The sequence below is a fragment of the Engraulis encrasicolus genome, chromosome 8 (assembly GCF_034702125.1).
Source record: "Engraulis encrasicolus isolate BLACKSEA-1 chromosome 8, IST_EnEncr_1.0, whole genome shotgun sequence".
Lineage (NCBI taxonomy): Eukaryota > Metazoa > Chordata > Actinopteri > Clupeiformes > Engraulidae > Engraulis > Engraulis encrasicolus.
In genome coordinates, this window is record NC_085864.1 from 21769099 (window position 1) to 21900861 (window position 131763).

The window sequence follows — 131763 nt, forward strand, 5'->3', positions numbered from 1 at the left end:
AAGTAAGCCAGGGTTGGACTGGGACCACAAAAGGCCTAGGCATTTGTGTGGCAGCCCTCCTCTAAATCATTGGCCAGTCTCTAAGAAAAGACAAAACCTCAGCAGCATCGGCCCCTGAGGACTGCCTGAACAGTCTAAACATGGCAGCATTCCCTTGCACCCAGAACATCAGTAATATTTCAAATACACATTGTGATTTTAGTGCTGTAGATTCCAAGCTCTTGTTTAGAAGGATGTGCTATTTTGTGAAACTTTTTTAGGTATTATTTTTATTTTTTGCCTTACATCCACAATTTCATTTTTCTTTTGCAAATGTTTGTATAGGCCTACAAGTATAAGTACAATATATAATCTTCTATATGCACTGTAAATTCACAGAATTGCTCACTGCATTTTTGTTGTGGAAATGCAATGTGTTCCTTTGGAAAGCACATAGAGTATATTAAGAGCTAAACCCCAACATGCTGAGGCCATGTAACATTCTAACCTACATGTACTGCTTTGGGAATGCAGATGATATTTCATGTTTTCTCTTCGAAAGCCCATTTGATGTGGTTGTGCATGTAACATCCACTAAATGAGAATGTGATGTTTTTTGGCCCCCCCTCCCCCATAAAGATAATGCCTTCCGTACTGATGCCCCTCCACTTTGGCTGTCGGCCAGACACCCAGAAGATTTGTGCCACATCCGGAACGATGACAAACAAGGTAGATGATCTTTCCGTGGGCATAAAGCTTTTCCATTTACAGTCCTAGAAGACTACGGATTTTAGGTAGATTGAGAGAGAGAGAAAAACCGACAGACAGACCACTAGGCAAACCGGCTGACCATCAGACAGACAAATGGATCTAGTTGTATATTGGAGTGCCCAAACATTACATTACATTGCACTTAACTGATGCTTTCATTTTATTCAAAGCGACTTAGTTATTATTTTTCAGGGTATTGGTTACAGGCCCTGGAGCAATGTGGGTTAGGTGCCTGCCTTGCTCAAGGATGGATGGATGGATGGAGATGTAGGGAGAGGTCAGGGGGAATTCGATCCTGCAACCCTGTGAAAGACCAACTTTCTAACCAGTAGGCCACGGCTGCCCGGTGGCCAAATTCAAAACAAGCAATTAACCCTTGAATGTTGTTTTTTGACTTTGCTTCTGATGACAAGGACTGGGGAGCCCTCTAAAAGAGCGGAATCATCGGACAACACAAGAAAATCTCCTCTCAAACAACTCAAAGCCGATAGAGGTGAGACGAAATAGTCACGGTCAGGGATAAACATTTTGCTGAATGTTAGATGACATGCAAGTAACCTGTTTTCCTTATGTGGCTCCCAGATCATCTCTTATGACGACCAGCATCCCACCGCACATCTGCAAACCGGCAAACAGAGAGATTCGGTAAGCTCATCACGGCGTGATTTCAAGCACAAACTGCCTCCAATTTCTTATTTGGAGCAGCATTGATCACTATATGGGCCCAGGCCAACAGTTACTTACTTGGGGCCCTTTGCTAAGGAAAATACCAGTCATTGTGATTATGAGTGGGACAGAGGGTGGCAAATGTAACACCGAGTGTTTGTTCTTTCAAATGGGTAAAACATTACTTGCAGCATCCAACTTACTGGTGGGAGCAGATGCATAGAAACATAATCTAGAACACAGTCTAGATCATTCCTAGTTTCCCAACCCTTTTTGTTTGTCTTGTGTACCCCCTAAACCTTCTTTGTGCCATGAGTACCCATTAACTCATGCATTATATCTCTTCCTCTCTCGCAATATGACTATGCTCCTAGTCTAAGTGCCTCCTGCAGTGTGCTTGCCATAGGTGTGGACAGATAGGGATGCTGAAGCACCTGCCCCTTTCCCTTACTGGACCAAAAAAAGCACCTTTTGAGTTTTGTTTGTTACAATGTGGCCTACTGTGCATGGTCTATGTTGACATGTAGTGGTGTGGATCGGCACTGCCCTCACGATCCGATTCGATCATGATTCGGGAGGTAGGGATTCGATGCGAGCCGATCCGATCAGATCCGATTCAATTCTACAATCATTGCAATGCATTACATTTCTACTGAAAGCAAAGCAAATGTTTAATCAGTCATGATGAGGCAATACAAGTAGTCAGATACTGACAAACAATTTATTGACTGTTTTTTGTATCAGTCTGTATCCGTCTGTATCAGTCTTGCAATGATTTGAAGTGCTTTTATTGAATTTAACATCCATTTGCTCCCAAAATATCCATGGAAGTAATTGAAACTTAAAAAAATTGCCGGATCGATTCTGGAACTTGCCGGATCGATTCTGGATCGCCGAATCGATCATTGTTGACACCACTATTGACATGCTAGTCTACAAATGCTTTACAATCAAAAGCATGTGACAATAATACCCAGATATAATATATAGCAGTATAGCCTGGTAAGGCAGCTGGAAGTTCCACATGCCCCAACTCCCCCTTCAGCACCTGCCCCCCAAGATGTCTGTGCTGCTGGGCACACCACTGGCGCACACGCACCCCTAGGGGTACAGGTACACCTGATTGGGAAACACTGATCTACATACCTCTAGGTTAATTTATGTAACTGCTCACTCATAAACTGCCCTCCTGTTTTTATTTCTATTTCTCATTCAATAGACTACAACAAACAGCAAGAACCCAAAAGGGACGAGCGGAAAAAGTCAGTTGCCTGGGAAAAAGGGGAGCGGAAACGACAAGCAGAGGAGCGCAAGCAAACACACAGGTGCTGCATGGAACAAAATACCCTCATTACGCTCAAATTACAGGTTCTTGTGCACTTGCCTTCAGTAGTTCAGGTGCAGGTGTAAGGCAGGACAACTTGAGTAATGCTAAAAGTTCAGAAAACTTTGAATGTTCTTTTTTTCTGCTTTTTTATTTCTTGGAGCAAACAACGCATTTTGTCCAGTGCGTCTTCAGCTTTGCACTGGGCAAAATGTGTTGTTCGCTCCAAGAAATGAAAAAGCGAAAACAATGTTAAACTTTAATGATTATGAATGCCCAAGCACAATGATATAACAACAAGAATGTTTGTTTCATAAGCAGAAACAACTAGAATGTCTCCTGGTAAATCCCTCTGAAAGTGACACCATTTAGATCATACAGTAGGATTTCACCTCACAATAATATAATGTGCCTGCACAGTCAACTCAACCCACCGTTGCAATGATAAAGCAAGACCACACAGACTGCATATAATATGCCATTGTAGTCCTCACTGCTATAGTTCTAAAATGCGATACTTGCAATTCGCATGATGTACACAATCTGGAAAATTCTGCAAATTAAATATATTTACAGCTTCATTGGTTTCTACCTATAGGTCGTGGTTCCAAAAGGCATGGCTTGGACACAGCAGCAGCAGCGGCGGCCAATAGGTCTGAGGATGCAGCCCTGGCTCTTCCTTCCTTCGGACATGACATTGGCCAATCAGAAGGCAGAAACAGAAGAGCACCAGACTCCTCAATGGAGCAACAGAGTTGGGGCGTCACGGTCAAAGGGAAGCCCAGCTGCTGTACCCTTTACCACGGCAGTCAGAGACCCAACTCGGACTGCAACGTCTTCTCCCATCATGACCTCCCACCGCTCCCTGTGGCCCAGGACTGGGCCGGTCCCGGTCCGTACCACCACACCTCTGACAACAACGACCGACTGAGGAGGAAAGATGGAGCCTGCTCCCATGGTGACGTTGCTCACTCACTCGCAGATGCGGACCATCAAGCCTCAAAAGTAAGTGTTCAGACAGTTCAGTTGAATTCATAAAAAAGAGAATGGCTGCGCTTACGTAGAGTGTATGGTAGCCTCACAATGCGTTTCCATCGTGCTGAATTTTATTTACAGAAACCTTTAGGCCAGTGTGGCATTTCTCAACGTTGTTTCTGTAAATAGAATTCAGCATGGTGGACAAGAGTGTGCGGTATCTTCCTCTCCGAAAGTTAACTTGTACCCGCTACCTGCATCTCGAAACCTCTGGTGTGCGTTGGTTTCCTCTTCCAAAAATAGCCTCACAGTGCGTAGGCTACTGCTCCACCAGTGGAACTGTGTAATAGTCATTGAGATATAATATTCCAAATGGTTTCCATGGTTTTACCTGTCTAATTAGGGTAATTAATCACCATGTTGAATTGGTAAAACCAGGTCCTGTTTGAAGTCACATTGCCCATCATTTCCTGTGGTAATAGCCTTCATTATCATACAGTACATGGTCATTGCCATTTTAGTAACAATAGATTTATTTATTTTTTAAAATATTTTTTAGGGGCTTTTTTATGCCTTTATTGACAGGACAGTATGAGATGCTGACAGGAAATGAGTGGGTGAGAGAGATGGGGGAGGACTGGACCCGAACCGGGGTCCCCATGGGCATGAAAGCCCAAATGAAGGGGGCTTAGCGCATTGCGCCACAGCGCCCCCGTAACAATAGATTCATAGCGGGAGCCATTTACAGATTAAACATTACACATTATGTAATGTTAAATATTGTGCCGTAGTCGACTCCTACAGCGTTGTGGTCACTGTAGTGGTGTCAACAATAATCGATTCGCCAATGCATCGCAATGCAGGGCATGACAATTCATTAATCGATTCTGCAAATGCCATAATCCATGCAGCACAGTTTCTTAAATTTTCAATTACTTCCGTGGGCATTTCTGGAACAAATGAACTTTAAATTAAATTAAACCACTTCAAATCATTGACAACTGCAGGACTGATACACACCTCAGCCAATAACATGTTGTTCCGTATCTGACTGCTTGTATTGCCTCACGAGTGATGAAAATTCTGCCTTGATTTCAGCAGAAATGCAATGCAGTGTAATGCATCGTAGAATCGGACTAAATCGATTCAAATCGAATCGTTACCTCCCGAATCGTAATCAAATCGAATAGTAAGGGCAGTGTCAATGCACACCTCTAGGTCACTGGGTCGGTCGGTGTTTCCTGTATAAGGAGGATGTGATGAGGTCAGCAGCACAGATTATAGTAAAGCTTAATCCAGGACTTGAGATGTAAGCATGCCTGATTGCACAGTGGATTAAGTCATGCTTGTAGTCACTATAGGTTTTCTGAAGATCAATGATCCTCGTGTCCCATATGCACATGGTGTATTGCATATATAACATCTCTTCCAATCCAACTGTCATTGTCTTCACAAAAGTATGGGATGAAGTGTTTATTTAAATATTCAAAGAGACATCATGACAACATATCTCAGATGGCTTGCTACTGGTGCTTCTTCTGCTAAAATTGTGCATAGCCTACATGAAACTAGAGTATATCTGGACAACACAGATGTTAGAAAGAGAAGTCAAATGCACAAGACAAAACATGTTACTACGGTGCTGATTACACATACAGTATGTGGATATTTTTTAAATGCAAAATAATATTTTTTATCTGTTTACGTGTAAACACAAGGTGGATAAAATAAAACTCCATTGTGACACGTGCATTTTAGCCCACTAAATGGGATGTTCAACCACAGTTTTGAAATGTGCATGAGGCCAAACCAATGCTTTAAAAAAATTCCCTGTATATGCCTACTGTATATATGTGTGTAAACAGTGTCTAACATTGCAGAAACAAATTCACACACTTCAAGTCTGTGCAAGCAATATCTTTTTTTTTTTTTTTACTGATGCAAGCTTTCAGTCACTGCAGCCCACTGTAACAGATCAGCAAGCATGCACTTTGTCTACAGAGGTTTGGATGCAGAAAATGCACACAACAAAATTGGGCCATTTAACTGCTATGGAGGAGCAAAGGTTTCATTTGGAAATGGTTAATTCATTTCCTGAATACACTGCAATAATAAGCCCCATGTTGACACAACTTTAGAAATCAAACAAAGTGCTACATTGATATTTCACATTGCACTGTTGTTTGGTTTTCTGCAGTGCTTTTTTTTTAAACAGCGTACACCTCAAACAACTACAACAGAATGACAACAGTACACTGCTGTAAACCAGTGCTGTCACATGTAGTTGCAACATCATGACTTTTCCACTTTCTGTTGGGCTTTTGTGTCATTTCAGAAGACACCACTTCCTCTTCCTCGCCGGGAAACCCAAAGATGTTGCAATCTAGGTTAAAATAAAGAGGAAAGTTGGATGTGACACTAATGGTCTACTACTTTATTGAGACAAAAAAACTGGGAAAGTTTTGTTTCAAATAATGCATTTTTCACTTTTCTGTCAAGTAATAATGCCTTAATCACTTTTCTGTCAAGTAATCATGGAAAAAGTCTTTCACTTTAGGATGCAAATAGGCCTATATTTTAACTCACAGTTTTCTAGAAATGACAGCATGAAAAGCCGTCAAACCCAAACCACAGAATGCAGAGCCAAGCAGTTGAGTCAGTGTTTTTCCTCCTTGAAACCTCATAACAGACAGAGTTGCTAACCAACTTCCTGTCTGATTTGAGGAAGTCATCACACAAGACTTCAGTTTGAGCGCTATACATTTCCATTTTAGTATTCATTGGACAGCAGCTGAGCACGCTCTCCTCGCAGCAACACTGTTCTTTTCAAGAAAGAATATAGGAAGTGGTGTTTTTTACTATATTTTATGAACAATGCTACAAAGGGCGGCTTCAAGTGTCTCTGACAAACCTAAAAGCCTTATACCAAAGGTAGGTCGTGTCTGAATGTGTGCAATTTCTAACTGATAGATGTAAAGAAATGTCTTAAGTGGCAAGACAATTCCTTTGAAATTGTGATTCAATTAAAAAAAAAACATCAGCAAAATGCAACCTTGCCAACCATTATTGGCTTAACCAACTTTAGTTAATTAGTGTGAAACAGCGGTGACGGGGATAGCATAGAACCTTCAAGGAAACTAGGGAAATTTGGATACTAAACAATTAAATTGTGTTTTTTTAACCTTCTGTACATTTTCCCACAGCGATCTGCCAGTTTTGGGAGATTTGACAAACAGCAGCAAGCGGCAGTGAAGTCTCTTGTGGACGGAGCAGATGCGGTAAGCAGATTGGCTCTGATTTACAACTACTGTACTGACACATTTTGTAGGAACATGAAGTACATAAAAACTAATGCATAGACTTGGGTGTTACCCTCACCAACAATACTTAAAAGTGTCTGTCTGTCTGTCTGTCTGCCTGCCTGTCTGTCTGTCTGTCTCTCTGCCTGCCTGTCTGTCTCTCTGTCTGTCTCTCTGTCTGTCTCTCTCACTGTCTGTCTGTCTGTCTGTCTGTCTGTCTGTCTCTCTCTCTCTCTCTCTCTCTCTCTCTGTCTGTCTGTCTGTCTGTCTGTCTGTCTGTCTGTCTGTCTGTCTGCCTGCCTGCCTGTCTGTGTGTGTGTGTCTCTCTCTCTCTGTCTCTGTATGTATGTGCCTGCGTGTATACTTATGTGCACTTTCATTATGTAGCCCGCGGAGGGACTCTCTGCACCTGAGAGTGGTGAGCCAGGCAAACCAGGTGGCCTGGGGAAGAAGATGAAGGCCCTTTCCTGCGCGGTGCGATTGAAGATGGGCAGGAAATGTACCAATAAGAGTCTTTCGGAAAACCCTGTGAGTGAAGTGAACATGCGAAATACAGCATGGATAGATAATGCTGGAAACTTTAGAAAAAAGAAATACTGAAATGAAAAGTGAGGGAAGTAAACCTGTTGTTGAGGAACTGAGGCACATCCCACCCTCTACACATCCTGTACAAAAGAATCTTCTTTCCCTCTATGAAATAAAAATAGATTTATTTTTCTCATTATAAGTTCAAGTTCAAGTTCAACTGTTTATTTGCCATGTCAACCAAGTTGATTGGATTTTTTGTAACATATCCCCCAACATCAAAACAAAACAAATAGCACCTGATATGGAAAAGGTTGAGCCCAAGGTAAGAAAAATAAAAAGGAATAGTGTTAGAAACAGAGTAGACAGAATGTTTATGAAACATGTGCTTCAACAAACTGTATTGATCATTGGTGCAACAAGTTGGTGCAAGGCACAAAAAACATTACATCACTATGGCAATGGGATATATTGGTAACACTTCCAAATAAGGGGCCATAATTAACAGTAAAGTAGCTACAACCTAATACTTAAGTAAGGGTTAATAATCATTATTTAATGCCACATTAGACACATATTAATTGTTATTAATGCATATGTTGAACATTAGTCAGCAGCTACTTAACTATTAGATAACTATTACCTTGTGTTACAAGTTAATAGCATATAATTATTTAACTAATAGATAAGTAAGGGTACAGTTAATAGTTAAGTAGCTATTAGGTCATACTTAACTAAGGACCTTAATTAACACTTACTTAATACAAAAGTAAGGCATATCTAATGATTAAATAATACAGAATTATTGTTGTCTATAGATTGCGTACCCATCATGCACTGCTCTTCTTGGAGCTAATATTCTCAAACATTAACCTAATTATCACAAAGGAATGGTTTAGTTTCGCTTCAAAACTGTTACTCTTCATAATGTTCTGCATTCATTGTAGGGTTTTTACCATTAAATTTAATAAGTGGTTCATGAAAAAATGACATCTCATCATCCCACCATCATTGAGAAGTGTACGTCCAATCCTTGCTATATAATGGCTCCTGTTGCCACTATTACAGTGATTTGAACGAGTGAAAACTAGATGTCTCAGTAGATAAATTATTTAACTATTAGGTATGCTCAGCCAACTCTATTATAAGGGTCCCAAACACCAATATCTATCGATTAATTAACCATAAGTTATCCGCAGCCAACTCTAATATAAGGGTCCCAAACACCAATATCTATCTATAAATTAACCATTAGTTATCCTCAGCCAACTCTAATATAAGGGTCCCAAAACCCAATATTTATGTATTATATAACCATTAGTTATGCCTTGCTTTTGTATTAAGTAAGTGTTAATTTTGGTCCTTAGTTAAGTATGACCTGATAGCTACTTAACTATTAACTGTGCCCTTACTTATCTATTAGTTAAATAATAATATGCTATTAACTTGTAACACAAGGTAATAGTAATCTAATAGTTAAGTAACTGCTTACTAATGCATTAATAACAATTAATATGTGTCTAATGTGGCATTAAGTAATGATTATTAACCCTTACTTAAGTATTAGGTTGTAGCTACTTTACTGTTAATTATGGCCCCTTATTTGGAAGTGTTACCGATATATTTGATAAATAGAAGATGATCACCTGACATGTTGACAATATTAACTGAATGTGCTTGAATTACTGACTCAGGTTGATGAGACATGCAGGGATGAAGGCGAAGAAGACACAGAAAACACGGACAAACCAAGTGAAAACTCAGACAGTTCCACCACCAGTAAGTAGGCCTATGTCATAACTATTCGTCATAACCTTTTATGCCTCTATTCCACTCTATAGTTGTCTGGTAGGCCTACAGCTCGACACAGCGCAACCCGGTCACCACTTTTTGATTTTCGAATAGGCACAACACAGCTCAATCGTGAAGCAAAAAGTGGCATCCGAGTCGCGCTGTGTCGAGCTGTAGGCCTACAGGTACCAGAAAACCAGCAGTGGAAACGAGGCATTAGAGGACCAGTGTGTAATTGTAAAAACAGAAGGCACAAATAAAGGGAAAGGTCACTGTTTTTAAACAGAGTGTAAATAGTGTAAATACCAGTGTAAATAGTGTAAATACCAACCCCTGGTTGGTCTGCATCAATGACTGTACAGAATACAAATAATTTGTTACTGAAATAATCATGCAAAAAGTCCTGGAGTCTCCAGTAATAGTTCAGACAAGACAACACTATATTACACTATACCCACTAGAGAGACAGTTTTGATTTCATACATTTGCCTGCGCCTAATAAGTTTTGGATATGCGAGCCAAGCACAGCTAACATACAGTATGCATGCCTACTCTACTGTATTATAGTAAATGGGTCTCCCTTGCTGTGTTACTTGCTCAGGTGGTGTCACGAGTAGTTCTGAGGGTTCCAGCAACAGAGGCAGTCTACGACTGGAGGAGGAGCCAGCGTATTCCGGACCATTCTGCGGACGAGCCAGAGTACACACGGACTTTGTCCCGAGCCCCTATGACACAGAATCGCTCAGGCTCAAGGTAGACAACAGACACACCTGATTCGAAGGGCTGTAGCCTACATACAAGGTTGTCATGTAACCAGCATAAGATTGACATGACACATGATGTCAGGAATATTAATGGCACATGGTGGGCACATTCGATGTTCATGACTGTTGTCATAATGTGTCATTAGGTTTTTGGAATGTGAATTTGACATCATTTAGGCTTCCGGGCATTCCAAAAAACGAATGACAATTACATGAATGACAATAGTCATAAGCATCACTCGCTGCCATTGACATCTATAAAACTCAATTCAAATACTAACACCCACCGTCAATGGCATGTAAAGATGTCAATTAGGATTTTTACAGCAAGGCCTTGGAGGTCATCTCCAACTTTATGTAAATGTTTCAGGCCTCTACACATATAGTAACAGATGTACTGGCAGCAGACTGTCATTGTGGATAGTAGTCAGAGCCTCGATTTAGTTACACTTCAAAGGAGCTTTACTCCATGCAGCCACATCTAGGGTTAGATGGAATTGGGTTGGGTTCTTTTATGTGGGTTTCCCATGTAAGTAAACAAAGGCACTAATGGAACATTCACAGCAAGTAGTCCTAAAATTTTCCTAATCTTTTAGCAGACATCGGGCAAACGTTACATTTAAATAGGCTAAATATTTCAGTGACAGCAATAGTTACAAGAATTGTGTTGTTCATGGCCAGCAACAAACTGTGTGAGTGTTTCATATTCTTTTTCTCTGAAGGAAGAGCAATGCTTGAATTTGAATACAGAACAAGGTTTGGTCACATTGCTATGTAGAGCAATGCATTTGCAGACATGCAGTGCTTGGATTCAGTGGTAAATGAGTTGAATATGTATCAGTATTTTAATAGTAGGCCTAATAACAGTTTTTAATTGTCTATTATCTTGCAGGTTGGAGACATTATAAATGTTATAAGCAAGCCGCCCATGGGCATATGGACTGGCTTGCTTAACAACAGAGTGGGGACATTTAAGTTCATCTACGTCAACATGCTTATTGAAAAGGAGCCAGAGGAAGAAGAAGAGGAGGCCCCAAAGATCAGGCCGCAGAGACACTCCAAAAGAGCTCGACCTAAAACCCTCCTAGAATTACTCGAACGTCTGCAGTTAGAGGTAAGTACTTTGCTTATCAGAAAGTAAACAAAATTTGGGTAACACATTTTAGCCACCAATAGGCCTGTGTGTGCGTGTGTGTGTGTGTGTGTGTGTGTGTGTGTGTGTGTGTGTGTGTGTGTGTGTGTGTGTGTGTGTGTGTGTGTGTGTGTGTGTGTGTGTGTGTGTGTGTGTGTTTGTGTGTGTGTGTGTGTATTATAATTATTTTGTCTATTTTTTAATGTAAGAGAAAAAAAAAATCAGCGTCAAGTAACATCCTCCACCTCACCTCCCTGTTTGTATCTTGAAGGAGTATGCCTCATCATTGCTACTAAATGGCTACCAAACGGTTGATGACTTAAAGCATCTACAAGAGAAACACCTTACAGAGTTGAACATCACTGATCCAGAACATCGGCGGAGGCTCCTCGCTGCTACTGACGTGCACTATGAAATAGGAGGTGAGAGTCTGAGTACACATTACAGCACCTTACACAGTATAAGACTGGACTGTGATATACACAGTACCAGCACAACTATTAACCAATTGACCTATTAACCTATTGGTTAAAATGCATTGTAATAATGTAATTTATTATATGGTGTGACGTCATCGGTCGAATGCTCCATTCATTTCAATTGGGCTCCCCAACGTTCGCATGTCTGATATTTGAGATAACGGACGGGTTGGTCTATATCAGACCGCTGTCAATGGCAACAAGACTTTTCACTGCAAAGGGAATGTTTCATCACTCCACAGGGGGTCCGGTCTTTTGTCACTCTAATCAGCTGCTGTGATAGACAACACCTGTTGTCTAGGCTACCTGTTGCCTAGCGGTGTTCCACAACGGCACTGTTTTGTTTTGCGCAGCAACAATCTTTTGACATGAAAAATAATTATAATAAACTTAACATTAAATAAAGAAATGTCCCCGCCATGTGTGAATCATTGAAGTATATCCATATAATAAGCGGGTTAACGTTCGGCGAGTCGGTCGCTTTGTGGAATAGCAGCACTTCAGAGAGAACAAGACACCTCCGCTCCGCGTCGGGGTCTAAAGATTCTCTCTGTCATGCTGCTATTCCACGGTAGCGACCTTCTCGCCGAACGTTAACCCTTACGTAATGCTTTACCCGTTAAAACATGGCATTATAAATTTGCTGTTACCAGAATGGCAATGACATGATTCGTAGTGGATTACTAAAAACCCTCTGTTATGTCATAGTATAGTAGTACTATGGTAATTAACCTTTGAATGACTATTACATCGTACCGCTGGTGGCACAACCTGCATTATGGGGCTACAATCTGAAGTGGCCATTTTACTGAGTCATGACAGTGTTGTAAACCAACGGTCAGTTCCACACTACCCGCAGTAAATACTGACACATAGGCCTACAGACTGTTCCGTAGGGGTACATTTGTGTTGAACCTCTCTTGTAGTTCCTTGTTGCAATGCTGCCTAACCCATTCATGAAGGAAATCAAAGAATCCGGGAACCAAAAAGTGTGTTCCCAGAAAGAAAGAAAAAAGCTTTTTTTTAAGTGAACTGTGACAACAAAAGTAGACACTTAAAGGTTCATGCAGGTCACACGGTGTAAAATAAACAGTTTGAACATGAGTCATTCACGGTTTACCGGGAAGCACTCTGATTTCCACAGTAGGCAAACTATTGCAACAACCGGCGCCAGCATTCTGGCGAAAACAGCTGCAGAGCAAATGAGCAAGTTCCTTAATAGGAAATGAAATTTAGGTCCAAGGTGAATTTAGTCTAAAATAGCACAGTTTTAGATATCTGATGGCTGTATGCGCCAAACTATTTTTTTTTCCTATGGCTCAACTTGTCTCTGCATTGTCTTGGCCAACACTATGACCAATCAGCTTTTCATTATTATGGCTGTAGAAGACATTCTGCTGTCACTACCGTTATGCAGCAGCGGCATCACCCTGCCAAACCCAAAAATTCAAACAGATTTTAAATAATGATTAGGTGGCCCTGCCGTGGCCTAACGCTAGGGCACCGGGTTACTACACCGGCGACCCAGGTTTGATTCCGGCCCAGGTCATTTGCCGACCCTTCCCCATCTCTCTCTCTCCACTCATTTCCTGCCTCTCCTCCATTGTCCTGTCAAAACTAAAGGCAAAAAGCCCTAAAAAATATATTTTAAAAAAATAATAATAATGATTAGGCGGGTGAAAGAATGGGTGGTATGGTCGATTGTAGCTTCAACCAGTAGCATATGGAAGCATTTCACGAATACAAGCTAGATACAACCTTCGCATCTTTCTCTGAGGAATGGGTTGACAATGTGAGTAGGGGAGACCAAATGTTCACAGAGCTTTGAAGTCGCGATAGGCCGCCTAGGGTTCGTCTAGTTTACTAGGCTGTTCTGTTCTAACATGATTATTCATTTGTCACCAGTAGATGATGACCATCCCCATGGGAAAGAAGAGGAAGAGAAGAATGACTGCCCACGGGACTCTGGCTGTTTCATTCCTTCTGAGTGTTCGGAGAGCAAAGACGATGTGGAAATCCACTAAAGGACACCGGCTCCATTGGATAACATGACGACATCATACTCAGGGATGGGCAAGGCTGGACTGGTAGTCTGGCATACAAGGCATTTTCCCGGTGGGCCGACAGTATGCCAAAAATGTTTGGGCTGGATTGTGGTCCCAGTCCAGCCGTGGTGATGGGCAACCTGGATTCATTAGTCATATTTCTCAGTGCCATATTCTCTAAATGACCTGGTTTCCCCTGTCCAATTCAACCAGGTAATTGAATCTCATACAGCCATGTGGCCAAGCGGGCTGGTTGAATTGGACAGGTAATAGCCTATGTGGCACTGGATTATGGGTAATGATTCCAGGATGCTCATCACTGTAGACAAGTGACATCACTCCCTCCAGGCATGATTTTGTACATCTCTTAAATTATTTAGCCAATATGTTTAACTCTACATTTACCAAGCCCTTTGAACTACCAGTGTATACATTTTTTTATTGTTGTTATTTTCATTGTGTTTTATTTGGCAATTGGGATTCACAACTCAGACAGCTGGCAGACTGCTTGTAAGTGTGTTTGTGTGTGGGGGGGTGCATGTGTGTGTGAGTGAGTGTGCGTCCGTGTGTGCACACATATGAATGTGTCAGTGAGAATATGCATTTGTTTTAGGTTTAAACTGAGCATATTTAAATCATATCACATAGTCTGTAAAACACAAAACAATGACACAAGACACAAATAAATGATTTACCTTTGAAATTTACAACAGTAAAATTAACAATATTGTAACATGATAACTCATCTGTGAATATGTACAGCAAAACATTAAATAAGCAATGGTATAACCTTTTTGGTAGTGAATGGCATGTTGTCTTCTTTTTGTCAGCCATTTCTATTGGTTGTATTCACATTTGTATCCCCAAGGGTTCAAATCCCCAAAGGTCAGAAATCCAACCACTTTCCTCTGACCAACACAGAGAACGCGAAGTTGATTCAAGATAACGGCACAGTGCAAAAGATAGTCGGATAGTCGGATAGGACGGTGTTACTGTATATTTTCTGCTGGGCACAAGCTGCAGCATTTAGGCCTAAATACAGTAGGCTACTCGATAATATGAATGTTAAAATGAACATATTTAAATAGACAAAACCGTTAAAATGAGCATTAAAAAAGCTGATTCTAAGAAAACCCGTTAAAATGAGCATTAAAAAAGCTGATTTACATTTCTAATAGGCCTATAGGCAGGCTGAAGGGACGTTTAGTTGAAACCTAAGGATCTTTAGTTCAATTTTAAGGACCTTTCGTAGGCTTTTGCGGTAGACGGACCGTCCTCGACTAAAGATCCCCTGCCTTATACTAATGGTCCAACGTTTTGTTCGAATGGTCCCCTCTCAAGAATCCATTCGACGAAAAGACCTGTACCCGATAATATCAGAAGAATGTGCAGGCACAGGCTGAAAACACGTATGGGCACCCTGTAATTGAACGTGTGTGTGTGTGAGTGCAATTGGGGGGGTTGTTGTTGGCCCATGCGTGGATACACATTTGTGTTGCGCTTCTAGGCTATTGAACATCTTTATTTTTTTATTAAAGATATTTCTGGGGGGGTTTAATGCCCTTATTGTGACAGGACAGTAAGAGAGGGACAGGAAACTGGTGGACGGAGAGAGAGTGATGGGAAGGTTCCGCAAATGACCCTGGTTGCCAGTGTAGTAGTTCAGTGCCCAGGTGATTGAGCCAGAGAATCTCTAACAGGGAGAAGGTTCAGTCTCATTGGTTCCCATTGTAGCCAGTTAGCTTTGCATGCATACTGCAGTAACTATGGAGTGTCCACTAGTTGGCGAGCGTAGTTCAGTCCTTCATGTGGGAAAATGTATGGAATGGAAAGGGGAACCCATATGCTAAATACATTGCTACCAACAAAACATTCCTGGTAAGCACTATGACTGTTGTTTAACAATAGGCTGTATTGACAAATCGTTCAGGTGTGTAGTTTTACAGCAGGTTAGAAGATTTTTGGTTTGGCCCCATAAAAATTGAGCTTTGTGACCCAGTATATAATAATCTAGTGGCGCAAAATAATCGAAACGCTACTCAAATGGGGTCTTATTATTTCTATCTTCGAACTTAATATTAATATTTCAGGACAAAAAATTATAAAAAATCACAAAAATTATAAAGGTAGAAAACTCCATTGACACCCATTCATTTTGCACTGGCCCGTGGTTAGGGTTAGCCAGTTGTGGCTAGTAGCTAGTTCCGTGAGTGAACACCCCCTGAATTGAGCCAAGGCTGGGCTGGCCATCTTTAAAGGTGCACTGTGTAGGATGATGGACAGAGTAGGTATTACAACTATGCTGCTCATTGCACCTGTGCTGCCTATTGGCAAATTTGATATTTTCATGAACATTCACAAAGTAATAAACTAATATTTACCAGTATGAAGAAAGTACAGTAGGTTTTGCCACTAAAAACAATTTCTGGAAATTCAAAATGGTGGACATGGAGAAGATCCACCTTTCCATGGATAAAACTTGCAATTTTCCCAGTCATAATGAATAGGCTACTAACTTGATGGTAGTGGTAAGTATTTCCATAACCAAATTCCATATGACCAATGTAGAGTTGATTCAAGATGAGCAGTGCAATGAACTACCGGTAAGCAGGGCCGTATTAAGATGGCAACTAGGCTACAGGTTGCTGTGGGCCCCCACAGAAGGCAAATTTCACCACAAATGTATAGTGTCAGTCATACTTACAAGCTTGGGATTAAAGATAAGATGTCTACCAATTGTCCACAACAGGATTTTCCCCCCTCACGAGTCTGCATTTTCCCCCACTTCTGGCCAGTCAAGGGCCCCATGGCAGGTGGGGGCCCCTAGCTGCAGCCATATCTAGCCTGTGCGTTAATCCGGCCCTGCCGGTAGGCCTATAGATTATGTTGTGTCAAGAATAAACCCATTATATAACATTTTCTGCTGGGTTTTATGTAGGCTATTATATTATCCTACATTTGTTGCAGCGCTAAGGTTGTGGCAGGCTCTGGACCAGTCAAGCGTGCAGGCTGGCATAAGAGCGCACTTATTAAAAAAAAAAAAAAATGACGCGCATGCCCAAGCCTTGCCTACTACATTACCCAGAAATCCATGGGAAGGTTACGCTGACGTGTATTCCACTCTGTGTTACCGGTAGGAAGTGAATTTGTTTGTGGTGCACGTTAAATTTGCGTTCTCCCTTGATTTCGTTTTACATTCGTAGAGATGGCCGGGGAGATGTCAGCAATTGGTAAGTTAAGGTTGAAATTACTGAAATGATTAAACGATCTACCACTGTAATCAAAACGGTACTGATGCTGCTGTCTAGTCTGATCCTTTGCCAGATAACGAGTGGCTAACGATAACCGTTTGGTTTACATATAGCCTACAATTCAAGCGTCTAATGCTATAAAGTTCCTTCCTGTATTGACTATAGGCCTACAATAGATGGTCAACTGTTTACTAATTGTGTGTGTTACATTATGCATAGCTCAGAATTAACAACGGAAGTAACTGTCACTTGGAGTAGACATGCGTTTTGTCACAGACCTGTATTCTGTGCGTTTTGTTAGCCAATGTATGAACTTGTCATCATTCCCCTATTCAGATATTTTTTCCTTACTGATTTTCAGGGTCCTTGATTCTGGCCCTTCTCCTGGCCGGCTATTTGGGACAGCAGTTTCTTCCCCCACCAAAGCCCAAAGTGGTAGGGCTAGACCTAGGGACCACGTTTTGCTCTGTCGGGGTTTTCCACCCAGGCACCGGTGAGGTGGAGGTGCTGGGGGACGCGGAGGGGCGCAAGAGCATCCCCAGTGTCGTGTCATTCACTGCCACAGGTATTCACGTTGGACATGACGTCCAGGACTTGATCGACAGCAACCCCCCGAACACAATATATGACGCTAAGAGATTCATTGGAAAGATTTTTGACCCTGATGTCTTGATCGCAGAAAGTGCTAGGTACCCATTTCAGGTAGAATTTGATCTTAATACTTTTGTATGATGTTTCAAGTGTCTTGTCAAATGGCAGTTACTCAAGTCGTCATTTCTATCCTTGCACAGGTGATGAATAACAACGGTAGCGCCGAGTTTCTCATCACCACCAACCAGACGTTCACAGTTACCCCAGAGTTCATCGGATCCCGGCTGTTGTTAAAGATGAGGCAAATGGCGGAGGACAAGCTGGGTGTCCCCATTCACAAAGCTGTCATCTCAGTGCCAGCAGAGTTTGACGAGATGCAAAGGAACTACACTGTAAGGGCAGCAAACATGGCAGGTGGGTGATTGACCCTCACATAGCCCTACTGTGATAATAACAAAGAGCTCTGTCATGGGCAGTCATGGGTAAGCGGTTAGAGTGCCGGAATTGTAACCAAAAGGTTGCCGGTTCGACTCCCGACCCGCCAGGTTGGTGGGGGGAGTAATCAATCAGTGCTCTTCCATGACTGAGGTACCTTGAGCATGGTACTGTACCGTCCTGCCGCACTGCTCCCCAGGGGCACCACTGAGGGCTGCCCCCTTGCACGGGTGAGGCATAAATGCATTTTCGCAGTGTGCAGTGTTCACTTGTGTGCTGTGGAGTGCTGTGTCACAATGACGATGGGAGTTGGAGTTTCCCACTGGGCTTTCACTTTCGCTTTCATAATAATAACAAAGTGCTCTCCCTGTCCTTCAGAGCTCATCCGGTCCAGTCTCCCTCTCTCAGGGCTCGAACTTGCGACCTCACAGCAATCCAGGGGCATAAACTATACCCCCGCAGCCCTCGCGAGGCAGGGGGGCCCATACGAGGCGGGGGGCCCACATGGGCCCTTGACGTGAAGAAACGGGCCCCCTCCACATGATATTAGGCCCTGTTTTTTCGTTTGGGGGCCCATTCTTGGTAGTTTGCAGGGGGGCCTGAAGTACTTGTGTTACGCCAGTGCAGCAACCCTACATCATGGGTGCACAAACCACTGAGCTAGAGGCCTAGGCTGATGGTTCACCTGCTGTCGGGTCAAAGACGTCCAAAAAGGAATTGTCCTTCAGTGTAACGGATACATTCTGCTGACTGCAACTGTGAAAAAAAACAAGATTTTTGAATTGTTTCAAGTGAATGGATGATAGCCGAGGCTTTCATGAATTAATTGGAAAAAAAATAAAATAAAGTACAGTTACAGTCAGCAGAAGGTATCCGTTACACTGAATGACAATTCCTTTTTGGACGTCATTGTCCCTGTCGTATCTGGTTGAGGCTTCATCAGGGATGTTTACTAACATTCTACTGCCCAACGCCGCTACTTGGCATACGTTACACATGGTACTACTGGTAATGTCCTGCCACACTTTTCCCTTGGGGCGCCAATTGGGCTGCCCCTCTTGCATTAAGTCCCACACTGCTGCCCTTAGTGTGGGAGCCTGAGCGTGGGAGCCAATCAGAGAGTGGGGAGAGGTGGAGCCTGAGTGAGAGAGCCAATCAGAGAGTGGGGAGAGGTGGACTGAGCGTGGGAGCCAATCAGAGAGTGGGGAGAGGTGGAAAGGCAATGTTGCGTGCTTCTCGACAAATGGAAGCTTGCAGTTTGAATTTTACAATACATTGTGCTGTATGCCAAATTGTACATTTGTAAGGAGGACCAATAAACGGCCATGAATGGACCATCGTGGCCATGAATGAACCAACGACACCTTTCCAACATGAAATTGCATTGGTAGGCTCCTCCAGACTATCTCACTTGGGGCATAAATGCTATGTCATTGTGTCCCAATGACGTTTGGGACTTGGGTCTTTATACCTTACTACATAAATTACAGTACACTTAGCTGACACTTATATCCAAAGTGACTTACACTTTTTTAAGTTCAGGGTATTGGTTAAAGGCCCTGGAGCAATGTAGGGGTTAGGTGTTCAAGGGCCCTTCAGCCATGGATGAAGGTGCTGGTAAAGGTGGGATTTGAACCTGCAACCCTCTGATCTAAAGTCCAGCACTCTAACCACTGAGCCATGGCTGCCCCACATACTACACTCATCACTTTCAACGTGAAATCAAAATGCATTAAGTTCCGATGCACAGCCAATGTCCAGGTGCTGTTGATGTGCAGAACAGGGTAAATCACCACACACTGGTAGACTTTGATTAGCTTGATGTTTATTCCGGTGAACTAAAAGTTGCATTCTATCCCACTCTAGGGCTAGACATTCTTCGAGTGATCAACGAGCCCACGGCGGCTGCCATGGCCTACGGCCTGCACAAAGTGGACGTGGCCAACGTACTGGTGGTGGATCTGGGCGGAGGAACACTGGACGTGTCTTTGCTCAACAAACAAGGCGGCATGTTCTTCACCAAGGCCATGGCAGGTGAGTTGAAGGAGAGGATTGTGCACATCACCAGGAAAAGGTGCAGGACGAAGGCCAACTGTAGTTTTCAAAGTGAGAAGTCTGCACACTTAAAATCCTTTTTGTTCTTGTATTATTTCATGCCATGCAATAATAAAAGAACAAAAATGATTTTCAAGTATGCAGACTTCTCACATGGCAGGTGAGTCCCAACATACAGTAGGGTTGAGATGCCACACTGCCATTCACAAATGCTATCTTTTTCAATTTCATGAATGTTTTACCACCACACCATTATCAATTTCAAATATTCATTATGACGTTGAAACAAATTACTTCAATTTCATGAATGTTTTACCACCACACCATTATCAATTTCAAATATTCATTATGACGTTGAAACAAATTACTTCTCATAATTTTATTCCTTCATTCATTCATTAATAGGCAGATGTTCTCCATGTCCACCATTCTGAATTATCATAGACATCTTTGACAGCAAAAGATACTGTACTGTGGTCACATGAGTGTGTACGTTTATTACTTTATTTACTATATTCATGAAAATATAAAAAAATGTATAAAAACTGTATATGAGCAGCGTACATTTTGAAATGATAAACTACGAAAAAAATACATACTGGACCTTGAAAGACATGCTGTAATGCATTGTTTCTCCACTAGTAGTAGCAAAGGTAAGATGAAAATCTTCCTGTTGATGACACACTTGCCTTATTTCTGTTGACGTCCTCCTTCCATTTAAAGTGATACTGTTACTGTACAATGTCTGTAAATGAGCTAATTTTACATCTCTGCTACAGTTAATTAACTGAGTTTCATCTTTATTCTGTTCTTTCATCCATTGTTTTCTACTTCCAGTTACAAGCTAGCAATTATCATTGAATCTTATGTGCTTATAGCTCTCTTATAACTGCTAGCTGGACCCATAAGATAAAATACTATGGCACAGTAGTATCGATTTAAGTTTACAGGTCAATATTTTGAAAAGCAGGGTATTTTTTAAAAACATATTGGTACATTATATTACAATTTTATCCAGTGACTTCATTATTTAGGTACAGGATACTATATACAGATTGTGTGTTTTTTCCTTTAGGTAATAACAAACTTGGAGGACAGGACTTCAGCCAAAGACTTCTCCAGCATGCCACAGAGAGAGTGAGGCAGCGGTATGGTGTCACTCCATCCCTGAAGGAGGACGTCCACCGCTTACGGCAGGCTGTGGAAGAGGCCAAGCTGAACCTCACCGTAACCTCCAGCACACTCCTCCAAGTCCCCCTGCGCCTGCAGACCCAGGGCCCCACCGGCCCCCAGGAGACGCCCGTTACCTTCCAGGAGCCGATCAGCCGCGAGGTTTTCGAAGAGCTGAATGCGGATCTCTTCCAAAAGATCCTCTCGCCCATCAAAACGGTTCTGGAGGAGGGCCACCTGAGCAAGGAGGAGGTGGACGAGGTCGTGCTGGTCGGCGGGTCGACCAGAATACCGCGCATCCGCAGCCTCATCGCAGAGTATTTTGGGAAAGAGCCCAACACCTCTGTGGATCCGGACCTGGCGGTGGTGACAGGTGTTGCCATCCAGGCAGGTATTATGGGCGGCTCTTGGCCTTTACAAGTCAGCGCTCTGGAAATACCAAACCACCACCTTCGCAAAAGGAACTTCAGTTGATCTACAGTATAAGCTGATTTGCAGCTTAATAATATACAAAGTCTCTGTGTCAAAATCCTCACTTACCGGTACTGTAAGGCAGCTAATGTCTGCTGTGCGTTTTGTTTAACATCCAAGTTTGATGTTTGATAACACATTAATGCTACCTAAAATCATATTAAGTGCTGCGGCTCATCAGAGTTGGCAGCAGGGTTCTGAGACATTTCTAGGACTTCGTACACATTAATGCCACTGAATTATGTTGTTGCAGAATATGCGACATACAGAGTTTTAATCTCATTTATTACTGGTATGGGTTACCAGCACTCAGGTTGCCTGTTTGAAGTCTTGTACTGCTGTCGTTGTCATGAATGTTGGAAACCATCCTTAATGAGGCATTTTGCCTATATTGTACTTCATACTATAACAAGTATTATTATTTAATAACGTGAGGCTTTCATGGTAATGCCATTTTCAAACAAGTTACAACATTGATGATCTCTTTTGGCATTACGTAGTAGAAAGCTTTGCCAGGAATTGGGACCGAAAAAATATTGAGGCTATTTATTTTTTTATTTATTTACAGAACAGTTTGCTGATTCAGTTTGTATGAAGCGTCATGTGCAAGTCATTTCTCTAGACTTTCATTCTTTCCTCTGTCCTCGCTGTTGTCGTGGGTAAAGTCAGTTTTATAATGGACATTCATTTAACATTCAAACAACAAACGTGCTATATCTGGAAAAGAAAGGCCTTGTGGTATATGAGGAAATTTGTCTGTTTTAAAGATGGTTTTACAAATACTAGTTTTCAGATAGATAATGTTTTTCGTTTAATTGTTAGATGAATGTCCCATCTAAAATGAGGACAGAAGAAAGGAACCTGAGGTTGGAGGAATGACTTGCACCCATGTTTGTTGTGCCTTTCAAGATGGTCAATCTTGTGTGCTTTTTGTGTGCTCTGTGAGTGACATTTTGGAAAAAATTCTTTGACGAGAGAATTTAAGACTGCAAATCCAACTTGGATTTTTATCTTGGTTAACTGCCTAAGTGAAAGTAAAATCATGTCAGATGATATGTTTGCCATTGAGTTGAGTCGGAAACAACTAGTGTAGCTTCTTGAGCATGTGAGTACCGTGAGTTGGGACAAGATTATCCAAGTTGCTTTCTAAAACCAATCATACCTGCAAATTCCACTGAGCTCCATTTGTGTTTTGTTTCGTCAGCCAGTAAGTCAGATTCACGCTACATTAATGGGGCACCTAAGTCACGCCCTCTACTTCCTGGTTCATGGGGCAGGGGGAGTCAAAAAATAATTACTGGGCTTGAAAATTTGTGTTTTTTTGACACCAATCCAAACCTTGCACCTCCACCTTTGCACCACAAATCCAAAAATCACTCATTTTAAAGCCCAGTATTCATTTTTTGACTCCCTCTGCCCCATGAACCAGGAAGTAGAGGGTGTGACTTAGGTGCCCCATTGACAAAGGAGAAAAGGGAAAGAAGGGTTGTGTATTGCCGCTTTACTGGACAAAGTTGCTGAAGTAACAGAATGATTCCACATGGTACATGGGCCAAAATGTGTGATCGTGATGAGGATATAAGGACCCAAGATGTAGATGGACCAAGGAGATTCCAGTGTTCTATGAAACGTGCATTGTCCCGTACGTTCGGGAGCGTGTCTATGTTCCCACAGCCCATTGGTCCCACATCACTAAGACTTTTTAACATTCATTTTTAGGCCCATTGGTCCCACAGCACATTCCTGTTGCTCCATTATACACATTTATGCCCCATGTTCCATGGCAGGGAGAACGGCATACTCTCTTAGTTTACTTGGATATGTGGGACAATGGAGTTCTGGAACTTACTTGAATAATTTTTGAAAAATGTGGGAACATGGAGCAGCAGGAATAATCTGTGGGACCATTGGGCTGTGGGGCCACAGGGCTGACCCTGGTCTGTACGTAGAGTAGGAGCCATTTTATTTTCTTCCCTGCCTTGGGACATAAAAGGCACATCCAACGTGTGGTGGACCAATGGAGATTTCCCAGAACTTGCAAGGGCCTCGCATGTTGCAGTCAAGGAAACATTGGTTGTACCAAATTTGTGGCTTCTATTGTAAAGGAGTGTATTTGAGTTCTATTTGCAATGTACTATTTTAATTTCATTGTACCTGAGCCAACATCATGTTAAGTTGCGCTTCCAATTACTGTTCATGGGTACTTAAAAGGACAGTGATCGTTGTTTACCAGAACAATAAACACTTTCTTTTGGTCAGTAAATAAAACAGATTTTTTTGTACACTGTTTGCAGATCAAAAAATTGGTTTGTTTGCTTTAATGAAATAACTTTGATATTTGTAAATATATTTTTGAAATTGCATATCCTTGAAAGCAGAAAAACTGATGCACATACACAAGATAATGCAGAACTTTGTATGTCCCCTGATTAGATAAATACTGTAGTTTCAGATCAATATGGAGGATGAACCCCCACCATACCCCCGTCACATAATGTATATTCAAAACGAACTATTCTATGCTATTAAAAAAAAAACTTTTAAAATGATGTTGTTGATAGCCATTCATGATACAGTAATAGACACGGTTATACGTGGGCAGTATACTTTTTTATAAAAACCTAAAAACGTTATGCACTTGACCTCTAACCTCTAGACCAATGGCATCCTCCTCCCGGTCACCACCACCAATTACCTGCTCTGAAGTCATAATCATGATGCCCTTTTCAGCTGATAGAAGGTTTATAATTTCATTTTTTATTAAAGTTAAGTTTCTCGTTTGTCATTTGTTAACCATTAATAATGCTGCCATGCTTGTTCTAGTCCATCAAGTTGCACTCTTTTTTTTTAAAATGTAACTAAATAACTGAACCAGCATGCACATGCACCACCTGTTGACAGGAAATGAAACGGCACAACTAACTTTGTGTCTGAGCATTCTCATTTATCCAGATCCTGGATGGCAAGAGAGCCACGTTGTACTGAATGCAACCGGACTTGTTTATGGAGCAAGTAAACTTCACTTTATAGTTTCCTGTAATAAATTAGTTTGATTCGCAAGTAGCAATTCGGGAATGGAGTGTAACTGATTGGCTTTGTAAAATGCAATGCCTTTTTAATAATCATCATCTGCATAACATAAATACTTTAAGAATATATAAGAGGGCAAGAACTTATCTCTCTCTGTGTGTGTGTGTGTGTGTGTGTGTGTGTGTGTGTGTGTGTGTGTGTGTGTGTGTGTGTGTGTGTGTGTGTGTGTGTTTTTGCTACACCCATACTGACAGTGCCAAACACCACAAAACTGTAACTTGATCAATGTTGTTAAACACTTCCCGTAAACGCCGCTCACAGGAGGAATGGTGGGAAACTAGATTGACATGTTCTGCACACAATGTTACCATTGTACTGTAATACTGTAATATCTGACAAAGGTTCAGAATGCAATTTTAGTCATTTATTTTCAAAATGTTGCCCATTCACAAATTTGATCTGTTCATGAATATTTACAGTACTAAGTAATACATGAATACAGTATTTGCTATGATACAACATGATTTGAAGTAAGATACTTCAAAGTTAATGAGGATGGTACGTAAATATTCAAGAAAAAGATAGTACCATTTGTGAATGTGCGCCATATATATTCTGGAAATAAACCACTAAAAAATACATATTCTACCTTTAACAGAAATCCAGTTACAGTCTAAACAGAGCTGCATGGAGAATGCAATCCCTTTACTCATCATTATCAGAACAAAATAAGGCCATTTAGAAAATCTGCTTAGTTTGCTCTGAAGTTGATCACATGCACAAAAGGTTGAGCAAACAATTCTCCATCTATACTACCTGGCATGTTGTAAATTTCCAATAACTTATTTCGGGTTTTTCTTTTCAAGTTTCAAACAAGACAAATGTTGGACTGGGAAATACCATGCTCACACTGTATTGAGATCACAAATAACATGATAGCAGTTATCTCATCAAGACAAAAGTGAAAGATAAAAATAAAAAGTTAGACCCATTTGGTCTTCCAGTGCCTGCAAACCATTGGTTATATCCATTGCTGGAAAAGTCTGTAAGTCCACGTTGGGACTAAACGCAGATAATAATAACAATAATAATAATAATAATAATAAAAAATAACACTTTAAAGAAGGCCAACATGTCACACTGCAGTGCCAAACTTCATCAAAAGAAACATAGTAATTAACATTTTTACATAATATACAGAGAATTGCGCTTATATGGGTGTTACCCACACAATCATTCAAAGTCCCATAGCAGCACAAGAGGAACTGGTCAAAAAAACGGAGCGTCCGGACCCGGGACAGTGAAGTAGGGCATCCGGACCAGTAGTGCGTCCTCTTCAGTGGACCAAGTTCAAGTGCTGGAGGACGCCTGGCAGTCAGTGGCCAATTCCTTGGTTGGTGTAGTAGTCAAAGCCGTTTTCCATGTAGAGTTCATCCGCACCGCCGACTCCATTGCTGACCTCTGGAAAGTGATTAAACGGCAGAGCATGATCATCACCGGTGACATCCAAAGCTAAACAATTCTACAAGTAGAGATGGACGACATGGACAATAGCGTACAACTCAGCGGCACACACAAATATTGGTTGACTGGATTGACTGGTTGATTTGGACTGTTAAAACAAAGTCATTTATTTTATTATTATTTTTCAGATAGGACAGTGGAGAAGAGACGGGAAGCAAGATGGGAGGGAGAGACTGAGAAGGATCGGGAAATGACCCAGGCCGGGAATCGAACCCTGATTGCCCCCGTAGCAGTCCATGGCCCAGCCGTTAGAGCCACAGTTGGGCCAAATCAAGTCATTTCTAATATGTGCCACTGGACTGTAAATAATCCTGATTGCCCCATCACTAATTTAATGTATGGTGAATTGAGGTAAATTGGGCCACTTTTTTGTGCATATAAGCAAATGGCCCAAAGTGGCCCAATTTACCTGAATTCATATTTGTGCATGTCCACTCTGCAGTCAACACACAGACACAGACACTCACCTCTTGCCACCTCACAGCTATGCACTCAGAGAGACACTTCCACGATGTGTGGAAAAGGGGGATGCAGGACGCCAGGACACTTAGTGGCAGGCAGGCACAACACACGAGGAGGAAGGGAGGAAGGGAAGACTGATGTATAGACTGATGGATGGATGGATGGATGGATGGACAGATGCATGGATAGATGGATGGATGCACAGATGCACGGATGAAGGTCAGTTGGAAGAAGCAAAGACAACAACCACAGCAGCAATGGAAATAAGGGGCTCGTTCGCTCCGTGCCAATCACACCTGCGGTTGACCTTAGAGGGAGAGGGGTTTGGGGAGGAGGGGGAACATTCAAGAACACTCAGAGAGAAAACGCATGCTCAGGCAGACAGACAAATAAGATCAAACCCCACACTGATGGACAAGCTGGATTCAGAAGCTCACAGGCGTGCACAGATGGGGACAAGGTGGTGCTAAAGCACCCGCTCCTTTGCCCCACTGCACAAAAATGCCCTTTTTGAAAATTATTTTTTTTGCGGAAGTTGTTTTCTCACAATGTACAGTGGTTCATGTTGACATGATCATCTACAAATACTTGGCGATCAGAAGTGTCTACATCAGGGGTGACTAATGCCCTGATACTATACAGTATATAGCCTAGCCTTGTAAAGCATCCATACGTTTCACAAGTCCTTCACCACCGCACCCTCCGAGCACCTGTAAATGTCTGTGCACGCCACTAATAGTCCATTGCCACATGTTCCAAATAACCTGATTGTACCTTTGCCGAAATCCCTAATTGGACTAGTAAAATCATTTGCAATATGTGGTACTGGGTTGTAGCTTCAGTTTCCAGGTTGGCCGTCACTACAACCCCACTCCATATATATACATACAGACACATATAATCACATGCTCAATTGCGTGCAAGAATTTTGAAGTCGATGTTCACATCATACAAAGTAAATGAGAGAAAAAGTCATGCAAAGACACACACACACACACAGAGTCCAACAATGATAACACATTTGGTAGATTTTTACAAGAGTCGGATTCCACATACTGTAGTGCATTATACAGTGAGCAAGTGAACCTTAAAGATTGGGCGACACACGCAGGCACACAGGCACACACACACACACGCACGCACGCACACGCACACCCCACATACCAGAGAAGATGAGTTTCTCCTTCATGATGTTGACATCGCGGCTGGATCTCCTGACGGCTGCTGCGCTCAACATGATCTGCTCCGGGTTGTAGCTATTCATGCCACTCATCCGCCACCTACAGCACGTACAGCACGCACAGAGGCCATTGTATGGTAAGTTGGGGCCCCAAGTGAAAATGCAAAAGAATAAACATTCACAACAAATCGCCACTATGAATTCTTAACTGTTATTCACAATCTATAGAGTTGGGGGCCCAAGCGACTGCCTGCCTAGCCTGGTGACAACCTCTGAGTATGCACAAGACACAGAATTATATTCGAATATCGAAGGTCAAAGGCAAAGCCCTACCGTCAATATACGGTTTAACCTCAAAAATAATTAAAAACACCTACCCTACCCTGCAAGAGACAATCAGATAATACTGTAGCTATCTTTTTTGACAGCACAACCTTTCGTCACTTAACCAGATGGCAGGGCCTTGATTATAGACAGGTATACAGTGCAGTGCAAAACAATGATACAGAAGGGTTTTTATGGATTCTATTACTATTGTACCTGCTAAATGACTACATGATAAAAATGTAGTAAAATCTGACTTTGGAAAATGCACATTTTCAAAATGTCTGCCAGGAAAATGTGTCTATTTTAAGTACGATCCAGGTTAGAAGGTTTTGACCCTCTACATGTATGTCAACCATGTCATGGCTCTACAGAACTGGTAAACTACTGGTGTCATTTCATTATTAAAATGTTACATCTGCCCCTATAAACTTTCAGACCTGAATACTCCACTAGCCATTTGTCGCATCCAAGTTATAACATGGAGGTTGCGCATGTTTTTCCACAACATATTCATTATTAAAAAGTTTCAGCCAAGTATTGTACGGTACATCTCATAGGTCTGAGAGGATTATTATTAGCAAATGGCGCCCTCTGGTGGCAAACAGAGCAGAGCAGTAGGGGGAGCAGTGAGAGACAGCGCTTAACAAAACTGCAGCGCTAAAGCACACTACGGATACCTGAAGAGAACCAGCACAATTAGACTTAAAGTCAGGTGAAGTCCCCATGGAGAGAGAGAGAGAGAGAGAGAGAGAGAGAGAGAGAGAGAGAGAGAGAGAGAAAGAGAGAGAGAGAGAGAGAGAGAGAGAGAGAGAGAGAGAAGAGAAGAGAAGAGAAGAGAAGAGAAGAGAAGAGAAGAGAAGAGAAGAAGAAGAAGAAGAAGAAGAAGAAGAAGAAGAAGAAGAAGAAGAAGAAGAAAGAAAGAAAGAAAGGACAAAAGGATGAAAGGACAGAAGATTTTGGAAGTCAAAGGTAGAGGGACAGAGACGAACATCAAGTGATGAGAAATGGACAGAGCCCCATAGAGGAGGAGAGGAGAGGAGAGGAGAGTGTGAAATGCCGACCCAGTTACCTGATCAAGTGAAAGCTGAGAGAGGCCAGAATGCAGCAGAAGAGGAGCATGCACATCAGGCGAGGAAGGAGAGAGAGAGAGAGAGAGAGAGAGAGAGAGAGAGAGAGAGAGAGAGAGAGAGAGAGAGAGAGAGAGAGAGAGAGAGAGAGAGAAAGGGACATAAGAAGAGAAGAAGAACACAGAGAAGAGAAGAAAAGGAGGTTTTACAGAGCCAGAGGAGACAAAAGACAAAGAGAGAGAAGGTCAGACTGAAAGTAGAAAAGCAGCCAGCAAAACACATCATACACATGAGCTCACACATGTGATATTACAATTAAACATGTACAGATTCACTGATTTTTTTAAAAGAAAGGATGTAGTCCCAGCACGCAAAAACACTCTCCTCTTTGTACCTACATGGATATCTGTTTTTACGGAATATATTAGTGATTCACTTCCTTTTTTTTAGCATTCTCAAAAGTGAACCCGTTCAGCCGCAGCAAAAGACAAAGAATAAAGTGGCAAAGTCTGGAGGACAGACAGAATAAGAGAAAGGGGTAGTTGAACAGCAGTGGGAAAGGTTAAGAGAACCTCAAACACATTAAAGCAACTCTTACTTTTGGAACACAAACACTCCCACCACAATAGCAAAGGAGAGGAGATCTGTGGCAATCCATATCAGGCGGTATTCATCTGGGCTCTGGAAGAAGCAACACACACACGTGAACAGCAGGTGGCAGTATATCATCACAGATTAACACATTGGTGTAACAGTCCACACAACAGACACTTCGCATTGTATATAGCCCCCATACTCAATTAGCGGCCCACGGGCCACAGGCATCTATTTGTGGCCCTCGAATAATTATGAAAATTTTCAAAAATTGTATTTAAAATAATGAAAAAAAAATGTTGTGGTCCGATCGTGCTGTCAGCTCTTATTTTGAAATAGCTCCCCAGACGCTAGGAGGAAGAAGCGTGCCGTGATCCGCCCCCTCAGTCTGTTTCTCTTTCTCCCTCTTTGCCAGTAGAGATGGGATTTATGGCTCTTTGACGGGATCCGGATCTTAATGGCTCGTTCCTTTCAAATAGCCGTTCAAAAAACTGGCTCTTTTGGCTCTTTTTTAAATTACAGTATATATTCAGTGTTTAGAATGTAATATTTTGACTCCATCTCAAGGTAATTTAGTCCAAACTATTCTCCTGCTTCTAAAGACCATTTTTGCCACTCTTTAAGGCAAACAATTGTGTTTTTTCCCTAATTTAATTACTCTGGTCCAGGTCACATGCTTAAAATTAATGAAAGATGAACAAAATAAGGGTCGAGTGGCTCTCCCAGCTGTGATCCGGTTCCCATCGTTCACCTCAGGGAGCCGTTCAAAAGAACTAGCTCGTCCGTGAACGACACACCTCTATTCGCCAGTCAATCACTGCAGGCTCCGGTCAGAAGTGACTACGACGGTGGCATCAGAGGTTGTTAGGTAGACTACAAGGGAAGGACAGTATCAGAGCCTGTAAATAAATTATATTATGTTTATGTCAAAGTTCTCTATGCCTCGTCTTTGAAAGTAATGGCGTGGCTCGTGTTGGCCCTATATTGGGAGGAATTTGGAAAAACTGGCCCTCTGGGACTTTTAATTGAGTACCCCTGGTATATAGTATAATGTTATACGATCTATAATGTTGTACGACTATAGGGCCTAACCCAAAACACACCAGTTACTGTGACCAGAAATTGTTTTAACTGACAGTGAAAAGGTTACTGAAATGTGAGGATGTTTGTCACCAACAATCAGAGAAATCACAACTTCTTCAAGTTATGGAGATTTTAGGGTTTTTTTGCGCTTGGCACTTTCACTTAGGGTATGTAAACAGGGTTTGTGATCCCTAAGACAGATATTTTGTTTGAAAAAAAAGTTTTAAGAGAATATTTCTTCGTACACACCTGAAATGGATACATTTAACAAGAAAAATGCAAGATATTAGCACATTAAAAAAACCAAAAAAAACCCTGATATGTGTTTGTAAAATGTTGGCAAAATGTTTCCAAAAAGAGGATGTCATCTCACCATGAGCCAGATGGGGGCGTGTAGCTTGAGGAGGATCTGAGGGGCTTCAGAGGAGACGGAGGGCACACCGCTACACCACAGCAGAGAGTAGAGCCAGGGCTCATTCACAGTATACAGCGTTAGGCTGATGTTACGGCTGCCAAACTCCCTGCAGAGAGAGAGAGGGAGAGAGAGAGAGAGAGAGAGAGAGAGAGAGAGAGAGAGAGAGAGAGAGAGAGAGAGAGAGAGAGAGAGAGAGAGAGAGAGAGACTTTCCACTTCAGTTCAAAGCGAAAATCCATACCTCCATCTACAATAGGTGCTGTGGATAATGTGTTTGATCGTTTCATCTCATGTGAATCTCATTTTTCAAGTCTACTTCCAAGCATATGCAACGCTGCAATGTTCCCACACAAACGGTGTGTACAGCATTAAGCTGATGCAATGGCTGCCAAATTCACTGCATCTAGAGAGAGTAGGAGGCATTCCACTTCAATTCCACAGTAAATCAATACCGCCATTATCCACATTTTGATTGGTCAAATTTCGCATCCATTATCATGTTGTTATTGAGAAAACAAAAATAACCAAAAAAGTGTCATCATTGATCAAACGCTTGTGGACTTAATTGTGTGCAGTACAGTATGGCTGTTTTCCAATGTCCAGTGTTCTAGCCTTGCTAGGACGTGAAACGCCCAGTGATTACTGATTGGATACATAGCGGAGTTCATCAAAGAGTATCCAATCGCTGGGTGTTTCACATCCTAGCAAGGCTAGAGCACTGGACATTGGGAAACAGCCATTGTCATGACTGCCAGATTCCCTGCATCAAGGGAGCACAAGGAGGCACCCCACTTAATAGGGCACAATGTAGGATCACGTCGTTAATTAAACTTTTAATCCTACCTAGAGCCCAACTTAACTTTGTATGTCACAGACAAGGTTGTATGGGTATAATTCACTATAGAAAAGGAGAACTCTGTGACAAATTAACAGAGACACTTTAAGGGCTTCCGCACATAGGCTCCGAAAAAGTGCTGAGCACTGCTCCGCAAAAGTTTGATTGCTTTGTTTTCAATAGAACCCCGCACACTGGCGCAGATGTCCGCAGACATTTGCGGATGTTGGATAGCAATTAGAGAGAAGTTCAATTTTGTCGGCGGTGGCCATTGACTATCAATGCTATGTTAATGTGAAATTGGGTTTGGGGGTCCGAATTACGTGTATGTCGGAAGCGAAAGTGCTCCGCAGTGCTGTCGGAGTCAATGTGCGGCTGGCCTAAGATTCCAACATACAAGCATACTAAGCTTCCTGTGTTTTGACACACCCTGTGCATACACAACAAGCTCTGTGGCATACCAGCAGAAATGCATGATAACATCACATTTTCCTTCAGTGACACCTGTCACACAGAAACGTAAACATGGTGAGTGATACGGGTGAGTGAGAAGGTGAGTACGTAAATATTTGTGCACGTCTCATCATGTCTGTCAGAGTTCTGTATTGTATCGGAGCCCAATAAATTGCTGTTGGGCAGGCCTAGTGTTACCCAGGCCACGCCCTCCTAATGACGCAACACCTTTGGCGCTGCAAAATTACTCAGGAAAAGAGCTTGTTCAAGTACTTTCTGAGCTCCGCCTGTCTGGGGAACTCTGCCAACTTTGACGGGAAGCAATCAACTTTGAGCAGCTCCAACAGCCCTGGGTAGAGATGTGTTCAAGGCAGTGACGTGGTTTAAGCAGAGACGTTCCATTAGGACCAATACAATGTTTGGTTTTAACTTTGGCACAGCCCATTCTGGCATCGACCAGTTGCAAACCGAGGGAGGTGGGTTAACCATGCCGTTTGGAAACATTATTCGTTATCTTCTGGGTCAGACCAGAATCTCGGTACAAGATTTGAAAGTCGATGATAATCAGTCTAGCCCAGGGCTCGAGTTGTAGGGGGATGAGGGGGGAAGCGATCTCCCCAACAATGAAAATGGTCTAATATCATCCCCCTCAATGAACATGGTCAAAAATCATCCCCCTCTTAAACAGAAAACACACACTGATACACAACTCATACACACACACACACACACACACACACACACACACACACACACACGCACACCGCACTTTCTACCTGCACTAAACGCACGCACGCACGCACGCACGCACGCACGCACGCACGCACGCACGCACGCACGCACGCACGCACGCACGCACACACACACACACACACACACACACACACACACACACACACACACACACACACACACACCTGCTGGTGTACTTGATAGACCTATTTTAATATTTATTTCTCTTCAAAATGATACTATTACTATGTCAGAATGCTATAAAGGACTTTTAGAAAAAGCACAACAAAATACCTCCTCTTAATGTATGTTCTCTACAAGTCTTCTGTTGTCCAGATTTGCACTTTAAATGTCTGTATGAGCACTGTCTATGTCCATACTGTCTTATGTCCATGTATGAGTACTGTCTATGTCTATACTGTCTATGTCCTTACCTAGATTAGTCTATGTCTGCATGGGAAAGCAATACACGTAATTTCAAATTCTTTGTATGACCAGTGCATGTAAAGAAATTGACAATAAAACCAACTTGACTTGACTTGACAGGCCTCTCTTCTTCACATATTGTGTTAAAATCACACTTTTAACAACTACCGGTACATTTTCAAAATGTTCTCTGGGGACAAACCCCCACGAACCCCCAATAATCACAATCAATCTCTGACCATCCCCCCCTGGTTTGATTTTACAACTCGCCCACTGGCCTAGCGTACCGTATGTCTCTCTCGTTGGCCTGGTTGTAGCGCAGGAGGAGGCGGCTGATGCCCCGCTGCTGTAGCTCCTCCACGGGCTGCTTCTTCAGAGACGTCTGCTGGAAGCCTGGAGCTGCGGCCTGCACAAAGCCCCTCTGCCAATCCTCCGTCCACATCACCTACGAACAAGGGGAGAAATTGGTGTTTATTTTATTTGTTTTGATTTTTTTTGCCCTTTTTGAGCCTTTATTTCTGATAGGACATCGAAGAGCGACAGGAAGTGAGTGTGGAGAGAGAGAGATGGGTAGGATTGGGAAATGACCCAGGCCGGATTCGAACCTGGGTGCCCCTGGGCATGCAATGGGAGGCTTGGGCTGCTGTGCCACGGCGCCCCGAAATTGGCGTTTATGAGGAAGGAGAGAGCAATTGTAAATATCACAGCATATGTGAGATCATTAAAACCCCACTTTTATATGGGCATCTGTCTCTTTTTAGTTTTCACTGAGTGCGAGGTTCAGATCTCCTGATTTTTAACTGCTCTATATCCAAAGCCAACGCACCACCACATGACAAAAGCCACAATGAAAGGCGCAGGCCCTCCCTTTGATTGCATTGAGGAAGGAGAGCCATTCGTTATTCATTGTGGTATCTAACTAGGGTACATGTGAGGATAATTGGGTAGGCCTACTGTGTTCTGTAAGGTTTTTCTCCATTTCTGTTCTCTCTGTGTCAGTTTGTAGATCCGGGAAACTGTCATGACTGCTCAACAATTTAATGTCTGTCTGGTTGTAAATATTAAAACCATTTGATATCTTGATGATCATACTCTTGGAAACGCTTAAGTTCTATCTTATAACAGCTCAACCAACAAAACAGACTGAACTGATTATCGCTTCTAAATACCATAGGGGGATAACCTAACTGAGGATAGGTTAGCTGTGTTCAGTGTCAGCTATCAGTGCTATTCCTTGCAAATGGTAACCAAGCAACCTTCCTCTGCTATTCTACCCACTCAACCTACTTGCAGTTCTAGCCCAAGGAAGATCACTACTCAGTATCCAAAAATAAACAGCTCAGCAACCAAAGCCAGCCAACCAGACTCCTTCACGCATCCTCACATGAAGCTACTGTCTAATGAAAAAAAAAATCATTTAGCCAAATACCGTATCAGCATCCATATGTTCTCCAGAGTATCAGTGAGACAGTCGTTGGACCTGAGGCTATGTAGGCTATGTCAGACCCTGAGACTATGTATACTGTACATCAGTTTACAATACTGGGGTCACCACACTCCTTCGGTTTAAAATCAGCTTATTGTGTCATTGCTACACTGCACTGTATTACACTGCATAACACTTAGCTGACGCTTTTATCCAAATCGACTTATTTGCAGGGTAGTGGTTACAGTCCCTGGAGGGGATTGGGTGCCTTTAGCCATGAATGTATAAAACAAATAAGCAAGAAGATGTTACAAAGCGTAGCTGTGAAATGAGTTTATAGATAATACCGTAGCGCATACCAACATTCAGTATTGTCAAGATGTCCATCCATATATTGGCTGGGCATTTTGAAAACCAACAAGTTTGTGGGTTCCTGCATTAACACTCACACAGACTGTTGGCTGTTTGATAGAAACCATTACACACACCCAACAGTAACTGCTGAGTTGTTCACCAGTACTGATATCTCACCAAGTCGACTTGCTCAGGCTTGTCACAGCAATGGAACTTTCCGGTGGATACCAACAACAGGTTTAGTGATCACCATGGCAACACAACCTTCTCCCTTCTCCCAAAATCAGACACTCTGCACACGTCATCATACATTATTGCCTATTGCCATAAATGCAGCACTACATTATTGCTTATAGCCTATAACTTCTCTACGGTACAAGGCCATTTCAGGGCAGCTCAGATCTTCAGCATAACGTCACACTGTGAAAGTTTAAGACAGATCCCTTGGGGGCACTGGGCGTTGCCAACTTATTTTGCAAAGCAGCCAATAAAGCATGCAGTTGGCAAAAACACAACCTCCTTGAAAAACACAACCTCCTTGGTATAGGTGAAAATGGAAAAATTCACTTGAATAGCAGATACACACGTTACAACAGTCATGTTTGTATATAGTAATGTGTGCTCTTAACCAATAGCGTGTTAACTTGCTTCTTGTGAATCAAAATTACGTTTTTCAAGCCACTTCTCTCATGGCTATTTTGACAGTGCGCAGGTGCAGTACTTCCATAACGGCACGAGAGGAGCAGTGGAGCACGAAGCTGCAATATGATAGGAACGCTGTTCGTTCGATTCGGCATAATGATTGACTGTTGGCAGCGGACCAGGCAGGATATTTGCACGCACCTGCCATACTGCCGTTGCAAACTATCCCCATTCATTCCTATAGCCATTTTTGTCAGAGACAACTTCTCTACTACAGTAACGTTGCCTTAACTCGGTCTTTTTCAGCATGGCCCTACTCAAACAAACTCGAGACCATTGTAAAATGTCCCTTTTAGATGTAGAAATGGACTCCAACATACATAAGCGTTATATTCTAACCTCAATGTCATTTTCAGCATGGCCTCACGTTACCCTTCCAGCCTTGCTGTGCCCTCCTGGTCACGTTAGTATATTGTGTACTCTTAACCAGTAGTAGAGTGTTTACTTGCTTTCTTGTGAATCAAAATAAAGCTTTTAAAGCCACTTATTTTGACCGTGTAAAGCTGCAGTACTTCCATAACGGCACGAGAAGAGCAGTGGACCACAAAGCTGCAATACCTGACTGTCTTTTTCAGCATGGCCTAAGGTTACCCTTGCAGCCTTGCTGTGCCCTGCCCTCCCTACTGGGCAGGGTTAATGCCCACCATGTGTTGAGGGATGCCCGACAGGTGAATGCTCTCCAGGGTGTCGTTGAGCCAGTCCAGGTAGCGCGGGTGCTGCGGAGGCGGCCGGTGCAGGTGCAGGAGAGCCGTGCGGTTCTGGGAGGCAGCCAGCCGGAGCATGTGCTGCAGACTGCACACCCGCTGGCTGCCCGCCTGGTGCAGCTCACGCTGGGACATGGACTCAACCGTCCAGAAGGGGTCGTCCTGCACACACGCGCACGCGCGCACGCGCGCACACGCGCACACACACACACACACACACACACACACACACACACACACACACACACACACACACACACACACACACACACACACACACACACACACACACACACACACACAGAAACCATGGGAAAGACAGACAGACAGAAAGAAAGACAGAAAGAAAGAAAGAAAGAAACAATGAAAGAAAGAAAGAAAGAAAGAAAGAAAGAAAGAAAGAAAGAAAGAAAGAAAGAAAGAAAGAAAGAAAGAAAGAAAGAAAAAAAGAAAGAAAGAAAAAGAAAGAAAGAAAGAAAGACAGAAAGAAAGAAAGAAAGAAAGAAAGAAAGAACCAATGGGAAAGACAGAGAGAGAGAGAGACCGACAGACAGACCGACAGACAGACAGAACATACACACAGACACACAGCACCAATGGGACAAAGACAGAGAGACAGACAGAGATGACATAGGTTGGTAAAAGTAATCACAACCATAATATTCAGTCGGTCCACATTACAGTTTCCACAGTTGTATTCAAAATAGTAGCAGTCCACACACACAAACACACGCACACGCGCGCATGTGGGTTTTAGTCTGGGATTGATTGATTACCTTGATGAACCACTGCCCTGCGTTAAGAGATTGGAGATCTGTCCAGTTGAAGAGGGATGCATCATCAAATTGCCGGTCTGGGAATACTTGCGCTACATCTGTGGTCCTCCGCAACGTGCGGTCCCGCATCAGAAAGGGCACACCATCCAGACTGACAAAAATAAAACAGTTGCAATAAAAGTTGCAGTATTGAAATAAAAGGGCACATCAGGCAACTGACAGAGAGTCAACTGAACAGGCCGCCTAAACACGCACGCATGCACGCTACTTCTTTATTTTGGTTGACAAATGGACATTTAGGATTAATCAACTTTTATAGTTTCACACACAAATAAAAGAGTCTGCTCACTGAGTGTCCTAAGGATACATGTAGCACCTACGTCTCCAAATGAAGAGGCACCCAATTGTGCTAGATATTTAGCAAAATGTGTGTTTGTTTGTTTTTTGGCGCACTCACACATACGATTTACCAGAGAGGCCGTTTGAGGTGAGCAAATGCAACATTTTTTTAGACAGGTGGTTCATTGAATCAGGATTATGCAACATGCCCCTTCTTGAGACATAGCCCTTAATACAGGTTGGGTAGAGGAAGCGAGGCTTAGCCAGCGCATGCTTATCATCTGGAGTTAATAATTTAGTGTCCTACAAAATCACGGGCTCAGCTCCACGATACCAACCTGTCATTACCACTCATTAACTCGGAAATGAGGTGAACTATTAGTGAAACACACAAACAGGTACACGCACGCACGCACGCACGCACGCACGCACGCACGCACGCACGCACGCACGCACTCTCTCTCTCACACACACACACACACACACACACACACACACACACACACGCACACACGCACACACGCACACGCACACGCACACGCACACGCGCACCAGCTGGAAGAACACTAAAGGTCAAGATTGCTTCAGAATGTAAGAGCCCTGTCAGGTGTGTGCTAGCTCGGCTCAATAAAGGGCTCTGAATCACATGGTTATTCCTTTCTGCGATTAACGCTTTGTGATGACAACACTGTGACCCAATCACCACTTCACTTATTCTTCACAATAATAACAGAAACAGTCATAATCTTTATATAACATACAGGGTTTCCCAAACTGGGGTGCGTGCACCCCTGGGTGTGCGTGGCCTGCCACAAGGGGTGCGCGAGCTGAATAGAGCAATGGCTGAGATGTGTGTTTTTATACAGAATTAAGGAACATTATGTAGTTTTTAATTGTTTGGTGAATTATATGCTGACAGGATCCATCTGAAGTGTAATTTATAACTTGTCATGCAACAAGTTCCATTGTAATGATGGCAGAAAACCTCAGGTTTATTGGAAATAAGGATTGCCCAAAATGTGCTGCTGTGCAACATTCGCTTAGGGGGTGCACAAACCACATTGAGATGTAAAAGGGGGTGCGCGGGGAAAAAAGTTTGGGAACCCCTGGAATAGAAGATAACAACAAGCTGACCTGATGGTGACGTCTCCCTCCAGGCCGCTGGCATTGAGGCGTAGCGCCCTCTGGAAGGACAGGGCCGTGTTCTCTGGAGCCAGCTGGAGACATGCGGACCAGAGGGGGAATAGGGGTACATGTTTAGTAAAAAAAGCCGCACTCCCGGATGTAATTCTTGCCGTTTTAATCTTACTGGGTTAGCATGACAGACAGACAGACAGACGTTTCGGCCTAAGCCTTCTTCAGCGTCATTTTTAAAGAAAAACTGCAAGAATCACACCCGGGAGCGCAGCTTTTCTTTTTTTTACTAAGCATGAACTTCGCCGTTTGCTCGCATCTGAAGACCTTGTAAGAAACAGTTGGGAGTTGAGCGCACTTTCTGTAAAAAGGCTGTAAAAGGGGTACAACTATGAAATTGACCAAAAGGATTATAATGGACTATGATGTAATTTATGCTTACATCTGTCTTTATCTTAATCTGTCCCCTCGTCTTTTCATTCCTCATGATTATATCTCGGGTGGTTCATTACATGTCTTGTACCATCGTTAACAGTCATTTATCACGTTCACTTAGGTCAATTGCTTTTTAGTGTCATCAATTGTTAGCCTTTCACTGGTAAATAGCGCAGATACCCTGTCTGTGTGTAGCCTCTTGCTGCAGATGGGGTTGCCGGCGGGCCTATTCACTATTTGCTGAAAATACTTAACTTCATCGTAACAACATTGCTATGACATTATAGAGGGCCTTAAGTAACATATTAAGACATAGCCATTACAATTTTGGTGACAGTGGGGTTACAACATAGACTCTGCGATAAGGTGTTAAGGTGGTTAAACAGTTGCCCACGATTTTCTTAGCCGTGCATCTCAACCAGGTTAACAGCATTGCTTAGTACACTCAGACTTAATGAACAAAAAACGTTGTGCAAGGACACAGGTTGGTTTGGTATTGTGTAATGTCTGTTTCTCATCCCAAAGCACAGACTGAGAAACTGTCTGACCCATTTAACTGAGTCTACGTAAGCAAAGCAAACCTTGGGGAATTAACTGTGCTGATTTTGCTCACAGTTCAACAGAGGCTCATAGCTCACTACAGCGAATTGGAACAGATGCGCAACTCCAGGAACCCTATACAACCCCACAAATATACAGTGTATGGTACCACTTAAAACTAGATACACTCAGAGATTGCAGACTTCCGCCAAGCAAGTTGCTTGATAGAACATTTGATTGTGTTACACTCTAACTCATTCTGCCTTCTTTTTGTGGAGTTCCTTCGATTCAATTTCTGGTCACTAGGGGTGTCTAGATTTATAGGCCAGCAATGGTGAAGAATCTTTAAAAGGTCCTGGTTCCGGTTCTTGCTCCGGATCACCACTAGAATTTAGTCACTTGTGCCTTGGGTCATTACTAACGACTCCACAAAGTTTCAGCCAAATCCGTTCACAAGTTTCTGAGTTATCCTGCTGACAGACAGACAAACAGACAGACAGACAGACAGACAGACAGACAGACAGACAGACAGACAGACAGACTGACTGACTGACAGACAAACAGACAGACAAACCAACACGACCGAAAACATTACCTCCTTGGCGGAGGTAAATATTTCTATAGTTCTAATACAGGTGATCATTTCACTAATCACCTGCCAAATACATTGCACCACATCAATGTACTGATGGTTTCATTCAGTTTGGTTATGTAGGCCTACTTATGGTTTAACATGAGACCGACATGAGCAGACCGTCTTGAAATCCAAAACCAGGTACCACAGTGTTAACTGTCATGTTCACATTCCTACATTGAAACATTAAAAGACTGCATCCAATTTGGAAATCATCTTTGAAATCATGTTAATCTAGGCAAGTAAGCCTGGTCTTACCATACACACATACTAATTTCAATCAAAGCTGCTAAATTAAGAATCGATTACTGGTGGCAGGGGTGCACTCTCTTGGAGTTTGAAATGTGCATCTCATTTTACCCAATCACTAACGTTTGGTCATGTTCATATGCAATAGGTCAGGGGTGGGGAACCTATGTCTCGAGGGCCATTTGCGGCCCTTGAGGCTGTTTTATCCGGCCCCCGATATCATTTTAATGTTATGTAACTTCACATGAAATATGACATATTTTGTAAAGGAATCTTAGAAATTACATTTCCAATGCAATTAAGTCATATTCAGGGGACCTAGAAAAGGTGGGGACTGTTTTATGACCCTTGTAGGAATTTGAAGTGGCCCCTCGAATGAAAACGTTTCCCCACCCCTGCAATAGATCATCGTTCACCCTCCCTCTCCCTCATCCCTTCGTTGTTCGATGACTGGTCATGCTGCTTGGCATTGGTAACACGTAATCTCTTCCCAGAAGAGCTGACCCAGACGCATCATGGAGGGAAATGTAAATTGAGCGGAAAATTTATGGACGGCAAGGGCAGGCTAAATGTGGGCAGTGGTGGGATAGTGGAAGTGAGGGGTCCCAATCCAAACGGTTTTCTGTCCTCGTTTCTCAATGGTGGAATAAGCTACCAGTTTGCTACAAGAGCAGGGTCATCCCTCTCACCCTTCAAGAAGCTAGTGTCGACTCATCTCTTCCGAGGTAGCTTGCCTGCACAACATACTAGCATAATAACTTACTTTACTCGCCTCTAAGAATGTGTACTAACCTGCACTTACATCTCATAGGTCCTCCGTTATTCTTCTGCTTTCTATCTGTTCTACATTACTTGTACACTGCTGTACTCTGTACTGACCCCTTACTCTGCAGATGCTTGAATGTTCTCCTTGTAAGTCGTTTTGGTCAAAAGTGTAATGTAATTGAATGTAATGTAATGTAAAGTGAGTGCCTGAAGCTTTGTGGGTCTCACCATGGAAATGTATTTCTAATATTTCCACGAAGGTATTTGTTGATATATCATTGCAAGCCTGATACACGTATATGTGTGACATTTTCCACAAAAAATTCTGGCTTAATGTGATGTAAAATGTAATTCTGCTAAATGTAATGTAATGTAATGTAATGTAAAGTGAGGGCGTGAAGCCTCGTGGGTCTCACCATGGGGGCTCCCTGGTGGCCGATGATTTGAGGCGGGGGTCTCAGGGTGCTCTGGTCCATGATGCAGGGGGAGGTGATGGAGAGGGGAGCCAGGTAGAGACCCAGGAGCACGCTGAGGTACAACACCATCACCAGCACCTGGAACCCTACACACACACACACACACACACACACAAGCGTGCACACGCACACGCGCACACACACACACGTTTAGCATGCAGTATTAACAGCTGTCGTCTAATGTCTAATGGGTAGGGAGTTGGTCCTGGGATCACAGTTGTGAGTTTGAATCCTGTCCTAACCATAAGGAATGCGTGTTGCCTCCTGCACATTCATACATAACTGAAGTTGCCCTTGAGCAAGGCAGCTAACTGCACATTTCTCCAGGCAGAATAGGCTAACCAATAACCCTGTATCTGAATAACTTCAAGTCACGCAAAGTATGAGCTAAGGGTAATGTTAGAATAATAATATTAAAACGAATCACACTGAACTACTCTAAGAGCCAAAGGAATCTCCAGTTGACTCAAAATAATATTGTAAAGCTGCTGTAAAATTGTGCTCACATACAGTACAGTACTGGGAATGCAATACTACAGAACAATACACATGCTACTCTGAACCCAGTAAAACTTACATACGGATGTTACAGGAGAAAAAGCCCTGGAGTGAAAAAACAGTGTTGAACTGAGCTTGGCATTGCTGTTTAAAATACTCTGTGCCTGACGTGAAGGCTGAAGCCATCAATAACAAACCTATGTGCATTATGTCAGAGAGGCAGGGTGAGAGTAACATTGAGGAAAGATAAAGGACAAAGGCACAGCAGAAGAGTAGAGACAGTTGTTTTTAAGGAGCAAAAGACAAGTCAAGACCATCTTTTCAAAAGTATTTTTGGGGGCTTTTTAGGCATTTATTATTATAGGACAGTGTGAGAGTAGACAGGAAATGACTGGGAGAGAGAGATGAGGCAGGGTCGGGACATGACCCCGGAAGGACTCGAACCGGGGTACCCATGGGCAATGTAAGCCCAAATGTGGGGGGCTTATAAGTCAAGGCCACTGTGATAAAATTAATGTGCTTCAAACTGTAATCCGGTTGAAGGAGTGGATTGTGCACATCCCAGGGAAAGGTGCAGGACGAAAGCCAACTGTAGTTTTCAGAGTGAGAAGTTCGCACATTTACAATCCTTTTCGTTGTATTTTATTTTTTCATGGCAGGACAACGTTTCGACCTCAACAGTCTTCTCTCTCTAGAGAATCTGAAGAAGACTGTTGAGGTCGAAACGTCATCCTGCTATGAAAAAATAAAATCAAACTTTAATCCGACCACCATTAAAACGTAAACATTAAAACTATTAGTGGGAAAGAAGGGTTTGATTTGAGTACAGGCTATTCATTTTTAAAGCTGTAGAGTACATTTCATTAATATTTTAAGAAGCCCTGTGTTTTTCCAAGGCCATTTGTAAGACATTGACCTTTGACTGTTCAATGAGACAGCAGCCCACATTAAAGGAACAGACCACCCTTTTTTGATTTTCACATATTTGCAGTATTTCCAAGCATTATTCATGAATGTGCATATAATTTTCGTCTACGTGTTTGCATTGCCCCGTTTAACAGTATAGCCACATTAGGCATAGCAATGCAAGTCTATGGTACAAAATAAAACACAATCAAATGTACTTATAAACCATTTTAAAATTAATGTAAAATTCACCCGAGTGTAAAACGGCAATTTAATTCCGTCCAGTGACCACTTGTGGCTTGATGCTAAAGATACCAGTTACTTCCAGTGATTATGCTAAGCTATGCTAATAATTCTGATCCAATAAATCTAAGTACTGAAAACACTGAGACGAAAATGATATGCACATTCATGAATAATGTTGGGAAATACTGCAAATATGTGAAAATCAAAAAAGGGTGGTCTGTTCCTTTAAGTGAGAAGGCAGGATGCATGAGAGATAGCATCGGATGAGAGGCTAGATACGTAGACTTGACTGGAGAAGAAAAGATGGGAGAGGGAGGCAAAACATGTCTGTATATTAGCTGAAGAGAAGGACAGAAAATTGGAAAAAAGAAAGGAAAGAGAGAGAGATAGAAAGAAAGAAAGAAAGAAAGAAAGAAAGAAAGAACTCCTTACGTGTCTTCTCGGCTCGAGCTACCTGTCCCGCCACCAGCCATGACAAAGCCGTCGCTGCCGCCAATGCACCGATATGCAGAAAGGGACCTGTGGCCTGGACACACATCACACGATACATTACATTACACTTTGCTGATGCATGTAGTGCGATGATGTAGGGAAAGGTCAGGGCGGGAGCTTCGAATCTGCAACCCCTAAATTAAAAGACCAAATCCCTAACCACTAGGCCATGGCTGCCCCAATACAGGGGTGCGTTTCTCGAATGTGTAGTTGTTAGCCAGTTAGCAACTTGGGTAGTTGGCAATGGGACATGGCATTGCAAACAACAAAGTAGCTTATGTAGTTAGCATTAGCAACTATGGTTTCCAGAAATGCACCCCAGGAGAGCACGGTACTACTCCAGTTAACACAACCTGCTACTGTAACCCAGGTCATCTTGCACAAGTTCACCACTCTGGTCTCGAACTGGTGACCTACCAGTCAACGCTCCAGGCTTCAGTAGGGAGGTTTACTAACGTTCTACCGATCTCTGTTAGTTGGCCTCCAGTACACAACATCAACAATATGGATAAATCCATATGCACATGGACACGAATGGTGTTTCTAATAATAAAGGAGCGTCAAATTACAAAGGCATTACAACCAAGTATTAAGCCCACACTGTTCTCTGGTCCTTTCTGCCGTCAATGCATTTGGAGTCCAGACATGAATTAAATTGTCCAGCCCTAATCGTGGTAAGATTCATCATGTAGGTGAATTTGGAAACATATATTGTCAATTTTTCAGCCAAAGCTACCATGTATGATTTTGAGAGGATCCTTGTGTTGTGCTTGGTGGGCCTGGGTTGATGCCTATTATGATGATCTTACAAGGCCATTAGACGGCTCTGTCTGGTAAGTAAACGCGGCTAGAAGAGTACTGACCTGGAGTGAGATGATGACAATGTCCCACTCCTCACCCCACATCTGGGTCACAGAGATCACTCCAATAATGGTCGTCAGCAGGGCGACCGTCACACCAATCTACCAGAAACAATATCACACAAAACGCACACACCACAGTTCTAAATATAGCTTTGCATAAAGCATATGTTGCCATAGAAATTTGAGGCATTTAAAATGCTTACACAGTATCTCAGAATCATAAAAGTGAGAGTAATAATTTTAGAAAGCTGACATTTTGGGAGGCTTTGACACGTACTAGGCTAATTTATCTTAAAGCCAATCTGGAGTGAAATAAACACGTCTAAAATGTGAGGGTCAGTTTATGCATTCCATTTATAATTGTGACATATCATTTAAATGCACGGATAGCAACCAATCAGAAATCAGTCTAAAATTCCAGAGGGTCCTAAAAAAGGGAAAATGCAAAGTGGGAGACAGTGAGGTCTACTGTGGCTTAAGTGTAGTGGAAAGCCTGCACGTCCAACAGGAAAGCATCAGCAGGTGCCACATCAATGGCACATGTATGATAATGTACGTAGAGTCATGTGTAGAAATGGGGAAGGATCTGCACACTGCTTGCAAAATACATATTTTATTGGGAGCAACGTTTCGATCATAGATCGGTTCAGGCATCTTACATTTTTTTCCTTAAAAACAGTCCGAATAAATAGAGGAGGCCTGCGCAGCTGATTGGCAGTTAGGTAATCAGCTGATAGTCAGCTGTTCTAATAAGGCCAGACAAACAATTGGTGATTGCAATCAATCAGCACATTTATCACCTCAAGCATTAGTATAATTAATAGTCATGAAAGAGAAGAGTCTTTGATTGCTTAGTCTAAAATTCCAGAGGGTCATAAAACAGTTGCCCAGTGGGAGACAGTGAGGTGTACTGTAGCCTACCTTGTGGAGCCAGTGCAGATTCAGCTGCTGCCCCACTGCCACATGGCAGAGGGCCAAGATCTGCAAGACAGGAGGGGGAAAAGATATTCATACATACGGGACAGCAGAGCAGTGACCTAATGGGTTTTCAGACAGCCGTACTATGAATAGGGCTGTGAGAGAGATGGGAGAAATATACTCATGTGTACAGGACGGCAGTGACCTAAAGACTCTTTTCCACTGCCAGTTTTCTGGTAGGCCTACAGCTCAACACAGCTCGACTCGGCCGCCACTTTTTGCTTTTGATTGGGCATGACACAGCTCAATCGTAGAGCAAAAAGTAGCGGCAAAGTCATGCTGTGTCGAGCTGTAATGGGCTTTCAGACAGCCATACTATGAATAAGGGTGTGAGAGTGGTGAGAGAAATATATTCATGTAGAAATATGTTTGGTATTAATACAGTATAGCAGTGACCTAACGTTATTTTGATGAACAAATAGACAGACAGACAGACAGACAGACAGGCAGACAGACAGACAGACAGACAGACAGACAGACAGACAGACAGATATAGACAGACAGACAGACATACAGCATGTCCTCAGGCAGACCTGCTATTTAATGAGTACTGTGAAAATCCAAAATCCCCTTAGCCTACATTGCAACTCCAAGTCAATAGTCAACATTTAGAGCGTCAAACTGAGATGAAAGCGTTGGGAGGGAGCCTGCCGGCCCCATATCGCTCCGTGAATGAATTATGAATAGCACACATGGCACAGGAGATGGGAGACGGGAGATGGGAGATGGCTGTCAGGATACTACTGAGGGGATCAAGCCTCTCCATGAGCTCCGGCACCAACTGGTTCATTAGCTTAGTGCTGCGCTAAGGTCATGTGCACATAAAGCCGGCCCGGATATAAATACTCATATCCTGAGTTACAGCGACCTGCGCCCACACTAGGCCTACCCCTTCGATTATTTTCCAGAATATTCTGCTATTTGCAGAACCAGCGTTTTGAGATTGCTCCATTTCAGCGGTCATTTGAAAAAAAAAAAACCATGGAGGATTCATTGAGCATTATTTCAATATGCATCAACCTTAGTGTACATGGGGCCTTAATGTAGTCCATGCCACATTCTCAGGAGGTCCAAGAAATAGTTTGTTGCAATATATACAAAGACAGACATTTAACTACAGTAATACAACCACATTTATTTAATTTACTCCATGAGAAGAGTAACATCTGAATGCATGTTGCATGCTTTATTTGAACAGTAGTTTGTCAGTCTGTTGTCTGTTTCAATGATTTCTTATTGTTTTGAGAGAAACACATTTACACAGTAGGCCCACGTTGAACGAAAACGGTTCCCTACATGGGCCCTACTTTTGTAGTAAAAAAAAACATGACAAGACACTGACAAAGGCAACAGCCGAAACGTGTCCCTGGTTTCTGCTGCTATGTAAAAAAAATTAAAAAATTAAAAAGAAGAAAAGAAGAACCTGAGTGTGATCCACCTTTTCACATTCTCACAAAATGATTAACCTTTGGTTAATTATTCAAATGTGGTAACTAGATTTTCTGATGCAATTATAAGACTGTGGAAAATCTTCAAGCTTAATTAGCTCGTCTCCGGCCTAAAAAAAAAATAGAGCTGCTCACCGTTAAAAATGTGATGTATGTGAACCCCGCCGCCGTGGTGGCGAGGATCGGAACTGTCCCGTCGCTCCATTCCCCTGAGCGGTTATACAAAAACCTGTTGGAGCAGAGAGAAGCTTCACGTTCATACCAGTCAGGTCACAACAGCAAGAGACAACATGTGGTAACACAAAGAGCTAATTATGACTCCAAACACAGGGCAGTAAACGTGAGACACTGGCACGCCGTGTCCGACTGATGACTGGATGTTTGTATGGCAAAGTGGATGAGACCACTCAAAAAGTATGAGTTAGCGTCACTTTTGTCACAACCCTCAGCAGTAGAAAACCAATTAAGTCTAAGCTAATACCCATTATGCCAGGGGTGGGGAACCTTTTTCATTCGAGGGGCCACTTCAAATTCCTCCAGGGGCCATACAAGTCCTCCGAGGGCCATACTATGAACACAAACCAGGATTTGCCCCTGCACTTTAGGCCTATATTGAAGGCAATCACATTAAAAACAGGTCCCACTTTCTCTAGGTCCCCTGAGTATAACCTAATTGTAATCTAAATGTAATTTCTAAGATTCCTTAACAAAATATGTCATATTGCATGTGAAGATGCATAACATTGAAATTAAATGGCCCTCGGGACATACTAGGTTCGCACCCCCTACTCTATGCTCTCAATATCTGCCTTCAAGTTTATCCTCCTTCCATGGCAGATTGTGATGATGCAGAGACGTTTACATCATTCAAGCCAGTCAGACAGATCTGTCAACTCACAGCTACTCCTTCTCAAAGACAATCTAGAACTACACTGTTACATGTCTGTCTTTTATTTTCAGAAGTGGCAGTAGGCGTAGGCAGATATGTCCATAATAATTTTGTGTTAATTGATTGCCGTTTTTTTGACAAGAAGCTATGTTAGAAATGTTCTTCTATGTAGTAGGGCTGTAACGATATTGGATCGAACCGAGAAATCGTGATACTCAGAGTCACAATACTGTATCGTGATGTAAGGAGGCAGTATCATGATACGCCCTTTCAAAGTTTTGCTACCCTTCAGTTCAGAAAAGAACCATTAGATTCAATGTGATAATACTTCTAAGCTTCAAATGAGATACATTTCAGAAACCGTGGGGTGTACGAACCGAATCGTGAGTTGAGTGTATCGTTACAGCCCTACTATGTAGGCACCCATTGTAAAAGTCTGACACAATTCTTATTATGTTACCTAATATGATATTACATAATACTCGGATGCCGTGTTTGACGACTGGGGGTGAGAGCAGGCATGAATAGATACATATACATATATTGTATGAGAAGTATGCTGATGGTTGATTGTTTTCAGACATGAACCAAGGACCACAATGGAAATAAGCTTCCGAGCTTTATTGTGCTATCCTGACTCTCTGTTTTTTTTTATTTAAGTATGTGGTGTGGTGGTTATATGAAACTCAATCATGTATTTATTTTATTTATATGAACTGAAGATGTCAAATAAAATCATTCATTCAACCTTCATTCAACGCTTCATGATGACCCAAATGATCTTTCTGTATGCAAGAGTTGATAGACCAGCTCCGTCTTGGCATGTCAGCCACACTGAAAATTCCACAACAATAAGGGTCAGCAAGTCAGTTAGTCAATGACTTGTCTGTGTATGACTAACAGATATTGACATTCTTCTGGAGAGGAGGGCCGTAGAGGCATTAAAAAAACGCAAAGCAGGTGCTTGCGGATAGCGGTTGACTTGAATAGGGAAAAACGTTGTTTTTTTTTAAATATTGAGGTAGTCTAAACTATGGACTATCTCTATTAATTTATCTCTCTCTCCCTCTTCAGGATTACCAGACGTAACTGATGATTCCAGCCCAATAAATGCTCAAAAACACCTGGGGCCAATATATTCCACCCAATTGGAACTAAATTATATTGATAATTCTATTGATTATTACTAGGGTTGTGGTGTTCCAACACCAGGAATATTATTTTGTGATGTACTCTTATTTTGGTACTGGTGAACAATGTATTCTTATTGGCTGTTCTGGGTGGTACAAAAGGTACTGCGCCTCTAGGCGCTCCCTCTCTCCAGCACCTGCCGTGTTAGGTAGTGCACAGTACGTGGCTATGGTTATCAATAAAACCCAGTAAGTGTTATCTTGCATATCCGCCTTCGTGTTCTTCCAGTTGTCTGCTTAAGCATTAATTAACTACGTGTGTAGCAATACACCACAGTTTGGCGACGAGGATGATGGGATGTTTAAGTTGGAAGACACGTTAGCATGTCCGGCAGCGACAGCGAGGCAGGGGTTAACGACGCTGAGGAAAACCCCGTGGAGCGAGAAGCACCGGTGGTGCACGAGGAACTTCAAGTTCAACAACCACCACCAGCAGAGCTACAGAGAGCTTCGGCGCGTGAAAGGACCGTCGAAATAAATATGGCGTTCGGTAAGCCAGAAGACTTCCACTTCGAGGAAAGTGAGGAAAGTTTTGATAGTTATCGTCAGAGGCTAGAGCAGTACTTTGCAGCTAATGGTCTTGATACCACACAAGAGAGGACCAAGGCGGTTTTTCTAACTGTGGTAGGGAAAAGGGCGCATAGCTTGCTAATGGATTTGTGTGCTCCTGCAAAGCCGTCTGAGAAAACTTATGCAGAGTTGGTGGGACTGTTAGAGAAACATTACGTTCCTGAAACCAATTTTATTGCTGAAAGATGCAAATTCCACGGAAGGAATCAAAAGGAAAACGAAACTATCAGTGAGTACGTTGCTAGTCTGAGGAAGTTAGCCGCCACATGTAAGTTTGGCGAATTTTAGAGGAAGCATTACGTGATAGATTCGTGTTGTGGTGTTAAGAGCACTGAATTGCGGATCGCTTGCTCAGCGCTGCTCACACCATGAAGACAAAGACTTAACGTTGGCGCTTGCACTCGAAAGAAGCGCTTGCATTTGAAGTCACAAAGGACAGTGCGCAACAGTTTTCACAGAAAAAAACCTACAAGGCGAATGTCGTTGATAAGAAGCCAAAACAAAGGCTACGAAAAAGCCTACAGCTAGTGGAAAGCCATGCTATCGTTGCAGTGGCAAGGGCCACATGCCAGATGCCTGTAGATTCAGGATGTGGCGTGCCACGAGTGTAATCGAAAGGGGCACATCGCGAAAGCATGTGCCGCTCTCGCAAGCCAGGAGGAAAAGGGGCCGCGCAGTCAGCGATGAAGGGGACAGTGCAAACGCTCTCAAGCACGCGGCGTGCAAGCCATGCATTCGGTGAAAACCAGGCACAGTGCGACGCTCTCAAGCACGAGACATGCCACAGTGTCAGCGCTCACAAGCAGCAGGCGAGCCGTGGGTGCAACGCTCCCCAGCGCGAGAGAGATCCGGTGTGCAAACGCTCCCCAGCGCGAGAGAAACCCTGATTCCAATGCTCCCCAACAGCGCAGCAGTGACCATCATCTCCAGACAGGTGGTGGCTGTGCCCAAGCTGCAGCTCCGCGACGGCGCAGAGCACGACTGTGTGCCATCCAAGTGCACAGTGGAGGATCGAGCATCGACACCAGTCAGACTTTTGATGGTGGAGGTTTGGACTTGTTTGCAATGGACACAAGTACAGGTGACAATTGTGAAACCATATAATGTGTATGTGAGTGTCTGTCAATGGTGCTAAAGTGAAAATGGAGGTTGACACTGGCGCAGCCGTGTCAGTGATATCTGAGGGTCTGTACCAGCGCAGGTTTAAGTCAGTGAACTTAGCCCAGCTAATTGTGTACTGAAAACCTACAGTCAGTCAAAGTCACTGAAATTGATGGGAAAATTCACCAGCAAAAGTGAAATGTAGGATGTGACCAAAAAGCTAGACTTGCTAGTGGTGAAAGGGAAGGGTCCTGCCTTTAATGGGGCGAGACTGGATTAGCCAGCTACAACTAGACTGGTCAAAAGTCAACAGAGTTGCTCCTGAAACGTCGACAGCGTGTGTACCAGACATGCGGCTGGTATTCAAACCTGGTTTAGGAAAGTCAAGGGATTGAAGCAAAGTTACAAGTAACTGAGAAGGCCGTGCCCAAGTTCTGCAAGCCGAGAAATGTGCCTTACGCACTTAAAGAAGGCTGTTGAGAGAGAATTGGCAAAATTAGAAATCTGAGGGGGTTATTTCGCCAACTAATTACAGTGAATGGGCAGCTCCCATAGTCTGTGTTACCCAAAAAGGATGACAGTGTACGGATATGTGGAGACTACAAGGTTACGATTAATCCTTGGTTGAACGTGGAACAGTATCCACTACCCAGAACCCAAGATTTATTTGCTAAATTAGCTGGAGGTCAGCAATTTACCAAACTTGATTTATCACAAGCTTATCAGCAAGTGCAGTTAGAGGAAAACTCAAGACGTTACCTCACTATAAACACGCACAAAGGGTTGTACCATTACAACAGACTACCTTATGGTGTTGCCAGTGCGCCTGCGATTTTTCAAAAGATAATGGATCAAGTACTTCAGGGCATGGATGGTGTTATCTGCTATTTAGATGACATATTAATCACAGGAAAGGATGCAGACAGTCACCTAGCTAACTTGGAAGAGGTCCTTAGGAGACTAGAATCTCACAATCTCAGAGTAAAACAGGAGAAGTGTGAATTCATGAAAAGCAGTGTGTCTTACTTAGGACATGTCATTGATGCACTGGGCATTCATCCGATGAAGGAAAAGACAGATGCGATTCAGAGAGCCTCAGTTCCGAAAAATGTGACTGAGCTCAGGTCGTTTCTAGCACTGCTAAACTACTATGGGAAGTTCATTCCTAATCTGTCTACTTTGATTCAGCCCATGACAGTGCTACTGCACAAAGATGTTGATTGGCAATGGTCAGATACATGTCAAAAAGCATTTGAGAGTGCCAAGCAATCTCTTCAGTCAGACAAGTTGCTAGTACACTACGACCCTGATTTACCGCTAATATTAGCATGCGATGCTTCTCCGTATGGAGTTGGTGCTGTAATCAGTCACCAAGTGAAAGATGGAAGCGAGAGGGGACGATCGCCTTCGCTTCAAGAATGTTGACAAAAACAGAACAAAACTATTCACAAATAGAGAAGGAGGCTCTTGGTTTAGTTTTTGGCGTTATGAAGTTCCATGAATACCTTTACGGTAGGAAATTTCTGTTATTGACAGATCATAAGCCTTTACTAAAAATCTTAGGACCAAAAACTGGAGTTCCTACTCTAGCCGCAGCGAGGATGCAAAGGTGGGCTCTAATCTTAGCCGCATATACCTATGAAATCCAATACAAGAGATCAGAGCAGCATAGCAATGCGGATGCGTTGTCTAGGTTACCTGTGAAACCAAGCGTGAATGTTGCATCTAATCCAGTGTACAGAGTTGCATATCTTGAAGATTTGCCCGTCACAGCTAGAGAAATAGCTAAAGAGACCGATAAAGACCCTGTGCTGAAGGTAGTTAAGCAACTGGTGTTGACAGGATGGCCTAAGCACATACAGGATGAAACACTGAAGCCTTATTTTCAGAGAAAGTATGAGCTCACTGTTGAGGATGATTGTCTATTGTGGGGATTACGGGTGGTAGTTCCAGAGAAATTGAAGGATAGACTAATGTCTGAGCTTCATGAACATCACTGGGGGATAGTTAAAATGAAATCCCTTGCCAGAAGTCTCTTCTGGTGGCCCACATTAGATGAGTGCATCGAACAAGAAGCAAGTAAATGTAGTGTGTGTCTGCAACAGCGTAGCATGCCTGCCACTACACGTGTACACACTTGGAAATGGTCTTCTAGTCCATGGGAGAGAATACACCTTGATTTTGCAGAGGACCACAAGCAGATGTTCTTAGTAGTAATGGATGCTTATGCTAGATGGCCTGAGATCATTCCCATGCATACTACTACATCAACAAAAACAATTGAGGCACTGAGAACCCTGTTTTCATCTTATGGTTTACCAAAAGAAGTGGTGACAGACAACGGGCCCCAATATGTGTCGCAAGAATTTGAGTCTTTTCTTGCTAAGAATGGAGTGAAACACATTACTTCACCTGCATATCACCCTGCAAGTAACGGTTTAGCTGAGAGATTAGTGCAGAATCTTAAGAAATCACTTGCAAAGAACAGAGCAATCGGTGGTATGACACTGGAGCATTGTGTAGCTAATTTTGTGTTTGGTTACAGAAACACACCCCACACAACCACAGGCAAGACGCCATCTGAGCTGTTTCTAAGGAGACAGGTGCGAACCAGGTTATCTCTCATTAAACCTGAGTTTTCCCAAAGAATGCAAACTGAAACTGAACCAAACCTTCCTCGTGTTAGGTCTTTTACTGTTGGTCAGCAGGTCTTGGTAAAGAATTACAGGGGAGGGGAGAAATGGTTGAATGGTGTCATACGTGAAGTGTTGGGTCCTGTGACTTACAATGTTGAAGTGAATGGAAAAATTGTGAAAAGACATGTAAACCAAATGTTGAGCACTAAGGCAAACCCTGCTCAGTTGACACAAGAGGATTCTTGTGCAGTTTTGGACTTTGAGGAGTCCGATACAGAGACTGACATGGAACAGCCTATGCCAGTGGCTGTGGAAGCGCAACCCACAGTAACTTCACCAGCGCCAGTGGTGGAGCGCCGTACGCGTCCTGTGAGAAACAGGCGTCCTCCTGACAGACTGAACTTGTAACTGGAAATGTTGAGTTGAAAAAAAAAAGATGTGGAAAAGAAAATGTACTGAATGTGTACTGATGTTTTCATGTTTGTTATGAGTTCAAGCACTAATGTACCTTGTTAAGGATATAAAAGAAATGAGGTATTGAAAAGTAATAGAAGAAGAGGTTATGATTTACAGGGGAGGAACTGTGGTGTTCCAACACCAGGAATATTATTTTGTGATGTACTCTTATTTTGGTACTGGTGAACAATGTATTCTTATTGGCTGTTCTGGGTGGTACAAAAGGTACTGCGCCTCTAGGCGCTCCCTCTCTCCAGCACCTGCCGTGTTAGGTAGTGCACAGTACGTGGCTATGGTTATCAATAAAACCCAGTAAGTGTTATCTTGCATATCCGCCTTCGTGTTCTTCCAGTTGTCTGCTTAAGCATTAATTAACTACGTGTGTAGCAATACACCACTAGGGTAAATTGTGCCACCCCCTGTATCTAGATGACCAAAGTATTGATCATACTGTATGACCACATATTTTTTAAGTCATCCATTTCTCCAGAAAAATATAGAGCCTTGTTGCTTGAGAGGAAAGCACATTTTAGTCAAGAAAATTATTTTTTTTGCGTCCCATCATGCACTTTTCATGATCATGCATTTGAAATTGTTGTGTCTGATGAGTTTCAAAACACGTCACACGTTTTATTGCTTTAGTAAGCTACATTATGAGTCTATAACACAAGCCTCGTGTCAGCTCAAAACTGATAAGTAATGCTTTTGTTTTTACAAAATGGTGCAGTAGGGGTAATTTGTGCCATATGGCATGGGGTAAGGACTTTTCCCTGGCATTACCCCCAAAGTGCCATTACACTACACATTATCCACTGTAGGCTAATTTAATGTCTTGGCCAGTGTTAACAGTCAGGCTACAACCCAGAAGAGCCTTCGACCAGTTCTGCTGCTGACCTGACAGGACCATCGCATGAGGAGCCAACTCCTGCCACAAGTCCTAAAGCTAATCCAGACACAGGGGAGCCACCCACTTCTCCAGAACCAAATCTTGAGCATTCATCAAGTGACATAACTAGTTTTTCTGCCTATTTGAGATATGCATCTTCTCCAGTTGCCATATGTCTGTTTCCAAAAGCAGCAACAAGAAAGGCGAATTCAAAATGAGAGAAGGTGAAATCAGCAGTCTGAGACACCGGAGAAGATAGCACTTAGCGAAGATAAACTGACTTAACAGGAAAACAAAGACAGCTTATGTATACGATAACAACGGCTTCGTTACGAAAAGCCTTGCTATAAGCTGACCTTTGTTGGACAATAAACTTAAATAAACTTCAAATAGACAATATGTGAGTGATTTTGCATGAATTAATTGTAAAAGTGTGAAAAATTAGGCCACGGTTGGGCCACCTTTACATCACTAATTCAATTAATGCCAAAGCATTCTGTTCAAATTTCACAACTGGACTTACCCTATATGAGAGGCAAGTTGTACCCCTTCTATTCAGAGAGCTGTATGTCTTAAATACTACGGTATCTAACATCAAAAGTCAATATTTCCAGAGATGCACAACATCCTGAAATGTATGTCCATGTATTAGATGCAATCATAACTATCCTGGCCTCGCCCTAAGTAAAAAAGACTGGCACTACTTACTACCCTACGTTTTTATTTAACCTGCAGATGGTCATCCTACCGAGACCACCCCATCTGGCAACCCTGAATGGTCATCCTAGACCACCCCACCTGGCAACCCTGTCCCCATGTGGTTGTGCTGTCTCCTCAGCAGGGGGAGTCAGGCACATCAGAGAAGTTCACAGATAATTACATTCCAGGGGTCTTATCGCGTCTGGTGCCCTCAGGGACTTCACCAGACCAGGGGGAGGTCACACACACACACACACACACACACACGCACGCACGCACGCACGCACGCACGCACGCACGCACGCACGCACGCACACACACACACACACACCAAGGACAAACCAAGGCCTCTAATCGTATCTCTTTTCTTCTCTCCAGCTCTTCCACAGTTTCTGTGTGCGTGCGTGTGTGTGTGTGTGTGTGTGTTTGAGTGTGTGTGTCAATCCACAAGTATATATGAAGGCCCAGCACAGCCTGCCAGAAAATGCTACAATACAATGTCTGAAAAGCAACTTAGGAAATGAAATTTGCAATACAACAAACCGATGTTTACCTTTTCATGGGACTTAGATGAGGTGGTGGGACAGCCTAGTATCTGCCTTATATGTGTCAAGACTGGAGACTCCAGATATTATGTATTCGTGTCATCTGCAGGTCAACCATGTGCCACTACAATATAAGGATAGGGGAAATGCCTGCCAGCTGTTTGGCAATGAAATCCCATGACTTCAGCGGAGTCTGAATGTAGTCATGCTTTGTGTAATAACTATGGACAAGGGACTACCTTCCATGGTCCAGATTATACTGAGAGTAGGGCTGTAACGACACATTCAACTCACGATTCGGTTCTCATCACGCATCATGGCTCAATACACACCATGTCGTGTAAACAAAAGTAAATAAAAACATAACCAGATTTTTTTTTTTTAAATATCAGATTGTTCATAATGGCATGTAAGTGAGGTCTCACTTGTGTTTGGATACTCTTACCAGTTAAACTCGTTGTAGTCGTTGTGTGCCTCCCACCAGAAGTAGAACCAGACCAGCAGTAAGGAGAAGGTGGCCAGCAAGATGAGGGACCAGAGGAACTCCCACTGTGAACACAAGAGATCATTTCAACACACATTCACACACAAACACATACCGTACATACACCTACAGTAAAACACATGATGAGGGAGGAAGTCCCACTGCTAACTAGGGGTGTGAACAATGATCGATTCGGCGATCAGAATCGATGCGGCAAGTTCCAGAATCGATCCGGCAATTTTTATAAGTTTCAACCCACCAGTCACTTTTACTGTTAAAAATGGCTAGTGACTGGTAGATTTTAAAATCTACCTGCCACAGTGACTGGTGGGGGAAAAATTAAGTTCCGCCCCTGGTACGCACACACGTGCAGATGTGCATACACACACACACGCACACACGCACGCACGCACGCACGCACGCACGCACGCACGCACGCACGCACGCACGCACGCACGCACGCACGCACGCACGCACGCACGCACGCACGCACGCACGCACGCACACACACACACACACACGCACGCACACACACACACACACACACACACACACGCACAAACGCACAAACGCACACACAATAAACAAACACATAGGGAGCCAGTGTCAATGGTTACATAAGGTGGGTGAGGGCAGGGCTGTTAGTGTAGCACAAATCATCAATTGCAGCCACCACGTGACTGACACAAAACATCTACCAGGATGCTTCTGCAACTCAGGGACCCAAACTGTCTCACCCGTAGACTCACTTCGCCTGTCTCACCTTTTTCTTTAGACACAGACCGCCATCCTAACCAGGCCCAAGTGGAAAACCCTGCTAATGTCTAACACAGGAACTGACCAATGAAAAATACAATACAAGAGACCCGTCCATAACCACCACACACCCATTTTCACATTACACAGACATATCTAGCTTGGTCTCCAAAAGAAAAACTAAAACAAGAGGTGACCTAACTCAGGAAGAATGAGTGAGAGAGTCTCTTGGAACAACCTGAAAAAAGAAACGCTCACCAATGAATAACTACAATTGTTGAAACAATATCTGTAGCGGATACAACAGATTGTTTCAGTTTAGTTCATAGCTTAAGACTGGGGATACACATCATGCAGTTACAATACAGTAAAGTTGCTTCAAAAATACAATTTTTCATTATGTTTGCTGTGATGCAGTGTCTAGCGTTGCACTGTAGATCCACTGATTGTAGGGGAAGGTAATTGTTATGGCAGATACTGCCTGCAAGTCTTTTTAGTTAACGTATCCAGTGTAGCCCCAGCTTTAGTCCAGTGATTCTCAAAGTATGGTCGGGAGACCACTGGTGGTCCGCGACAGAGCTCAGGTGGTCCGGCTTTTGGCCACCAGAAGACTATATTTGTGACATTATTACAAATCCAAACATGTCTGAAGTAAAATTTTCACCACAATAACACGGGGGGGGGGGGGGGGGGGGGGGGGGGGGGGGGTGGGGGGGGGGGGGGGGGGGGGGGGGGGGGGGGGGGGGGGGGAGTCCTCGGTCTGAAACAGTTTGAGAATCACTGCTTTAGTTCACCAAAGCCAAACCCCGGATAGGCTGTTTTTCACTTTTGTACCGTAGCAGGGAGGGTGCGGTGCCCCGGGGATTGGGTGGGTAGCAAATGAGCAGGCCTCAGCAGCTCAGCTGCTCCTGCTGCACACAAACAAACAAACATATAGTACCAGAGCAGAGCAACACCACTCCCTCCTTCCCATGTCCCGGCATGTCCTCTTCAGCTCTTTAAAACGCATGTCTCTTTTCCACTGCCGGTTTTCTGGTAGGCCTACAGCTCGACACAGCGCATCTCAGCCGTCACTTTTTGCTTTTCGAATAGGCATGACACAGCTCAATCATAAAGTAAAAAGTGGCGGCCGAGTCGTGCTGTGTCGAGCTTTAGGCCTCCCAGAAAACCAGCAGTGGAAAAGAGGCATTACTGTACTTGTATTTTTTTCCAATATCCCTGACTGACATGACTTGAGGTGTAAAGGCAAGGCTGGCAACGTTGGATAAGAGATTCCAAAACCAATAAATGCTAATAGAAACGGCTTCAAACTTGCAAGAAGAGCTACAGGCTATTAATGAGCCCTGTCTCTTTATTCTCTAGTCTCTTGCCTACTCTTAGGGTGTAAAGGCAAGGCTACAAGGCTGGCAACGTCGGATAAGAGATTCCAAAACTAATAAATACTAATAGAAACGGCTTCAAACTTGCAAGAAGAGCTACAGGCTATTAATGAGCCCTGTCTCTTTATTCTCTAGTCTCTTGCCTACTCTCAGATAGAAACATCAATTCCACACCCACTTTTATGACTAAGAGCAGGCCAATAAACAGCGTGTGGTTACATCATTGTGGATCGGCATAGAACCATGTGGTCATATGCTGGCGTTGGCTTTGTGTTTTTGTGTGTGTGTGTGTGTGAATGTGAGAGAGAAGAGGGGTTGTGGAACATGCTTTAAAACAAACTTAAAAGCGAAACCAAAACTCCAAATATTTGAGTTTGACTTTCCCCCCCCACTTGAGATCAAAACCCAGAATACAGAGCTCATGAATTGTAAAAGAGCAAGTGCACTGACTGAACATAGAGACTCATCGCAGTGTTAATATTCAACATGGCATCGGAAGAACCATATTGTATCGAACTCTCAATTGTAGCATGTGAGTTGGCAGACTTCAGCTGCATCTGTTCATCTGTATATTGTTAGATGAACTTTGTCTGCAGTACAACCGATCAGACCACCCAATGCATGCATTCTGATTTAATGAAAATTGAAAATAAAATCCGCATACCAGGCTCCCGTTTCTTTTCATTTAATATGATGTTTCAGGCAGCACACTCCTCATCATGATAAAGGGCATGCTGCCCAAAACGTCACACTAAATGAAAAGAAACGGGAGCCTGGTGTACAGACTTTATTTTCAATTTTCATGTGACTTTGCTAGTCCTGCAACCAGAATATTTTTGAGATGGATGTGCGTGCTTTTTGTCTGTACTGCATTCTGATTTAACCCATTGACCGGGAGACACATCTGTGTGTTTTCGCCTTATACATTGGCTGGAGCATCTATGTATATTAAACACTAAGGCCAACAACAACAAAAAACATTGCATGGTCTGTCTGCAATTGCTTTGATCCCGGGAGTGTTTGAGACCATGTGACACATCACGTCTTCGTCACATCAGGACTACATTTTCTAACCATCGTGCAACATTCCTGCCCTGAATATCAACGCATGTAGTCATTGTGCAATCTCAAATACACCTCGTAATAGCAGTATTCGACTTTTACTTTCATCCAGAATGCATTGCTATCTGCATGTGCATGCAGTCGATGTGCACTCTCAAATACACTTAGTAATACTGTGGAGATGGCATGCATGTGACCGTCACAACAGTGCATAAAGATCTACCCCTCCCATTTTCTGTTCTTTTACTGAGATATTTTAATCCAGTCTAAATCTCGCCATTTCTATTACCAACGTTCGGAGATAAAAATCACATTAACCAATGTCCATACAGTACATAAAACTAATCCTTTAGAAATGGGCCTTTAGCCTCTAATAATTCCTGAAAGACATGAACACCTACTGTGGCATTAATACATTCTTTCAAAGATAAGCCATAACAATTTTATAGAAAAGCAAACAGGATTTTACTTGTGACTAGACTCCATTTCATTTACATTACATTACACTTTACTGATGCTTTTACATTACATTACATTACATTGCATTGCATTGGGCGTCTTTTTATCCAAAGCAACGACAATCAAGGACATAATCACAGCCTATAACACTTGCAAATACAAAATGTTTTTTGTATATTAGCACAGGCTTAAGTAGAGTACACACATACACACACAAAATGCCATGAAGTCTACCCAGGGACTGGGGCAGCTCAAGCATTAGAGCAGTAAATACTCACGGAAGAGAAGAGTCTATCCTTCTCTTTCGTGATTATTTAGTGCACAAATGCTTTTGTCCAAAATTACCTGTAGGGTAATGCACCTCTCCTCAAAGGGCACTTCAGCCACCAAACTCCCTCAACACTAAGTCAAGTCAAGTTTATTTGTATAGCGCATTTCAGACACAAGTGCAATTCAATTCAATGAAAAATGTTTTGGGGCGCCTAACATGAGGTAATTTCTTGATCTTTCCCCAGCTCTCTGCCTATCTGAATAAATAAGGCGTACATTTCTAAAAAAAAAAAAAAAATGTACAAATATCTTTTTAAAAAATTGATTGACAGTCCATGATGTGTCGTCATTAAACATTGTACTGTACACATCCATACAGAATGATATACTGTATGTTCCAGAGTGCAGGCAAACAGCACTTTGCTTAATTGTGTGCTTTCTTTAAACCACACCAGCAGGAGCAGGCAGGGTGGAGGCAGGGCTGGACTGGGGGAGAAATAGGGCCCGGGCACTTTTGGCTGAAAGGGGTCCATCATAATTAGCGGCGTTAAAAACGGACTCACCGGTGGGCCCCTCACTCTCGTGGGCCCCTATTTTCAGAAATGTAAAAAAATAATAATAATAAAGATTATTATTTCATTTTTTTTAGCTTTTCTGAAAATAGGGGCCCAACGAGGGTACAGGGCCCACCGGGAAATGCCCGGTATGCCAGATTGCCAGTCCAGTCCTGGGTGGAGGCGTAGAGAGGAAAAGCTGCTGCACTCTGCTAGACTTGATTCAATTAGTCAAAGAGGGATATAGATCATTGGCTGTATGTATCCATCTCAGAAGTAGGAGTAAATCTGAAGTTCATCACTGACCCTGGCATGGAAGCCCAGACAGTAAACATCTGTTTATTCAACCTTCTCTTGTACACCTACAAGCAAGCAAAAGTAAAACCTAAAAATACTAGTCTGGAATCGCTCCATAGTTGAAGAATGTTAGTGGTAGCAAATTACCTCTGCACTACCTTGGCCAAGTCAATGACCAATCAAACAGCCACTTTTCATTAGCTGTAGCTAGACTACTGTCTCCACCGTCTGCTAAAAGTCCACCACAAAAATTCAAATGGGGAAGGGGGGTGGGGGGTATGCAAGCAAAAGTAAAAACAAAAAATACTAGTCTGGAATCGCTCGATAGCTGGAGAATGTGGGTGTGGAACCAACTGAGCTCTGCTGTCTCCATCGCCCCGAAAATTCAGTCGGGCGGGGAGGTGTGAAGTGGGTTCTGATTTGTGGGCCTGGGCTGATGCCTGTTATGGAAATCTTACACGGACCAGGGCTAGAGCACCTCACAATGCAAAAAAAGAATTGGGCTTTGTAATTGAAGCAGTTTCTTATGAGGGTATCTTGGAAAAGCTAAATGATAATAAACAAATGATTTGGGACGATTTCTGGGTACACATGAATGAGTTATTATTATAAATTAATATTGCTATTTTCTTAACCATATTTTTGAAAAAAAAAAAAAAATGTCATGGTAGGGGAGCCTATGTATAAAAGGGCATTGTGATGCACTGTGTGGATCTTTGTGTGCGTTTTTCAGGTTTAAATAGTACAACAAAAGTTGAATTACAAAAAGAGAAAGAATTTTGGCTGCTAGGAGTCATCTTGTTGACCAGCCGGCTACCGTTCGGATGGCCATAAGCATTCCAACTTGAATCCAAAAACCCTGGACACAAGAAAGCAGGTCACTAGACTAGACAGCCTGTGGTTATGTCATAATGGATTGGGTCAAATTTATGTGGCCGGATGTTAGCCGTGGCTTACTCTGTGTCTGTGTGTGTGTGTGTGCTTAAAGCCAAAATCCCTCGCATTTTATTTTCTTTTTTCCCCTACAATGACATCAGATAAACCGGGCAAATAGAAACAAAACAAACCGTAATGGAGTATCAAAACCCAGTACAGCTGAAGTTTTACAGTACAGTAAGTTTTGCAGTGGAAGACGTCTATCACTTGAAATTCGCAATCAGTTCCAAGCCGTGACGAATACTTACTGTAGGAACTGATTGTGGTGGTAAATATTCATGAATAACATCTGTGAATGGGCAGCATTTATTTTGGAAGTAAACGGCTAAATACAAACTCTGTGAGTCTATGACAGATACTTAGATATTGATTCAGGTGGTAAATAATTCATGAATAAAAGATAACATCTGGGAATGGGCAGCATACATTTTGGAAGTAAACAGCTAAAAATAATTACAAACTCTGAGTCTGTTGGTTTTATCCGTAATGGACCTGTGCCTTCTCTCAGAGCGGAGGCTGGCATGTTGTGCCTAGGATGAGGATGAAAATGAAAATCCCTTTTTTTTTCTCCCATTGTGATTACACAGCTCAGCACAGCATAGCACACTGTGCACACACACATTGATATTGCATTTCTGCTTAAGCCCATTAACAGAGCGCAGGCACTGCAGCCCGGCTGGCAGACAAGCCAGGTCAGCACAGCAGCACTGCATGTGGGGACAGTACAATCAGTCACTCTGTCTCTGGGGAGGATAAGGGAGGGCAGGTCATTCACTTCGCCCACTTGTCTCTTGAACCCGCAAACCTTAGGCTACAACCCAGAGTTCTTTGAAGTGTCTTTCTAGTCCACCATTTCTGGAAATATGCTTATTTTACACTTCCTCTCGAGATAAATATTATTATTTTATTTTTTAGAGAGAATTTTACCTTTCTCCTCTCACTCCAACCGTTCTCTGGGTGTGTTGGCATTAGTCCTAGTTCCAAACTAGCCATCATGTCCCCATGGGAATATTGTCGGTCTGTTTCATTATCAGGAAATGGGGGTGCTGCTGGGTTTTCTGGACTGGGGCAGGTGTGCAGCCTGCCCGACAAACGGCTCAGTTGTCCCGGGCCCATTACATTCAATGTCACAGTACTTATTGATGGGGGTGGGGGTGGGGGATTTCAAATGACTTTGCCCTGGGCCTGGTGAACGCCGTCAGCGGCCCTGAGTCGAGGTCTCACGAGAAATCTGGTGACGGTAGCTAGCCCATCCATCATTAAGCAATGATAAGCTTTTCCAAAAATACGCATATTAGGAATGTTACAGAACTTCCTGGCTATGGAAGAATTGGCAGATGAAGGAAGCTACTTCTGTAAAGCTGTGTGCTTCAGCCAAGCTGATACTCTCTAATATACTTGCAAAATAGAATGTGGCTAGTCAGTCATTTGAGGTGAAATATTTTAGAATAATGTTGGAAGCAATAGTTGTAAAATGATCCATATTACAAGTAATTGCACAGCCACTCATTACCCATTCAATCGACATAGAGATCATCATATATCAATAAATAGCCACTACTACTCAATTACCAATATTGCAATGGTAATTATCAGCAGCACAAATACCACCACCGCTTAACCTGCAGGCATTTCCCGTCCGCCAGCAGCCGCGGGGTGTCATATTACGGCAAAGGAGGTGGTAATGGTGTGAATAATGCATTGGCGCCCACACGTGCTAATGCCAGTTAAATGCACATCAATATTTACTGGCATGACTTATTCAAGCAGCTTGTTCAAGCCACATGAATATTTTATACCAGCAAAATAACAAGCAGGTGAATAGAAACATAAAACAACCTGGTTATTTATTGGACTTAATCAAATCTGTTACTGATCGTCGTATCATTTCATAGTGTGCATGCAAAAATGGTGACATTCAATAGGCAATATATTATTGTACTGTTCAGTTTAACCGGATGGAAACAACCCCTGCAATTTCATTCGAATAGTTGCAATACTATGTATGGTAAAATATTCGAGGGGAAGAACATAAGAAGAGAAAAGCATTATGTGGGGAAGAGAAATTAAGACCAGAGGAGAGGTGAGAAAAGGAGAGAGCAGAAAGGCATTGGGTGCGTTCCAATATGCGACCATGCGTCCTCCACTTGTGCTTGTGACCTCATACCAGGAAGTAATAAGTCATCATGACATCACTGACAACAGCATTATATTTCAATATCTCGCAAAAGCTCAATTGTAAAGTAATTTTTAGAAAAAATGTGAGGCCACAAGCCCAAGTGGAGGACGCAAGGTTGCATATTGGAATGCACCCATTGAGTCCTTCACCATAAAAGGCATACGTCCATTCTCCTGTCTGGAATGTCTTTCCCAGCCGACCTTACAGGCTCAGCAAAATAAATACAAAATAAGGTCAGGGACAGCTCAGGCAAGGTAAGCAGGCTGAAAAGAGCAGACCACGCTATTTGTCAGTCAGGTCCTTGTGCATCACACTTCATCACAACTACAGTATGCACCTACTGTAGTGTATGTTACCCCCCATTTCTCACACACATGTGGTAGGAGGCACTAATTTTCTCCCCTTCGAGCACATGTGCAATTTCCATGGGACTTCTAAGGTGTTGATGAGTGGGGGATTACTGGAGATTGCCTAGCCCCCTGCCAGCCCCCTGGAGGTCCGGGAGCATGTAGCGGGATTCAAAAACAAAAAAACACAAGCATCCTAAACACATTCATTGTCTACTATCAGTCTCTTGGGCTCAGCAGCTGATGTATGTATATGAAACAATGTAGTCTTCCATTCTTGCACATCGCTGCTTGAAGCTATGTTGTAATTTCTGATTTAGAATTGTACAGTGTAGTAGGCTGTGGGAACGTGCGCAGCATAGCACAGCGGTGCCATTACCTAACAGGCTGAAGGTCAGGCAAGGTCACGTCACATGCCTCCTGACAGGCGGGCGTGAAAGGACACATATCATCTGCGGCACGCTGTGTGTGATGACAGCACTCCACCTGGCTTGTTAGCGGATACTAGGGCTGTAACGATATTGTATCGAATCGAGAAATCGTGATACACAGTGTCACGATACTGTAGCGTGATGCAAGAAGGCATCATCGTCATACAGCTTTTCAAAGTTCTGTTACCCTTCAGTTTAGCAAACAACCACATGACATTATGTGATGGTGCTTCCAAGCTTCAAATCAATGTCATTATTATTTTCAAACTCTTTTTTACATTATTAGTATCCTCTTGTAACCTACGCTACCTAGACAACAATCAAAAAGATACATTTAAAAAATCGTGGGGTGTATCGAACCATAGAGTTGAGTGAGTTGAGTGTATCGTTACAGCCCTATTGTTAGTGGATGCCAGAGTAAAATCCGATTTAGAAAAAAATCAGTTTCACTCTGTGGAGCCACACACTGAAGTCATTCATACAATTTTGCAATGTATGTTCAAATTTAATTTTCAAAGACGCAAACAAGCAGTCGATAAATTGTCCGCCACAGCAGTGCAAGAACACTGCCAAATTCAAACCGTAAAATCAGCATACACCTTCAGTGCAGAGCTGATCTTTGAAATTGAGTGAATGGGTGAATTGCTGCCAGGTATTTAATACAATTCATCACCATGCAAGTCACACTGACAACGAATAGGCAAATTCTTCAGCCAGCAACCCCCACTTATTGATCAGGGGTAGTGTTGCCAGGTGTGGCTGATGATGTCCAGCCCAATAAATGCTGAAAGGCACAAACCTAGAGGTACTAAATCCCACTCAGTTTGAATTAAAATATTTGAATGATCTATGGTAATAGATCTACACAACCATCTGTGCAATATTTCATTTTATTATTATTTTATTCTTAATTTCCCTCGGGATCAATAAATGATACTCTACTACTCTACTACTCAACTATTTACCCACGGATGGTCATCCTAAGCAGCCCAAATTGGCGGCAAACTTCTGGCAACCTAGACGAAGGGGCTCATGAGTGGTAAATTCATAGATGTGTAGCCGAGGTGTATAGCACAATGGGCGAGAGAATTATTCATTTAATGAAACGTGGCATGGAGGCACTACCTGCAAACAAACCCCTCCCCTGTGGAAGTGAACACAAAAGGGGTTGCCATGGTGACCGGCCTGGCCAGGGGGATTTATTCTCACAGGCCAACCACATTCCTACCTCCAGGTTCCTACTCCACACATTCGCTCTGACAACTTCCTTCAACTTGCTGTCTGCTAATGTTCGCACTGAACTGGGGGAATTTATCAGCTTTCACTCTGGATGTCCCCACATTCTGGAAGCTACCTAAACAGTCAATACACCCTTAAACAACTGAAATATAATAACAAGTCTCCCTATACCACTCTGTAATTGTTTGTCTTGATTTTGACAAATGATTATATACCTATGTATAGATACTGTATAGTATATGTGCATTTTTAAACATGTATTTTATGCATTATGTATTGTATTTATTGTATTATTGGTTTTGGTTATTTTATGTTAATTTGGTTTTAAACCTATGTTGTATCTTCTTGACTAGAAATGTTTTTAACATATTATAACTCTGCTGCATTGAAAAATAGAACCACCCTCATTACTGTATTATTCCCAAGAATTTAAAAATAAAGTTTTCCATTCCATTCCAAATCCAGAGGCACGAGTGAGGAAAGAGGGAGAGGGAGAGGGAGGGATAAGGAGAAGAAGAGGGAGATATATAGAGAGAGAGGATGCTGAAATATAATGCCTCCACTCCACAGCGTGAACTGAATATTGGGTCTCGCTTGCCTGCACACTCTGAAGTGAAAAGAAAGCCTCGAACACAGACTGGCAGGAGGCCCCGCCGGCGATTAGGTCACCTTTGGTACCCTGAGCGTTGTTGTTTTAACACTCGTGTAGTGTAGTTGTGCATATTATTGCTGTGCGCCTGTGGCTGTGATACAGCACCACGGAATTTGCGCTTATGTTCATGTCGTGTTTTAATACCTTCACATCACTACCACTTATCATTGACCTACCTACTCTGATCTCAACTGCATAAACACTACACCACTTTGGCAATTTTGGCACGTTATTTTTTATTGTCCTACATCTGGCTCTGATTCCTTTCTGACCCATTTCATAACAGTAACCATAACTGCATGCTGTAATTACTCAGAGACGACACTAATGCATGCCTTACTTATAATGTGACGATATGTATATCCATTTTGAAACATTTTGAGGAAATTGACATTTTTGTATTAGGCATTCCATTGAATTGCATTGCAAAATGCTTTTTACATCGGTTTAAAAGTATTATCTCAAAATATTTGAATGGTAAGATTGAATTCACAAATGGATCATGGACATAAAATGCAGTCAAAAGTCAAAAATGGTGGAAACACCATTTTGCAAACGTAAGTTGTGATTTATGAAGGAGTCTGGGTGAAAACCTGTGAGGACAGAAGAAGCTGGGCTAGAGGAGGGCCTTTGCCTGAGTCCATACCTGCTCCTGCTCCTGCTCCTGCTGCTGCTGCACTACCGGTAAAGACAGAGTTAACGGAAAAACTCTCAATTATTACTGAGGTCAGCTCGTCTTTCAGGGTGACAGGTAGCCGCCCTCTATACGAGCGAAGCACAACACAACACAACACAGCCAGCGCAGTGCAGACCAGAGGGCCTGACAAATAAAAGGCATCCTCCACACCAAGGCCCTCAACACATTTCACCAGCAGGCAAAACATTGCTTAAAAAAGCAAATGATGAGAGGGACATATGACAGGAACTCTACATTTTCCCGTACGGGAACAGAGTCAAACAGTAAGGAACCAACAGCCATCTAGCAAGACCCAGTGGCATGGAATTAAGAGTTGTGATAAGTAGGGTACCCGGAAGTAGTACCCTGGTTGAAGCCACTTGCCTCAATGTAGATTGAAGCAGTGCCCAGAAGGGGCTTTCTTTCCACTGACTAACACACAACCACTACATAATAAGCCACCATTAAGGAGAAACAAACTACATTTCTGAGTAATTACAAGCAAATATATGCAACATCAATTGGTTTATTTATGACCAATTCATTAAAATTCACTGCCATTACATAAATCTGATAAATAAGACCTATTTTAGGATGTAGGCTATACTACACCATGCTGTGGAAGCCACTTCCTGGCACTAACAGAGCAGGCAGTGAGCACCATGAGCAGCCCTCAGCCGCCATTTACGTGTAGAAAAAAATGGAACAGAGTGGCCAGGGAAGTGGTCAGGGCTCTGGGAAGAAAGGTCTATAGGAGTGTTTCTCAACGGGGGTGGTACAGCCCCCCAGGGGCGTTTGGGAGCTCTGGGGGGGGGAGGTGGGGTGGTTGACAAGGATACAACTGAAAAGAGGCGGTGCTTAGTTGCCATTGGAGAGCATTAATCCATTTTTTTTAATACTAAGGCGGGGGAGGGGCTGTCAGGCTTATGATGAGGTCAAGGGGGCATTGGGAGGGTTGTAATGAGGCCAAGGGGGCATTTGTTCAAAAAAGGTTGAGAACCACCACTCCATAGGCACCTTTCACAAGAGAATTCCTTGAAAAGCAACAAAACAAGAAGGAAACCAGTAAATATTGCAGCAAATGTAAAATGAACAAATTTGTTCTTATTGTTTTGACATGTAAACATGTGGCACAAGAAATCTAGCTTTATTCAAAAGCAGTGATACAAGTTGAGCTGAAACATGTATTATGTATTATAAAATAATACAACTGTATTATAAAGATCAACCATATCCAGGGGATACAGAGCTTCAGTGGAAAGGCTCTTGACTAATATTGCAGAACTACACTACAGATTCAGGCTGACATTTTAAAAATGTCACACAACGTGGTTTTTCTCTTAATATTAACCTATAACCTACAAAGAACATCATTATGATCAAAACGTTCAACTACAGCCACAGATATTCTCTCTTTTTTCATGCTGACAGCTGTGCTACACATCCAGGTATGATGATGAGCTTTGGGCTACATGAGGTAAGAGTTTCTCTCCCTCACACACACACACGCACGCACGCACACACACGGGCACACACAACTGACCAGCTCTTTTCCCACTCGGGCAAACCAATCCTGACCCAGCACAGAGCACAGACCTGGATGGCCAAAACGACACAGAAACTGCTGACAGGGCCGACTGCTGGCCTGTTGAGAGGTCACTCTGTGCACAACAGGAACACCTACCCTCCGCGAAAATTCCTCCTCACGTTACTAGATTCTGTGTTTGTGTCTCAAACACAAAATGTATAGAAACCTACTTACAGGAGTTATACAGTAAGTGTGAGTTCGTGTGTACCATGAACCCAAGTCATTTTCTGAAGATTGAACACGGTAATTATTTGTAATATGTGGTTATGAATTATCATTGCATAGAAATTACATAGAAACTACCACACAATTAACTGCCCCATAGGAGTGCCGCTTTTTTCATTGATAAACCCACTTCCTGGCTCCTGGCCTTTGACCCTCCAGCCAGTTCCACTTCATGGGAGTGCAGAGGAAAGGTGAGATGTCCCATAGAGAAAGCTACAAAGCTCACAAAGCGATTCATCTATTTATTATTCTGCTATAATTCTTAAATAACACACACTGTGTAAGAGGCCAATTCCTCATTTTTCCACTCCCTGTACTGCAACATTCAGTATAAAGATTGTACATTGAATGTGCTTACTTATATGACACATACCATAACAGATGCAACTATAACTATGAACAGGCAACACTACCATACCTATTTAAATGAAAATCTATTACAATAACAAGTAGGACCAGCTTGCTGTAGTCCATTAATAGTCCACCGTCTTGCTCAAACTATTTACACATTTATGAATATTTCTCAATGAAATATTTAAAAAGTACATTCTTTTTTTTATTTACACATAATGATAATTTTAGCTCCATTTTAGCTATGGCTATGGTTATGATTATGGTAAGTGAAGATTTCTGAAATCATAACGAGTACACAAGGAGACACAATAAATCTGCATATTTTTCAAAATAATGACATTTGACTGATAAACAGCCAATCACATGCCAAGTGACTTCATGTTCCATGCCGGTTTGTCTAAATATTGAGATTAAAGAGGCAGTAGGTAGGATGACGTCATTTGCACGGTGCCCGGGGCATTCCCGTCTCAAAATCTACACCGTACTGAAAAAATGCTGTTCAAATGAACTCGCGGTGAGACTGTTTTTCATCACTGAATGCCAGCAGTTGATACAAGTCTGAACACGGTATGTAAAGCAATGTTTCAAATGAAAAGTGTTTCCCACGACACTCCTTCGGTCCGACACTGTCAAAAGTTGCATGTGGGGTTTTCTGACAGCGGACTGTGGAAGCGGTCGCGATAGCCATCCTTCACTTACTAATGACTCGCATAAGCATAGGCTGACTCCGGACCGTGATTAATTAAATTTTTAATCCTACCGGGAGCCCCTTTATTAAAAAAATAAATAAATCGAATTTAAATGCTGTTTAAACCGGATATTAAAATTAACAGATTAAAAATATATCAGTTTTCGAAAATAAATGCAAATACGTGCAAAGGAGGGCTAAGACTGCTGTGCACTGCTCCCCACATCATGTCCTGCTGTCCTGCTTGCCCTTGCTCGATCCCCATACCCCGTTCTCTGCCTGCATCTATCAATCTCTGCTGCCTGCCGAGCTTGGCTCTGCTAGTCTACTCTCCTGGGCCTTGGCCTCTCTCTGAAGAGGAACGGGGAGATGAAACAGGCAGCACCGCTCTCCAAGCAGTCTCCTCCTTCCCCTTCCCAGTGTTGCCAGATTGGGCGGTTACCCACCCAATTGGGCTGCTTGGGATGGCCGTCTGCAGGTAAAAACTGGAAAAATAGCCATCTGGCGGGTTTGTCTGCAGATTTATGCCCACAGAAGTCAATGCAATATGTGGAAATTGGGCAGAATTTAGCACATTTTGGCGGTTTTTGAGAAGCTCTTGGGCGGGATTTGATCAGACACATCTGGCAACACTGCCCCCTCCCCCTCACTGACTCAATGTTACTTATGCAATCCTGTGGGAATGTGATAGCACAGCAATTTGAGGACAACACAACACACAGCGTACGTACACTACCTGAAGGCTTCAGCTCACGAGTTGAAGAAGTGGACAATACATTAAATAAAAGCAGGTGTATGTCCTAGCTTCAGACAGTAGCCTAACAAGGTCAAAAGACACCGAATGCAAACCGTCCAAAAAGCAAAACAGTTCTCGTGCCATCAGACAGACCAACATAGCGGCAGCATTCAGAGTGACTGCATGTGAATAAAGACCCAAAACGTACAGCTGTACAGCGAATCTAGATACATCTAGATCTGGAGGAGACACCTGACAAAGACCTTGCAGGTCGAAACATTGTGCCAAATTTTTCATTAAATCACAACAAGGGAGCTTTTGTGGTGTGCGGGTAGTTTTTCCTTTTTCTTAAACATCAGATCTAAACATCAGTGTGCTTCATTCAAAGGAGTTCATAATGATTGTCTCCCCGAATCAATATAACATGAGGTTCCAAGCTACCATCATGTGGCTGCCATGCCCCTTTATGAGACTAGTGGGGGTGAATGGCTCATTCTTTTAAAGGGGCCCTATCATGCTATTTAGAGTAACTTTCATTGTTAATATTTTGCTTTACTGTGGTTAGTGGAGTTAATTTCCAATGACCACGTGTTTTCATGTCCATTATTTTTATCATTGTGTACATGTACCCTACGTCGCCTGTTTAAAACGCGTGGAAGTGAAGAATTTTAGACCGTCAACATTCTGAAATCTCGGCGCAGCATGGAGCGTTTCATCAAGCATTCTATTACTAATATTACGTCAGCAGCACAGCTGCTTTTGACCTGGAATCCAACCCTGTAGCCTATGTCTAAAGTTGAAAGCCAAGTAGTCCACCAAATGTTCACAATTAATGCATCATAAGTCCCACGTTATGTCTGTGGACCCGAGTTTGTTCTCCCAACAACCGTTGTAAATGCGTTCTAAATGCGCCTTTAAAGTACTTGCAACAATGTTTAAATGACTCGGAATGGCAATCAAATACTGTCGGAATGGCGGTATGTCGGAATGGCGGTATGTCAGAATGGCGGTTGACCCCCCCCCCGGTTCATATACAGACCTTGGTGGTGTCATCGTGTGAGCGCTGGTAGCGTTTCCATCGGCAGCCGTAGATCCCCGTCAGACATGACAAGCAGAGCTGCCTCTCGTAGACCTGCAAGGGTTGGTGCTTCACCATGCTCCTCTAGTCTGGCCTGCCGCTCCACCACACTAACATCCCATTCAGATCACGCAATTCTGATGGAAAGGAGAGAAGCAAAAAGTGTAAGGTGCGCGCACAAAATTTTTCACATTAAAATCACGACGAGGGAGCTTTTACGGTGTGCAAATATTTGTTCTCCTTTTTTCCTTAAGGAGAGACAAATGACACAAGAAAAAAATATGTTAATAGTTGTACTCTCAAACCAGGATCATAATCCTGACTTCAGAAGCTTCCATTTAATTCCAGGAATTATTGTAAACAGTAGTTAGTAGTTAGCAGTTAGCCTGCGTACATTTAAGAGTGGTCCTGGTTTCACAGAACATTTCTAAATCAAGGTGGGTGGAGGGTTAGCTAGTATTAGGGGCATGTGACTGTCAACATTGAAACGATCTTGACATTTAGCTTCATATGCAATACAGTATGAATAGCTATTACACTTTTTTTATAAAACAACTTTAGAGATTATATTCACATTCACAATACCAAATCTTCATGGTTTCAAAGTGGCTCCCTTAACTACAAAGTACTGTAGTGGTAATGAGGCAATACTAATGGCTTGAATATATGATTTGGTTCTGGATAATGGCTTCTAATTCCAGGTTGCCCATCACTGCTCTTAACCAAAATAGGAATAGGGATGTCTGCTCTCAGCCTCTCACAGCCTAAATGATGCTTAAGGCTAATGGTCCAAGACTGATTAATCAAGACGTCAGGCTTGGCTACTTCTCTGCATAGCATAGATCCAGGGATGACTGGAGCACTCAGTACTTTAAAGTGTTTTATGGTGGTGCGCAGACATAGCCTAGCGGGAAGGTACCATGTGGTAAGTGAGGACTCCCACAATGATGGGAATAATAAGCCATATTGATACACAGTACCTAGTAGGCTACCACAATTTCTCTGATATACACTATTAGAAACCTGGCCAGTAATGGAATACAGGGCTGTATTAAAGCATTTACTGTAGGTTAAATTTAGTGATATCATCAGGGTGAGATTTGTAGGGGGGGATGGGGGGGATTGTCCCCTCTTCTGGTTTTGATATTGCCACTTTTTCTACATGATTTTAATCACAGTTCAATGTAACTCCATTGACATTGCTTGAAATCGGAGACGTATCCCCCATTCTGGTTTCCTTACAAATCGCACCCTAGATATCATCATACATTTTGTCTGTGCATACGTTCTAGGATTCTCATGGGGGTGCATGAAAACACGCACTTAGCTAACTACAACTTTGATAACACCACATGCGTCACAATAAGTGTGGCATATAGCAAATTGGGAGGAAGAAAAGAGGGGAACATGATGAATAAAATCCAAATCCCTCCTAAAGTTTCCATCAACAGTGATGAAACTGAAGGAATATCTTCCTTTATTTTGAAGCATTGCCGAGGCAGCTGATGGGGCCAACAATTACGCAACTGTCTTACACAGGGTGGATAGAGTCCCTTCTCCTTTCACGTCCTAAAGGGGCCAACACTTCTTTCCCAAAGGCATTCTGTAGGTCAGATCTGAGGCTTTCTCACACCTATGTCAAATAATCAGTCTTGGAGTAGAGAGAGAAGAGAAGAGAAGAGAAGAGAAGAGAAGAAAAGAAAAGAAAAGAAAAGAAAAGAAAAGAAAAGAAAAGAAAAGAAAAGAAGAGAAGAGAAGAGAAGAGAAGAGAAGAGAAGAGAAGAGAAGAGAAGAGAAGAGAAGACAAGAAGAGAAAAGAAAAGAAAAGAAAAGAAGAGAAAAGAAAAGAAGAGAAGAGAAGAGAAGAGAAGAGAAGAGAAGAGAAGAGAAGAGAAGAGAAGAGAAGAGAAGAGAAGAGAAGAGAAAAGAAAAGAAAAGAAAAGAAAAGAAAAGAAAAGAAAAGAAAAGAAAAGGAGAGGAGAGGAGAGGAGAGGAGAGGAGAGGAGAGAAGAAGGGAGGAGAGAAGAGAAGAGGAAGAGAAGAGAAGAGAAGAGGAGAGGAGAGGAGAGGAGAGGAGAGGAGAGGAGAGAACAGAACAGAACAGAACAGAACAGAACAGAACAGAACAGTGTCAGACATGAAGAAAGACATGGAACAGGGCCCAGGGGTCTGCCTTTTCTGCTGTCTCAGTTCCTTCTCATATTTAAGTAGAATAAAGACAATCACAGCAATCTAAAGGATGTGTCTCAGCACTTTTATAAAATAACAGTTGGGTCTGCTCTAGAACAGTGTTTCTCAAACATTTTCAGACCTAGGTCCACTTTGCCCCCCCCCAAAATGTTCAGGGACCACCTGTCAACTGAATTGACAGTTGAAAATTTGACACTGCTAATTTTGACGCAGATCACTTAATTTTCATTCACATTGCAAGCTTGTCTTATTGTGGTGAAAATAAGACCTCAGCTATGTTTAGCTTTGTGATAAATGTTACAAATATACCTACTGCTGGCTGGTCATGGAAAAGTAGAAATCCCCTTGCGGACCACCTGAGCTCTGTCGTGGACCACCAGTGGTCCCTGGACCACACTTTGAAAATCACTGCTCTGCTCTAGCAGAAGTGGGGCTGCCTTAGCTGCCTTAGCCCCTTCCAGTGGAAAGGACATGACCAAGGGGGTGTGGCAGGAATGGAAATAAGCACCCGTCCACCTGCCAATGACGGGTAAATTTCAGTGGTAATTTTTTCAACCAACCAGTCACTCTGGTAAAAACAGTGACCATTTCTCAATCGTCTAGTAAGCACACTTGGAAGTGTGTGAGCCTAATTAGTCACGCCCAGTGATTGGATACTCCGCAGAGTTCACCAAAGACTATCCAATCACTGGGCGTGACTAATTAGGCTCACACACTTCCAAGTGTGCTTACTAGGCGAGTGAGAAATGGTGACAGTGTGACTGGTAGATTTTGAAATCTACCTGCCACCGTGATTGGTGGGGAAAATACTCAACCCTATACTGCACGGTGTTGCCATATGGCAACATACCATTCTTTTATCATTTCCTGGTATTTAAATATAAATAATAGACACTGATTGGTTTTCATATTGAAACTGTGGCCTTGTTTTATCCAATTATGTGGTTTGTTGACATCACATGACACCACACACTGCCCCAGGCTCGCTTTTTCCTCACTGTACATGAGCGTGTGTCCTTGACAGATTGCTCTGGCATAGGCCAAGATTTTTCACACTTTTTGCAATATTTACAAAATTTTAAAAAATATTGGGATGATCTATAGTTAGTCATGATCTGTTTTCACCATTTGTTTTGTTTTCAACTAAAATTATTGCCTTTTCATGTTGAAAAATAGGTATGTTGCCATATGGCAACATTGTGCGGTAATGGAACAAGACGGTCAATAGGGAAAGTGTATTGATACAAAATACCCAATTCTAATTGATTGATTAATTGATTTATTTATTGATTGAATGATTGATAACTGATAATATTTAAGATTAGTGTAAATGGCAGTCTGCATTGAACATGAAAAATGTTATAATAGGTGTACAGAACTGTTTTATGAGCTTTCACTCTGAGTACATGCAGAAAAGCGAACAAGGCCTATGCAGCCTCCCCAGACTGCCATAGGTATTCCACAAAAATTCCCAAACCCCAGATTAGAGCCTAAAGCTACTGTCATCTTGACCATTTGAAGCCTCCAAAATGTTTTGACTCCATGTGTCTGTTATAATTAGGCTAATTAGCACACAACATTTGAGCAAATCTGTCAACCCAATCAAAAATTATTGTACAAAGTCAACCATTTTGAAAGTCAGCCATTTTAAAAGCATAATCTCCAAATTTCAAACAGCTCATAAACCAATTATATTATCAACACACAAGATTTACTGCAAATCCAAGCACCCATTGAAAAGTTGTGGCATAAACAAAAGGTAGGCCGTCTAGAGAGATTGCCAACTTCAAAGTCAGCCATCTTGAAAGTCAGCTATCTTGAAAGCACTGGCCTCACAATTTTACATGGCTTATTTACTCATTATAGAGTGTTATCACACAAGGTTTAGTGTAAATCCAAGCATCCATTCAAAAGTTATGACAAATAAACTATCGGTTATGTTGAAAGACACCTGGGGTGCATCCCAATATGTGTCCTTGCCTCCTCCACTTGTGCTTGTCTCCTCGTCCCGCCTCCTGGCCCCTCCTCCGTGGAGAAAACGATAAAGTTTCCCAGCTGTCAGCCTCGCCACAACAACTTTTGAGGGACTGTTTTTCATTCACCATCCCAATTGCAAATGAGAAAAAGACTTTTCAATTGAGCTTTTGCAAGATATTGAAATATAATGCTGTTGTCAGTGATGTCATCATGACGAGAAGCAAGTGGAGGAGGCAAGTGGAGGAGGCAAGGGCAAGGCAAATCGGCCATCTTGAATGTCGGCCATCTTGAAAGTGTTGGCTTCCAAAATTAAATCGGTTCATGTACAGTACATCATTATAGACAGTTACCATACACATCTTTGTGCAAATCTATGCACAGCTATTGTGTTAATACCTAATATATTCATTGGTGGTTGGTCAATGTAATACCACTGAAATACTGTTTTTCTGGGATATAACAAACAGTATTCACTTGTCCTCTCAGTGGCAAAAATGTGTTAAATAACTCCCTTGAACTTGTGGGTAAACTTTCAATGTTTTTCTGAGATAAAAACAATTATATTTCTATAAAATAATCCATAATGTTGTATGACCCTTGTTTGGTCTTGGAGGAAAAATGTACACTGGATCCTTTCCGAAACTGCACAATGTTGCCATATGGCAACAAACCTAAAAGAACCCCCCCAAAAAAACTTTTTTTTTGAAAAAAATGGCAAATATGTCTTAAGAAGTTCAATTTATGTGACAAAAACCACAGTGAGATTTTTTTCCATGATGGGATAATAATGTGTGCAGTATAGGGTTAAGTTCCACCCCTGGGGTGTGGGAGGTGGTGGTGGAGGGGTTGCCATTGACAGCAGCATGTTATAATGCTGTTTAAAAGCTGGTTAATCTATTTTGCTAACATGATGACATGTTACGAGTGTTGGGTAAACATCGTACCTCTGCTAAATAAGGTGCATTGGACCTTTACAAAAACAGCCTTTCGTAACATTGTTTTTCCCATTACCATGCACCCACACATAAAGTCAGGGCTCTAAATGATTTTTTTCCATCATGTTCAGGATGTTAATATTACTAGCCAAATACACACTCACTAATGGGTTAAAGTGGATAGTAAGTTTATCTAATCTACCAGCCAAACTGAAATGTAACCTGCATTTGGCTGGTGATAATATAGAGCCCTGCATGCAATAGGCCTAAATACAGTATATGGTAATACAAACTGATTTGTCTCGAAAGTCGAAATGTATATTTTGTGCATCTTACGGTATATTATGTGTGAGCGGCTAGCTACCTCAAGTTGGATAAATAAAGGTACTCTATTCCAATACTCCGACATGATTAGTAGGCAGGATCGTATCCAAAATTGTAATATGGGAAGAACATGTTCACACTGTTCATTATTCATTTAAAATGAACTTTACTTTTATTTATGATAGGACAGGGAAGGTGCTGACAGAAAGCGAGTCGAGAGAGAGAGACGGGGAAGGGCCGGCAAAGGACCCGGGCCAGGAATCGAACCCGGGTCAGCCGCAGGGTGAGTGAGTGCCCTACCGGTTGGCCATGGAAAGGCCTAAAATTAACTTTAACTGGTTACTGAGTCCCACATCAGATGTAGTCTTATGAAGACTGCACACTGCAGAAGCGACATGGGTGTTTATGGGAGAATACATTTGTCAAAATCTTTTGCTTCTTCAATAGGCTCATGGCCAAATCAGTGATTGTTGATGAAATAAGTCAATTCAAAGGGAGTGACGTCCAGTACAAATATGACGCAAGGTTCAAAGCCGTCCAGCTCCCTGACAGACTAGCAGGCGCTCAGAATCAATACAGTTCAATGGGAGAAATAACCAAGATATTGCATCATCCTGGATGGTGGTTCAGCAGCAGGGCAAATCTGAAGATCCCCCAGACCCTCTGGTAAGCTCACGAAGCTGAGGGGAAATACACAAGGGGCTGACGATATCAGAAATACACAAGGATCTAGCTGCTAGACAGAATATCGTCAACTTGCCCTTAGTCCAGGGTGTATGATATTACGTGTCTCCCAAATTCCTCTGCATTGAAGGGTAATGGTTTTGTCAAACAATTGAACCGAATTTATTTCAGTCTTAATGTCAATATTACACTATGCACATGTTTGCACGGTTACCTACTACCACACGCAAAATTAACATAAAATCCGTATGGCAACGCGCTTGTGCATAACATAAAGTGCATGTACGTGCTTATCCAATCATATCCAGGTGTAAGGAGTCAGACGATAAAGATACAGATAACAGAAAATCTTAAGTCAGCTGTGCAAATGTTTTAATTGTAATGTCAATCGATCTCCACCACAAGTTAATGTATTATGGAGTTGGATCTGTTATTTGGAATTTTCCTTCACATATTTTAACCACTGACCTAGGTATACTGTATGGACAGCAGGGTTCTATAGAGCTCTCAACGATTTTGAAGCATCTATGATTGATCTGTGAGAATACTTCCACCCCAAATTTCCAGAAGCGTACCATAGCAACGCTGAGAACAAGCACCGATTGGCCGACGACTCCCAGCTCGATGAGTCAAACAAAAAGACTTCTAAAACAATTCTGTCGATCAACCCAACTAACAATGCTCCTTGGTCATTTAAACAATTTAATAGCTCTCTAAAATAAAGTTTCAGCCTGCATTTTTTTATATTGTTTGAAACGGATGGAAAACTACCATTTGAACAAAGGGTTAGGATTAAGCCAGAGTAGACTTGAAGATGATACATTGTTTCAAGTCTCCCATAGAGATGAATGGAAAATTGTTCCATCCAAAAATTGCCTCATGTGTCACCCCTGGCTGTTGCTACACTTCTGAATCAAATGTCAGTGGTTTTAAACATTTATCTTTCTTATACCAGTAGTGGTCTACAGTATGAAGTGCACAAGTAGAGCAAATGCATCAGTTTATTTCTGGTTGTGCAACATAGCACGCTGAACAAACGTGTGTACTGTAACTGAAGAGAATCGATTGAAAAACTATGAATTCAATATTAAACAAAATAATTGAGGTCATGATTTTAAACATCATCAAGCAGATTGAGCATATCCGGACCGGTGGAGATGAAATCAAATCATGCTGGTGGCTGCTGAGGCAGTCATATCCCCCACACAGCGATAATAGTGAGCACTGTAATCCCCTCAGGCTTCATTAACATGCTATATGCACTTCCTTTATGCCTGTGTCCCATCCTTCTCCTTGTTCATTCTCCATTATGCATGCGATTCATTCACATGATGAGCAAAGTTTTGTGTCTGGATACTTCGCTTGAGTAGGAACTATGAAATGTATAGAATTTGGTTATGGTTAGCGGTACGTGCTTACAGTGAGGATGTTTACTATCAGTATCAGAGTGATGTCAACTTATTTAATGTTGTTGTCTTCACTTTTATTGTTTAGGCCTACATTTACAGGCCTACTATTTCAATTGTGCACTGTATGAGAGTGCCATCAGCATGTTTACATTTAATTAATTGCAAATTACAAATAGTATATAATCCGTTTTAGTTTTTTTGTTGTTTTTATTTTTTCGATGGAAGATAGCGCAAAGAAATCGGAATAGAGATTTTATGTAAAAAAAAAAAACGTGATATGACATTTTTGCCACATCGCCCACCCCTAGTTACAGTTCAGGACTTTCAATTAACGTACTGTTGATTCATTAACATGCTATGCGCGTTGTTTCTGTTTCTGCCTCTCCTGCTCCTCCTCCTCCTCCTCCTCCTCCTCCTCCTCCTTGCTATCAGTGTTGCCAGATTGGGCTGTTCCCCGTCCAAATGGGCTACTTGGGATGGTCGTCTGCGGGTAAAAACAGGAAAAATTGGCCATTTGGCGTTTTTTTGTGAGCAGTTTTGTGCCCGCAGAAACCAAATTGGACGGAAACCAAATTGGACGGAATTTAGCACATTTTGGCGGTTTTGAGAACCTTTTGGGCGGGATTTCATCAGATAAATCTGGCAACACTGCTTGCCATTTCGCTCTCCTCCTCAGTGCTGTCTCAGCTGTCTAGTGTGGTGTGTGTTCACCTCGCTACCCCTCCACCATCCTCCATCCACCTGCCTCATGGGGTGGGGCCATCTGTCTATTTTCCTCTCTCTCTCTCTTGTTCTCTCTCTCGCTCTCGCTCACTCGCACACACTCACACATACACACACACACACACACACACACACAGGTTGCTTGTTTCAACAACGTGCTGGTTGCTTGTTTCACCACCCCTAAGAGTTATTATCAGACTTGAGACTGAGGTCAGTGTGTGTGAGAGCAGAGGACATTGCCAGGTGGTTTGTAAGTATATGCGGATAGCAACAGTCCTGAATAGGATGTATGCATTTCTTGTGTCCTTCCTTCAGATAAACAGGTGCGAACTGTGAGGTTAATTATGCCACACAGCTTACAACATATACACCACGCATACTAACACAGCAAACGGACCTTTTTTTCCCCCAATTGGCTGAAATTTATACAACACGGTGGTGTTGTAGTGTCGCACACCAACACGCTTGGATGCATGCCAATAATGCCCCAGGTTCGAGTCTGTCTTGGGTCATTTCCCCAGGGGCGTAGCGGCACATTGTGGGCCCTATGTACAATCAGCTCCTATGGACCCTAGTAGTTGCCAATGGGAAAATGCATTGAAAACAACAAAGTAGCTAATGTAGTAAGCAACTTTGGTTTCGAGAAATGCACCCCAGGATACTCCGCAGGGGTTAAACTATGCTGTGGGATTTCTTCATTTCTCCTACAATCAAGTGCTGGGAGAGCAAAGAAAAGAGTTCTGCTTCTGGTGTAAGATCTGTTGAAATTTGTGGCAGCATAATAATTAAAAAACGAATTAAATAAATGTGATATTTAAAATAATCTACTTCAATAAGTTGCTAACAAGTAAGCTTAGTTTGAATTTCTTCACCTCTGCAGACACAAAAGTAAAAATGGAAGAATATGGGACTAATAGGGAAATTTTTACTTGAACCGAGCTGAAAAGAATTGAGGATAAACACATAGCACCCAGAGAGAATCATTTTGAGTTAGCAAGAGAGACAATCACCACAGCACAATCTGAAACCCAATCATGTGGCTTTGTGTTGTGAGTGACAAAAGGAAAGGCAAGTAAATGGATTCAGATAAACGGTGCCTGGCCTGGACGGGCCGGCTGGCTGTGAGAGAATCAGGCCAGCTCAGCAGCACACAACCAGGTAATCAGGTCAGTGGTGGTGAAGGAGGCAAGGCAGACGACACAAAGGCCAGAGCAGAGCAGAGGCAGTGGCCATCTCTATCCTCACTCACAGACAGATAGGCTGAATCTCAAATGGCGCACTTGTGCACTTCAGGCACTATGTTTCAGTGCGCAACTAATACGGCATACACACTGAAACATGGACACTGAAGTGCACAAGTGCACCATTTGAGATTCAGCCAGATAGAAATCATGAACTGGCCAATTCTTGCCTGGGCGTGCCAGATGTGAACTCCGGTTCAAAAGTAATCCCTCCACATTACATGTGGGTCAGGTGTTCTGGGAGGGGTTTAGGGCCTCCATGCATCAGCCCTGGCAAAGTGCATAGCACAAAGTTTGATTCCATTGATTTCAATACAACCCTGCAAACCGGTGCCAATGTCTGCAAACATCCGCAGATGTCAACTGGCGATTAGGGACAAGTTATATTTTGTTCGAGCCACCCACTGATTATCCATGCTCTGCTGTGGTGAAATTGTTTGCAGGGGTCGGCATTGTGTCAGAAGCAAAGGTGCTCCGCAGTGCTGTCGGAAGCGATGTGAGGCGGGTCTTAGTCTTGGTACCAGGCAACCGGCCAATCAACTAATGGAGAAGAGACGAGAGAGGGAGGACGCACATTTCAGAGTTAAACTGAGTTCAGCTCACTCCTCCCATCAGTTATTGTTTTCCAAAGTCATAACCAAACGTTATCTACTGGGTAAAATAAGACCCACACTTCTAATTTCAACGGAGTCCAACTCTCCCTCCAGTAAACTTTTGTCAATTGACCATCTGTATGAATGCCAAATTAGAAAATTGTCTTATGATTGAAGGCGTGTGTGTGTGTGTGTGTGTGTGTGTGTGTGTGCGTGCGCACATTCCAGTCCAGTAGAGGTGGCAGATGATGGCCTATGTTTCAGCTCTATGGAGGAGGCACGGTGACATCATCAATTTGGGAATCTTGAAAGACGGGCACGAGATGTCCTAGAGACGGCATTCTTGAAATATTCCAAAAATGTGTTTTTGCTGCTGGTGCGTTGTCAGGGCCAGTGGCAACAACAAAAATCACTGCTATCTGGTGTTATGTTAATACTCAGAGGGAAGACAAGACGACACAGACAAAATGATTTGAGACATTGCGGCGATTAATGCTCATGATGACCAGTGTTGCCCAATTGAGCTGTTTCCGATTTTTGGCCATAGAAATCAATAGAATAGGGCAGGATTTAGTGCTTCCAGGCAGGTTTTGAGCATTTCTTGGGCTGGAAATAATCAGCCTCATCTGGCAACCCTGAAGATGACAGAATGTACTGTATTCACAGGCTTCACAGGGTTAGTCCCCTTCCCGAATGAATGGCACATTTCAAATCTCACTCCATTTTGTCATTGGGAAGACAGATTTATGTGGCTCTAGAAGCAGGACACCTCCAGGTCCTCTTACTGATCAATGCTTTCAAAATGATGAAGGATGATGAAGGACTGGTAGGGCACTCGTCTACCATGCAGCTGACCCGGGTTCGATTCCCGGCAAGGGTCCTTTGCCGACCCCTCCCCATCTCTCTCCCCATTCGCTTCCTGTCCACCTCTCACACAATAAAAAGTCGAAAAAGGCCCCTCACAAAATGATGTCTCACATAATGATGCACTGCATTCAACAGATAACAAAATGTAATGCTTAATGCTCAGTATTGTTTGTAATCGCACGCACGCACACACATACGCACACACGCCTACCTTAAGAGGGTGCGTGTATGGATGCCCTCTGCACTATTTTTTGTCACTGGAGGGGGCAACTGGGTCTTACGCAGACCTGCAGGACATCCAATCAAGCTAAGGGAAGGATAAAACTGGAAGTCCCTTCAGTAGGACGCCTTCTCTGATGTGTGTGGTGATAATTAAAATCAGTAGGACCACTCCATCTCAGTGAGCTGCAGTGTGAGTGTGAGAGCCACTGCTGTGCCATCTATGTATAACGCATGCCAACTAGCCAACTGGGGAGCCTGACTGGATGACGCTCAAAGCAACTAGCAGAGTTTGGCAGTGGAACATTCGAAAGCCTCCTGAAGCCTCATACAGAGGCCATAGAGAGAGACTGAGCTATGCACAACTCACGGGGAGCCTGTCTGCCTGCCTGCCTGCCTGCCTGCCTGCCTGCCTGCCTGCCTGCCTGCCTGCCTGCCTGCCTGCCTGCCTGCCTGCCTGCCTGCCTGCCACAGTATGAGACATCATATTTGTTTCAGCCATTCACATATCACCTGCTTGTAATGAATTCAACTCTTCAGCAAGGTAGGGTAGGGGAATTGATTCATTTAAATTGATCAGTATAATCTGTGAAGGCCAGACATACAGTGCCCTCCATAATTATTGGCACCCCTGGTTAAGATGTGTTTTTTAGCTTCCAATTATTTATTTATTTTTCTAAATAATATGGGACCTTAATGGAAAAAAAGAGAAAAATCCAACCTTCAATACAAGTGCATTTATTCAGTGGGGAAAAAATCCCACATAAAGAAATAATTATTTGACATCAAATAATGTGTGTCACAATTATTAGCACCCCTGGTGTTAATATTTTGTACAACCCCCTTTTGCCAACAAAACAGCACCTAATCTTCTCCTATAATGTTTCACAAGATGGGAAAAGACAGAAAGAGGGATCTTCAGCCATTCCTCTTTGCAGAATCTCTCTAAATCATCCAAAGACCTGGGTCCTCTCCTCTGTACTCTCCTCTTCAGCTCACCCCACAGGTTCTCAATGGGGTTGAGGTCTGGGGACTGAGATGGCCATGGGAGGAGCTTGATTTTGTGTCTGGTGAACCATTTCTGTGTAGATTTGGCCATATGTTTAGGGTCATTGTCTTGCTGAAAGACCCAGTGACAACCCATCTTCAGCTTTCGGGCAGAGGGCAACAGATTTTGATTTAAAATGTCCTGGTATTTCAAAGCATTCATGATGCCATGCACCCTAACAAGGTTCCCAGGGCCTTTGGAAGCGAAACAGCCCCACAGCATCACTGACCCACCCCCATACTTCACAGTGGGTATGAGGTGCTTTTCAGCATGCGCATCTTTCGTGGCACGCCAGACCCACTTAGAGTGTTTGTTGCCAAAATGCTCAATCTTGGTCTCATCTGACCAAAGCACACGGTCCCAGTTGAAGCCCCAATACCGCTTGGCGAACTCCAGACGTTTGCGTTTATGATTGTGAGTGAGGAAAGGTTTTCTCCGTGCATGCCTCCCAAACAGCTTGTTGGCGTGTAGACAGCGCCTGATGGTTGATTTGGAGACTTTGTGACCCCAGGATGCTACCATTTGTTGTAATTCTGTAACAGTGAGCTTTGGAGATCTTTTGATTTCTCTTACCATCCTTCTCACTGTGCGTGGTGGCAAAATAAACTTGGGTCCTCGTCCAGGCTTGTTTACCACTGTTCCAGTTGTTTTGAACTTCTTAATTATTCCTCTCACAGTGGATATGGGCAGCTGCAGTTAAGTGGCAATGTTCTTGTAGCCTCTGCCTGACCTGTGAAGGTCGACGCACATCTGCCTCACTTGTATGCTGTGTTCCTTTGTCTTTCCCATGTTTAAGAGTGGATAAGAGAAATGGCCTCTGTGTCACGTCATATTTATACCCCAGGGAAACAGGAAGTGATGAATTACTAATTAAATGTTCCTACATACTCTGGTAAACTTTGTAAACTACTGTAGAAATGACAGAAATGCTTCAATTATATTTATTTCCTGGGAATTGTTAAGGGTGCCAATAATTGTGGAACAGGTGATTTAATGAAAAATAATTATTTTTTAGTCAGGGATTTTTTTATTTTCTTACAATTAATTTGAGTTGAAGGCTACATTTTCCTACAATTTTCAGTGTGACAGTATTCTTCTGCAATAAACACTGAATTTATTTTAAGGCTTTTAACACATCTCAACCAGGGGTGCCAATAATTATGGAGGGCACTGTAGAAACTTGCAGTAGGTTACTGGACTATACCGTAGCTGCCAGGGAAGGGAATCAATCATGAAACACAGATAGATATACACACACACACACACTCACTCACTCACTCACTGGCCCTGGCAATGCACCAGCGGCAAAAACACATTTTTGGAATATTTCAAGAATGCCGTCTCTAGGACATCTCGTGCCCGTCTTTCAAGATTCCCAAATCGATGATGTCACCGTGCCTCCTCCATAGAGCTGAAACATAGGCCATCATCTGCCACCTCTACTGGACTAGAATGTGCACACAGACACACAAACACACACACGCGCACACACACGCACACAGACACACAGACACACAGACACGCACACGCACACGCACACAGACACACGCACAAAGACACACGCACACACACGCGCACATGCACAAACGCGAGCGCACACACACACACCTCATAGAGTGCAAATTCCTTTAATCATATATTAGTTTCAGTCCCCTTACAACTATAGTGTATGAGCTGGTTCAGCTTGGCCAATGCATTCAGTTCTGTTGGCCCTACCGTTGTTGATATGGTAGGGCACTCGTCTACTAGGCGGCCGACCCGGGTTCGATTCCCTATCCAGGTCCTTTGCTGACCCTTCCCCGTCTCTCTCTCCCAACTCACTTCCTGTCTCTACTTCACAGTCCTGTCTAAGAAAAAAAACAATAAAGGCTTGTAAAGCCCCAAAAAATACTTGAGAAAAAAAATAAATGTCTGCATTCAGCACAGTTGCTGACCACAGGTCTAGTCTACTGTATCTCCTGAAGGCATCACTCAACTCAAATGGCAAACACCTGCCAGTCTACAACACTTCTGCTTGTGCTTGTAGTAAAGAATAGCCTCAGGCAGGCTAATAGATCACAGTACAGTCAATTCAACCAGGCCTACTTCTTAATGTTTCAGGATATCTGCTTTAGGTGATTCTCCAGTAGCCTTAAACAATACTGGAACTGCCTTCAGGTTGCAGGTTTTAAATCTACCATTCGGATTAAAACAAATTAACACTCACAATTAAAAGGTGATAAACTATGAAAGAAAAATGACAGCACACAATCCTTTTTTCCTTTTTAATAGCCAAGCTGTCTGTATATGACCTTGCTCAGCTGAGCCCCGAGGAAGGTCATAGAGCTGGGCAAGGTCATATACCGAAAGCTTGGCCACTACAAAGGGGGGGGGGAAGAAGGATTTAAGTGTGCAGACATTCTTCTTTCATAAATCTACCATTTGGCCCATGGGTGTTCATGCAAAGCTGTTCAACACCTGCAGAAAGCTTATCTCCTACCAGTTTGTCAATATCTTCCATCTTCTTTTCATCGTGTTTGTCTTTTGGTGTCTTACAGTAAGGAGGCTGCACAGGGAAAATGCTCTTGCTCATGTTGACTATAAATGGGGTATGCCGTTTTCTTACTAATGCAATACAATTGTTCAGCTCACCATTCATAATTTTGTGTTTTCATTTAACCCATTCATGCCCAAAACACCTAGCAGGCAAAAGATGCCTACTACAAGTAATTCAATCTGTTTGCCCATCACAGAAAGAGTCAAAATCAGCAACTATTTATTAAAGACCCTGGATGGATGGATGGATGGATGGATGAATGGATGGATGGATGGATAAATCAGTGGTTCTCAACCTTTTTTGAACAAGTTCCCCCTTGACCTCATCATAAGCCGCCTAACGTCCCTGTTGACTTCATCAAAAGTCTGCCAACACCCCCCTTCGTATTAATAAAATAAAAAAGACTATTGTCACTCAATGTCAAACGTCTCGCCCCTTTCACCTCCTCAATGCCCCCCACCCCGGGGATGGCTGTAGAGCCCCCTTGAGAAACACTGAGACAGACAGATAGACAGACAGATATTATCTGGACTGGGCAGATCATCTGAGATCAGATCTGCATCTGGATCCAATGTAGAGGGTCACTAAGGCAACGAGGTAGTATATCACTCATGCCATGCCCCCTATGACATATCGATCGTGTGTAGGGTTTTGGGTTCCATCATGTGGAAACTGCTAAAATGGTCTAGATATTATATTTCTAAAAACTCAACTGAAGAACATCTGATTTCTACATTCAGTGTATGTCTTAAATATGAACACGTCAAAATTCATTGTGTACCTCTTTGTTAATACCTACTTTTGAAATACAGATTTGGAGAGACGCGGTTCGCGTCAAATTTCCAGATTATCTGCCACATTTTGGACATGAAATTGCGTGTTACATTGCTCCACTCCTTCCCAAGGATTACTCGAGCAGAGCTATAAAGATAGCAGCAGACTCGATACAGTAGGCAGGTGGTGGGTGTGTTCAATAGATATCCATCCATGGCTGTGCGTATTGGACGGTACGGTGCGTAAAACTAATAATTCACGTAGCCTATTAAGGTGAACGTAAAGGCCAGTTGAAATTGAATAGGCTGCTTGACTTCATCCAGAACAAAACATTTAGACACTGCACTTCTTTTCGATCACCAACCCAATACAACCAGCCAGCCTGCCTCACATCACCGGACACCGTGGGTTGACCAAAGGAGGGGCACATGCCCGGTTTGCCATCACATGACAAGGCAAAAGTGTCCTTTGAAAAAACAAATACAACAGACCACCATGAAAGTAACCTTTCGGCGTGACTGGCAACAAGCCGGATAGGCACATTCATCTGAAAGTACTTACCTATTTCAGAAAAGGAGCTTTTGTTCCGCAGGCAGGTGAACTTGCTGAGGTGTTCTTTACTCCGCTCCAATCGACTCACCTCGCGAACTGTCTTAATAGTATCAGCCGGAGAAAATGTGTAGAAGTAGTTTACAAAGTCTGCGAAAAGGCCGCGCGGCCGTATTGGTATTATCTGTCTGCTCTAGTTCCTCTCTAAACGACTATATGAGATAAATAGTCGCTGTTCATGAACGCATTCCTACTTACACACTAGCGGCTGCAATCCTGTAGGAACATCGAGGAGAGACATCTCACTTGACGTTCAGTATGTAGGGCGGAGTTTAGTCCTGGCACACCAACCAATGACAGGATAGAGGAAGCGAACGTTTCTTGCACGCGCGTGCTGCTTTTGTTCTTGCAGTTGATGTTTGTGGTCAGTTACTATAATAATATACACTATAATATGACAAATTCGACGCGAAAACGTCTGTGTGCTATTTAAAGCACATACATTTCCAACACCTGTAGTCTGTTTTAGCAGCACAATATTCCTTGAGTTATATTGCCACTTTAGCCCTCGTGAGGGTGTACAGGTCATGTTGACCCATTTTCAGTTTTTTGCTCAGGTCATTTTGACCCATTTGCAGTTTTTTTTTTGCGCGAGAACAATATCATATAACCCATTATTATTTCACACTGACATTCACTGGCTTTGGCTCATTCATGGAACATAAATCTGATAAGAAAAACCCTGCAAGTAATTCCCTGGGGGGCTTTTCAGTCTGCTTGAGCAAAGATAGGTGAAGGTGAAAACCCAACTGGGAAACACCAACTTCGATTGTTATTGTGACAGAGCACTGCACACAACAAAACTGCATTTATGCCCCACCCATGCAAGGGGGCAGCCCCTCATGCCGGCTGAAGGGAGCAGTGCAGCATCACGGTACCATGCTCAGGGTACCACAGTCATGGCACAGAATGGGGGAGAGCACTGGTTAATCACTCCCCCCACCAACCTGGCAGGTTGGGGGACGGACCGGCAACCTTTGGGATAGAAGTCTGACGCCCCAACCACTTACCCTTGTGACAGAACGGGGAAAAAAGATCACTCTCCATCTCCATCACCAGAGAACTACAAACATATACATTTTGTTGTCAAGAGGTGTACACAGTAAAAACTGGAGTGTCAATATTGCAGTGTAAAGACATTTTCCTCTGAATAGAGTAGTTATAACAATAGGCAGAGTAAACTCGTCCAAATGACAGTGTCAAAAGTGAGAGTAAAAAAGTGAGTGTCAACATTGCAGTGTAAATCTATTTTTCTCTTGATAGAGTAGTTATAACAATAGGCAGAGTAAACTCCAAGGCAAAATCTACTCTGCAGGGTGATGATTCCCCGCGAAAATTCTAGAACCACAGGAGCTGGAGCTGGCATGGCATGTTGGAAGTCGTTTCTCTCCCTGCGTGGTAAGTGGGTTTGAATATTTATCAAGTTTTTGCCGTCTGTTAGTGTTTTCACTTACGACCAACATTTCCCAATACATTGATGCTGATGATAGACGATTGTAGGTGTATTAGGTTACATTTGGCATGCATATATGTAGGCTAGCAAATTATTTCTCACAGATGCATTCGACTGCAATACTACGTCAAGATTTTTGAAGTAGGCTAATGAATAGTTGATTTGAAATTAAAACAAAAGTCACTACATTTGCTTGTTGACGCCGTGTGGTGTGGTGAGAATTTAAATTGTCTCTTGTTTGCTTTGCTGACGTTGGGTTACCGTACCGAAATGTAGAGCTAATCTAGCTAGCTTGACAACGTGGTGTCCCCCCAACGTTACATTGAAATGGCTAGCATTGCAACGGTTCATAAGTTCACTTGACAACTTGCCCAATGCTTTGCAAGGTAATGTTCTCGTCCTTAATTTGTGCCTCTGAACCCAGAAATGGTCGAGTGATCAACACAATGACGAAGAAAGCCATTAAGAACCTGCTAGTGTTGTGAATCGTTTACAGTTAAGTTGTGCTCTGTTTTATGGTAGGCCTAATGGTAATGGTAAAGTATGGTATGGTGAACATTAGCACGCTAAACGTGCATTGCTCGCTCGTAGTTGATGCCACGAATGTTCTGGCATGCGTGGACACACGTGGAGGAGTATATATAAGTGATTATTGATTCACCAGGTAACATCTAGAACTAGTCCCTGCAAGGCTTGCCAAGTCTTCGATGCCGGTAATCATACACATGCGTTAAATATGGGTTTAGTGTCAACATTTTACTGTGGTGTTTTTGACTCGAGTTGTAGTTGAGAACTATCTTGTTCTAGCGTTTCGCTTAGCCGGTGCAGCTGTCGTCAGTGCAACTCAACAGAGGAAGAACTGTGAGTGGAAGAAGAAAGGATATATTGTTGTCAACGCTTTTCAGTTGCTTTGAATGTTGTAGTAGTTGAGGGCCATGTGCTGACTAGCCTTTAGTTTTGCAAGGTTGGTCAATGCAATCCAATTAATGGACGAAGAAGGGGATATGAGTGTGGAAAGGGTGTCATGTTTGTGCACACGCGCGGGCAGTGTGTGTGTGTATGTGTGTGTGTGAGAGAGAGAGCGAGAGAGAGCCTGCGTTATTGGATGCTGCAATTTGGGAGCAATTTGCCTGTCTTCCTTGCCTGATTTTCATAGACTTCAGATCACTACCGCGATTCTGTGTGTAGCTGAGCCGTAGGCGTTGCGTCGCCAGTAGGGCGGAGCCCTGCTACTGTCTCCCCATGTTTTGCTGAATAATGATATGCAATCATCTATTACAACAGAGATTTTATGGGGATGTAGGCCTATTAAGTTGATCTAATTCAGTTGGCTTTAAGAGGTTTCAGAAGGACATGACATTTTTTGTACTGTTCTGATCAGTGCCTCCCATACAAGTATCCTACTAACCAGCATGCTCGTTAGTGTTCCTGATCCAAATGTGTGTGTGTGTGTGTGTGTGTGTGTGTGTGTGTGTGTGTGTGTGTGTGTGTGTGTGTGTGTGTGTGTGTGTGTGTGTGTGTGTGTGAATACGTTGATGGGTATTAACAGTTATTCAACCTTTCTGAAATTTAACAGAAAATGCTGCTGCGTGTCTCATTTGGTGGAGTGCAGAAGTACATCAAGATGCCCGAACTGACGTTTGGTGATTTCTTGAGAGAAGGTTTGTCACTTAATTTGGATTGAAAGTAATGTAAAGTTAATGTAGCTTAAAGTGGTGTCATACTGCAATTATTTCTCATCAGAACATTTTGTGCATTGTTTATTTTTTGCTGCAGTGAGTCTGAAATTTAACATCTCCGAAGACAGACGGTTGGACCTCAAAGTTTATGACCAGTCTAACACCGAGGTAGACTCAGAGGTTTTTGAGGAGCTCATAAAAGAGTTCCATGGACCTTTCCTAGTTTCATTGGCCAATGAAGCACCTGGTAAGTGTTGCCTACTTGCATATGATTTACACACACATCATTTAGGTGGAAGTGTTGAACTATGTAAACCACTGCTTCTAACACCTTTTAGAACACCTTACCTAGATTGCTTTTGAACACTTTTTATGTACCTTATTATTTGCTAAGCTTACATCTTTTTTTACCATGTGTTGGACAATGCTGTCAGTGTTTCAACTGTACACTGTGCTACTAACTTAATTAGTTGTATGCTGCTGTACTCTGCACTAACCCCTTACTCTGTACTTACTTGAATTTCCTCCTTGTAGGTCATTTTGGTCAAAGGCGTCTGTTATATGTAATGTAATGTAATAATTGTGTTCATATTTTCCAATGTGCAGGTAACCCTCACTTCACATCATCTCCAGGTTCTACTGCATCAGACGAGACAGTGATCCTCAACTTCTCCCAGCTTGAGCCAGCCGAGGACCCTGTTGCAGCCCAAGGCAGTCAACCTAAAAGGCCTTGCCGGATCAACTATGAAGCAAGAGCTGTGAGTTTGTGGATGGGTGTGGGTGGATAGGGGGTTTCAATTGCATACAGTGCATCATGTTTGTTTCAGAATTACCAAGTGTTTTTCAAAGTACATTAATGCATATGTTATCCTTTAGCTGATTGAAAAAATCCTGACTACAAAGCCTGGAGGTGACCGTATCATGGAGGAGTATGCAAAAACAAAATCAATCACGGATTCAACCAGAAGACGGCTCATCAACATACTTACTGCAGAAATGACCGAAACACATGGGTAAGGATGGGTCATGTGTTATGAGACATTTATACATTATTGCAATTATTGTTGTTCGATCATGTTGTCCAATGTTATCTAATAATGTTGTTTATTGAATATACCAGGACCTCGCCACCCCGGAGTGTGAAAGTGATGTATGCACAGGGGATTATTGCTCTGTTTCCCTACCTTGAAGACCCATACTCACAGAATGGATTTGTAAGTAAAGGTTTTATGCTATATTTCTCCATCAAATGTTGGCCTTTATGAATGTATGTATACATCATAATGTGCATGCATTACGGTATATATAGGAACACTACTACGATCCGGAAAGCGGTTCAGGATATATTGCTTGGCGGTTGAAGACTATTCAACGAAAAGCTTCAGAGGAAAGAGGTCCAGCAGTTAGATCTCCTAGAGGTAATATTTTATCACGAGGGTGAATTATCAACCTGTCAAATGTGTTTAAAGGAACAGTCCACCCTTTTTTGCATTAGCAGTATTCCCAAACATTATTCTTGATTGTGTATATAATTTTCGTCTATGTGTTTGCATTGCCTAGTTTAACAGTACAGCCAGATTAAGTGCAGCAATGCAAGACTATGGGAGCAAACAAAATATCATCAAATGTTGATGAATATAATGAATGTAAAATTCACCAAAGTGCAAAATGGCTATTTAATCCTGTCATTTGATCACTTGTGGCTTGATGCCAATGCTCCCATTTACTTCCATTGATTATGTTAAGCTATGCTAAAAAGTCTGATCCAATAAATTTAACTGCTGAAAACATTGAGAAGAAAATGATGTGCACATTCATGAACAATGCTGGGAAATACTGGAAATATGTGCAAAACAAGAGTGGACTGTTGGAGGATATAACAGTGTGTAGTTGTAAACAGCAACAACAAAATTATTTTTGTTTTAAAGTTGGTGGGCCAGGCCATGGACGTACTACACCCCTTACTGATGAAGTCCTGACTGATGAGGAGGTGGAATCAGCTATCGCTGTGTTGAGACATTCTGCTGATGAGGAAACCATCCGTGAAAAAATGAAAACCACCTTCAGTTACCGCCAAGCAATGGTCAATGACCATGACAAATCGGCAGAGGTCTTCTCAGTTTTTCCACGATTCCTGGACACACCGGGGCTGGTAAGACATCCACATTCATTGAAGAGTGAGACTTACTGTAATATGTAGCAGGGCTTGACACTGGCTCCTGCAAACCGGCCAAATGATGGTAAAACTTGGCTGTGGCTAGCAATACTTTCAATGTCACAAGCCAATTTGGCTGGCAGCTTATTCCTTATTTGTTTGTATTTAAGTTCAAGAAGCTCAGTAACTCAGTTTCTATTTCCTTGTTATATTTCCATGTAGAAAATGTAGAAAGCTATACATTCATCTTGCATTAGCACCTCATCTTCTGAGGTTAGATGTACGCTATCATGATAAAGAAAAAAAAAAGATCAATTCTGTGGCTAGTGGAATACCTGAATGGCTAGTGACTCAGGAAAACCAGTAGCCACAGTGGCCGATGTGTGAAAAAGTTAATGTCAAGCCCTGACATGTAGCACAAGGTACCACCTGCAGTTATCTTCTTTGTTGTGTTCTTTTTTCTTTTTTCAAATTACAGGTAGAGCAGGATTTCAGACTGATGTTTTGCGAGCAGACTGCCAATAAGTTCCTGGAGAGATGGCCTACCACTTTCAAAGCAAGAGTCATCAAGGAAAGCCATGGACTGGTCCCCTCCACAGACCTTCTTGATTTGATGCACAATGCTGAGACATCCACTGAAGTTGAAAATGGTAAGTCTTTGAATGTAGAGATGCGTGTTGCTAAATATATTGAGGACGGTGGAAAATTGTAACTCAATGTTAACATGAATCTTGTTGGCCTTTAGGGTGGGACAGTGACATGTCTGCCATCATACTGCTGCTACATCTGCTACCGCCATCTGCACAGGGACGCAAGAGGCCAGGGAAGATATCAGCATCTAATGCCGTCGATCACCTCATCAAATTTCAAAAGGTACACTAGACTAATATTTGATTATTAATCAAACCATCGTCCATATCATCACCCCATCAACAACACTTCATACCTCATATATCACACCACCCTTGCCAACAACACCACATACCCTCAAACAACCCACCCCACCATTTATAGTTTGGGAGGCAGGATTGTGTGCGTGTGTGTGTGTGTGGTAGTCTAGTGCATGTAACACTGGATCATCTTTAGGGCCACTAGAATCCATATGGGCTACTTAAAGGCATTTTCACAGAACACTTTGAACCTTGTTAATTGGCGTGAGTTCTTTATTGTGTGGTTGCCTATGCTGCTGGACATCTCAATGTCAATAAAGTTACTCTATTATACCGTATATAGCCTGGCTATTGCAACTTCAAAGCAGGTTGCTGTGAAAAAGCAGTCATGGTTTCAGAGTTGTTTGTGGATGGGCTTAATTTCTGTATGTTGAATACCTTTTTTTTGGCTATGTTATTGTCAAAGCACTCTTTCGTCTATCATTGTTACGGAAGCCAGTGACTGAACTTGTGTGCTTTTAAACCTGATCCATCATTACTCTATTTTCATTTGTGCAAAATTGGATAGATATTTTTTAGTCGGAGAGACATTTCACATCTTCAAACAGTACTCCTCTACCCTTACACTTTCTAACATCATTTTACACCCAGTCACTCTTACGGTACAGCCTCAGGCCAACACCACTCCACATCGTACTCTCAAATGCAAGTCCACCGCTAGTAATTCTATGCATGTGACATCATTCTTAACCCCTTAGCGCAGAGCCTATGTTATAACCTTACTGTCACCAAAATTGTAATTAACCTGATTCTTAAGGCTCTCTGTTCTTTCATAGCGATGTTGTTATGATGTAGTTGAATATATTTAGCAAGTAGGGAATAGGCCCACCGACGACCTCATCCGTGGTAAAAGGCTACTTGTTTTAAGTTGAGAGTGATATCATGTTATTGTTCTAATAAATGGTGTTATTGAATGTGCTTTGTCGTAGACGGGAACAAGCCTGCAGCAGCATCTAGACAACATCACTCAAAGCCGCCAGCCCTACCTCCTTGCACAGGGACCCACAAAAAGCAGCATTCACTCCTTCTTCATTGCCATCGACAAGCACGCACTTCCATGCCAAGCCACCACCTCAGTCGGAGCCCTGGATGAACTCTTCAAGGCCCACTTTGTCTTTGGTACATCTTACAGTCCTGCCTTGAACAACTTTTTCACTTTTCTCCAAACTGCCATTTACAACATTGATGTAGGGAAAACTAAGGAAACGCCAAGAATTGCAGAATTGCGAGCTAGAATGGTGCGTTAGACTTAATTTTAAAAACAATGAGGTGCTTTCTTTGCAGTAATGATCTTGGTGGATCAAACAATCTTGTAAAGCATCTCAAAGTAATACATGGACTCTGTACGGGAAGGACTCTTTATCTTCAATGTGGCCAAGTGGGATGCTCACGTTTTTTCAATAGTTTTTCTGGTTTTAGGAAGCACTTGAACAAGTGTCATGTGAATAGTGCGTCTGCTGTTATTGCTAATGCTGAACCACCACAGTGTCAAAGTGTTCGGGATGGTGGTAATGCAAATCCAGCAGAAGAGCCATATGGGGCAGAGGTTGAGTCAGAGCCAGCCTTATCGTCACAGCACCTTGTAAATAGTTGTGCCTCTGTCATTTCAGATCTAAAGGCAGCAGGTGTTGCCCAGTCTGTTGTTAATTCTGTTGTGACTTCTTTGGAGGATATTGTTCAGGACATACATGAGCATGCAAAAGAGTCAGTCATCCAGTGTGTATTTCGCGATCAAAGAGAAACTGAAACATGCAAAAATGTTGAGGAATGTCTTAACCAATTAGAGAATCCGTTTACAGCTCTTAATTCAGTGTACAAACACTCAAAATTTATGTCGAGCAAGTGGGAAACTGTGGAACCAGTAGAGCTTGTAATTGGCTCAAGATTTGACTCGAGGCTCAACAAAAAGACAGGAACATATGACCAAGTAGTAGTTAAAGACACATTTATGTATGTTCCAATTTTATTGACATTAAAGTCAATATTCAATAGTGAACACGCCAGAGAAATGCTCAGAAGCCCACATATTAGTGATTCAAAACTAAGAGATATTTGTGATGGCTCTTTCTTCAAAACTCATCCTCTATTTTCATCAGACAGACACACGATACAGATACAAATGTTCTACGATGACCTGGAGACGGGGAATGCTTTGGGAAGCAAGAAGGGGATTCATAAATTGGGTGCCATCTATTTTACTTTGAGGAATTTCCAACCAAAGTGGAATTCCATTTTGGCCAATATACATCTTTGCGCCTTGTTTCATGCTACAGATGTGAAGCGTTACAGTTATAGTGCAGTTTTAGATCCTATTGTTCGTGATCTCAAAAAGTTGGAGAATGATGGCATTGATATTCCATTGTATGGTGGCTGTGTTCGTGGCAGTGTTATACAGGTCACTGGAGATAATTTAGGCCTACATAGTTTGTTTGGTCTGGTTGAGAGTTTCAGTGCAAGGTATTGCTGTAGATTTTGTTTAGCTGAAAAAGAGGACTTCCAAACTGAATTCTCCGAAGAGTCTCCAAAAATTGTGTTGCGCACCAAAGACACCCACACTGCTCACTGCCAAGAAATGGCAAATAAGCCCTCTCTTCCTTATGTATTTGGTGTGAAGAGATCATGCTCACTGAATTCACTTACATATTTTCACACAACTGAGAACTATTCAGTTGATATTATGCATGATCTATTAGAGGGTGTCGTACAATTTGAATTAAAGCAGCTGTTTTTGTATTTGGAAGAACACATTACACCAACAGAACTGAATTCAAGAATATTAAGTTTTGATTACGGTTTCACAGAGAGATGTAATAGGCCAGTGGCTGTGAATTTAAGTGCAGAGTCTAATGATTTGGGATTAAATGCAATTCAGTCATGGTGCTTGCTGAGGAATGTTCCCCTTATATTTGGAGATTTGGTAGCCTCTACAAACCCACACTGGATCCTGCTCATTTTGTTATTACAGATAGTAAACATTGTATTCTCTCCCGTGTTATCTCAAGGCCTGTGTGTGTATTTGAAACATTTGATTGTTCAACATCACAAACTGTTTAAGGAGGTATATCCTCAGAAAAAACTTTTACCCAAGCACCATTTCCTTATACATTATCCTCGCTGCATTCAAAAAATAGGACCTGTACTTCATAGCTGGTGCATGCGATATGAAGGTAAACACAATTTCTTCAAGAAACAGCTGAAGTCCTTTAAAAATGTCACCAAAACGTTGGCCAAAAAGCACCAAAATCATATTGCACACAAGTGGCAATCCTCAACAACCTTTATTCGCTTGGACATTGGTCCAGGAAAAAGTGTGCCTTTAAATATGATCAATGGTGGTTCAGTGATTGCTATGGAGATGAAAATGTCCAATTGTGAAAAGGTAATTAAAGTAACGTGGGCTAAGCACAATGGGTATGTATACCGCCAACATCAAGTCATTTGTGGTGAAGTTCTCAATGAAATGCCTCTGTTTTACCAGATTGACTCAGTTGTGATCATACAGGACAAAGCGGTGCTGCTCACCATACCTTTATTTACAGTAGCTTTTCAAGAACATTTCTTTGCTTATGAAGTGATTCGGACAAAGAAAGATTTTGTTGCCTTTCATGTTGATTATCTTCCACATCTAAGACCTTTTGATGTACAAATGTCATATGGAGAGAAAGACACCGCTTTGTACATTGTCCCATATTGTCATCTCTGAGGAGTTATTAGGAAATAAATGGTGCTACAGTACTTTGATTGTGTGTTTCTTATTTTATAGCAGTTAAAAACATTTGTATTTCAATACTATAAAATGAAATAAATATACACTATATAGTGTATTTTAAGAATGGAAACTACTCTATGTAGTGAAATATTTTTTATATAAAATGAAATAAATATACACTATATGGTGTAATTTAAGAATGGAAACTACTCTACTTAGTGAAATAATTTGTATATAAAATGAAATAAATATACACTATATAGTGTATTTTAAGAATAGAAACTACTCTATGTAGTGAAATAATTGTATCTAAAATGAAATAAATATACACTATATAGTGTATTTTAGGAACGGAAACTACTCTATGTAGTGAAATAATTTTACTCTGGCAGTGTAAAGAGATCAGTGTTTTTACACATTTCATTGTCAATTTCGACACAAAATAGAGTCAGATTAACTCTGAAAATCTTACACTGCCTATAGTGTTAAATATTTTTACACTTCTCATTGTTAATTTTGACACAAAATAGAGTAAAATTAACTCTAAAAATCTTACACTGGCTAAAGAGTAAATTTTACTCTATTTTTGAGCGGGACCAAATGTTATCTGACAGGGGGTTAAATTTAACTCTTAAAGAGTAAAATTGACACTCCAGTTTTTACTGTGTAGAGAGAGGTGTAGAGAGGTACCATAACACCTACAATTCAACCAAAAATAGGTTAAGTTTCCCGGCTGAGGAAACAAACATCTTTCCCACTCCAAGAAGTCCACAGTTGCTTAAAACTAAACGTAGGTGGCTCTGAAGATGTACAGTACAGGCTGCCGTACAGCGCCAATTGTCCAGTAGGGACCGAAATGCGATTATTGGTGTTGAAACTAAATTATCTTTTTTTCCCTTCAGAGGGAAACAGTCTTTCAATCTGGCTCTTGCCAGACCCGCATGTTTCTGCTCAGCGAGATCCAAGTTTGAACCATTTATCTGGCCTTAGTGGTTTAGTCATAATCTTGTGTGGAACTTATACGTAGGCCTACATCAATAAGCTAGGTTGCTCATCAAAAAGTGACTAATAAGAAGGTTTACAAAATGTTATGAAACCTATTATTCTTAATAAATATGTGATCTGTAATGTTTTCATTCTCATTTGGTGGACTGAGAACATGGACTGTTGCCTTGCAGCCATGGGTAAGCGCTTAGGGCTTCAAAAGGTTGCCGGTTCGACTCTCAACCCACCAGGCTGGTGGAGGGAGTAATTTACCAATGCTCTCCCCCATCCTCCTCCATGACTGAGGTACCCTGAGCATGCATGGTACCATTCCGCCGCCCAGCTTCCTTTCGTGTGCCATTGGGAGCTGCCCCCTTTGCACCGGTGAGACATAAATGCAATTTTGTTGTGTGCAGGGTGCACTTATGTGCTGTGGAGTGCTGTGTCACAATGACAATTGGAGTTTGAGTTTCATTTCACTTCACTTTGTCATAGCATGTTTAACTGTTGCCACCTACTGTTCAACATAGGTACTACATAGAACCAGGGCAAGGGGTAGAGTTTATGAAAAACCTTTTTGAAAGTTCAGTAAATTCCAAAACTTTACTTGACATCACACAGTAAATTGTCTTCTGGTGGGCTGTGTTTTGGAGATGAAACCTTATCCTTCCTGTGGCATTTCAGTGTTGCCTGGCATGAGGCCGGGGACCCCCGATTTGACACAGCCTGCCTCATTAATCCCGGAATACACAGATTGAGAAATGACAGATTATGGCCGAATCCCTTTTCTAATTTCTACCCCTACGCCTATGCCTTCCCCTTGCCCCTCATCCCTTCAACCGGAGCAGTAAGGCATAGGGCTTAGAGAGCATGACACAGGAGTGGATTTTCACCCCGGTCCCAGAAAAAAAATCCCATCCCGGGCTGGAGTAAAAAATCAAATGCCATCCGGTCCACTCCTGTAAAGAATGTCTCCCAATCCCGCCCACTCCCATTCAAAATCAATCCCACTCCCTCCCACTCACAGATTGAGAAATGTCTGTTGTGTCCACATGGTAAAGGAGATGGGCCCAGATGAGCAAATGGGGGAGGAGATGATTATGTCCAAATGTGTTACGGGTTTTAATTTCAGTCCCGCCCATTTCAGTACATGTAGACTGAATTACTAGAGGTGTCAATACTGTCCTCAGATATGAAGATACCCTCTTTTTTATTCAAACATATCTTAACTGGGGAAGATGTCACCTCTTTTCATGTATAGTATCACAATCTAAGACTGACAGCCTATGACAGCCTATCTGTGCAAATGTATATTACAATAGCATGTATAATCCATTATTAATTATTATTAATTATTTTGCACGAGCACCACTTGGATGTCCAAACCAGTGGGATATCCAACCATAAGCTTGTCCTGAAGCTGGTTTTACATGCAGTAGGGTTGGTTCATGGCTATCATAAAGGCTAAGGCGAAACATAGCTGCTGGCAAGAGTCGAGTGAGTGTTTGGAAACCTGGATTCAGAAGCTATTATCCAGTGTCACATATTCCAAAAGAGCCCATTTTACCTATCCAGTTGCTCTATACATGGGTTTACCGTTTGTAAACAATCCCTGGTTGCGCGACCCTGGCTGCGCACTGTTCAACCTCTGATTTTTGGAAACTGCTGTCGGTCCAAAAAAGAGCTCACGTGGTTGGCTGCTTAGCATCTTGCCCCTCCTCACAACACAAATGTTTGTAAACGAAAAACCTACAGTATGTATTTGGACCGGTAAAACTAGGTCATTTGTAATATGTGGCACTGGATTATAGCTTCTTAATACAAATTGTCCATCACTATCCTCTTTGCAGTAGCCTACTTACTACCGAGGCTACATATCTAGATTAGGTGATATGGGGAAAAGGCAAATAAGCTTGCATATCAATTATCAGCCCTGATGAGTTTGAAGAGGGAAAATCTTCATTCCCTGTATAGCAGTCTTATTTGTTTGTCCAGGGAAAGACAAATCTCTTAGATCTATTAGATCTCACCATATCCACCTTATCCACTCCATATGGATATGATTTTTTTTAAATGTATGAAGCTTTAGCTTGCCATTTTCAAGAGTGGGCCTACATAAGGGAATTGTAACCTGTTCCACCATCTCTCCAGAAACAGTGAAAGAGATGTGTTTCTCTGTAAAAGAGAAAAAAGGAGAAAGAAAGAAAGAAAGAAAGAAAGAAAGAAAGAAAGAAAGAAAGAAAGAAAGAAAGAAAGAAAGAAAGAAAGAAAGAAATTATTACCACTAGGGGGCTTCCTCTGCACACTGTCTCCAGATCCTTGTGCTGACTAACTACCCAACCACAGTATTGATCTCTGAAAAGATTCTACAGCAAAATGTCAGATTCTTCAGATATTCTCTGAATAGGATTGTAGGCCTACGTATCTTACCAACACGAAAACACGAAAAGGGTTTCGACCTTGACCTGCTTATGCCTGAAGGTCACTGGGATCAAACCAAACTAGTCTATAGGGTTAATATGTTTAAGGCACTAAGAAACATTTATCAACTGCTTGGAAGAATTTTTGGTGTTAACACACAATCAGAGAGAGAGAGAGAGAGAGAGAGAGAGAGAGAGAGAGAGAGAGAGAGAGAGAGAGAGAGAGAGAGAGAGAGAGAGAGAGAAAGATACTGGAAATGATCTATTACAAGAGGTACAGGAAGTATAGTGTGTCAGTAGGATATGCAATGCTGGTTGATATGACTCCTCTCTCTCCGTCTACTTTGAATTCGAGTGTGAATGCACGTTTATGTCTGTGGGCATATGTAAAAGTAACTTAAAGATTGTAGACTATACAGGTAGCACATGTTTTCTTTCATGTTTGAGAGTTCACGTGGGTGCAGTTTCTTCAACTCTTATATTATGACCAGTTCTTTGAGCTTAAGTCCATAACGCGATACTCTGTGTAAAGTTCAAATGGTTTACTTAAGAAAATTGTCACATTACAGAAATAAACAAGTCCGACAGGCGGACAACAGATGCGTCCGTCTATGCCTGTTCTGAACCTTTTTTGCCCAAACGCCCCCTTGGCCTCCTCATAACCTGTCAAGGCAATTTATCAATAAGCCTACCATGTACTGTATAAGCCTGGATTTGAAAAAGTACCATAGGATTTCAACAGTGTTGGGCAATTTACTGAAAAACTGTAATGCATTGCTGATTATGTTACTGTCTTTTCAAAATAATCCCTTACACTACATTTAGCAATGTGGGGACCTAAGGCGAATTTAGCTTAGGGGGGCCATCGGTCCATCCCATATCACATTTTTTTTTTAACATAAAATCTCTATTTTTGTTAGGCTATTTTTTTTTTAAATCACGATTTTTTATTTAAAAAAAAATAATAATTACAAACATAAAAAAACAGGCAAACATTACAACCCTTTCTGGACAGATTTCAATGAATAGGCTATTTGCAATTTTGCATAGGCCTACATTAAATAAACTAAAATGTGAAATTCTCTTTTCACTTTAATATGAGAGCAGTGATGTCCCCCCCTCACTGAAGTGTTATTTCATGTGTGTGCATGATGCTGTCACCTATTTGAAGTGACGTTGATGTTGGATTTCATGGAATACTTTTAAATGCCGCTTTGGGAAGAAAACAGAGTAGGCGACAGGTGAACTGTATTTCTGTCAAAACAGTGGTTTGCAGGCGTTTGCGTTTTCACGTGGATATTGTCTTCGTGGACCGTAACAGACAAACCGTAAGTTCCATAAACTAATCAATGAGACATTGGCTACGTGTACATGATGTTTTTAAGTCCGATTTAATAAATGCGATTTAAATAGATCAGATTAAGAGTTATTTTGCGATGTGTATACATGGCACTTTCACTTAAATGCGATTAAACATCTGGGGAAAATAAAGCATTGCGATTGGACTGAGGACGCACGTGCTGAGCGAGCCAAATAAGGCACGGGGGCGTGGTTCAATGCCACCGAGATGCAGGTCATCTTCCCCACGAAAATCGTTGCCTCAGGCGGACTGAAATCACAACCTTCCCCCCTTTCTCCCTGGATCATTTACAATGCTACATTAGCTACCCTGTTAGCATAGAAAAACGAGTGGTCAAATGGTAATGTGGAGTAACTTTGTTGTGATTCATTACTTCGTGGGGCACTTTTACATCAATATATGGAAGCCACAACATTTATAGTCGCTTAGGGACTTTAAATTAAGCAAAACTTTCATGTGAAAATCAACAGGAAGTGCCGCCATGTTTTTCTCACTGGCAAAGAGCACGGTCTCTTGGTAGACGTTTTGGTTTGCACGCATGAGCTCCAGTCCAAAACTGAGCGACTGCCACCTTGTGGACACAAGAGGGAATCACAAGAGGGAATCACAATTCAGAAACTCATCACGGGAGGGCGGACGGACGGACGGAAGGACGGACGGACGGACGGACACCAAAGCCTCTTATAGAGATGCGTGGGACGCATCTAAAAAGGATAAAATCAAACTGTAAGCTTCTTCATAGTTGACATTCCTCATGGTCTCCAAGTCATCTGGCCTTGGCGTGGTCTCGTCGTTGACTCAACTTCCTCTGTCAAAGACTTTTGCACTCTGACCTTCTTCCTCCACTTTCAGACCACTGGTTCCACTAAAGGCTTGAAACTGTTAATCACCATCAGCTCCAGAGGGAGGTAAAACTACTCAGCTGGCCTGCTTATGATCCCCCGGGACATCGGGAAACTTCAGGTATCCAACCCACAGCAAACAGTTGTGCACTATAGTGTTCAAAATAAGGTGTACAGGTTTCCCCCCAGCCCCAGGTCCAAGTCTGCTGTTAGTCCGACCCTCCCATAAAAGCAACACACACACATTCACACACGCACACACACCTGCACACACACACACACACACACACACAATGTTCAATGGTTTAAAAGAGGAACTTATCTGTTTTCCTCAAGACCCCCTGGGGTCTTCCCAGGTGATCCCAATCAGCTGCGTGCCTCCAGTCATTTAAGTTCTCGCCACTCATTTAGCCCCACGCCCAATGGTAACCATTCACCACACTATATCTGTAAAATGTCCACATTTTCCACTAATTTAGGATGTTACCCAACTATGGAAATGATCAGAATGTCTTCATGACAAAGGACCGTAAAAATATAATTGTTTTTTTTGTTTTTTTTTAAAGTGGTCAAGTGTTTCACTTTACCCCACAGGCAGGGCAAACTGAGACAAACTAGAGAAATTCCTGGGGCAAAGTGAACCATCACAGTTTAAACTGCTAAACTTACTTTTCTGCTTAAAACAACTTGTTTACATCCCAACTAGATTAATAGCCACACAATCCAAATTCAACATTGTAGGGGCTGGCAAGACACTTTTACAGGTATTTCCATCTGTGACCTCAGTGGCTACACGCCCCATTTCTGGTGTCTTCCTGATGTAATAACTTTATTTAATAGCTTTCCTACAATAAGGTCCAGATTAAGATGGCCTGACAGCTTGCTGTGAGCCTCTGTGTAAGGTACATTTCATGACAAAATTACATAGACAGTGTCATAATTGAAATAGGAATCAAGGATAGCATGTCTGTGAGCTGTGGAGAATAGTATTTACAATATTTAAAGCTGTACCCAACACTATAGATTCATGTTTCAATATTGCATCTAATCACAATTCTACATTTTTTGACTTTTGGCCAATCAGTGCCCCCCTGGCAGGCGGGAGCCCCTATGGCACAGCCATATTGAGCACCATACTGAGCCTGTGCCTTAATCCGGCCCTGCCCACAATGTGTATGACCAACATTAAAACCAAATAATGTTATATTTTGCAAATGTGGGTTTTAAAACCTTATTTACATGTGTTTTGTAACGATATTAAGTGTCTCACTTTACCCCATTCCAAGTGTCTCACTTTACCCCATACCCACTTTTTACCTACTTTTTAGAAAAAACAACCTGTCTGGCTTTTCAGCCCAATCTTAAACCAGCATCAACCATGTGGTTTCATGTGTTGGAAGTGCAGTAACATGCATAGTATAACTTAATCTATCTGAATCTATTTTCTTTGACAAAACAGTTGATTATGTGTGAAGGGCGAAATTTTACAAAAATGTGCAACTAGGCTAGGTCGTGACAAATGGGGGTCATTGACATTGTTTCATTTACCTGGAATGAATGCTTTTATATAGGCTAGTCCAGCAATAGCCCAATAATAATCTCATCCATACAATAGTAGGTCCTAGCATTAGTGTGGTTGCACCACCTGACTTGTGCTACTAAAAGGACAACCAATTTCATCATGAAGGGGTGCACTTGCAATATCTCTGAGATGGATATAAAACGTTTCTTGTCATTTTGAAAGCAAAAAATTAAAAGTGAAAGCCCGTCCGGGAGAGGGGGTTAGATCATTTAGTGGCATGTGCCAGTGGCATGCGGCACTGCCGTCACGGTTGGTTACTAGCCTATGGTTAGGCAGTGGCCACTACGATGTCAAACTCTGTGCCTATGTTGTTACTTTTTATTAACCCACATTGCTAATTAAGATCATTAGCTGGGCCAATAAAATAGTCCATAACCCAATTTAATTAATAAGACTTAATCTGGGCTATTGCCAGTTGCACAAGGACCCGCCATCTGACTCATGGTTGCTTCTCGTCATGATGACATCACTGACAACAGCATTATTGTGGTGTATTGCTACACACGTAGTTAATTAATGCTTAAGCAGACAACTGGAAGAACACGAAGGCGGATATGCAAGATAACACTTACTGGGTTTTATTGATAACCATAGCCACGTACTCTGCACTACCTAACACGGCAGGTGCTGGAGAGAGGGAGCGCCTACAGGCGCAGTACCTTTTGTACCACCCAGAACAGCCAATAAGAATGCATTGTTCACCAGTACCAAAATAAGAGTACATCATACAAAATAATATTCCTGGTGTTGGAACACCACAGTTATATTTCAATATCTTGCAAAAGCTCAATTGTAGAGTCTTCTTCTCATTTGCAATTGGGATGGTGAATGAAAAACAGTCCCTCAAAAGTTGTTATGGCTAGGCTGACAGCTGGGAAACTTTATCGTTTTCCCCACGGAGGAGGGGCCAGAAGGCTGGACGAGGAGACAAGCGCAAGTGGAGGAGGCAAGGTCGCATATTAAGACGCACCCACTGCATCGGATCAACACAGCTACACAAGCGCGGTATTTCATGTGAGAGTGGCACAGAAAATGACAAATAAATGTTTTCCCTTTTTATGACAGCAATCACCCATAGGGGGCACTACGCGTCCATTTTTGAGGTAGATGTAAAAACTTTACGATCGTATTAATCATATTTTAATTTAGCCTAACAGCCTCAATGTGAAGGAAAGCAGTGATGGCCCTTTGGCAACATGGGTCGGGTGATGGTGTGCCTAAAAAACACGGCAGCACATAATTGTGTTTGTTGTAGGATAGGGACTTAGTTGGGCTTGCATCTGCCTACAGGTGACTAATAATAGCACAGCTGACAGTCCTAAGGGCACACAGAATGACCACTGCTTTACAGAGTAAGAGCCCAGAACTCCATTTCTTGCAAACAGACACACTTGAAGTCTGAATGAACTCCATCTAACATAATGATAATAATATGTTACTATCCAATAAATAATTGGCAAAAATGTTCCCAAAAAACCACAACACCTAACCCAAAACTTATTCCTAAACCTAACCTGTCAGTGATAAATGTGTGTAAAGCTGTAAACCATGTAGGAGCGGGAAAGGATCTGCACACTGCTTGCAAAAGACTTAATTTATTAGGAGCAACGTTTCGATCATAGATCTTCTTCAGGCATCTTGAGGTGCCTGATGCCTGAAGAAGATCTATGATCGAAACGTTGCTCCTAATAAATTAAGTCTTTTGCAAGCAGTGTGCAGATCCTTTCCCGCTCCTACATGTGACAGTTTTTTGATCTGGCACCTGCTGATGCTTTTTTGCTGGATGTGCGCACTTTCCACTACACACTAAAGCTGTAAACCAACCAAACTGTGCCTAAACCAAAACTCATTCCTAAACCTACCTGTCAGTGGAAAATGTGTTTTATAATAGCATGTCAGATGCCACTTCCGCATATCGATGTCAAACTGTGCCTAAACCAAAACTCATTCCTAAACCTATAAACCTAACCTGTCAGTGAAAAATGTGTACACCAACCTATAAACATGCCAAACTGTGCCTAAACCAAAACTTATTCCTAAACCTAACCTGTCAGTGGAAAAATGTGTTTTATAATAACTTGCCAGCAGTGGCATCAAACAGGGGGGGAAAACCCTGACTCATTCTTGGGGCCCTCCCATGGAAAATGTTCCATGGAAAATGTTCCTGGGGGGGGGGGCATGAAAGAGGTTGTTCCTGGGGCCACACATTTGGTGCTACGCCCCTGCATGCCAGTGATGCCACTTCTGCATGTCACTGGCACATGCCACATCAGAGAATATGCATCTGGCCACATGCCACAAAGGATCCAACTCACTGTCTCCAAACAACGGCCCGCGGGCCAACTGCGTCCGCGGGCAGCAAACTTGTGGCCCGCCATGAGGTCCTTAAAAATGAAACCATAAATGCGCCTATTTGTGGCCATGCGCGATTTGCGATCACAAAACCGTCAGTGATCTCTCCTAAGCATTCACATATAGTTCCTAAGCATTCACTTATAGTTACTATAGTTATACTTTTTGACCAGGGCTGTGGTGTTGGAAGTCTATGTGAGGCTTTGTGATGTGCACTCCCAGGAACATTGTGCTTTTCACAGACTCCACAGCACTTCCATTGATGAGGATTGGGATATGCGTTGGTTGTTTTTTCCTGAAGTACAGTTATTTCTTTTGTTTTGTTAATGTTGAGAAGCAGGTTGTTCCTCTCACAACAGTTGATGAGTTGCTGTACCTCCTCTCTGTCCTCTGAGTCATCGTTGTCTCTGATTATGTCAACCACTGTTGAATCATCAGCAAATTTGATGATGTGATTCATTTCAAATCTGGCACAGCAATGGTGGGTCATCAGCGTGAACAGCAGGGGAGATAGCACACATCCTTGCGGCACCCTGGTGTTAATGATGGTGGTCACTGAGGAGTTGTTGCAATGCCAACTCTCACTGTCTGCGGTCTGTTTGTGAGAAAGTCCAGCAGCCAGTTGCACAGTGAAGTGCTGATACCCTTTGTACTCAGTTTGTCCACCAGATGTTGAGGGATAACAGTGTTGAACGCAGAGCTGAAGTCGATGAACAGCATTCGTACGTGACTGTTTTTGTGTTCCAGATGAGCCCGGCAGAGGTGAAGTGCGAATTGGTATGGATCCTGAGTAGGGGGGGAGGATGGATGTTAAGTGGGCCTTAACCAGCAATATGCAACAATACCAGAAAGATTGGCACATGCCTTGCAGAGAAGAGCAAGAAATAAGCCATCAAAGCAAGCTTTCACAAAGAGGTGGTTGAGAGTCCAGGTTTACAAGTGCGAGGGTACCATGTGACCAGAGTGATCAGACAGTTGGCAGGTGAGGCAGTGATTGAATCATGGTATAACAACTTTTAGTGTTCAGGGAAACAAGAACTGATTGAATATTTATTGGGATTGGGCTGCTTGCTGCCAGCAGGAGTGTTATACGTTCTTAAAATGTTTCAATCATTCACCCTTTCATCAATTTCACAAAAATAGCATAGTCTATCAAAAGGTATGTTCAATGTGCTACTGTACATTTGTTGTCTTGTATTTAACAATTTTAAGGAGCCGTGTACACCATCCTACACCAATGAGTAGGTCAGTGACTGAAGTTGTAGGGGTGGTATTGCAGCTAGATGGCAGTCACAGCTAATTGAAGAATGAACGTATATCAAAGAAGCTGCCTAAAATAACTTGCCTAAAACACAAATCATAATACGGGAACAGTGGAATATTGGGAAGTTTGAGTAACATCTAAATTAAGAAAAACAACAATAATACAGTAATTTACTTTACACCTGCACAGTGTGGTTGTGTACTGCACATTGCTGTAAAACACTGTAAATTATTGAGTTAGAAATTTGGGGTGAGATTTTACAGTTAATGACTGTGATACCCTGGTAATTCTGGTAATTCTCAACAGTGCACCAGTGCACAAAAAACTGCCTATGACCACACATTTGACATGAAAACGAGCTTCAAATGGTAATAGGCCTATGGTATTAGCATAACAACCATTTCATGAAATAGATTGTAAATGTTGAATTATAGCCTAGAACATTTGCAGATAAAAATCAGGCAATATAAGGCAATTTTGCATTTTATGGATAACGGCCAATAGGGGGCGCTGCCAATTTGCCTCCAATGATTTTTGGAAACCTTAGACCCATAACTAACATGCTTTGGACGGACATAATGAGTATTAATTATTAGTACACGTTAGGCCTATCACAGCGAGTTAATTTATCTGAGAGTAACGCGCCACGCGAGCATATGAGAACAGTAGCCTAGGCTACCTTGCCCCACCCTATCCCTAACCCGAATTTCAGAAATGTCCAAGAAACATAGGCCTATAGGCTAGTAGTTACGCAGAATATGGTTCAGCTGTCACTTCCAGCGAGGGCACAGTGCATAGTGCTAACATTTTTCCACGACACTATCCACTAAAGACCTCAGTGCACTGTATGCACTGTGCACTGACTGTCAGTGCACAGACAAAAGTGCGTCATTTGAGACATAGCCCCAGTATAGCTCTGTAAAAAAGGGAAGAAACAAGAAAGAAAGAAAGAAACCCAATTTTGCCACTAGGGGGCATCCTCTGCACACTGTCTTCAGTGTCTGACTGGCTTTCTCTGGACTGCATGGAGGGCCATGTACCTGTAAGTATCAACTCATAAATTAAGTCAGCATAACCCAGCACAGTGATGGTGAAAACAACAAATATTGGGTTGAAAAAGACACAAATGAACAAGTGCAACATTAGCCATAACAATAATGTTAGAATAACCCATTTGTGATAAATCTTCACCCCAACTAATGTTCTGGCATTAAGGGCAATATATACCTTCGGTTGACATTGTCTGTTGTTAGAAATCCCTTATTTACAGTAGTAATATCGCTATAGCATTGCTGCTGAGCATTTACCAATGTGCTTTTTATTAAATTTTCAAGCAAATGGTTTTCTTTTTATGCATTTCAATGCTTTATCATCTCTCTCTCTCTCTCTCTCTCTCTCTCTCTCTCTCTCTCTCTCTCTCTCTCTCTCTCTCTCTCTCTCTCTCTCTCTCTCTCTCTTTCTCTCTCTCTGCCATTCTGAGTGGCATGTAGGCCTACTATGCATGTACGTATGTAACTGTGATATAAACATATAAATAAAGTTGTTGTTTTTGTTGTTGCTGCTGCTGCTGTTACGCTGGTACTACTATGCTTAATGTTTAGAAAGTTCAGATCTGCCAGGTTGTTCTGTCCTTGTTTATTTGGCCAATAAATATTGATACACAGTCTTATTCTCAATCTGAGCAATGCAAGATTTCCATATGATGTCACTATAGCTCAACATTACATCAGTATCTGAAAGTTCTCTTCTCTGTTTCATCATCCAAAAATGTGGTAGCTCCCTCCCCCTTCAGCAGGAGTTAACCCTTTGAGGAGGAGGAGGGACTTTTTTGCCTGCCCTCTAGAATTCTACTCAAGCGTTCTACAGTTCTCATAGAACTCTGAGTTAACATTATTGTGAGATCTCAAACATTTGCTACATTCTAATCACAAGGATTTGTTTCCACTCCCGCAGAGCAAAGCCTACTCAAAACTCAGATGAAGACAGGAGTCCTGAGAGCCACGATAGAGAGAAAAAAGCTGCATTCACTTTCATGACGCCATTGTGTGACTCATATCACATGCAGCTAATAAACAAGCTGTGTTGGCATGTAAACAGGACATGTGTAGATGCACAACGTCTCATAAACAACAAAGAGGCCTTTATATTGATTTGGTGTATTTAATGCTTTTCAACGGGTGTTTCAGCATGTTTGCCTAAAAACTGATTGTCAGGGACTCACGGCTTTTCAAGACCAATTATATACAGTTCAAGACAAGTCTAAGACTGGTATTAGTAGACAAGATCGCGTCAGGGCCGAGCATGAAGAGGTTCAAGTCCATGACAAGGCAGAGTCCAAAAAGATCTGTGAAACACAGTGAAGATCTGATATGATCTGATATGATCTGATATGAGCCTTAATCACTAAAACAAGTCTGGGTCCAGCTTAGCGATTCCAATCTTGAGAATCAAATCCAAGATTCATGCAATATAAATGAATTATTCATTAACTCTGCACTAAAAGATCATCTGATTATCTGATTGGTGTTACGCTTATTAGTAGGCCTATCAATATCTAAAAAGCTTTTTATTGAATTGTTTCAGTATTGCTGTTCAATAAGCTACATGTCAGCTACCTATGGATCATTTTGAGGTATGCAAAATGAGAATCCTTTCAATAGTTTCAACATTGTTAGGAAGAAGAGGTTAGGGCACTGTAGTGACTACAGACAGGCATGTTAAGGCAGGTCAACGGGAATGCCACATGTCCTATGGCCCTACCCCCTTTTGTTTTCGCATGTCCTATAGGGCTCAATCCCCCTTTTCCCAGGCAATCACTGAACACTTCATTAACCCCCATCCCAGCCCAGCCCAGCCCAGACCTCTAGGCTTCCACTGAAAATGCTGGAAAGTCACAGGCTGCATTGAGCTGCTGCAGAAATAGTCTGAGATGGTTACATAGGTTACATGCAAGTTTATGTCTTCTCTTGCAAAGATATTTAACATTTTAAATGTATAATAGCACCTTCAATCATCTTTGTTTTGCATTGTGTGTCCTATGTTGGGCAGTTGTTGAGGAATTCCTGCGTTTGCCCAATGTGGAATGACAAATACTCCCTGGGGGCTGCTCAGGAAGAGAGGTGTAAAAAGTGTGGGGGTTGTGTTTTTTGAAGGGCTTTTCCCCCAATTACCACTTGCATGGAAGCCCCAGGAAATCACAGCAGCTGCATTGCACAGATGTCTTTGCCTTCCACTCGGCACCTCATTTTGACTTTAAGCAGAGGTGGAAATGCCTTGTCGTGCATTAACAATAAACTAGGATAAGAACATGATCACAGAACTATGGAAAATGACTGGAAAATTCTGACACAATCCAAGTCGTTTGCTGAATAGCAGATGGCAGTGGCTGTAGCAGGTCTATAAGATGAATATTGTACTACTGTATATGTTTCAATGTACATCAGTCATTACTAGATACCCCACAGGATACAATATTTTTTTCATTATCTTTCCTGCACTATACCACAAATACTCAATAGTCACAAGTTTAGAGACTAAACGCAAAAAAAGCCCAACTTAGTAGGAGCAGGTCTACACTGATAAAAAGGATTTTGAGGGGCAGTACATTTCACTGACAAAAACTGGATATTTTTTACCCCAACAAATTAGGTTGCTGAGGTTACTCTGATGCAAGGGGTATAATATACTCACTCTACCTATAAATAAGGAGTAGGACTTAGTACTGGTGAGAAATGACTAAACTATACCTAATTTGCATTCATACGCTATAACGAATACTAATGGCTAGTGTCGAAACTACCTATAAATGACTAAACTTTACCCAATTTACATTCCAATACTGTAACTAATACTAATTGGCTAGTATGATCCAAACTGTCTCTGTCAAAACTACCTATTGAAATTGGTTAAGACCCGCAATGCGCATTGCTTTCTGGGACTTCATTGGAAGAAGAATCAACCGGCGACTGTGGCGAGCCTCGCAGCGGATGAAGTTAACTTCCAATGGACGGGACAAATTCAGAAGGTAAGCTGGCCAGTCGTGCATTAAACATGGGATACAAAACATGAACAATGATCAAAAGGAAACTAAATCACGCTAGAGTTGTAGTTGGCTCGTAATAACTGTCTGACTGTGACTCAGGCAGCTGCTATCACCAACGCACTTGGCAGACAGACAGGTCAATGGACCATGTAAGCTGCCGTTCAAACTTCGTTTGGAGAAGGCAACAAGTATGCCCTGTGTTAAAGATGAACGGATAGCACTACCAATTTCAGAATGTTGTAGGCCTAGAATGAAACCCACTGCGCCAAGTCTTTTTTTTCCATTCTCAAATGTTGCCTTGTTGGCTAGTTTTGGCGCGCAGACTGGGACTGGCTGCTGGTGGGGACCTGACCTCGTGTGTCGTTCTACAAATATAGCACGGAGGAGAAAATTCTACAAGATAGCCTCCTTTTTTGCTTTCACACAAGGCTGTAGTGTGATAATCTTACAAGTTACATGCACCTAAAGGACTGTGCTCGTAGACAGACTACGAACGGCACATTACTTCACTATTTCATTCTCCACATGGCCGTCGCAAATTGTCCTCTTTGAATGTTGTTTTAAAAATGTGTAAATTCCTATGGTCACCAAGTTTTCAAATCAATGAAATGCGCGACGAAATGCTTCATATCAACTGTCAAAGCAGTGTGCGTAAACAGTCATCATTCTGGGATGCCTCCGTGCCGAGTCAACTAAAGACTTTTTTGTATTATTAATCATAATCGTAGACATTCTTAGTTTGAATGACAGTTTGAAGATGGGGAGCGAGACAGACGGTGTGTGCATGCCGGGTGCCTGCCTGTGTTACTGGGAGGGAGAGGGGGAGCGAGAGGAATCGATCATCAAATAACTTTTTAAACAACGCTACCCTAGACATGCTAAATCCTACTGAGCATAAACGCTAACAAAGGATCCATCCGTTAACATTGCGAGGAGACATTGATTAGTTTGTTGTAAATGTATCATAGTAAGTAGTCCTATGTAGACCAACACGCCCTTATGTTACTCTGAGTAGTGGTGAGAGGAGGTTTTTGGCGAGGGACCTCCCAATGTGCTCATCCACGGTCATAACATCACCTAACATGAAGTCAGTTATTTTTTTGTTGGACGTTGCAAACTCAATCTCAGGGTTAGTTTTGACAACGATAGTTTGATAGTTGCTTTCATAGTCGAATGACTCGCTATGAACAGACACGCGCAGGTTCCATAAGCACAGCCCTTCTCTCTCTCTCTCTCTCTCTCTCTCTCTCTCTCTCTCTCTCTCTCTCTCTCTCTCTCTCGCTGGTCTCCGCAGTTCGCACACACTTCAGTTGTACCGAAGTGATGACGTTTGACATTAGGAAGGGCAGTCCAACGAAAAGAGACCGGTAGCCTATATTTTCACAACTAGTATAAAAAGTGAAACAAATGCTTCAAAACGGATAGCAATTGCAAGGAGTAGAAATGTTTACATAATAATCGAGTGTAAAAGTACAACTTCTTAAACTTTATCCATGTCAAATTATTCACAATGTTTTGTGCATAATGAAGGTGTTCTGCTTCTGCCTACTGTAGGAGTTGAGAAAAGGCGGTAACTGCTTACCTCTCATGTAAGCTACAGCCTATGTGGTGTGTGGCAAGTCATATTAATGACCAAGAATGACTTGTAACTTAATTGTTATGTGCTTTTAATATGTTTCAGGCAGTGGTGTTGCATCTTTTATATGCATGGTTGTCCTGAAGTCATTCTGGAACAGGGTAAGTCGCCGACTGAAGAAAAATAAACAGACTTAAAGGCCATAACACTGTCATGTTATTTGTTTATGAATAGCCATTTTCACTCACTCAGGCTTGCTGTCTTTGTTGCACTGTGCACTGTGTAGGATGGTGGCAGAGTAGATTTTTCAACTAAATAATAAACTCATATTTACAGTTAGTACTATTATAACTAATATTGCAATTTGCACAGTCATAGAGAATATTTTGAATTTGATGGTGGTGGTAAGAATCAGTGAAAAAGATGTATGACTGGGCCGCATGAATTATGGAACGAGACTGCCAAATACATTTCACAGTGCACCTTTGAGGTCAATAGATCCCTTTACTGTTTGCATACAGATGTGACATCTGCGCTCTCATTGTTGGAGCACAATGGACCATGTATGCACATTTGTAAAGAAACTAGCCAGGTGTTATTTCTGAAATAAGCAAATGGATGGTCACGTTAACTTCAGATATGAAGTGGGCACCGCTCATTCCTTATGGTGGCCTCAGTCCGGTCGTTCTTAAATTTCTTGAAACAAACTCTTATGTTCTGAAACAGCCTATTCCCGTAGAATAGCGTAACAAGTGTTCTTTTTAGGGTCTCTATTTAAAAAAAGGACAGCAGGTCTTCTCTCTTTAGGGTCTGCACTGTCTCTGTGTGTCTTAATTTATTAGGAGCAACGTTTCGATCATAGATCTTCTTCAGGCATCTTGAGATGAGATGCCTGAAGAAGATCTATGATCGAAACGTTGCTCCTAATAAATTAAGTCTTTTGCAAGCAGTGTGCAGATCCTTTCCCGCTCCTACATGTGACAGTTTTTTGATCTGGCACCTGCTGATGCTTTTTTGCTGGATGTGCGCACTTTCCACTACACACTAAAGCTGTAAACCAACCAAACTGTGCCTAAACCAAAACTCATTCCTAAACCTACCTGTCAGTGGAAAATGTGTTTTATAATAGCATGTCAGATGCCACTTCCGCATATCGATGTCAAACTGTGCCTAAACCAAAACTCATTCCTAAACCTATAAACCTAACCTGTCAGTGAAAAATGTGTACACCAACCTATAAACATGCCAAACTGTGCCTAAACCAAAACTTATTCCTAAACCTAACCTGTCAGTGGAAAAATGTGTTTTATAATAACTTGCCAGCAGTGGCATCAAACAGGGGGGGAAAACCCTGACTCATTCTTGGGGCCCTCCCATGGAAAATGTTCCATGGAAAATGTTCCTGGGGGGGGGGCATGAAAGAGGTTGTTCCTGGGGCCCCAAATTTGTTGCTACGCCCCTGCATGCCAGTGATGCCACTTCCGCATGTCACTGGCACATGCCACATCAGAGAATATACCTCTGGCCACATGCCACAAAGGATCCAACTCACTGTCTCCAAACAACGGCCCGTGGGCCAACTGCGGCCGCGGGCAGCAAACTTGTGGCCCGCCATGAGGTCCTTAAAAATGAAACCATAAATGTGCCTATTTGTGGCCATGCGTGATTTGCGATCACAAAACCGTCAGTGATCTCTCCTAAGCATTCACATATAGTTCCTAAGCATTCACTTATAGTTACTATAGTTATACTTTTTGACCAGGGCTGTGGTGTTGGAAGTCCATGTGAGGCTTTGTGATGTGCACTCCCAGGAACATTGTGCTTTTCACAGACTCCACAGCACTTCCATTGATGAGGATTGGGATATGCGTTGGTTGTTTTTTCCTGAAGTACAGTTATTTCTTTTGTTTTGTTAATGTTGAGAAGCAGGTTGTTCCTCTCACAACAGTTGATGAGTTGCTGTACCTCCTCTCTGTCCTCTGAGTCATCGTTGTCTCTGATTATGTCAACCACTGTTGAATCATCAGCAAATTTGATGATGTGATTCATTTCAAATCTGGCACAGCAATGGTGGGTCATCAGCGTGAACAGCAGGGGAGATAGCACACATCCTTGCGGCACCCCGGTGTTAATGATGGTGGTCACTGAGGAGTTGTTGCAATGCCAACTCTCACTGTCTGCGGTCTGTTTGTGAGAAAACCCAGCAGCCAGTTGCACAGTGAAGTGCTGATACCCTTTGTACTCAGTTTGTCCACCAGATGTTGAGGGATGACAGTGTTGAACGCAGAGCTGAAGTCGATGAACAGCATCCGTACGTGACTGTTTTTGTGTTCCAGATGAGCCCGACAGAGGTGAAGTGCGAATTGGTATTGGTCCAGAGTAGGGGGAGGATGGATGTTAAGTGGGCCTTAACCAGCAATATGCAACAATACCAGAAAGATTGGCACATGCCTTGCAGAGAAGAGCAAAAAATAAGCCATCAAAGCAAGCTTTCACAAAGAGGTGGTTGAGAGTCCAGGTTTACAAGTGCGAGGGTACCATGTGACCAGAGTGATCAGACAGTTGGCAGGTGAGGCAGTAATTGAATCATGGTATAACAACTTTTAGTGTTCAGGGAAACAAGCACTGATTGAATATTTATTGGGATTGGGCTGCTTGCTGCCAGCAGGAGTGTTATACGTTCTTAAAATGTTTCAATCATTCACCCTTTCATCAATTTCACAAAAATAGCATAGTCTATCAAAAGGTATGTTCAATGTGCTACTGTACATTTGTTGTCTTGCATTTAACAATTTTAAGGAGCCATGTCCACCATCCTACACCAATGAGTAGGTCAGTGACTGAAGTTGTAGGGGTGGTATTGCTGCTAGATGGCAGTCACAGCTAATTGAAGAATGAACGTATATCAAAGAAGCTGCCTAAAATAACTTGCCTAAAGCACAAATCATAATACAGGAATAGTGGAATATTGGGAAGTTCGAGTAACATCTACATTAACAAAAACAACAATAATACAGTAATTTACTTTACACCTGCACAGTGTGGTTGTGTAGGCCTACTGCACATTGCTGTAAAACACTGTAAATTATTGAGTTAGAAATTTGGGGTGAGATTTTACAGTTAATGACTGTGATACCCTGGTAATTCTGGTAATTCTCAACAGTGCACCAGTGCACAAAAAACTGCCTATGGCCACACATTTGACATGAAAACGAGCTTCAAATGGTAATAGGCCTATGGTATTGGCATAACAACCATTTCATTAAATAGATTGTAAATGTTGAATTATAGCCTGGAACATTTTCAGATAAAAAATCAGGCAATATAAGGCAATTTTGCATTTTATGGATAACGGCCAATAGGGGGCGCTGCCAATTTGCCTCCATGATTTTTGGAAACCTTAGACCCATAACTAACATGTTTTGGACGGACATAATGAGTATTAATTATTAGTACACGTTAGGCCTATCACAGCGAGTTCATTTATCTGAGAGTAACGCGCCACGCGAGCATCTGAGAACAGTAGCCTAGGCTACCTTGCCCCACCCTACCCCTAACCCGAATTTCAGAAATGTCCAAGAAATATAGGCCTATAGGCTAGTAGTTACGCAGAACATGGTTCAGCCGTCACTTCCAGCGAGGGCACAGTGCATAGTGCTAAAATTTTTCCACGACACTATGCACTAAAGACCTCAGTGCACTGTATGCACTGTGCACTGACTGTCAGTGCACTGACAAAAGTGCGTCATTTGAGACATAGCCCCAGTATAGCTCTGTAAAAAAAGGAAGAAACAAGAAAGAAAGCAAGAAAGAAAGAAAGAAACCCAATTTTGCCACTAGGGGGCATCCTTTGCACACTGTCTTCAGTGTCTGACTGGCTTTCTCTGGACTGCATGGAGGGACATGTAGGCCTACCTGTAAGTAACAACTCATAAATTAAGTCAGCATAACCCAGCACAGTGATGGTGAAAACAACAAATGTTGGGTTGAAAAAGACACAAATGCAACAAGTGCAACATTAGCCATAACAATAATGTTAGAATAACCCATATGTGATAAATCTTCAACCCAACTAATGTTCTGGCATTAAGGGCAATATATAGCCTACCTTCTGTTGACATTGTCTGTTGTTAGAAATCCCTTATTTATTAATATCGCTATAGCCTTGCTGCTGAGTCAAGCAAATGTTTTTTTTTGTATGCATTTTAATGCTTTATCGTCTCTCTCTCTCTCTCTCTCTCTCTCTCTCTCTCTCTCTCTCTCTCTCTCTCTCTCTCTCTCTCTCTCTCTCTCTCTCTCTCTCTGCCATTCTGAGTGGCATGTACTATGCATGTATGTAATTGTGATATATACATATAAATAAAGTTGTTGTTTTTGTTGTTGCTGCTGCTGCTGTTACACTGTTACTACTATGCTTAATGTTTAGAAAGTTCAGATCTGCCAGGTTGTTCTGTCCTTGTTTATTTGGCCAATAAATCTTGATACACAGTCTTATTCTCAATCTGAGCAATGCAAGATTTCCATATGATGTCACCAAAGCTCAACATTACATCAGTGTCTGAAAGTTCTCTTCTCTGTTTCATCATCCAAAAATGTGGCAGCTCCCTCCTCCTTCAGCAGGAGTTAACCCTTTGAGGAGGAGGAGGGACTTTTTTGCCTGCCTTCTAGAATTCTACTCAAACATTCTACAGTTCTCATAGAACTCTGAGTCAACATTATTGTGAGATCTCAAATATTTGCGACATTCTAATCACAAGGATTTGTCTCCACTCCCGCAGAGCAAAGCCTACTCAAAACTCAGATGAAGACAGCAGTCCTGAGAGCCACGATAGAGAGAGGAATGCTCCATTCACTTTCATGACGCCATTGTGTGACTCATATCACATGAACCTAATAAACAAACTGTAATGGCATGTAAACAGGACATGTGTAGATGCACACCTTCTCATAAACAACAAAGAGGCCTATATGTTGATTTGGTGTATTTAACGCTTTTCAACGGGTGTTTCAGCATGTTTGCATAAAAACTGTCTGATTGTCAGGGACTCAGGGCTTTTCAAGACCAATTTTATACCGTTCAATACAAGTCTAAGACTCATATTATTATTAGACAAGATCGCGTCAGGGCCGAGCGTGAAGAAGTTCAAGTCCATGACAAGGCAGAGTCCAGAAAGATCAGGGTCTGAGTGAAGATCTGACATGATCTGATATGAGCCTTAATCGCTAAAACAAGTCTGGCTCCAGCTTCTAGCGATTCCAATCTTGAGAATCAAATCCAAGATTCATGCAATATAAATGAATTATTCATTAACTCTGCACTAAAAGATCATCTGATTATCTGATTGGTGTTACGCTTATTAGTAGGCCTATCAATATCTAAAAAGCTTTTTATTGAATTGTTTCAGTATTGCTGTTCAATAAGCTACATATGTCAGCTACCTATGAATCATTTTGCGATATGCAAAATGAGAATCCTTTCAATAGTTTCAATATTGTTAGGAAGAAGAGGTTAGGGCACTGTAGTGACTACAGACAGGCATGTTAAGGCAGGTCAACGGGAATGCCACATGTCCTATGGCCCTACCCCCTTTTGTTTTCACATGTCCTATAGGGCTCAATCCCCCTTTTCCCAGGCAATCACTGAACACTTCATTAACCCCCATCCCAGCCCAGCCCAGCCCAGACCTCTAGGCTTCCACTGAAAATGCTGGAAAGTCACAGGATGCATTGAGCTGCTGCAGAAATAGTCTGAGATGGTTACATAGGTTACATGCAAGTTTATGTCTTCTCTTGTAACGATATTTAAAATTTTAAATGTATAATAGCACCTTCAGTCATCTTTGTATTGCATTGTGTGTCCTATGTTGGGCAGTTGTTGAGGAATTCCTGTGTTTGCCCAATGTGGAATGACAAATACTCCCTGGGGGCTGCTCAGGAAGAGAGGTGTAAAAAGTGTGGGGGTTGTGTTTTTTGAAGGGCTTTTCCCCCAACTACCACTTGCATGGAAGCCCCAGGAAATCACAGCAGCTGCATTGCACAGATGTCTTTGCCTTCCACTCGGCACCTCATTTTGACATTAAGCAGAGGTGGAAATGCCTTGTTGTGCATTAACAGTAAACTATGTTAAGAACATGATCACAGAACTATGGAAAATGACTGGAAAATTCTGACACAATCCAAGTCATTTGCTGAATAGCAGATGGCAGTGGCTGCAGTATAATATGAATATTTTACTACTGTTTAGGTTTCAATGTACATCAGTCATTACTAGATACCCCACAGGATACAACATTTTTTTCATTATCCTTTCTGCACCACAAATACTCACTAGTCACAAGTTTAGAGACTAAAGGCAAAAAAAGCCCAACTGAGTAGGAGCATGTCTAGGCCAAAAAATGCCTCATCCCCACCCAGAACAAAGCAGCAACTGAGGGGTTTAGAAGTGAGGTGAGACGTGGCAGAGGGTGGGGGAGGATGTGAGAGGAGGAGGAGGAGTGGGGGAGGGGGAGGAGGAGGAGGAGAAGTGGGAATGGCTACCAAGAGAAGCTGAGGAAACTGCAAACACTACTTCAATGCACTGCATATTACATGATTGTAATCACATTTTCCCATTTAGTTCAATGTTATTGGAGTGGAATGCATTTTCAAAATGCAAACAGTTGTGAACAGAGAGAGAGAGAGAGAGAGAGAGAGAGAGAGAGAGAGAGAGAGAGAGAGAGAGAGAGAGAGAGAGAGAGAGAGAGAGAGAGAGAGAGAGAGAGAGAGAGAATAAAAGGCATAAACAGATAACCAACATTTGGTTGAAAACTTTCATAAAAAGCACGAGAGAGAGAGAGAGAGAGAGAGAGAGAGAGAGAGAGAGAGAGAGAGAGAGAGAGAGAGAGAGAGAGAGAGAGACTCTCCACATGAGTCTTTGGAATGTTCTTCTGCACAGATGAGATTGGTCATTTACCAGCTTTCGTTTATGAAATGTTCCCTGAAGCCCAGATTGTGTTTGGTATCTCAAATGCTCTTTAGGACCTTGCAGAAGGAAGTGGACCGACCCAACTCAGGTCACTTGATCCAAGGGGGAGGTCTCTCTCTCTCTCTCTGCCTCCAAAGCCCCCTCAGGAATCCTGAATGCATGCTCCTTATTTGGAAAGCCCTCCGCCCAACTTCCAGAAGTTTCTTTTGGACTGTATATAGGTCAGCAGACTGTTCCACTGTTCCACAATTGTGTTTTGCTGATAAGAGAAGAGGAGACCTGTCTGCGTGGGACCTTGGTGTGCACTGCTCACTGATTTAGGAGGTAAGACAGCTCCCTTCTCCTGTTTGCAGAGTATGTTACCATATACCCTTCTATAAATTAGGATTTTGTTCAAATTCAATTTGATTCAAATTTGCTTTGTTGGCGTGCATGCTTGTACAGTGTCTGCATTGCCAATGCTTGCAGAGAACAGAGAAAGATGATAATATTTAACGTCATTAAGAACATTTGATGTGGTTGCATTATAGGACTCAGTATTTGAAAAAGATTATTTATCTGTAAGTGGCTGTGATGAGAGTGTCAGCTAAGTGTCATACCCTCTTTACCATTACAGTCTGCAACAAACTGCATTCACTATTATTAATGATTGCCTAGGTGTTTTGCAGCTTTATGTGTTTGGTCAGCAAAGCATTAACTCCATGCTCAGAATTATGAATTATTCTCTGAGTCAGTATAGATAGGCGTCAGTATTTAGGCCATACTGTCTCATGGGCTATAAGAAACAGTGGGATTGGATACAGCACTGCATGGATACATGTGTTATACTGCGTAGTTCTACATGCAAAAGATTTGGAATGTTAGACCAAACATTTATTCTTCTCATCATGCATGTCTCTGAACCACGCTGGCCAACAATGGTTTTTTTATTAAGAAATTTTGAGGCTGAAATTAAGTTATTTTGGGAATTTGTCGGAAATGTAGGCTTTTATTTTTTTCAACTTCTACTCCTACAAGGGAAAGCTGTTGAGGTAAATAAAAGAAATCCAAGGCTGTCCAATTTGGTCCCTTTCATGAGACCTTCTCGTGTAGAACATGGATGCTCCTCTCCTCCACTCTGGCAAAGCTGATTGGCTAAAAAAGTTTTGCTACAGCGGTCTTCAACCAATAGCAACTGTCTACGTGTTAATGTCTGAGTGCATGTGCCCATGTGGCATCCTGGACCCTATGGCCTGGCTGCAGCTATAGGATGAGAGCCCTCACAATGTACAAACAATTCAGTGGGTTTAAAGTATTTACAGTATTTTTTTGTGTAGATTACCATTACACCTCTTTTCTTTCAGAATGAAAATCACAGTCGTTGACATCCCAATGAAAACCTGTCAAGGTATCTAAAGAATATTGCATAGCCATGAGAACATGGCTTCATGTGCCCAGTATGTGTTGGTGTAGTCTGTGTGATGATTTGACTACCCTGGCGCACAAAACATTTTCCAAGATAAACTCACTGATATTGTCCCATGGCTGCTGGGATCATATGCACACCACTGTAACCCCAGGAAACACTTTTAGATTTTTTATTGTTTTTTTCTTTTTCTTTTATCAGATCTAAAACATTATTTGTGTGTTAATTTTCTTTTATTGCTGCAGGTTTGTTTTTTTCCTTATTATTTTCTTTGTTTTTATTTGTGATCTTATGCACAGTATACAGTTGTGACCAACTCTCTGCTGTTTGCCTCGCACACACTTTGGAGACAGCAGGGAGAAAGGAAAGACATGTTTTTTTTTTTTTTAAAAAGAGCACGATCTATAGGTCAAATGCTTAAGTCTTCCGAGTCACTTAGTAAAAGAGTACCCATCTCCACCCCCGAGCCCCCTCTGCTCTGCTCTGCACTACTCTGCACTCCATTCTCAGGTTGATGCTGATGTGGCAACCACGAGTAGGCGGAGCTACAGCAACCCACATACTTCAAGCACAGACATGTTTAGGGGTGCGAGCCACTTCTCCACACTTGAATCCTTTCCTTTGTCCTCTGTCCTTGTAATTGATTTGGGTGAAATCAGTTTTATATTGGACATTCATTTAACATTTAAAATTCGAATGTGATATATTTAAAGTCAGTTTTATATTGCACATACGTCTAACACTTAAAATACAAATGTGATATGTTTGGAAAAGAAATTAGGCTGAGCCTGTTTGGCACATGAGGAAATGTGTCTAAATTGGTTACATTTCAAAGTTTGTTTGACAACAAGTCACATTTTGATGTGAATGTGAATGTGAAGGTTAATGAGTGTCCAGCATAAGATTGAAAATGAGGCCAGAGGTAAGGATGTGTTTGGGGAAAGGGAAGGCCACCCACTTAAGGAACACTGCATCTGTCTTTGGGCCTATCTGTTGGATTCAAAATGTCACACTGCAAAAACTCAACTGTCTGCAGCTGATCTGAAAAATTGAAGGCAATACGCTTGTAACTCAACAATGCTAACAAATGCCTATGTACTGTATGTGTGGCCTTAACATGATTGCCCATATAAAAACAACACCGGAATGTGAAGTTATTCTTCCCCTCGCTTTACAAAATTTATTTAAACCATTTTAAGTTTTGGGTATGCTTTCTATCAACCTGATTTAATCCCCGACCCCCTTTTTTCTGTATTTTTGTGTTGTTTTATCTTACCCCCTTTTTAGGTATACACATTTGCTGCCTACGTCTACGTGCTCAGACAGAATGTGGCTGATGACCAACACCCTCATGGCTCTGCTGCTGCTCCTGGCCATCGCCTCAGCAGCCGAGGACACCAAACTCAGCAGTCATGCGGCCACCATGGCGGAGCAGAGCGCCAACCTGGCTTTCAACCTGTACCACACGGTGGCCAAGGAGAAGGACCTGGACAACATCCTCATCTCCCCCGTGGTGGTGGCCTCCTCCCTGGGCATGGTGGCTCTCGGAGGGAAGTCCTCCACTACCTCACAGGTGAGAGAGTCTCCCCGTAGGCCTCTATCTTTGCACTCTAACGACAGTTTTGAAACCCAACCTTAACACCCCTCTGTTTCTGCTGGTCTTTTAAACATTTTAAGGCGACTAAATCTTTTTCAGTCTTTTTCGTATATATTATATAGGCCTACTCACCCAAAGTTTTGTTTATATAACTTATATTTCCTCAATATTATGTTGTGTAAATGTTACTAGTGATGTTGACTATGATTATGTCCTCGATTGTAAGTCGCTTTGGTTAGAAAGTGTCTGCCAAATGCATTGTAATGTAATAATGTTATCTTTTTTTTGTTTTTTGTTCTGAAGGTATTCAGTTAGTTGTGTTGTGTTAAATCAATGTGCTATGAAAAATGATTTGACTTGACTCCATGACCATGACTTGACAGGTGAAGAGCGTGCTGAGCGCCGGCCAGCTGAGGGACGAGCACCTCCACAGCGGCCTGTCGGAGCTCATGAGCGAGGTGAGCGACCCCGCCAAGCGCAACGTCACCTGGAAGATCAGCAGCCGGCTGTACGGCCCCAGCTCCGTCAGCTTTGCTGACGACTACGTGAAGAGCAGCAAGAAGCACTACAACCTCGACCACTCCAAGATCAACTTCCGGGACAAGCGCAGTGCCGTCAATGCCATCAACGAGTGGGCCTCCACCTCCACCGACGGCAAACTGCCGGAGGTGACCAAAGACGTGCAGAACACTGATGGGGCCATGCTGATCAATGCCATGTTTTTCAAACGTGAGTTACTTCTGCATTTCTATAATGATTTTAGAATGAGATTTTAAAGGTGCACTGTGTAAGATTTTTAGTTGTTTATTTCCAGAATTCATGCCACCCATTCACTAATGTTACCTATCTCATGAATACTTGCCACCACCATCAAATTCTAAATATTCGTTATGACTGGTAAAATTGCACTTTTCATACATGAAAAGTGGGATCTTCTTCATGGTCCGCCATTTCGAATTTCCAGAAATAGACATTTTTAGCTGCACAAATGACATGTATTTGGGCCATGCTAGAAAATATTAGCTTATTACTTAGTAAACTTTAATTAAAAAATCTAATTTGGCAATAGGCAACCCAGTTTCAATGAGCAGCATAGTTGCAGTACCTTTTTTGACCATTTCCTGCACAGTGCACCTTTAAAGTCCTTATTGGGTTATTTTTAAGATGTATTATGACAAGATTATTTCATGAAGAACAAACACTTTTTGTCTCCCCAACAGCCCACTGGAACGAGAAGTTCCACCACAAAATGGTCGACAACCGCGGCTTCTTGGTCACCCGCTCGTTCCATGTCTCCGTCCCCATGATGCACCGTACAGGTGAGTCTCTCATCTCATCCCTCCCTCATCACTACTTAACATAACATAACGCAACCCCTCATTGCATTACAGGGTATTGGTTACAGTCCCTGGAGCAATATGGGGAGAGGTGCCTTGTTCAAGTGCCCTTCAGTAAATATACAGTATATATAGTAAATTACATAATTAATTAAACACTCAGAGTTGGATCAACTGGAAGACTGTAACATTTGACTATTCTTGAATTAGGACAGCATAGTTTACCATACGTATCAAGGTTATCATAACTCGAATTGGCATTATACTGTACATGTACATTCCATGCATCACGTTTCGCTCTGCTCCACCTAGGTCTGTATGACTTCTACGAGGATACGGAGAACAGGCTGTTTGTGTTGAACATGCCGCTGGCCCACAAGAAGTCCAGCATGATCTTCATCATGCCGTACCACGTGGAGCCTCTGGAGAGGGTGGAGAAGCTGCTGACTCGCAAACAACTGGACGCCTGGGTCAGCAAAATGGAGGAGAAGGCGGTGGCCATCTCACTGCCCAAAGGCAGCGTGGAAGTCAGCCACAACCTGCAGGTAAGAAAATGCTTTTGTTTTTTTATGTAGAGGATGTATTACATCAAAAATGCGCTAACATCTAGTTCATCAGATGGAACAAGGCATCAAAGGCACCTCAAACAAAGTACAGTATATGAATCACAGCACACTGATTCTGCTCCCATTTTTTATTTACACAACGCTTCAAAGTTATGACACCAACGAAGGCTGCACAGGTTGAAACGCTGTAAAACTGGGAGTGTCAGTGTGTAGTGATTCATCTAGGGTTTATTCATTATTTTATTTTATTTTATTTTACAGGTTAATCGCCTGTTGTCACATGATGGCAAGGTGAAGATACAGACAGTCTTTATTAAGACATAGATACTTATTAGGCCTAGTAATTTACAAAAGCATTACAGATTAAGTATCACCATGTGAATATTCTACATTTGTTCACGTCATGGAAAATGTTTTTTTTTTGTCCACAGAAACATCTTGGTGCACTGGGATTGACTGAGGCTGTGGACAAGAGCAAAGCAGACCTGTCCAACATCTCGGGCAAGAAAGACCTCTACCTCTCTGACGTGTTCCACGCCTCGTCTCTTGAGTGGGACACAGACGGCAACCCATTCGACCCCAGCATCCATGGCAACGAGAAGATGAAGAATCCCAAACTCTTCTACGCCGACCACCCCTTCATCTTCGTGGTGAAGGACAACAAGACCAACTCCATCCTCTATATTGGCCGACTCGTGAGGCCCAAAGGGGAGAAAGTCCGTGATGAGTTGTGATGGAGTTTTACATTTTAAAAGTAGTTGAGCAATGTGAGGGTTTGTTTTTTTTCTGGTTTGTTTTTCAGGTATTTTTGTTTCTCTCTTTGTTTGTTTTGAAAAGTTTTAGTTCACTTCATCCCAGAGGTGGGTAACCTGGCATCAGAGGAAACAAAGCTAAAATACTGCATTTCTGATCATTAATTAATAACATCACTTCATGCAGGTAACCCATTGACTGCAATCACTTGTGAATGCCCACAAATGCTTCTTTTCACTGCTAGTTTTCTGGTAGGCCTACAGCTCGACACAGCGCAACTCTGCCGCTACTATTTGCTCTTCGAATGATCTGTGTTGAGCTGTAGGCTACCAGAAAACTGGCAGTAGAAAAGAGTCATAAGTGATACAGTGATAAGTGGTAGAACTGTTGTGGTCTCTGAAACCAGAGCTACCCTCTACTTTATTGGGTTGGACCATTTAGCTCAACACCTCATTCCAGTAGATACACCTGTGGACTGTCAAGCTTCAACCTTTTGAACTGTCAAAGGATTCTTCCATTATACCAGGACCTCTGCTTGTGAAGAACCATTCTTGCTTTAACAGTGTTTTTTTTTACATGTGTCATCTGACAACTCAATCTGATTATTTTGTTCCTTTTGTGTTCCAGAGTCAAATCCAAGACAGTATACTTATATTAAGTATGGTATCTTCTGTTTGCCTCCAAGTATTTCCATAGCAGTAGTTTTTAGCATGTTGATTCCTGGGCCTGGATCAGCCTGATGAATTGCCATGTCTAAGTTTGTGCCATCAAGTGCCTTCTTGCATTATCTTTAATGTTTAAAGACAGAGATTTTCGCACGCTTCGCAAATGTATGAGATCGACACTCCCAAGGTTCCAACTGCTCCCCCTCTCCAATCAGATTCATTTGCTGTGCTTGTCTGTTATGTTGTCTGCCTGTCTGTCTGCACTGATGATGTCATGTTCTGCACTTGAAAGTGCAAAACCATTTAAATGCTCCACACACAAAGACTACTGTGACTGAATCTGAAGACAAACCAAGATGCCTTTTGACGTTACCAAAATTACTTTGATGGAAAGGTGCATGTATGCAAGTTTGTATGTCATTTCTAAAATAAACAATAAAATGTTTGGATTAGTTGACTTTGTGTCCTCATAAATCACACAACAGTATCTAATACACCTGAAACTAAGGTTGTGGTTTTGAAATGTTAATGCAACATATGGCTCTGAGGGGAAATGTCCCACACCACAATGTATACATATCTGCCATGAGTAAGTACCTAATATAGTTTTTTTTTAATCTACCTGCAATCTACACTGTAAGGTACCTTGCCTCAAATATTTTAAAGTGGCACCTAGCTATGGTGTTCCTGACACAACTCCTAACACAAAGTGACCCACACATCTGTAATGGTTGTGGCAATGACAAGTCTCCCTGAAGTGCAGGGAGTCTCCCTGATATTGATAGTGGCTTCCCGATGCCCAAGAATCAGATAAAATATATCCCTGATTTTAGACTATGCAAGTTAGCTGTTTTTTTTCCAATTGGCAATGCGGGAAAGAGAAAGAAAATGACTCGTGCGGCATGCATGGAATACTTCAAATAGATTGTGCGAGCACACTTTGTAGTAGAACGCCCTAAATCCCAGGAAAAGTAGTAGGCAGGTGTTCTATGCAGACTGGACGATAGAAAGGACATGAACAGTACAAATGTTAAATGCTGTTTTGTTTGTCGGGGGTGTCGAGGGTCGATAAGCATCTCCCTTAAATGAGTTTTTGGAACTTGGGATGTCTGCAATGAGTGTGGCTGCTTCAAACAGCAGCAGGAGTGCAGGGATCCCATGGTGAACCGGTTAGGCAGAATTGTAGGCCTATAAAGTAGTAGTAGTAGCCTTTTCTTACAAATGTAATAACAACATTAGCGGTATGCTATTAAATGGTTTCAACTATGTAATATCACACTACTAGTGTTGTAATTACACTTTGTAAGAGTACGTCTACTTCTACTTTATACAACTCTGCACTTTAGTCTGTGAGCTCATGGAGGCAATACTGCATCTCCCTGTGTGCAAGTCAGACTACTTCCTCTCCTGTTGCTAGAGTGGCCTCGTAAACCAAAGCTCATTAAAGGTGCACCGTGTAATATGTTTAGTAGTTCATTTCGAGAATCCATGCTGCCCTTTTACAAATGTTACCTTTTTAACAAATAATTACCACCACCCTCAAATTCTAACTATACAATATGACTGAGAAAATTGAACTTTTCATACATGAAAAGGGGGATCTTCTTCTCCATGGTCCACCATTTTGAATTTCCAAAAAGCCTTTGCTTATGTTGACAGTGGGTAAACGTAGCCTATTGTTTTCTCAAGGGGTGGGGTGACACAGAAGCAAGACGCTACATGCAACAGGAAAGGACAGACTCTGGAGGAAGTCGTTTTTGACTTGCACCCCATCTACATATGAATTCTTCACAGCTCCACTACAAGGATAGAGATTGGCAAGGTCTCATCCCAGCTGTATAGTGGGTTCCCACTGGGCCAAGTCCAGACTGACTGAATATATTTATATATATACAGTATATAGGCCTATACACAGTATATTGTTGGGTGGGTAAGATATCAAAAGGAAACACGGGACAGAACACCACCACGACGCAGTAAACACAAAATGGTGTGTCAATATAATGAGGGGTTCAGATGGGCCTTTTAAATCGCAGTCTTCCATCTAGGAGCTTCTTTGATGGCAGGTGCTGGGACGTTTCTTTTAATCTGATGCCTGCTACTAAGCTATCGACTGATGTAGTCAATAATAGGCTTCCTTCAGACGCTTACAACAAAGAGGTTAGCCCCATCTGCTGGTGACAAAAAGTACGACAGTATGAATGCCGTTTCTATGCCCTGACTTGTTCTGGAGCGCCCTCCAGGAGCAAAGATAGAAATTGAACAAAACCAGAACAGTGTAAAACAATCATCATAACATCACAGAATTTCATGCCCTCTGGCCAAAATAAAGTACATTTGTGCTTGACGCTCTTTCCCAATAAGCCACAGGGCTTCCAGAGTTAAGTCATGTTGCTTAGAAACAGCCAGGAGAAGATGGATCAAATCAATGGTTTTATTGACCATTGTGTTCTGAGATTATCATTGTTTTGCTAACAATCAATCGCATCATTTTTTTAGAGACTACAACACAGCATCTGTTTATGACTATACATTCAATACAAACATCTAGAAAATATTTACCATCATTACATTACATGTACTGTCGTGAACAGTAATAAACAATCTTATTTTCTCTGGAAAATAAATAAATAAATACAGTATATTTTACACAGCGGGCCACACTGAGGTGCCTTCAAGTGCAACAGAGAAGAATGATGATACAGGGGCATGGCCCTTATCACAGTTTAGAGTGTCATTAGTTATCAGATAAGTATTACTCTCTTCACACCTGACTCCACAAGGACCTCATGTACTAAAGCC

At 42.3% G+C, this 131763-nt stretch overlaps 6 protein-coding genes across 8 annotated transcripts in view; 5 read left to right on the forward strand and 1 right to left on the reverse strand.

The window, feature by feature from the left end:
• Positions 1 to 4062, forward strand: part of LOC134454842 (uncharacterized) — a 10952-nt gene extending 6890 nt beyond the window's left edge. The window contains exons 5-10 of the mRNA XM_063206001.1: positions 619 to 708; positions 1164 to 1243; positions 1333 to 1395; positions 2636 to 2741; positions 3339 to 3698; positions 4019 to 4062. Coding sequence (XP_063062071.1) covers positions 619 to 708; positions 1164 to 1243; positions 1333 to 1395; positions 2636 to 2741; positions 3339 to 3698; positions 4019 to 4062 — 743 coding nt within the window. The remainder of the gene's footprint in view (positions 1 to 618; positions 709 to 1163; positions 1244 to 1332; positions 1396 to 2635; positions 2742 to 3338; positions 3699 to 4018) is intronic.
• A 2064-nt stretch (positions 4063 to 6126) lies between these two features.
• LOC134453576 (SAM domain-containing protein SAMSN-1-like) lies at positions 6127 to 14749 on the forward strand. Its single transcript, XM_063204355.1, has 8 exons — positions 6127 to 6646; positions 6919 to 6993; positions 7402 to 7542; positions 9234 to 9318; positions 9932 to 10083; positions 10987 to 11208; positions 11498 to 11648; positions 13611 to 14749. The coding sequence occupies exons 1-8, from the start codon at positions 6590 to 6592 to the stop codon at positions 13727 to 13729; spliced, it is 1002 nt and encodes a 333-aa protein (XP_063060425.1). The 5' UTR covers positions 6127 to 6589; the 3' UTR covers positions 13730 to 14749.
• Positions 14750 to 16890: 2141 nt separating this feature from the next.
• hspa13 (heat shock protein 70 family, member 13) lies at positions 16891 to 24475 on the forward strand. Its single transcript, XM_063205164.1, has 5 exons — positions 16891 to 16980; positions 17363 to 17703; positions 17793 to 18006; positions 19894 to 20061; positions 21158 to 24475. Exons 1-5 carry the CDS (start codon positions 16956 to 16958, stop codon positions 21724 to 21726), a joined length of 1317 nt encoding a protein of 438 aa, XP_063061234.1. The 5' UTR covers positions 16891 to 16955; the 3' UTR covers positions 21727 to 24475.
• A 680-nt stretch (positions 24476 to 25155) lies between these two features.
• gdpd5b (glycerophosphodiester phosphodiesterase domain containing 5b) lies at positions 25156 to 89526 on the reverse strand. 2 transcript variants are annotated; one of them, XR_010035813.1, is made up of 17 exons: positions 89259 to 89526; positions 73139 to 73314; positions 57233 to 57336; positions 47951 to 48044; positions 46311 to 46370; positions 45390 to 45488; positions 44467 to 44560; positions 42325 to 42470; positions 39286 to 39368; positions 37813 to 37963; positions 36977 to 37198; positions 34138 to 34295; positions 31364 to 31511; positions 29912 to 29994; positions 27904 to 28019; positions 26745 to 27046; positions 26116 to 26214 (listed from the first exon to the last, which is right to left on the reverse strand). XR_010035813.1 is itself a non-coding variant. In XM_063205166.1 (16 exons), exons 2-16 carry the CDS (start codon positions 73253 to 73255, stop codon positions 26129 to 26131), a joined length of 1761 nt encoding a protein of 586 aa, XP_063061236.1. In that variant the 5' UTR covers positions 73256 to 73314; positions 89259 to 89526; the 3' UTR covers positions 25156 to 26128. The 2 variants fall into 2 exon arrangements, 1 of the variants encoding a protein (XP_063061236.1); XM_063205166.1 differs by lacking the exon at positions 26745 to 27046 and having other exon boundaries at positions 25156 to 26214.
• Positions 89527 to 92850: 3324 nt separating this feature from the next.
• On the forward strand, positions 92851 to 99278 carry LOC134454843 (uncharacterized). Its single transcript, XM_063206002.1, has 9 exons — positions 92851 to 92854; positions 93045 to 93196; positions 93315 to 93451; positions 93559 to 93652; positions 93748 to 93856; positions 94367 to 94590; positions 95072 to 95243; positions 95339 to 95466; positions 96473 to 99278. The coding sequence occupies exons 1-9, from the start codon at positions 92851 to 92853 to the stop codon at positions 96788 to 96790; spliced, it is 1338 nt and encodes a 445-aa protein (XP_063062072.1). The 3' UTR covers positions 96791 to 99278.
• Positions 99279 to 122871: 23593 nt separating this feature from the next.
• On the forward strand, positions 122872 to 130127 carry serpinh1b (serpin peptidase inhibitor, clade H (heat shock protein 47), member 1b). 2 transcript variants are annotated; one of them, XM_063205167.1, is made up of 7 exons: positions 122872 to 122962; positions 123982 to 124025; positions 125331 to 125616; positions 126024 to 126369; positions 126861 to 126959; positions 127290 to 127522; positions 127975 to 130126. In XM_063205167.1, the coding sequence occupies exons 3-7, from the start codon at positions 125371 to 125373 to the stop codon at positions 128275 to 128277; spliced, it is 1227 nt and encodes a 408-aa protein (XP_063061237.1). In that variant the 5' UTR covers positions 122872 to 122962; positions 123982 to 124025; positions 125331 to 125370; the 3' UTR covers positions 128278 to 130126. The 2 variants fall into 2 exon arrangements, with proteins under 2 accessions (XP_063061237.1, XP_063061238.1); XM_063205168.1 differs by lacking the exon at positions 123982 to 124025 and having other exon boundaries at positions 122876 to 122962; positions 127975 to 130127.
• The last annotated feature ends 1636 nt before the right edge of the window (positions 130128 to 131763 follow it).

What these genes read in the sequence shown, in the direction of transcription:
- gdpd5b (XM_063205166.1), bottom strand. Translation starts at nt 73,255, where the DNA reads ATGGTGAAGCACCAACCCTTGCAGGTCTACGAGAGGCAGCTCTGCTTG. An exon ending in GCCAACGAGAGAGACATACG is followed by an intron (nt 31,512 to 34,137) that starts GTACGCTAGGCC and finishes CTCTCTCTGCAG; the next exon opens with GGAGTTTGGCAGCCGTAACA. An exon ending in GGAGAAACTCATCTTCTCTG is followed by an intron (nt 26,215 to 27,903) that starts GTATGTGGGGTG and finishes ATCACTTTCCAG; the next exon opens with AGGTCAGCAATGGAGTCGGC.
- serpinh1b (XM_063205167.1), top strand. Translation starts at nt 125,371, where the DNA reads ATGTGGCTGATGACCAACACCCTCATGGCTCTGCTGCTGCTCCTGGCC. An exon ending in CAATGCCATGTTTTTCAAAC is followed by an intron (nt 126,370 to 126,860) that starts GTGAGTTACTTC and finishes TCTCCCCAACAG; the next exon opens with CCCACTGGAACGAGAAGTTC. An exon ending in AAGTCAGCCACAACCTGCAG is followed by an intron (nt 127,523 to 127,974) that starts GTAAGAAAATGC and finishes TTTTGTCCACAG; the next exon opens with AAACATCTTGGTGCACTGGG.
- LOC134453576 (XM_063204355.1), top strand. Translation starts at nt 6,590, where the DNA reads ATGCTACAAAGGGCGGCTTCAAGTGTCTCTGACAAACCTAAAAGCCTT. An exon ending in TTGTGGACGGAGCAGATGCG is followed by an intron (nt 6,994 to 7,401) that starts GTAAGCAGATTG and finishes TTCATTATGTAG; the next exon opens with CCCGCGGAGGGACTCTCTGC. An exon ending in CAGAATCGCTCAGGCTCAAG is followed by an intron (nt 10,084 to 10,986) that starts GTAGACAACAGA and finishes ATTATCTTGCAG; the next exon opens with GTTGGAGACATTATAAATGT.
- hspa13 (XM_063205164.1), top strand. Translation starts at nt 16,956, where the DNA reads ATGGCCGGGGAGATGTCAGCAATTG. An exon ending in CGGGGAGATGTCAGCAATTG is followed by an intron (nt 16,981 to 17,362) that starts GTAAGTTAAGGT and finishes ACTGATTTTCAG; the next exon opens with GGTCCTTGATTCTGGCCCTT. An exon ending in AAGGGCAGCAAACATGGCAG is followed by an intron (nt 18,007 to 19,893) that starts GTGGGTGATTGA and finishes ATCCCACTCTAG; the next exon opens with GGCTAGACATTCTTCGAGTG.
- LOC134454843 (XM_063206002.1), top strand. An exon ending in TCCTGGACACACCGGGGCTG is followed by an intron (nt 94,591 to 95,071) that starts GTAAGACATCCA and finishes TTCAAATTACAG; the next exon opens with GTAGAGCAGGATTTCAGACT. An exon ending in ACCTCATCAAATTTCAAAAG is followed by an intron (nt 95,467 to 96,472) that starts GTACACTAGACT and finishes GCTTTGTCGTAG; the next exon opens with ACGGGAACAAGCCTGCAGCA.